The sequence below is a fragment of the Danio rerio genome, chromosome 4 (assembly GCF_049306965.1).
Source record: "Danio rerio strain Tuebingen ecotype United States chromosome 4, GRCz12tu, whole genome shotgun sequence".
In the NCBI taxonomy this organism is placed as follows: Eukaryota; Metazoa; Chordata; class Actinopteri; order Cypriniformes; family Danionidae; genus Danio; species Danio rerio.
Genome location: NC_133179.1, coordinates 74,757,984 through 74,879,193, shown reverse-complemented (window position 1 = coordinate 74,879,193; position 121,210 = coordinate 74,757,984). Strand labels below are relative to the sequence as shown.

Genomic DNA, 121,210 nt, shown 5'->3' with positions numbered 1-121,210 from the left:
ACTGCCTCTGGCTTCAGACTCAGATTTAGGTGTTTTCACACTCATCAAACAGCCCTACATCATACTTGTTTGCCAACTACTTTAAAGGCATCTCTGCCTATTTTATGTTAGCCATCCAATAATTCTCCTCTGTGTTTCGGTCATGTCTAAATTCTGACTTAATGGCTCTAAAACAGGGATCACCAAACTTGTTCCTGGAGGGCTGGTGTCCAGCAGATTTTAGCTCCAATCCTTAAAAAACACACCTGAACAAGCTCATCAAGGTCTTACTAGGTATAGTTGAAACATCCAGGCAGGTGTGTTGAGGCAAGTTGGAGCTAAACCCTGCAGGGTAACACACCTCCAGGAACGAGATTGGTGACCCATACTCTAGAGTCACACTGCACTGTACCCCCACATCTACCTCACTTCAGTCTGTTACTCTAACATATTCTTTCTCAAATAACTTTACGTCTGACTATATCTAGTCTCTGGCCTTGCAGAAAGATAAGCGAGGCACACACTCTCCTGCTCACAGATGAAGTGAAACACACTGAAACAGAACACATACTTCCAGTCCCAAACATTTTGTCAAACTTTTAATTTCCTCTTGTCTCACTTTGAAAAGAGGATTTAAAATTTACCAGAAAGTCAGTAGTGATACCAGTGGTGTCCGTTTTTGCGTCCGGCGGTCAGCCCCTCATCCCTCAATCTAGTAAGGGTAGGGTTGTGATTTTCTTCTAGGTTTTTGAATGTATAGGATTTATAGCAGTGATTCCCAACATTTGGTATATGTTCCACTAGTGGCACACAGGCTTCTTCTAGAGCAGGTGTGGGCAAATTTGATCCTGGAGGAATTTTGCGTCCTACAATCACACCAGTGTGATCACAACGTTCAGTTGCATCACGTGATCAGTTGCTAAACCAAAATCTGCTTTCCTGCATTTACATGTGTTGAGCCAAAGAAAGACACAGACAATGCTATTGATAAAGCAAATCCAATTTATCAGTATGTAAACAAATAACAATTAGGTAGCAAATACATATAGGTAGTAGCAAAACAGACAAAAATACTCCTGAATAAATGTATCAATGAATCTTCACAGGATCAAAGCCCCGTTTTTACCTATCGATTCACATTAATTTGCCTTCAGTGTACGCTGGGGGAGCTTCTGCAGGAGGATGTTGAAAGTATGGTTCTGGGATTTCTTGAGGACATTGAATGTACTGTTGGGGGTTTTCTGCAGGAGGGCGTTGAATTAAAGGGTTGTTGACCACAGGAATCTGCAGGATAAAATGTACATGGTCAGCTTAAGTTATTGATTAGTTTTCAACAATTATTCCCCCATTACCCAGTTCCTCACACATTTACTGTACACATTAAAGGTTTTGTGGATTTTTACTTAACAAATCATTCATTCAATTGTTGTAATGTGGTTTGTGTGTGAACACAGAACAGAGATTGGAGGAATTAAACAAAACAAAAATAAAAACCTGTCATTGGTTTCTGTTTGGTCTGCATGAAATTCAGATTTACAATATTTATTTTGCTAGCGCACATTGTTAGTTTTGAAGTGAACAATTCTGTCATGAAACTCTGTGTGTGCACTGGCTGATAGGCAGGGCTTAATTTGTGCCGCAACACGTCGGATCTGGAACCTCTGAAATCTGATCTGGCACCTCATTTTACCGATCCCCCTCCTCAACCACCCTTCTCCCCCGTCCGCTGTTCACTTACGCTTTCTTCCGCGACTCCCCAACTCTCTTTGCTGTCGTCTGCAACACCCCCGCCCCACTCACCACCCCCCCGGCTCCCCACTTTCGTGCACGACACCTCTTCATCCTAAGGTAACATGACGCAGGAGATCGGTTGCTGTCGCCTCAACAGACAATTGTCTTCGCAATCTTTAATCAAAATGGTGAAATTATTAAATAAGTCATCATATTTAAATAAAAGTCTGCAGCAACTTCTGGTTCACATGGACTTTAAGGGTATGAACATTTAAGAGTAAAGAATTACAGACAGATATTGGGTTTGTTGGTTATTGTGAAACCTCAAGCTTTAAAAGTAGCTTTATCCTTTATGCCTAAATTTATCTGATGGGTTCAGCTGATGTATTTCTCACCTGAGGATAATAGCAGCAGGTAACTTTACAGGCAAACACAGATAGGCAGATGGAGATGAAGAACTCAAGGATGGCGAATACCAGCAACACACCACTGATTCCTGAGCGGAGAGTCTTAGAGAACATTCAACATGAGCATAAAGGACAACAACAACAACAACAAAGAGAAGTCAAGAATCTGTAGCCCTTTAAGCATAATTCTCACTACAGGATTTGAAACATCGGCAGATCGCTGTGCCATTCACAATAGATGACTTGATTTTGTGTATTTTAATCACTGTGGTGTTCACACTACGCAACACAACCTAAATGATCCACAAGAGGGGGTCACACACTACATGATCTGACAACAACTCGTTTCCCAACAGCTCAATCAATCTACCAAACCACAACTTTTGCTTGTTCTAGTATCTTAACTATATATTTATAGGCTGTATTACCAAACAAAGCTAATACTTTAGGGCAGTTCAGTCATAAAATATGTTGACAGACATTCAAAGCTTAACTTTTGATATCTCAGTAGAAGTTTTGAATGTAAATATGACATAACAATATTGATGTTTTATATGAGAACGGTCAGAATGACCAGTATGGTCATTTAATAGTTGGGCTGGCTTGTGTAGCAAGCCAGACTACTGTTATCCTATTTTTCTTTTGAGACTAAAAAATAAAACGCATCTCCTCCTAGAGCTTTTGAGCTATGACCACCAAGCTTACACCAAACCTTCAAACTGGTCTGACTCGGTGTGCTATATCTTTTCCAACTGATCCGACTTTCGGTTTTCCGAAAAACATCCCGGGACCATCGGAAAAATCCCATTGACTTAACATTTGACCAAACTTTGTGACCTCATAACTCTGCATCAGACTGTCACACAGACTTCTAACTGGGCTCATTTAATTCAGACTACCTAACTCCCAATACCTGATGACATTTGAACTTTCTGGCCACGGCCTAGTAACCCCTTTTGGGACCCTAGAAACTGTCCCATAGACTTCCATTCAAAAGACTGTCATTGACTTTACATTGGATCAAACTTTGAGAGCTCATAACTCTGCATCAGACTGTCCTACAGACTAATGGCTGAGCTCATTTAACTCAGACAACCAAACTACCAATAACTGACTAGCTTTTAACTTTCTAGCCACTCCCTAACAACCAGATACTGCACCCTAGCAACTGTCCCATAGACTGCCATTATAGAGGCCCAGATTAATATTGTCATGCTGCAGTGTTATAGCAACATGCTAATAATGATTAGCTAAGTACTTTAACATGCTAGAAATACTTAATGAACATTAAGAAAAATCTATTGAACACCGCTTTATCTATCTATCTATCTATCTATCTATCTATCTATCTATACTTTTTTAAAACTGTTTAAACTAAATAAACTATTACCAACAGGCTTTCACAAGCCAGCCTCAAAGTTTGTCTCGACAAACTTTAATAATCTAGTTACAGAATTATAGTCCCACTGTTAATATAGCCTACTCCTGTGTCCGTATTAATACAGAATGAAACGAGTGCATTGATGCCCATTCTGGCCAATCACAGACGTTTCTTTTGAGCTCCTGAGCACACATAAGCTCATGCTGATATGCCCTCTCATTGGCTCGTCATAACATCTGACCGCACGTGGGGTCGAGTCAGCCGTCTGCTCTGGAATATTCAGCATGCTAGATATTAGATTTCCATCTGGGAGGTGTCGGCATTTTGCACGTACCCAAGACACATACCTTGAAGATATCAGAGAACAATTCAAACAGTGTGTCAGCGCATTCTATGGCACCTTTATTTTCAATATTTGTATCCAGTGTAAATGAACAGTAATATCTTGATAAGTTCTGGACAGCATTGGACAGATGAGTGCAGATTACGTTTGATTTTTACAAGTGCACCTGTCACCGACTTGGTCCCAGTCATTCCCCTCGCTGGCCAGCAGAGGTCACCATCACCGGACTTCTAAGTATTACATCATGCTCAAACACTGATTGCCACACATCACACTGATGAACCACGCTCACACATATAAGCAGCTCACACACTCAGCCCTGTGCGAAGTCTTGTTCTGCCCTGTCTGACATTACTGAGCATTATCTCCCTGCCTGATCTCCCGTGCACTCTATAACATTAGAAAGATCCGACCCTTCTTATCTGAACATGCAGCTCAACTCCTTGTTCAAGCTCTTGTTCTCTCAAAACTGGATTACTGCAACTCTCTACTAGCCTGGCTTCCAGCTAACTCTATCAAGCCTCTTCAACTGCTTCAGAACGCAGCAGCATGAGTGGTCTTCAATGAACCTAAAAGAGCACATGTCACTCCGCTGCTCATCCGTTTGCACTGGCTGCCAGTTGCTGCTCGCATCAAATTCAAAGCTCTGATGTTTGCTTACAAAGCGACTTCTGGCCTTGCACCTTCTTATCTGCTCTTACTTCTGCAGATGTATGTGCCCTCCAGAAACTTGCGTTCTGTGAATGAACGTCGCCTCGTGGTTCCATCCCAAAGAGGGAAGAAATCACTTTCCCGAACGCTCACGCTCAATCTGCCCAGCTGGTGGAATGAACTCCCTAACTGCATCAGAACAGCAGAGTCACTCGCTACTTTCAAGAAACGACTAAAAACTCAACTATTAAGTCTCCACTACACTTCCTAATCTGCAATTGCCTCACTGGATATCACACTAACTGTACCAAAAAAAAAAAAAATCTAATACTACTAATACTTCCCTTCTTAGACTTTACAGACCTGAAACTTGCCTATAGCACTTATTCATTGTTGTTCTTAGTTGTGTAAATTGCTTCCTTGTCCTCATTTGTAAGTCGCTTTGGATAAAAGCGTCTGCTAAATGACTAAATGTAAATATATTACCTGGACTACATATATTGACCTTGCCTTGCTTGAACCTTACTTGTACATTTGACTTTGATTCATGCTGCCTGCCCTGAAGCCAGCCTGATATCTCGCCTCTGACCCACGCCGCCTGCCTGTGACGCATGCCTGCTATCACACTCCTTGACAGCCAGCTGCCCTAAGACCCATTATAACTACGTTTGATGTGAGTTCGCACGCAACTGCGTATTGTGTGATTGTTATTAAACTTTCATAAATATACTGCAAGTGAATCCCTCCGTGTCAGACTCCTCCTTACAGCACCAGTCACACAGAGATATTACTGTAATTATAAAATAAAACATCAATACAAAAATGAAATCAATACAAGAATTGATCACTTACCCAATTATCATAACAATAAGAGTCTCTGCAGTAATAATGGATGGATCCTAAAGCCAATTGTACTGAAAGCATAATAATGGAAATGCCCGCAGCTATAGCACTGAAAATGTTCATCCCGAGGGAAGCTCTCACCTACAGTAGACACACAGAAATAGAAAGGTTTTGTATCATGTTGTGTTAACACACTGTGGTTAAGCAGATGATAGATTATGTGGAAAGTGATTCAAATTATTTGACAAATATAGAAAATATAAGGTCTAAGCACTAAAGACCCATGTGTGTGATAAAGTGACTACATGGAAAGTCTCTCTGTAGAACGTTTTCCGTCTGATCACTAAACATTTGCTAGTAAATGTGTCGAGTTATGATCAACACTGTTTACTTCAGCTCACTCTATTCAACCCGCACAGGAGAATAGGGTGGCAGAATTTACAACACGTCAATTCACCAACTCCTACTGAGTTACAAAAAAAGTTTTAGTGGCTGTTTAACTGGGAGAAAAATAGTTTACCCTGATATCCTAAGCATTGTGTGTCTATTTTAAATAAAACGCTGTGCTAGTGTACCGGGGCAGCTGTAGCCTAATGTGGTTAGAGAGTTGGACTATTGATTTAAAGTTTTCATTTTTGAGTCTTTTATTATTATTCCACTACCATCTAGAGTTGGTCTGATTAAAATGGCATGTTTAGGTTCTTTCTAAAGAGTTTCAAATCTTTAAATATTGCAAAGTCTGCTTTCAATACTCTATTAGCACAGAAAAGAGGATGTTTATGCATAAATCCTTACCCACCAAATTTTACAAGCACCCAGTGTTTAGACCCATGAAAAGAACAAGTGTTGTGTACATACCAGACATAAACCGGCTGGTGAATTAATTTTGGTTTCAGCAGCAATGGAGAGCGAGCCTGCAGTAATGTACTGAGAACAGAGAGAAGAGCAAAACTTACAGCTTATGTTGGAAAATATATATACAGATATACATGGTACTCAACCAGAATGAACAGTTTACTGCCGCATGAACCACTTCCTCAACCGCTAAATGCATTTGCATTTTTCCAAGTTACTCACTAGACCTATCAAACACACTGGCCACAGCATAAAGTGAGCTGGTGGGTGTAATCACTGTGGTTTGTCGGAGGAAATTCTCATGAAAATGCATTCAGCACTAACTATAATTTACAAAGAGCTAAAGCAAATGGAGGGGATATAAACACACTAACTACATTGGACAACTGACAAGAACTTTGCTATAACACATGGGAACCAATCAAAAGCCATAGCTACTAGCAAGTGATCTCAAACCTGTGAGGATTCCGCCACTTCGGTCTTATCAGTTCTTGTTTTGGTGGCAGAGTCCTGTCTTGTCTTGTATGTTGTGCATTTGAGAGTTTGTTTAACGGCAAAACGTTGACCCTCACTAGGCCCTGAATGGGCAGACCCCACTTTAACCTAACAGCTCCTTCATCCTCCATAAAGAATGATAATGCAGAGACATTTAAAGTTTGAAAAAGGAACAAATAACACTGTCAAAACTTTACATTTCAACGGTAATCAGACGAACAGGAACACTTTTGTGTGCCAAAATAATGTAAAAGCAACTCTGTTCACCAATGTCTTCCATATCAGATCAGGGAGTCTGTTTGTGTGTTCAGTGCTGCCTCTAGTGGCAATACGAGATACTTAATAAACATATGCACAAAGCATTTACATGTTCTTTTAGTGTCTGTAAATGTGACAGTAAGATGTATTCTGGCTGATTACCCACTGTAGCTTGTGTTATCTAGGACAACATGTTGAACTGTATGATTGTTTCTTACTATCAGAGATCCCCCGTAAGGAATACCACTGAAGGCAAAGGCTGTTGACACGATTCCCAACAGGAAAGTCCAGAGACCAATAATTATCTGGACAGCCTGTGAGTATAAAGAGAGAAGAGTGTAAGAAATATACTGACATCAAAAATAATTATCTGGGTTTATTTCTCACCCCGAGGGCTTTTGGTTGGCCTTTTAGAAAAGCCTGAATTCCTTGAAGAGGTGAAACTCCTGCTGCATGCTGTATGTGAACAGGCACAGAAGAACTGGTCCCAGTCACAACCGGTGCTGTTTGTGTCGGTTGTTGAAGCTGGATGACAATCGTTGAAGGATTCATGGCTCCGACAGTCGAAATTTCAGTTTCAGAGTATCAAATCAACCTGTACAAAATCATAATAAAGCCAAATTTTTTGATACTTTCTATATTTCTAGATTTTATTAGCTGATGATGGATAATAAAGCGTATTTGGCATTTATGTAAAAAGATGACGTAAAAGTCAAATGAATATCCTGTTCACACTGCAGTCGAATTGCAAAACATCAACCTTGTATCAGATTTAATAGCACGTATGAAAGTGGCACGAATCAGAATTGAAAAGATCAGATGCCATGCGGTGTGGGCTGTTCACACGAACACAGATCTGAGACTCATGTGAGCAAAAACATCAGATTTGGACCACACTGACCTGCAAGTGTGAACGAAGCCTAAAAGTCAACTGTGTAAAACTGTAGAGTTAAATTAACATCAAAAGTCGTCAAAGCAGATGCCCACAATCCCACAATGCAACTCACAACTGGAAATCAACCACAAACTCACAAAATACAGAAACTGTTCATTAACAGATGTGTTTTAGTGTAAAACCAGTGCAAAATCTGCAGTTCAACTGTGTATTGTAGACGCTGTTAACGCGTAGTCTTGTGTTGCTTTCTAGCGTAATTTATGAGGTGTAATGGTCACATGTGTAAACAATGAAAAAAACACAGCTCAAGTTTAAAATGATCAACATCACCTACATTTAAAAAAGCCAAACAAGGTCCACTTGTTACCAAATAAACGAAACACATCCATTATTACTTTAGAAAACTCCAATATAATAAGTACTTTTAAGCATGTAAGGTATTGTCTTACCAGAAGCAAAATCCTGTTTTCAGCTGTGCTTTCACACTTCTGATATAAATCTAAACAAGCACAGTGTTTCTCAGAAAGAAACAGGAAGCAGGAGGAGTTTGTGCAACCATGATGCATGGCAAAGCTGGCCGCCTCCGCCTCAAACACAATCTGATATATGCCAGTATATGAAAATCATGTATATTTGGATTTTACATACAGGCTGTTTCTCAATACCAAGTACGCAAAGTTCGGACTTGCGTCCTTGGAAGTTCAGACTTGCCAATCTCACACTTCAAAGAATGAACTACAGAGGATGCGAGAACACAAGTCGGGTACTTCTTTAAATGGAACAGCAGTGTACTTCATAACGGCACCTAACTCACCATGGATTCATCGATTTCACTGTACATTAAAAATAAAATGATTTAATTATATAAAGCGCAGCCTTATAATTCATATTATAGTAATATTATACATCTATTTTTTGATTTAAGAAGATGTAAACACAAATCACTACAAATGTGAAGTGAAGTAGGTTATTATACACAGTCTCGTGTCTTTGATTATCAGATTTAATAAACTACAATGGACATTAAACAAGGATAACGTACAAGACATAAAAAATAAGAAATAAAGATAACGTTAAGCAATTTTGTAAACAAAGTCAAACCTCGTACAACACGGTAACAATTACAGACAATTACAAAAAGGTAACAAAATAATACAGCGCATAACAAATAATAGATTTAAAAGACCAAAAACTGTTCGTTAGATGTGCACGTAAATATCATGCTTTAACTACAATGGACAAATGAGATCCAGCGGTACATCCGAGATGGACTAGCTGATGTAAAGCTGCTCTCAGCGGGGGAGATGATGACGAAGCTCCCGCTGATAGGCTGGGGGTCAGAGTCCGCTTAAGCTGAGGCACATCGCCAAAGTTGTCCTATATAAACAAACTGCTGATTCGAGTTTAAAACAACTACATTCTCGCCTGAAAACTCCTAAAACTTTATTTCATGACACAGTAAAGGAGTATTTTAAACTGTGTACGTTTTCTCCTCCACCATTAGCTTTCGCTGCAAGGCATTCTGGGATACCTGAGCTTCGCAAGTTCGCACAAGTCACCTCTATGCATCCTTGGCAAAAGGGGCGAAGCGAGTACACATCCGGGAACTTCATCATTACTTGGAAAGCTGTGAACTTTGAATAGGAACAGTACTTCGGCAACGGTTGATGACGTTTTACGAGGACACAAGAACGCAAGTATAGACAAGAACGCATTTTGAGAAACAGCCAGAGTCGAGGGAGAAATCATTAGGCCTCCTGCGCAATATGTATTCTTTTTCAGATATCTCTTGAATTTGCATTCATATAAATGATGTTGAACTGATTCAGGAATTTTTCACTGTTTCCTGTAATATTTTTTCTTCTGGAGAAGGTCACGTTAGTTTTACTTCGGCTAGAGTAAAAGCAGTTTTTAATTTTATAAACAACATTTTAAAGACAAAATTATTATCCCCTTTAAACTATATGTTTACTTACAGTCTACAGAACAAACCATTGTTATACAATAACTTGCCTAATTACCCTAACCTGCCTAATTACCCTAATTAACCTGGTTAAGCCTTTAAATGTCACTTTAAGCTGTATAGAAGTGCCTTGAAGAATATCTAGTCTAATATTATTTACCGTCATCACGACAAAGATAAAATAAATCAGTTATTAAAGATGAGTTATTAAAACTATTATGATTAGAAATGTGCTATAAAAAATATTCTCTGTTAATGAGAAAGTGGGGGAAAAAACCAGGGGCCTAATAATTCAATTATTCCAACTTCAACTGTGTGTGTGTGTGTATATATATATATATATATATAAAGGAATTAACTCTTTATTGTTTTATTACTTGTCATTTTCACAATTTATTGAATATATGCACTGGGCGGACCCAGAGCTCTGTAAATCGAATTATTATTAATTTGTTTATAATAAATTACTAATACTGTTGCCTCAAAGAAAATCCTATATTCTTACCAGTCACTTTATACGGTACACCTGTTCAACTGCTTGTTAGCGCAAATTTCTATTTAGCCAATCACATTGCAGCAACTCAATGCATTTAGGCATAAAAACATAGGGGGGGGATTGGTAAGTAGAGCATGGGGAAGGTGGGATTAACGACAACCCAGGCTCATCCTGAAAACGTGGACATTTCTGGAAACTGCAAATTATGTAGCCGGAGGTACGTATGGCTGCATTTGATTTTTTTTAAGCGAATGCTACGGGGCGGGATGACAGCGTTTCTTTTGGCACTTACCGGCTGACCGCTTACCTCTGTGTGGAGAACTTTCCCGCCACAACCAGTTTGTCCAGTTAGCTTATCGTGTACGTCGGCGGACTTGAGACGCAGAGAGGAGTTGACCATGACGACCAGGTTCGAGTCCGGGGAAGAGCAGATCCAGAAATCAGGAAAGACAAAAACAGAATCAAAAAAGTAAAATGAATGAGGGAACAACAAATCTGAAAACATGGTAAAAATCAGACGAGGACTTTTCTTTTTCTGGATGGCTTTTGTAAAACGTTGATTTAGTTTAGGGAAGTGGGTGGGCGGGTCAAATCGGTAAAATTGGTTGGGTTTAGGGAAGGAGGAGGGTGGGTCAGTTGATTTGCCGGTCGCCCGGTCAATCATTCAGTCAGTCGGACAGACGGTCCGACGACAGCGGCCTTCTGGTGGGTTTACGCGAGAACAGCCCAGGCGCAAACAGCACTCGCAAGAGACATTTGAGATTTGAGAGCGGCCGCTCGCAGATTGGCGAAAACAAAATTCCGGGACAAATTTTGCAGTTTCCAGAAACGTCCATGGGACTACGTTTTTAAAATGAGCCTGGGTTGGTTAACGAGGTGTAGGAGTCAGGAGTTCATGGTAGCAGGCTAGATTGACCATCAGGCCACTGGGAACTGTCCTAGTGCTCCCTGTGGCCAGTCTGCCTTTGGTTGGTGGTTCATTCCACTGTGCCGACCTCTAAAATAGGGAAAGTAATTAATAAATAAATAAAAGGTTTTGTCAGAAATCTGTAAGTGTGTTCTCTTTGTAATATGGCTATAATGACAACTCTGAATACTTTAAAATGTCTTGTGTCTAATGTTTAAAGAGAGCTGTAACTGCTTTTCATGATTTGATTATGATTTAAGAATTGGGAAAGTGGCTGTGTTAACTGATGTCTTTGCATGTGTAGCAGAGTCGTGCGAAGCTAAGGTGCTAGAGGGGTTAGCTCACTTTGAACCACAACCCAACGACTAATCTCAATTTAATTGATATCGACTACGCCATCTGGGATTCAAACCCAGGAAAAATATAAAAGGTCACACAGATTCATCTCTTTATACGGTTTAAGGAGCAGACAGGAGACACGAGTAAATACAAAAATGTATTCACAATTCTTTTTAAAAGACAAACACTAAAATAGGTCCTTTTGACCAGTCAGGTCTAGAGGGCTTACTTACGAAAGGCACTGAAAGTGTTTAACATTCAACCCGCACACAGAAAATACTCAATGTCATACTGTCAAATCAATGTTCTCAAATGGAGGCAGTACTCACAGCACTGGGGCCACCCACAAGAGTGATCACCTGTGAAAGTTATTCACCATACACTTTCACACCACACTCCAGTCATACACAAGCACACACAAGCACACTCTGGCACAGCAGCACCACCACCAAAAAGGTTCTTTCACCCGTGGGCCCTCAGCTCCTGCAAGAAAAAGAAAGAGCCAAAAGCCACCAATGGGAAAGGGGCTTCACTCTCAAACAGGTTAATGTCACTCAAAGCACAGATACAGAAAGGTTTAGGTGGTTAGGGTTATTCAGAACTCAACATTGATAATGATGGCCTCTTGAAATGGACTCAATAATTATACCGTCACAGAAATGAAACATTCACAAAACACACTTTGGTGCAAATGAACATGGACACAATTCCCGCTCGAGGGTTCGTTTGAAAGCGTACCGAGACCACCTCTTCAAGCAGTTCTCGGTACGCTATTTTGGTCAGCTTTTTAGATTAGATTCAACGTTATTGTCATTACACATGTACAAATACAATGCAACAAAATGCAGTTTAGGTCTAACCAGCAGTGCAATAGCAGCAAGTGCAGGATACAGGTATAAGTTATAAAGTGCAGTTATAGAAAAACTATAGTGATATTTACAGATGGATGTACTGTCGACATTATATACAGGTTGTATTAGCTATGAACAGATTTACAATATATGAATATATGTGCAGGTTGCTAATAATAATCAGAAGTGTGCAGATGAATAAACATAATTACAAATGTATGTACAGTGGGTGTGTACAAAATTACAAATGTCCATGTGCAGTGGGTGTGTACAGTTCAAATAAGTAAATCAGTGTAATGTGGTGCAGTGAATATGTGCAAAATATTAAATGTGCAAATGTTAAACGGTGCAGCGACTGTGGGGAGTTTAAAGCCTGGTTTATACTTCTGCGTGAAGTGACCGGCGTAACCCACGGCGCATGCAACGCGTGTATCTGTGCATTTATACTTCTGCTGCTGTCTCTGTTGGTCTGCATTAACACTTCCGAAGCGCTAGTTGGCAGTGTGGTGTAAATGTTCCTCTGTGTTGAGTTTCTTCGCTGCTGTGTTGCTTTTCCTGAACACTTCCTGAATGTACAAGTGGCTTAAACTCACTCATTTTGAGGCAGGAACCGGCGGACGTGCAACAACTTTAACTATGAGGTAAACACAAAACAAAACTTTTCATCAGGAGCTCCTTCACGGTACTCCACACTTGTAAACAATCGCTCCATCAGGCTCCCACCATTCACGCGGCTTTCGGTCCCGCCCAGACTTGTCAGCGCTACCAAGCCGACCAATCACAGAGCTTGCGCTACGCGTCATTGCGACGTGTAGTTACATTTTTTGAGAGGTGCAAGTCAGCGATGCCGACGGCCACGGCGAAGGGCTATGCGTCAGCAACGTAGCATACGCTGGTCTTTGATGCAGAAGTATAAATCAGCCTTAAGTTAGAGAAGAGTGGAGGGTGTATTTGGGGGGGGGGGAGTTCAAGAGGGGCAGAGTTCAAGAGGGAGACAGCTCTGGGGTGGCTTTTCATTTTTATGCTGACGACACTCAGATTTATGTCCCTTTCAAAAGTAGGGATAAAAAGGGGCTTGACTCCCTTATGAGATGTCTAGTCGAGGTTAAGACCTTGCTTTAGTCAAATTTTTACATTTCAATGAAGAAAAAACTGAGCTGGTTTGGCGATCCTAACCCTCTGCATTTATCAGGTTTTGGTGAGCTTTCCACTTATCAAAAAACTGTTGTTAGAAACTTACGATTTCAATTCGACAGTGATCTGAAATTTAACAAACAAGTAAATACAGTTGTTAAATCCAGGTTTTTCCATTTACGACTTGTGGCAAAAGTAAAGTCGTTTCTCTCTTTTAATGACCTTGAGAAGGTGATCCATGCTTTTATTTTTGGCAGACTTGACTATTGCAATTCCCTGTATGTGGGTATTAGTCAAAATGCCCTAAATAAATTGCAATTAGTACAAAATGCGCCTGCGAGACTTCTGACAGGGACTCTCTGGGCTGATTTTAAACTATTAATCTTTGATTTTAAATCCTTAAACAATCTGGCACCATCTTACTTATAAGACCTGCTACATGTATACAATCCTGGTAGGTCACTGAGCTCTTCTGATGAATTTATTCTATCTATACCAAGGTCCCGGTGTAAGCGAAGTGGGGATCGGGATTTTGCTGTTGTCGCCCCAAAACTCTGGAACGGGCTTCCACCCCACATCAGACATGCTCCAACTCTACCTGTTTTTAAAAAACGTTTGAAACGCCATCTTTGTTCTTTAGTATTTGAGCCTTTTTTTTGTTGAGGGGTTTGCCTTATGTTTTAATTGTTATATATATGTGATGTAGATTTTATTTTTAGTATTGATTGTGTTCAGCACTTTGGGCAATGTTGTGTTGTAAAAAATGTGCTATATAAATAAACTAACTAACTAACCGAACTAAATAAGGCAGGTGTGAAAGCACCCTTATACCTTACCAGAGATTCAGTGGCGTCCCTCTCTGTGTCTGGCAGTCTGCTTCTCATCCCTTAATCTAGTAAGGGTAAGGTTGTGATTTTCTTTTTAGGTTTTTAAGATGTATAGGATTTAGAGCAGTGATTCTCAAAGTTTGGTATACGTTCCACTAATGGCACACAGGCTTCATCTAGTGCAGGTTTGGACAAATTTGCTCCTGGAGGGCCAAATTTTGCTCTAACACTAATCAAACACACCTGAATAAACTAGTTAGTGTCTTGAAGATCACAAGAAAGCATGTTTGATTTGGGCTGGAGCAAAACTATGCAGAACACCGGCCCTCCAGGATCATGTTTGCCCATCTAGTGCTATGCAGAGGAATCATAGAACTATTAAATTGTTAAAAACACTTTTGACTCCTTCAATCACACCGGTGTGATCACAATGTTCAGTTGCAGCATGTGGTCAGCTGCTAAACACAAGTCTGCTTTCCTGCGATGACTCGAGTCAGAGAAAGACGCAGGCTTTGCTTGTCATAAATCACAAATCATCGGTATTTACAAACAAATAACTTTTATTTTGAAATACACAGAGGTCATGGCAAAACATAAAGATACGGATGTCGAGCATATCAAATACACAGTGATATCTATGGAGATGATTATAATAATGATTAATTTATTCATTTAGTCGCCAACTTATTTAGCATATGTTTTATGCAGAGCATGCCCTTCCAGCTGCAACCCATCACTGAAAAACATCCATACACACCTTATGCACTACGGCCAATTTTAGCATACTCAATTCACCTATACCACATGTCTTTGGATTTGTGGGGAAAACCCATGCCAACATGGGGAGAACATGCAAACTCCACACAGAAACAGCTGAGGCTGGAACCAGACACCTTCTTGTGAGGGGCAATCGTGCTTCCCACTGCGCCAGCGCGTCACCCCTATAATAGTCCTTTTACACATAACACATAGTCTAATGATATAACATCAGATACACAATGTTCAGGTAACTAGAATCGTCATGCTGCCCCGTTTTTTCATGTTGATTCACATTTATTCGCCTTCAGTGTACGCTGGGGGAGCTTCTGCAGGAGGATGTTGAAAGCATGGTTCTGGGACTTCTTGAGGGCATTGAATGTACTGTTGGGGGATTTCTGCAGGAGGGTGTTGAATTAAAGGGTTGTTGTCCACAGGAATCTGCAGGATAAAATGTACATGGTCAGCTTAAGCTATTAGTTGTTGTTCAACAATTGTTGTCCCATTACAGAGTTGCTCACATTTACAGTACACAATAAAGGTTTTGTGGATTTTTACTTCACATTGCAACAATTTGTGAATTAATGATTTGTGGTTTATGTGTGAATACAGAACAGAGATTGGATGAATTAAACAAAACAAAAAAAAACATGTCATTGGTTTCTGTCTGCTCTGCATGAAATTCAGATGTCAATTCTGTCTTAGGTCACCTAATCGGCTCCTAAGTCATTATATACATGTCGCAGGAGATTGGTTGTTGTTGCTTCAACAGACAATTGTCTTCATGATCTTTAATCAAAATGGTAAAAAGTCTGCAGAAACGTCTGGTTCACATGGACTTTAAGGGTATGAACATTTAAGAGTGAAGAATTACAGACAGATATTGGGTTTGTTGGTTCTTGTGAAACCTCAGAACCTCAAGCTTTAAAAGGCGCTTTATCCTTTACACCTAAATTTATCTGATGGGTTCAGCTGATGTATTTCTCACCTTAGGTTTACAGCAAGAGGTGGCTTTACAGGCAAACGCAGACAGGGAGATGGAGATGAAAACCTCAAGGATGGCGAACACCAGCAACACACCAATGACTCCTAAGAAGAGAGACTGAGAGAACATTCAACATGAGCATAAAAGATAACAACAAAGAGTAGTCAAGAATCTGTAGCCCTTTAGGTATACTGATGAAACTAAGTGATGTTTAAAGGTGCCATAGAATAATGATCTGGACATACCTAGACTTACATTTTCAGTACATGCAAATGGCACACCTTCAACCTCAAACACCCTTGATTCCTCATTGTCATGTAAATCATGCGAGTGTAAAACTAAAACTCTAACTCATTTCCCATTTCCCCAACATTTACTAGAGTGATTACATCAATTATCACCCCCTCTGCCTTTTTCCACACAGCTTGTTATGTTCTATGTGGGGCTCTTATTTTGAAAAAGAGAAAGGCATAATAAAGCTCTCGCTTCCTTTTATCTATTCACTTTATTCTCAGTGTACGAGCGGGCGCGTTCTCTTTGGCTTGAGATTTCCGGCCTTATTTATTTTAAGACATTAAAAACAGCTTGTTTGGCTGCTTGATGTAGCAAACGGACATTTTAGTATTATATTATATTGCTTGTCTGTACAGTCATGCTAACACTTGTTTGTGGAGCAGGTAGTTTGGCAGTTTTCTGCTGTTTATTATTCCTAGTTGTTTCTGCCATAGGCAACTGAATCTGAAGTTCTTAATCACAAAAAACGAGCGCACTTCCACACTGAAGAATAAGGTCAGCTAAAGCAGACTTTTCCATTCAAGGGCCAATTTCTTTGATTGTAAATGGACCTATACAATTATTTATAGGGAAATTTTGCCCGTACCTAAGCCACATACCTTGTAGATATCAGAGAACAATTTAAACAATGTGTCAACACCTTTAATTTCAATATGTGTATCCAGTGTAAATGAACAGTAATACTATAATTATAAAATAAAACATGAATACAAAAATGATATCAATATAAGAGGTGATGACTTACCCAATAATCATTACAATAAGAGCCTGTGCAGTTACTGTGGATGGATCCTAAAGCCAAAAATACTGAAAGCACAAAAATAGCAATGCCCGCAGCTATAGCACTGAAAATGTTCATCACGAGGGAAGCTCTCACCTACAGTAGAGACACAAACAGAAAAATAGCATGTTGTGTTAACACACTGTGGTTAAGCAGATGATAGATTATATGGAAAGTGATCTAAATGAATTGATAAATGAATACAATACAGGATCTAAGCACCAAAGACTCGTGTGTATGAGTAAGTAACTACATGAAAGTCTCTCTGTAGAAAGTCTTATCACTGAACATTTGCTTGTAAATGTGATGAGTTATGATCAACACTGTTTCAGCTCCCGCATCAGGTTATAATACACCACAACTCCACACAGGAGATTAGTGTTGGACAGCACTCTTATCACAATGTTTGCTCATTTAGTCCAGGATATGCTTTATTTTTCGTCTTAGTTAAATGCTGTTATTGAAGCAGTGGTGTGTGTGTTTTAGGTGTGACCACTGCGGGGCGCTGTTGTTATAGATATATACAGTTGTGGTATTTTCACCTGATGTGATGCAGAGGTCAGACAGTTAAATAAAAAGCTTCTTAGTGTTCTGAGAGAAAATAATCCAAGTCTTTATATAAAACTAACAATTTAAAACCAAATTTTACAAGCATCCAGTGTTTAGACCCATGAAAAGAACAAGTGTTGTGTACATACCAAACACAAAGCAGATGGTGAATTAATTTTGTTTTCAGCAGCAATGGAGAGCGAGCCTGCAGTAATGTACTGAGAACAGAGAGAAGAGCAAAACTTACAGCTTATGTTGTAAAATATATATATACAGATATACATGATACTCAACCAGAATGAGCATTTTACTGCCGCATGAACCACTGCCTCAACCAGAGTCCAGACACTAGTCCTGTCTTGTATGTATTGTCATATTGTATATATTGTAATATATTCATATGCCTTAATTAGTGTGAAGGACTGGAAGACTCATAAGGAACATCCATGGAAGAAGAAGCGAAGACAAAGGGGCAAAGATGAGGACAACCATCCGACGTCAATACCGGCCGACGACTGAGAGGAGAAGGTAAGTTTATAAAGAGGTAAGAGTTCATGGGATTAGACGCTTCATCTACACAGTTCATATTTTGATAAGGCTCCTCTCATTTGCTGTCCCAGACTCTGGCATTGCCCCATTACAGTAAGAGGGTCTCCGAATTGCAATCATTTGAAGCTCCAGGAACACTTTTGTGTGCCAAAGTAATGTAAAAGCATCTTTGTTCACCAGTGTCCTCCATATCAGATCAGGGAGTCTGTTTGTGTGTTCAGTGCTGCCTCTAGTGGCAATACGTGATACTTAATAAACATGTGCACAAAGCATTTACATGTTCTTTTAGTGGCTGTGAATGTGACAGTAAGATGTATTCTGGTTGATTACACAATGTAGCTTGTGTTATCTAGGACAACATGTTAATTGTTTCTTACTATCAGAGATCCCCAGATGAAAGTGTTGAGGAAGAAATAATTTCTAAAACCTGAACACACAGATACCAACAACAAGGTCAACACACCGATCATTATCTGGACAGTCTGTGAGGAATAAGAGAGAACAGTGTAAGGATGAGAGTATTTCATGAAGTAAAGCAGAATAACATGCTGTGTGTTAATGTGTGTTATCTGGGTTTAAGGGAGATTTCTCACCCCGAGGGCTTTCGGTTGGCCTCTCAGAAAGAGCTGAATTCCTTGAAGAGGTGAAACTCCTGCTACATGCTGTATGTGAACAGGCACAGAAGAACTGGTCACAGTTGCTGTTTGTGTCAGTGGCTGAAGCTGGATGACAATCGTTGAAGGATTCATGGCTCCGACAGTCGACATTTCAGTTTCAGAGTATCAAATGAACCTGTACAAAATCATAATAAAGCAAAAGAGGATGCCATCATCAGCACGATATAGACACTGGTAAATATTTTGTCTTCAACTTGTGTCTAGCAAACATGAGCTGCAGCATTCAGGAATGTGTTTTTTTTATTTAAAGTGTATCCAGACACAGCTTTAACACCACATTGTTACGGTGCCAGATCTATTTTTGTGGTCAAAGGACTCGATTAAACAAATCATTACATTACAATAAGTTATTTAGCAGATGTTTTTGTCCAAAGTGACTTACAATTAACGAGGCATTCAGCAATTCAGCAACAAGAGGCAATACACACAAGAAGTGCTAATGAAAGTCAAAGCGAAACTGAAACTAAAACATTCAATTAGGCTACTCATTTCATTTTGGTCATGCGGTCAACAATAAGACATTATCAGACAGTGTGAATATTTCCATTTTAACAAAGCAATTGTGTTCTGGCCTTTTGTTTTAGCGGCACAAGCATAGTTGCGGGAATGGTCTCGAATGCAATTTACTGAAATGTTATTCGTCTGCTTGTTTATGTAGTAGATAAATGACCAACAAAATATACATTATTATGGATTCTTAGTTCAGTCGTCTTCTTCAGTCAAAAATCTGGAGATGATTTTTGATGGACGTCCAGAAGTTTGGCCAGAGGAGAAATGGTCGCGCACAACTGAGCCTGGATCAATTGGTGAAATTTATTTGTTGCCACTGGCTTGCATGGTTCGGGACTTGTGGAGCTATGCATCAATGGATTTGCTCTTTAGTATTTGGACTTTCAGCAGTGAAAATTAAACCACAATGAACTAGGCTAAACTTCAACTCTGAAAACTGGACTGACACAGTTTAATAAAGGGACTAGGCTGAAAAGAAAATAAATGAACGAATGAATAATGGACAGGTCTTTCTTCGAAGACTATCATAAAAGACACCACCGGCCCATACATCAGGAAGACCTTTGAAGTATACCACCAATTTTTCCAAGACAAAGACCCAAAGCACACGGCTCCAAGTAAACACATTGCCGTGGAGGGTATAACCTGGGTGAATACTCCAGCACAACCGCCTGATATGAATCCAATTGAGATGAAGAAAGCTAAATCAACTACGAAGACTGACTTAATTGCTGCCATAAGTAAGTTCTGCTTTGAGGAACTGAGGAACAAACAAAACATAAACTCTCCCTAAGCCGGTCAAACCGGTTTTGCACTTTACACCTAGCTGTGAATGAAAATATAGAGAGGGATATAGAGAACGTAGCCTAAAAGTCACTTTGTTAAACTGTAGAGTTGAATTTTCAACATCAAAAGTCATCAGATCAACATCCCATAATGCAATTCACCACCAGAAATCAACCAAAAACACACAAAATACGGAAACTTTTTTAATAAACAGAGGTGTAATGATCACGAGTGTTTAATCAATGGAAAAATCCCAGCTCAAGTTTGAAATGATCAACATCACCTACATTTTAAAAGCCATTCAAGGTCCACTTGTTACCAAATAAAGGAAACACATCCATTATTATTACTTTAGTAAATGCAGACATAATACTTTTAAGTATGTGGCGTACCGTCTTACCAGAAGCAGAATCCCGTCTTCAGCTGTGCTTTGACTTTCTCTTCTGCTGTAACTTTACACCAGCACAGGAGCAGGAAGCAGGAGGAGTTTGCTGCAGAATGGCCCGCAGGTAAAGAGCCTCTTCCTCAAGCTCTCGGTTTGTTTTTTTCTATCTATATATTTGCTCTTTTTTGGGCTCCGAACATTCCTTGCCCGATATAATCCTTGGATAGCATTGTACCCTCACAGGCTTCTTTATTAGGTTGTTGAACCCGTTTTTGCCTTCAGAACTGCCATCTTTCGTAACATATGTAACCCTTTTATTTTATTTTAGCTATGGACTCCAGTAGGGGTGGGCGATAAGGTCTAAAATTAATATCAAGGTATGATAAGCTTTTTTTCTGGTACATTTTGGGAGGAGTAGCCTGTCCTGTCCCTTTAGCATGTGAATAAAGTTGATATTTGTATAATATAATAAGTAAATGGTAGGTAACCTTATCAAAAAGAGACATGGGAGAGTATTTATGCATTCTCTGTAAAGTCAAATCGCGAATTTGGACTTCATACGAATCAATGCATGGAGGAATTAGGCGGAACTAACGAAACTGAAAGTGTTTGGCGGAAGCAATTGGCTGACGGAGCTTGCCGAGGAGATACGGAACTTGCCGAGGAGATACGGGAAGTGCCGAGGAGATACGGGAAGTGCCGAGTGAATGCGGAAAGAAAAAAAAACTCACATGGCAAGTGCATGCATGCAGACGCACTGTGAAAGCTGAAGAACGCGATCGCTGCATTAATAAACTTTCACGATTGCATGCAGAAAGTTTTAAGCTGCAGTGAGTAAGGAAGGGAAGGCACATCAGCACTTGGTCATCTCAGGGACACTGATGGTATGAGAATTGACTTTTTCTAATTACAAGGACTGCCACATGCATTGCCTTATTCGTAATATATGTGCAATATAAAAGACAGCTACTATTTTGTTGCACTGTAGTTCATTATTTTGTGCATTATAATACTTTGTGCACAATATTAAGTTAATCATGCTGTTCATTTATGTAAATAGTTTATGTAAAGTGAAATGCTTGCATTAATATTAAGAAGTATTATTTTAATATGCAAATTAATAATGCTGAGACAAAATTTGTGAAGGAACTGTCTTTATTTATATTACATTGTGTTTGTTTAAGTCAGTATTGCGAATAATGTATATTTTATATATTTTGTTCCTTTTCTAAGGTTATCAACCTATTGCTATCGCTGCTACTGGTATCGCTACTACTGTTCAAGCGCTACAGTATTGTATTATTGGGCAAACTGAAAGTTAAAATACAAAAGCTGAAAAGCCTTGGAGTTGTTCCCTGTGTCCCCTGTTATTGGCTGTAGCTCTTTCGAGTTAGAAGCAGATACTGGTGTGTGTAACCCATAAGAACTCGACATTCTCAACATATCCATTTTGCAAAAATATGTTTTGTACAACAAAACAGAAATTAGCAGTGTATTTACACGAGAACAGTGTAATAATGTGCACTTTTCACAAAAGCTAACTCTCTCTTCATCTGAACTCTGATGAATCTAGACATTCAAGTTCTTTGCCAGGAACACCAGCCTGTTTTCTGGCTTCAGTGATGCCCTGCAGCTTGTTACAATATTGCTCCCTGTGCTGAATGCATGCTCGGAGGGTGAGCCTATGGCTGGGATGCATTGGTATTTTCTTTGACAGACGGCTAATGCGCAGGAAGTGCGAACATTGGAGACGCCACCACTTTAGAGTCACTGACTACGTTTACATGGACATCAGTAAACTAATTACTTGCCTTAATCTAATTAAGACAATAATAAGATTAAGGTTCTAAGGTTAAGGATTTCTTTCATGACCGCTTTTTACATGTTATAGCACATACTTAGATTAACATCATTTCATTACTGCGCTATCCGCATTTCGTCTGGAGTTTCACGTAATTTCAGTTGTATCATTATTACTTTGTCAACTTTAACTGCGGTTTAGCACTTTCACTTTCATTCGGGCATGCCCCCCCCCCCCCCCCCCCCCCCCCCCCCAATGACAAACGAGATATTGGATGCAATTATGAACTGCTGGAAGAGTGTTGTTTTAATGGAAGTTCATACCAAATGCTGAATAGATATCCTGTCGCAAAATATGGCGAAAAGCCCTATATGACGGTAATAATTCGATTAAGGTGTTGACATGTCTGTAATGCACTTTAATAATGCGACTAAAATCGGCATACTCCACATGTCTTAATTCCATTTCTCTTTAGTTTGATTATGACATTAATCTGATTACATGCTGGACTTGGTCGACTGTTTACATCAGGGGTCACCAATCTTGGTCCTAAAGGACTGGTGTCCCTGCAGGGTTTAGCTCCAACTCTCCTCAACACACCTGCCTGGATGTTTCAAGTACACCTAGTAAGACCTTGATTAGCTTGTTCAGGTGTGTTTGATTAGGGTTGGAGCTATAATCTTTAGGACACCGGACCTCCAGGAACAAGTTTGGTGACCTTTACATGGTCGACTCTTAATCAGAGTATTGTCTTAATTGCATTAAAATCAAATTATTGGTGTCCATGTAAATGTAGTCACTGTCAGCTTTTACCATCAACATGTAGCCATCTAGCTCCATGTCAATGCCCTGCTGTAGTTTCCTCTACGGCGGACTCTGTCTCTCCATCTGGTTCTGACACTCCATTCATCTCTTTTCAGATAAGAAAAGTTTCACTTCTGCCACTTTTTAACAGTTTTGGTTTGGGTTTGTGTCACTTTAAATGCTCAGTATGCCGCCCTTAGTCACAACGCGGAGGCTGAGGTTCCTTTTTCAGATGTTTAATGCACTTATCAACACAAGATGCCGACATCAACACCGTAGAACTGAATAAATGAGTATGATAACAACATCAGACACATTCACATACATAAGAATTAAGCATACAACTAAGTCATTAATGAACAAAACTACATTCACAAATCACTTTGCCTGCTTGTAAACTAAGAGAGAAGGGGTACATCCTTCGATTTCTTGATTATATCACGTATAACTCACAAAAGAAGCGTCCTTAAATCTTGCTGTTACTTTTCTCTTTCACTTTCATGCGAGTGCTCAACCTGGAAGTAGTGTTGTTGCTGGGCAAGATGGGAATGATATTAAAATATGTCCAAAACTGTTAGAATGAAAAACTTTTGCTCAAATAAACCATAGATCAGTAAATAAGTCAACAATAAGCATTTTAAAATGATCAAAAATCGAAAATTAAACTAATCACAAGTTATTGAAGTAAACACGTTTAAAGTACACTAGCGCCATCTAGTGGGAACCAAATTTTACTGCTTTATGACAGCAGTTACACTCAGTCTCGGTCAGAGCTGATCTTCATTTTTTTAGTGTTTGTGGAAAGCAGGCGAGTCAGCCGACCCAATATATGAGCAGGCAGAGCAGGATTCTCGTAACAAACACTAGTGCAATACCGAATTTGGTCTGTCAGTTTCAGGTGTCAGATGAGATGAGTGTGCATCAGGGTCAGTCTTTGCTTCTTTTTGTTATTGTTTCCAGCTGGTCTTATATGTCTGGCAAGAGGGCGTGTGACAAAATAAAAATAACTTTTGTTTCATCCGTTCAATTGAACTGCTCTTAATTGACTGTGAGTTTTCTGATCTCAGCTTGGGGGTTCATTGCACTGTGTCAACCCTTGTTAAATTAGGGAATAAGCCGAAGTAAAATGAGTGAGCTATTCCTTCAAGTGAACTCCATTTTCCTTCTGAGAGAGTCAAGACCATCGCACCCACAGAGCTGATAGTATGGCATTTTCTTGTTCCTAATCATACAAATCATATTTAAACACTCAAATTCTTCCACAATTAAACATTTTCTTAAATGAAGATTGCCAGAAAGTCAGTGGTGACCCTGTCTTGGTCCAGCGGTCAGCCACTAGATATGCTAGTGTAACCCCGCCGGTCCTACACCACCCAACCCGCTCCGGGCTGGGATTGAACCGCCGACCTTCCACATGGGAGTCGTTGCTCTACCAAGGAGGCTTAAGACCATGGCCTCTAGCATCTGTCACTAGAGCACCTTTAGAGGTCAGAGGAGTGAGGTTTACCTGCACAGCACACACTACCTGGTCTCCGTTACACTAGCCTGATAGTGTCTTGGGGTTGAAACTAAACATTGCCTTACACTGGCTCTTCAGGACCAAGTTTCGGCACCCCTGTATTAAGGGTGGTAAGGCCTGTGATTTTCTTTCAGGTTTTTAGGATGTACAGGATTTAAAGCAGTGATTCTCAAAGTGTGGTATATGCACCGCAACAAGTACACAGGCTTCTTCTAGTGGTATGCTGAGAAATCATAGAATTAAAAAAAAAAGTTAAAAACACATTTAACCCTTTGCGTCCTACAATCACACCGGTGTGATCACCGGCTAAACACAATCTGCTTTCCTGGAGTTACTCGTGTTGTGCCAGAGAAAGACACAGGCAGTGCTAGTCATAATAATATTTATCCAATTTATCAGTTTACAAACAAATAGCATTTTAAAAAATATACATATGTAATAGCAAAATACTTAAAAATACTCATGTAAATGCAAAATACACAGCGGTATCTATGGTTGCGACTATAATTATCATTTTACACAATCTTATAGTGTGGTTTATTCAGACCAGATACAGAATGGAAGTAGAATCGCCACAGCATCAAAGCAGCAGAACTGTCACGCTGCCCTGTTTTTCATGTTGATTCACATTTATTTGCCTTCAGTGTACGCTGGGGGAAATCCTGCAGGAGGATGTTGAAAGTATGGTTCAGGGACTTCTTGAGGACATTGAATGTACTGTTGGGGGATTTCTGCAGGAGTGTGTTGAATTAAAATGTTGTTCTCCACAGGAATCTGCAGGATAAAGTGTACATAGTCAGCTTAAGTTATTGGTTGTTGTTAAACAGTTATTGCTCCATTACCCAGTTCCTCACACGTTTACAGCACACATTAAAGGTTTGTGGATTTTTACTTCACAAATCAATAATTCACAAATACAGAACAGAGATTCGATGGATTAAACAAAACAAAAGAAAAACATGTAGTTGGTTTGTGTCTGGTCTGCATGAAATCCAGATTTACAATGTTTTGCTAATTGTTAGTCCTGATAAGAACAATTCTGTCATCATCACAGGCTGATTGGTCACCTAATCGGCTCCGACATCATTAACTACATGGTGAAGGAGATCGGTTGCTGTCGCCTCAACAGACAATTGTCTTCGTAATCTTTAATCAAAATGGTGAAATTATTAAATAAGTCATCATATTTAAATAAAAGTCTGCAGCAACATCTGGTTCACATGGACTTTAAGGGTCTGAACATTTAAGAGTAAAGAATTACAGACAGATATTGGGTTTGCTGGTTCTTGTGAAACCTCAAGCCTTAAAATAGCTAAATTTATCTGATGGGTTCAGCTGATGTATTTCTCACCTTAGGTTTACAGCAGCAGGCGACTTTACAGGCAAACACAGACAGGGAGATGGAGATGCAGAACTCAAGGATGGCGAACACCAGCAACACACCACTGATTCCTATAAAAATAGTCTGAGAGAACATTCAACATGAGCAAACAGGATGACAACAATAACAAAGAGAAGTCAAGAATCTGTAGCCCTTTAGGTATACTGATGAAACTAAGTGATGTTTAAAGGTGCCATAGAACAATGATCTGGACATACCTACACATACATTTTCAGTACATGCAAATGGCATACTTTGAACCTCAAACCCCCTTGATTCCTCATTGTCATGTAAATTATGTAAGTGTAAAACTAAAACACTGACTCTTAGAATCCACTTGGATGCACACTCCATTTCCACAACACTTCCTAGAGACATTACAATCATTAAAACATTATAAAGCTCTCTCTTCCTTTTGTCTATATAATCAGTTAAATCAGACTTTTCTATTCAAGGGCCGATTTCTTTGGTTGTAAATTGACCATTAATTTTTTTTGCATGTACCTATGCCCCATATATATATCAGAGAACAAGTGCATTCTATGGCACCTTTGATTTCAATATTTTAATCCGGTGTAAATGAACAGTAATATCTTGTAAAGACGAGTGCTGATTACGCTAGTTTTTTTTACAAGTGCACCGGTCACACAGTGATCTTACTGTAATTATAAAATAAAACAATACAAAAATTATATCAATATAAAAGTTGATGACTTACTACATCATTATAACAATGAGCATCTCTGCAGCGAGTGACGATGCGTGCAAAAGCCATTGCTTGTGAAAGCACAATAATGGAACTGCCCGCAGCTATAGCGCTGAAAATGTTCATCCCGAGGGAAGCTCTCACCTACAGTAGACACACAGAAATAGAAAGGTTTTGTATCATGTTGTGTTAACACACTGTGGTTAAGCAGATGATAGATTATATGAAAAGTGATCAAAATGAATTGATAAATGAATACAATACAGTATGAGTGTATGAGTAAAGGCCGGCTCACACAGTGGGATTGTTTATAATCCTGAACGATTGTAGCATGTCAGACTGCACGAACATGGTGCTCATGTCACACTGTAAGATCTCAGCTGTCATAAAGTCAGACTGAACGACAATGAAGACGCGCCAAACACGAAAGAAAACGCCCCCGGAGTTTGACGTCATCCACCCGTGACACTTTCACTATCCCGCATTCTGTAGCGGCAGTTTTGCACACGGCGAGTCTCAGTAATAAAACCAGGAAGAAAAAAGCTGTTTTGACATTTCCCCGTGGTCATTTGAATTGTCACATGGATTGCATCATCAGATTCTGAGCTTCTATTGGTTCTTGGATTGACGCTCATCACAGCTGTTGTCACACTGCAGGAAAGTGTCTGAAATCTTCTGACACTGCCAGAACTTCATCAGAGGAAAAATCTGATCACAACGGGCACGAATCGGCTGTCTGTGAACATGTCAAACCAACAATCAAAGATCACAGATTTTAGCCTGGGATTTCAGGAATCTTTTAGGATTTCCCAAATTTGTCTCAGATGACAAAACCGTGGCTGAAATCTCACAGTGTGAGCAGGGCTTTAGTGATTACATGGAAAGTCTGTGTTCAATACTCTATTAGAACAGAAGAAATAATATTTATGCACAAATCCTTACACACCAAATTTTACAAGCACCCAGTGTTTAGATCAGTGTTTTAAAGTGTTCATTACATACCAAACATAAAGCATCTGGCGAATTAATTTTGATTTCAGCAGCAATGGAGAGCGAGCCTGCAATAATGTACTGAGAACAGAGAAAAGAGCAAAACTTAAAGCTTATGTTGGAAAATATATATACAGATATACATGATACTCAACCAGAATGAACAGTTTACTGCCACATGAACCAGACACTAGTCCTGTCCTGTCTTGTATGTTGTGCTCGACTTGAGTTTTCTCAGCTCGATCACTCCTTTCCTGTTGTTGTCTGTGTTCGTCTTTTGTTTAAACGGCATCTTGGCCATGCTCAGGATGCACACTCTCGTCCTGGTGTGTGTCTTGTTCGCAGCATGGTGTTTTCGGTCTCAGAGCTCTGTCTAGTTGGTTTCGGTTGATGCTTGGATCGGTAACATGAATGCGAGTGCATGGTAAGTGTTTAAATTATTGTGTACTCTTTTCATGCATTCTGTCTCGTCTTGGTGTTGTGTAGAGCATGTGGCTCCATGTTTACATGTTGGTCACGTGCTTTAGTGTTGTATTTCATGTGAGCACTCGGTTAATGAGTTCCTTCACTGGCTGTGTGTTCTAGTGCTGTTTTACCTGAGCACACGGCTTGTGTTGTTTCTTTGTGTCATGTGATCTCCTGTCTATTGTCTAGTTCCACACTCCTTGTTATACCATTATACAATAGTTCACACTTAGCTGAAGATTGAGTATAAAGCTTGTTTGGCATGCTGTCCTATGAGACTGAGCTCATAAGATCCTCGAACCTGGGGCTCCTTCACATTTGCAAGGCGAGAGGTGAGTTTGAGCTCAGGTAGATCTCGAGAACTCCCCTGATGTAGTAGCTAATGAACAGATAGGGATTGCTCTTAAAAGAGAACTACTGACCAGAAGCATGTCTGCAGTGCTGATTTGGATTAGTCAATTACATTAAGTTGCATGTTTTTAGACGGTGGGAGAAACCCACGTGAGCACGAGGAGAACGTGTAAACTCCACAGAGAAACATCAGCTGGCTTAGTAAGAACTAGAACAGTGATGTCTTGCTGTGAGGCAACAGTGATAACCACCCATCTAGGAAAGGGGGAGGAGTAAGGGTGGAAGGGGGATTCTTCAAAATGAGGATGGCTGTTATATTGAACTTAGGGCATTTATAGTGGCTTAAGAATCGTCTGATTGGTGAATCTTAAATAAAAAACATGCAGGAACAGCTGCAAGCAATCATGTAATCCTCTCAAAATTAGTTTGTAAATAAACTACACTTAGTTTAGTATGTTCACTTGTTTGTTTGCCAATTATTTCTCCTTTATAGTCTCCTCGGGCCCTATTATACACCCGGCGCAATGTGGCGCAAGGCGCGACGCAATACTTGTTTGCTAGTCTCAGCTTGGCGCAAGAGTGGTTTTGAGGCGTTGCGCTACGCTCTTTAAATAGCAAATGCATCATATGTGCGCCCATAGGCGTTCTGGTCTAAAAATGAAGGCGTTCTGAGGATCCTTGTTGGCGCGTTGCTTTTTTGAGAAACTATAATAGATTTTTCAATAGACCAAAACAAACCCGGTCTAAACTCCGGCGCAGAGTTGCGCCTTGCTTACACACTGCTTAATACACACAAGATGTAGAGCAATACGCAAATATCTTTACACATGAAAAAATAAAATATTAAGGATATATATAGGATATAATAAGAATAGATATAGAATATAAATATAAAGGATTAAAATATTACAAAACATATTATTTTCTAGCCCACATAAATATGAAAAATCACTGCTTTTATGTCTTCTTCATCTCGGGAGGCTTTTTCAGTTCATTCATAACAATTTGCTTTTGTATAATGTTATTATTATTAGCAGTATTATTTATTATATCCATATTTATATTTGTTTTATTAAAAACAAGCTTAGATTTGCCCACCTGTCAGGTTTTAGACCAGCATGTGTTTTAGGATATAACTCAGGTTTTTGAGCACACTTCATTATTATTGTTCATTTATTCGTTTGCTGGAAATTAGAGCTGAATTTAGAAATAGTTTTGAAACGAATATTTGCGCTTAACAAACTAAATTAATTATTTATAGACTAATTGATGTCTGTGCGTAAAGGTTTCTCTATCCAAGAGCGAAAGTGAAAGTAGATAATGTATCTCTCATTCTTGTGTAGTAGATGCTCTGTTTAACTGTTTTCTGTTAAAAAACTGTCAACTGTTTGCTAGTGAAATGCTCAGTTTTTCCACTAACACTTACTTTACGTCCTGTGAATAGCAAATGCGCTTATGGCGCGACGCAAGGCTCTTAAAGAGAGATGAGACTCTGATTGGTTTATTCTCAAAACACACCTATAACTCATTAAGAAAATAAGCTAAACTCTTTTAGACCATGCGCCACGGCGCAAAGCGGATTTCCTCATCCCTAAATTAGCAAATATGCATTATGACACACCCTGAATGCGTTTGTACCCTGCGCTTTCCGTTTTGCGCATGGACCGTCAAAATAGAGCCCGTCATGTCTGCTGTCCGGTGGCAGTTTGTTGTCCTGTTTGAGTCCTCTTATGTCCTGTTCCCTTCCAGTCTACTTTGTCTTTTTAGTTATGTTTTTCCCCCTCGGGGTTGTTTTTGTTGCCTTTCTGTTTTGTTTTTTTAATAATTACTAAAAACTCATTATTGACTGCACTTAAGGCCTTGTCCTTTCCCAACCTCACCTGTGACAAAACCAATGCAAAACGTAAGAGAGTAAAAATAAACATTAAAAACAGCAGAACCAAATCCTATGCAAATGTTTATCCATATCCATTCGAGCTGGGTATACACAACGCCTTTTTTACTTTCACATAAGCCCATATGTAGTTCCCCCATCTGTAAAAGTTGTGTGCAAATTGTTGATGCTCATATGGACTTGTCTTGAACTGTGTGAGAGCAATAGACAAGCTGAGAACAGCAGCTCATGAGTTTTCGATTGGTATGGCCCGCAGCTACAGGTTCTGTGTGAGTAGCCAACACTAGCGAACAGCCCATGTTAATTCCATTAAGGTGATGCTTGGGCTTGCCCATTCAGGCCCAGAGCAGGCTGCCAGTGCTAGGCCTCTGAGAGTTTGGTAAATGGCAAAGCGTTGGCCCACACCAGGCCCACGCCTGCCCTAGATGGGCAGACCCCACTTTAACCTAACAGCTCGATCATCCTCCATAAAGAGTGATGATCCAGAGACATTTAAAGTTATAAACAGAAACAAAAAACACTGTCAAAACTTTCCATTTTACTTTAGTGTTAATCATATGAAGCTCCAGGAACACTTTTGTGTGCCAAAAAAAAGTAAAAATAGTTCACCAATGTCTTCCATATCAGATCAGGGAGTCTGTTTGTGTGTTCAGTGCTGCCTCTAGTGGCAATACGGGATACTTAATAAACATGTGCACAAAGCATTTACATGTTCTTTTAGTGTCTGTAAATGTGACAGTAAGATGTATTCTGGTTGATTACCCACTGTAGCTTGTGTTATGTAGGACAACATGTTAAACTGTATAATTGAATCTTACAATCACAGATGCCCCGTAAGAAACACCACCGGCGGCATATGCAAAAGTCACGATTCCAAGCAGGAAAGTCCACGCACCGATCATTATCTGGACAGCCTGTGAGGAATAAGAGAAAACAGTGTTAGAAGAACAAGAGTATTTCATGAAGTAAAACAGAGTAACATGCTGTGTGTTAATTATAGATGGGTCAATTTGAACGAATCCTCAATATGACTCGGGAACTACGAGTCCTCTCAGGGAGTGATTCGTTCATCCGCGCGTGCGCACATTTGTGCAGATGGTATCATTCATTTTAAGTCTTCATCACATTGAGTTATTCTTCGCGGAAAGACAGAAGCCAATCATATGTGTTTAGAGCCGGAAAAAGAATTAAAACGTTCATCTCTCGACTCCTCGGGTTTGAGTCATTTTTTCACGTGAATAACGAACGACTCTAGACTTGAAAGGTGAACTAATTATCATGGCTCCTATCGACTCAGACAGTGTACATTTGTTAAGATTATATGTGACTGCCAGTGTAACCTGAATGAACCCCTGACATTTGAAGACATGAAGAGGTGAGCTGAGCAAAATGCCATCATAGACAAAACAGCAGGTAAACACTGAATTATTATTTTCTCCTTCTTATAGTATTCCATTTATGACTTAATTGTTCTGTGATCAACCTTTTGGGCTAGTTGTAGATGTGTTTGGAAGCAATTCGTAACATTTTAATATCATTTTGGCAAACTGAACCAAATGAACAAAAATAATTGTCTGGGTTTATTTCTCACCCCGAGGACTTTTGGTTGGCCTTGCAGAAAGAGCTGAATTCCTTGATGAGGGGAAACTCCTGCTGCATGCTGCATGTGAACAGGCACAGAAGAACTGGTCATAGTCGGTGCTGTTTGTGTTGGTTGTTGAACCTGGATGACATGGGTTGAAGGATTCATGGCTTTCAGTTTCAGAGTATAAAATCAACCTGTACAGTCATAATCTAATAAAGCAGAAGAGGATACCATTTGAAATAAGGCTTTGAGGCTTTCTATATTTTATATATGTTAAAATCAAGTTTATATATTAAATTCAAGAGTTCACCCTTAGCTGATGAGTGAAAAATGATGTAAAAGTCACATGAATTCCTGCATACCCGTTCACACTGCGGTCGGATTGCTAAACACATTTGTAAAAGATTTAACACCACATATGAAAGTGGCACGAATCAGAATTGAAAAGATCAGATGCCATGCGGTGTGGGCTGTTCACACGAACACAGATCTGAGACTCATGTGGGCAAAAACATCAGATTCGGGCCACATTGACCTGCAAGTGTGAACGAAGCCTTAAAGTCAACTGTGTTAAACTGTGGAGTTAAATTAACATCAAAAGTCGTCAAAGCAGAGATCAACATCCCACAATGCAAATCAACAAAAAACACACAAAATAAACTGTTCGTTTCACAGTGTAAAACCAGTGCAAAACCTGCAGTTCAAGTGTGCATTGTAGACGCTGCTAATGTGTAGTCTTGTGTTGCCTCTAGCGCAATTTTATGAGGTGTAATGGTCACATACACTGTAATCCCGAATAAGTTGACAAAACTCAAAAAAATTGAGGTAATCAGTTACGTCAATTTTTTTAAGTTATGAAATTATCTATTTTAAGTAAACAGAAACATTAAGTTTTGAGTTTGTTGTACTCATGCAAGACACTTCACCTAACTTAAAATACCCAAGTTACTCAGCTTATACGTTTTAATTGCAATTAACTTAATTGTTTTAATTTTTCCAAACTTTAAATACTTAGTCACCCAGCTCATACATTTTAATACCAATTAACTTAATTGCTTTAATTTCTTTCAACTTTAAATACTTAAATCACCTAGCTCATACATTTTAATAGCAATTAACTTATTTTTAATTATTTATCTCACCTTTACATACTTAGTCACCCAGCTCATACATTTTGATAGCATTTTTTAAAATTAACTTCTCCATCGTCAGTTTCACAAAAAAAGCCATTATTTTAATCTTTAAACCCCATAAATCTGTCAAAATAAATCTGTAATTTAAAACACACAGACAATACCATTTTAGACATTTATTTTTAAAGAAAAAATGTCCAACAGTACTTTCAAATTTGTCTTCTATGCAATTACAAATGTCTTAAAACGATAAAAACTATTAGACATAAAGAGATTGAAAATGAACACTATTCTAAAATTAATAAAAATTACCCACAATGTAAATATGATATCAGACATAAGAGCCTCAAGAAAAAACAACTATAAGTTTGATAAAATTTTATAATACATTAATAAGTGTAAAACTTAGTCTTAAGGCATTCGTTAAAAAAAATAATAAGTGCACATTCTGTGAAGTGACTCGTTTAGTGTAAACTACACAGAAACTGTATATATATATATATATATATATATATATATATATATATATATATATATATATATATATATATATATATATATATATCGTTGAAGTCAGAATTATTCGCCCCCATTTATTTTTTCCCCCAAAATCTGTTTAACGGAGAGCAGATTTTTTATATATATATATATATATATATATATATATATATATATATATATATATATATATATATATATATATATATATTCAGTCTTGGTTGAGCTATGATTCTGTCATTTACTTATTCCAAAGCTGTTTGAGTTTCTTTTTTCTGTTGAACACTTAAAAGGTTATTTTTGACCAAAAAAAAAAAAAAAAAAAAAGCTGAGACCTGTAACCACCGATTTCCACAGTATTTGTTTTCCTATTAGAAAGTCAGTGGTTACAGGTTGTCAGCTTTACTTAACTTTTGTGTTCAACAGAAGCAAGAAATTCAAGCAGGTTTGGGACAAGTGAAGAGTTAGTAAATGACAGAATTTTACATTTGGACAAACTATCCCTATATATAATAAAATGCATACTTACCAATTAAAGGTAAATAAATGTTTTGAAGTTACTAGCCCAGAGACAGTCTTTATTAAGAAAAAAAAAAAAAGCTCTACATTAACTCATTCTTTAAGGTTTCCATGCTACGAGACTTTTTATTTTCCATCATCCATGCCAAGCAAAACTTTTTGCACAAGTTCAAAGTCCTTTACTATATATTATGTGAAGAGCATACATTAATCCATACAAGACAAGAAAGGTCTGGAAGTGTGCTGTGGGTGGTGTCCAATTCATTCTTCAGGACAACAGAGACCCTCAGTGAATGCAGGGCCAATAAAGCATCTTCAGTCAGCAGGATTATCAATCTAAAAATATAATTCAAGGATATTAATGTAAGGACAGTATCAAAATGACTGAGCCAATATTATATGATTCATCAACTATTCGTGATTACAAATATGTTATTAAGTAAAAGTTTTCAAAACTTTCATCTTTTCATTAAACATGCCTAATTGTGAAAAGAATGAATGAAGTCTTACCAGGGTGTTCCTAAAGAATCTTAAGTCACGCTCACGCAGCAAGACCAAAAGACCTCTGATAACAGTAGTCCGTCATGAACTGACATCATGCAGTTCCTGGAAATCAAGAATCAATTTTTTTAAAATTAAAATAAAAATAAAAAAATTCAAATTATATTTTAATGTATACTTTAACACGTGACCCCAAACATACCTGCTCATCATAAACCTTTAAAAGATTAGCCAGGGTATCTGCTGTCTTGCCAGTTTTGGATGCTGTTTGCCTTAAAATTGTCATCAAATGAAATAGGTGGTGGTCCAGTTGTGCAAAGAATTTGTGGGGAAAATTCTCATTTGTAACATGTTGGTACTCTGCAAACAGCAAAAAGAAACAAGAGAGAATTTCATAAAACAAACCCACACCACAAAATATACAATTCTAGAAAAAATGTATTAATATTATTATTATGTTTCATTTACTTATCTATTTTTTACCTCAGATGAAAATCAGGTGTTGATCAGATGTTGAAAGCAGGATCTTCATGTTGTAAACTGAACTCAAGCTCTAGCTGAAGTTTCACTTTCCTTGCTGCAAAAGTATCATTGATAAATACACTGTAATATTTATTTTATCTGGATATGCCAGGCATAGTAGTTCAAAATAAATATTTTACCCACCTTTCACATGCCTCCATTTAAGAACCTATCTGTAGTCAGCAACACCTGTCCTTCAATTCTGTATGTACACAAAGTCACAGTGTCATTTAGCTGAGAGTGGAAGTAGTACAATTGCATGATGTCTAACGTTAACCTCCAAAATGGTTAGCAATAGAGCTGATTATCATGTTAGTTGCTTTAATTCGATGAACACAGATTTAAACAGTATTGAAATTTCTAAAACAGAATAGGACGACAAAGAAATTTAAGGCCTGATTTTAAAAGCTAGAAATAACAAAACGTACCTTATTGTCTAATGATGTAAAAATATATACTAAAATATTTATATTTTTAAGATATAAATATATTTTAAGCTACAAAATTTGCACATCAGAAAACTATGTCTTGTTTACCACGTCTTGAATATTTTGTTTTGTTATTATTTTATTTAATAACATAATTTTGTATTAATGTGTTATAGATATGCATACTTTGTTTTTTAGGCTGTTTATATTCTCTCCAGAGTAAACATTTTAAAAAATAGATTGAAAAAAAAAAAACTTTTATCATACCTTTAAAATACATTTGACCTAAATGACATTTAAACTCATTTAACTGATCGCATTAATCAGGTAATCATTGATATGCAGAGATGTCGTCTTAAGCGCGAGGAAATATTAAGTGTTGATCAGTGCTGGTGATTGAGGTAAAGTTAGTTTTATATTTACACATTCAGACTTTCTCCTTAATAATATAATTTCAGAAAGGTAATTTTTGCATATTCTTAATGGTGAAATCATATTAGCAGCCAATGACTTTCAAAGTACAACATAGTTCAGTCAAAAAAAAATAGTGCATTTAGTGTAATATTGTTTTCATGTCATACTTGCATGTGATTTCAGAACGAATAGACAAAGTACCATGGTAAACAATTTATGGAGCGAGTCACAAGTTGTTACTAAATGAATGTATGAATATAAAACCAACTTTACCTCAATGTGGTAGTGTAAATTGAAGCTCTGCTCTGTACCTGCTCAGGTGAGGAGCGCAGCTTAAATGTTCTCCGTCAGGCTATCCTCATACATGGATCAGCAAGCAACAAGCTGCGTGTGACAGAGTTAAGTTTTGAGACTACGCGTCATCAGAAAATACCGTTTAGTGTTTAGGCGGAGATCATTTGAGTTATGATTAACGTTACGTTTCTTGCGCCTTTCGTTTCCGAAGTGCCTACAGATCGCGAAGATAATACCACATTCACATACTGGATGGAGTTCAGCGCAGCGCCATGACATGCGGTTGTGAGAGCGCGCGTCTCCATGACAACTTCAGCACAGGCTGAGAAAAGGCATACTCGCGCCAAGATTTAAATTTTTTTGAAAAATGTAATCTGCCGATTTTAAATATTTTTGTCTTTATCACACTCTGTTAAAATTCAGAGTTAACACATTACAACTAACGCTAACGTTGCACTGATTCTAACTTTTTAAACAGTAATGTTAACGTTAGTTAGCAACAAGTGAGGCTAAACATGTTTTCTGTAATGTACGACATGTAAACGCACCCTGATTAACTCTACATTACATTGAACTGTTACTGTGATTATATTAATTAAAACATACATTTAATATTTCTTGGATTTGTAAATATTTTACTTACTGTAGTGTGAAGCGATGCCGATCCGCCATCTTGAAAAAAACGAATGAAGCATGAGCACGTACGTGAACCTGGATGACGTCAGACGCAAAATCACTAGGCTGACAGATTTTGAGTTAATGAAACTTTAAAGAGACATTTTGTATAGATTAAACCCAGCAGAATTGTTCACTTTACTTGAAAGATTAAATTTTTTCAAACTCAAAAATAAGAAAAAGTTCTAAATACTCATCAAGGTTAATTAAGATAAACGAATTTTAATGATTTAAGTTAATAGAACTCAATTCAATTAATTAGTTACAGCATTAGGGTTTACAGTGTATGTAAACAATAGAAAAAACACAGCTCAAGTTTAAAATGATCAACATCACCTACATTTAAAAAAGCCAAACAAGGTCCACTTGTTACAAGTAAAGGAAACATATTCATTATTACTTTAGAAAACGCCAACATAATAAGTACTTTTAAGCATGTAAGGTATTGTCTTACCAGATGTAGAATCCTGTTTCCAGCTGTGCTTTCAGACTTCTGACGTTACACAAGCACAATGATGCCCAGAAAAAGGAGAAGGCAGGAGGAGCTCGTGTAATTATGCTGCTTGCCACAGCTGGCCGCAGTCTTGTGGGTTAACAAAGCAAACAGCGAAACACAAGAAAAGAGAAATTTGTTATATGCAAATTACATGATTACACTGGATTTAACAAACAGTGGAGGGAGAAATGATTAGCCCTCCTGAGCAATATTTATTCTTAAATTTAGATTAAATCGATACTTAACAGATTCAGGAATTCACAGTATTTTTATTTTCTTCTGGAGAAAGTCTTTTTGTTTAATTTTAGCAGGAATAAAAGCAGTTTTAATTGTTTTTATTTAATTTTAAGGTCAATAGTAATAGCCCCCTTTAAGCAATGTTTTTTCGGTCACACTTTACAATAAGGTTCATTAGTTAATGTTAATTAATGGATTTACTAACATGAACAAACAATGAACAATGCATCTACTACTGTATTTGTTCATGTTAGTTAACGTTAGTTAATGAAAATACAGTTGTTCATTGTTAGTTCATGTTAACTCATGGTGCATTAACTAATGTTAACAAGCATGGACTTGGATGTAAATAATGCATTAGTAAATGTTCAATTAGGATTAATAAATGCTGTACATGTGTTGTTTATGATTAGTTCATGTTAGTAAATGCATTAACTAACGAACCTTATTGTAAAGTGTTACCGCTTTTTCTTTGATTGTCTACAGAACAAACCACTAATATACAGTGACTTGTCTAATTACCCTAACTTTAACAGGACATTAACAGAAGGGCGAACAATTCTGACTTCATGTGTAAAATCTCATATTCGCCACATATAATTCAAAGTATTGCAAAATAAAGCTTTTATAGAAGGGATTTATACGCAGGATTGTGTGGATTGCAGTGACACAGCGCATGCTCGAGTGACATCACTGTCGCTGTTACGCTAGCCTCGCTGCGTGTGATTGGAGTCCCAGATTTGCGGTCTTGAGATGAAACGGGCGTGGCTCTGGGAACAATGAAAATGACCCTTTAAAACCTGGTTGATCAGCCTAGTTTAAGCTGGGCATAACTGGTTTTGACTGGGCTCCCAGCCTGGCTAGCCTGGTCACGCGGGTTTTAGCTGGTCATCTTCCAGCCTGACCAGCTAAGACCAGGCTGGAAATGGCTGGAAACCAGACTGGAAATGGCCAAAACCCCTCTAAAACCAGCCTGGTCAACCAACTAAATCCGGCCAACCGGCCTAGGCTGGTTTAAGCTGTTTTTTTCGCTTGTATTTTGACCACGTTTACTGGATTACCTTATTGCCTGCACAACCTTGTCTTTAATAAAGTGCATTTGGATCTGCAAGTCTGTTCTCAGCGTCCACTTTGTAACAGTATGAGAGTGCTGAAATACGATGAGGGGATGAGGCACGCCAAGAGGGTCCTCCTCTTTAAAAAAAAATAGAAAAGAGTGTTTTGTTCAAGTCAGATCACTTCCAGTCAGAAAATAAGGGGCCTGTCATGGCAGGAAGAAAAACAGGAATGTTTCTAATTATGAAGACCCATTCTTGAAATTTGAGCCATGCATCCAAGTCAACACACGCCTGGAGCGGTTGGGAGTTTGGTGCTTTTACTCAAAAGGAAAGAAAGTGCCTGGAACTTCTCTGCCAGTGCTGGGACTCCAACTCTCTAACCATCAGGCCACGGCTGCCAACAGATAGATATTAATAGATTAATACCTGCTACATGCACTGCAAAATAATGCTTTTCTAACTTTGTGCCTTGTTTCTAGTCCAAATACCTCAAAATTCTTAAATCAAGAAGTATTTTGTAGACAAGTAAAAATATTGTTAAAAATACTAACAAGCAAAACAAAGAAAGGTAATGACTAGAGAATCTGGATATAGGACTTACAGCAAGAACGAGACCTCTAAAACCAATTGAAGACAAGAGGGTAGTGTAAGGATGGCTATTTCTCTCCATAATATTAAACCCTGAAAACGGTAATGGAACTTCACACGAGACAAGACCACGAGAATGGTCAGCCTGGTTTAAGCTGGGCATAACTGGTTTTGACTGGGCTCCCAGCCTGGATAGGCTGGACAAGCTGGTTTTAGCTGGTCGTCTTCCAGCCTGACCAGCTAAGAACAGGCAGCAAATGGCTGGAAACCAGCCTGGAAATGGCCAAAACCCCTCTAAAACCAGCCTGGTCAACCAACTAAAACCGGTCAGGCGCTAAAACAATACATTTTCTAATCTGAGATGAAGATCAGCTAGAAAACCAGTTGTTCAGGTTGTCTCGATCATGCATCCTGAGCCCCCCTCTTATTGCCCTGGACTTAACCCTCTCCACCAGAGCAGCTCCACACTGAATGTCTAAGTTTTCAATATGGTGTATCTTGTGGCTTTCTATAATTATGTTTGGTGTCATTTTAAATGTCTCTGTGTAATTGGTAAAGTGATCCTAATTTCAATGTAATACTTTACAATCTCCCTTATATCAGTTAATTTGGGTTTTGACTTCGATAAGATCTTTGCACAGATGCTCCACTCCAGGGAAAATGGTCTTCGCATCAACTCATGACCAGGCTTTTATTGTCCTGAATTTATGATGATTTGAGCATTTAGGCAAAGGGTGGAGAAGTGTCTGTGGGATAAAAATCAAACTTTCTTTAAGTAAGAGCAAGAATGGGGCGGCCTATTATTACTTAAAGGAAATTAGCTTATCTGCTAAGAATGAGAACTGGCGAGGATGTGTCCGTGAGCAGATGAACTGGCCAGCATACTGACTTTAAGAGACTTTGAGTAAACAATGAACCATTAACTAATAATAGGGATTTAAATTAGACCTAATTACAACCAATACGGTAATCAGCTTGAATTAGATGAATCTAAATTTAAATTATTATAAATTGGAGTCAGATTAAAATTCAAAGTTGGAAACAAATTTAAAAAAAAATTTAACAAAAATATTTTTCACATGTGCTGAAAAGGCGTACACACATTTAACCTTCACCCATGCTGTTAGTTCCGTCATAGGACTACTAGATGGACCCTAAAGCTGCACACTTGAGTTGTCTCTCCATAGACTTCCATTCATACGCAAGCGAATGTGTCAGACGGGAAACGCAGGGTCATGCGTTAAGTTTTGCAGGTCACTGCGGTGCAAAGTTCAAGCTTGGTGAACTCTGACCTGCGCAATTGCATCACTTGAGACCAATCGAGGATCAAAACATGACCTCTCTGGACAGAAATTTAAACCATGGAGCAATCGCTCGCTTTTTTAATGTCTAAATTCTGTCGCTGTACGACAGAATTTCGCACACACAAACTCTAGTGTGATCGCAGCTTTACAGTAGAATAAATAGGCAAGTCCAACAAGACACAGCGGAACAAGATTCACACAAATAAACCCCAAACAGAAACACTGGGGAAAATAGCGACATCATGTGGGGGAAAAGAGAAACAAACAATAGCTCAGAACATGACTAGCTCCAGATCTGGCTTCAGTACCGACTAATCTAATGTGTATTTATATCTACACGAGGGATCTCACGTAAATACTCATCTACACAAGGGAAGCACTTTAGTGTGGGTGCTGAACACAATGGCATGTGAGGAATTAATGGTCTACTCCATTGAGCAGTCTGAGACAGATCAATCATTCTTGGCTAGAAACAGCAACAGCTGTGGGAAAAGGGGAAAGTCTTCGTTAAAAGGTTTGGAAAACCTGAGGGATGAGTTTGTTAAAGCTAAAAGAGGCTTTTTTGCTTTTATTCTTGCCATAATAAAAATATATTAGTAGAGCAACCAAACGTATCCCTCAGGTTTTTACAAACTTTTTAACAAAAACGTTCCTCTTTCCACAGCTGTTGCAATTTCTAGCTGAGAATTATGTATCATCTGGTTATCTCTATGATCACAGATATACAGTCATAGCTGTTTGAGACAAAATCTCTTCAAAATGATTCATATTTAACTCAAATGAAACGCAGCGCCACGCTCACTGTTCACTTGACTTTAAAAAAAAATGCGCTCCGCCAGCCGAAATCATGTCGCGCGCACCCAAAGTGAACCTCCACAAACACAGCAATGACGTCACATTCGCCACGCGCACTCAAGTGAACTAGCAGATGCATCCAATATAAACCAGGCTTAACTGACCAGCAAAATAATACACTCTCTCTGAACATGTTGTGTCATAGAAATACAAAAATCAAATATTGCTGGATTCACTATTTATTCACAGATAGAAATAAGCAAAAAACGTATTATAATCCAAGAATATTTAGGGGTCCCTACAGATGGATCTAGAAAGCCTAGTAAGAACTGGTTTGCTAACGTAGTTGTGTCTGACTGTGGTTCGAACTAAACTTTGCATGACACCAGCCAATTTCAGGCATCCGTGCAGTAAGGATCGGGTTGTGATTTTCTAAGGATTTCTTAGGAAAGTGTGGTATGTGTACCGCTAGTGGCACACAGGCTTCTTTTAGTAGTACATAAATGAATCACAGAATTGAATCACACTGGTGTGATCACCGGCTAAACACTATCTGCTTTCCTGCAGTAACTTGCGTTGAGTCAGAGAAAGACACAGGCAGTGCTAGTCATAAAACAAATACAATTTATCAGTATTCAAACAAATAACATTTGAGAAATGCACATAGGTAATAGCAAAATACTTAAAAAATACACATGTAGATGTAAAATGCACAGTGATATCTATGTTGATGACTATAATAATCATTTTACACATAATCTGATGATGTGCTTTATTCAGATCAGATACACAATGGAAACTAGAACAGTTATAGCATTAAAGCAGCAGATCCACCGCTCTGCCCAGTTTTTTCATGTTGATTCACATTTATTTGCCTTCAGTGTACGCTGGGGGAGCTTCTGCAGGAGGATGTTGAAAGCATGGTTCTGGGACTTCTTGAGGACATTGAATGTACTGTTGGGGCATTTCTGCAGGAGGGTGTTGAATTAAAGGGTTGCTGCTCACAGGAATCTGCAAGATAAAGTGTACATGGTCAGCTTAAGTTATTGGTCAGTGTTCAACAATTATTGGCCCATTACCCAGTTCCTCACACGTTTACAGCACACATTAAAGGTTTTGTGGATTTTTACTTAACAAATCATTCATTCACAAACTGTTGTAATGTGGTTTGTGTGTGAATACAGAACAGAGATAGGATGAATTAAACAAAACAAAAGAAGAACATGTCATTGGTTTCTGTCTGGTCTGCATCAAATCCAGATTTCAATTCTGTCATAGGTCACCTAATCGGCTCCTACATCATTAACTATACGGTTGCTGTCGCCTCAGTAGCCAATTGTCTTCATAATCTTTAATCAAAATGGTGAAATTATTAAATAAGTCATCATATTTAAATAAAAGTCTGCAGAAACGTCTGGTTCACATGGACTTTAAGGGTTTGAACATGTAAGAGTGAAGAATTACAGACAGATATTGGGTTTGTTGGTTCTTGTGAAAACTCAGAACCTCATGCCTTAAAAGTAGCTTTATCCTTTATGCCTAAATTTATCTGATGTATTTCTCACCTGAGGATAATAGCAGCAGGTGACTTTACAGGCAAACGCAGACAGGCAGATGGAGATGGAGAACTCAAGGAAGGCGAACAACAGCAACACACAACTGATTCCTGAGAAGAGAGACTGAGAGAACATTCAACATGAGCATACAGGACAACAACAAAGAGAAGTCAAGAATGTCAAGAAGGTATACTGATGAAACTAAGTGATGTTTAAAGGTGCCATAGAATAATGATCTGGACATACCTAGACTTACATTTTCAGTACATGCAAATGGCACACCTTCAACCTCAAACCCCCTTGATTCCTCATTGTCATGTAAATCATGCGAGTGTAAAACTAAAACACTGACTCTAGAATCCACTTGGATGCACACTCCATTTCCACAACACTTCCTAGAGAGATTACAATAATTACAACCCCTCTGCCTTTTTTTACACAGCTTATTATGTTCTATAATGTGGGACTCTTATTTTGAAAAAGAGAAAGGCATTATAAAGCTCTCGCATTCTTTTTGGCTCGAAACCTCCGGTCTTATTTACTTCCCTTCAATTTTAGACATTAAAAACAGCTCGTTCGGCTGCTTAATGTAGCAAACTAACATTTTCTTATTATATTAATCTGCTTTGTCTGTATCGTCACGCTAACACTTGTTTGTGGAGCAGGTAGTTTGGCAGTTTTCTGCTGTTTATTATTCCTAGTTATATCTGCCATAGGCAACTGAATCAGAAGTTCTTAATCGCAAAAAAACGAGCGCACTTCCACACTGAAGAATAAGGTCAGCTAAAGCAGACTTTTCCATTCAAGGGCCAATTACTTTGATTGTAAATGGACCTATACAATTATTTATGGAGAAGTTGTGCATTTTTTTGTAAATCAGTGCATTCTAGGGCACCTTTAATTTTAATATGTGTATCCAGTGTAAATGAACAGTAAAATATTGTCTAGTTCTGGACAGCATTGGACAGATGAGTGCAGATTACGCTTGATTTTCACAAGTGCACCGGACACACAGTGATCTTACTGTAATTATAAAATAAAACATGAATACAAAAATGATATCAATATAAGAGGTGATGACTTACCCTATAATTATAACAATAAGAGTCTCTGCAAGAATGGTAGATGGATCCAAAAGCCAAATTTACTGAAAGCACAATAATAGCAATGCCCGCAGCTATAGCACTGAAAATGTTCATCCCGAGGGAAGCTCTCACCTACAGTAGACACACAGAAATAGAAAGGTTTTGTATCATGTTGTGTTAACACACTGTGGTTAAGCAGATGATAGATTATATGGAAAGTGATTTAAATAAATTGACAAATGAATACAATACAGGATCCAAGCACCAAAGACTCGTGTGTATGAGTAAGTAACTACATGGAAAGTCTCTCTGTAGAAAGTCTTATCACTGAACATTTGCTTGTAAATGTGATGAGTTATGATCAACACTGTTTCAGCTCCCGCATCAGGTTATAATACACCACAACTCCACACAGGAGATTAGTGTTGGACAGCACTCTTATCACAATGTTTTCTCATTTAGTCCAGGATATGCTTTATTTTCCGTCTTAGTTAAATGCTGTTATTGAAGCAGTGGTGTGTGTGTTTAGGTGTGACCACTGCGGGGCGCTGTTGTTGTAGATATATACAGTTGCGGTATTTTCACCTGATGTGATGCAGAGGTCAGAAAGTGAAAGTAAAAAGCTTCTTTGCGTTCAGAGAGAAAAGAGTCAGAGTCTTCATATAAAACCAACAATTTGAAACCAAATTTTACAAGCACCCAGTGTTTAGACCCATGAAAAGAACAAGTGTTATGTACATACCAAACACAAAGCAGATGGTGAATTAATTTTGTTTTCAGCAGCAATGGAGAGCGAGCCTGCAGTAATGTACTGAGAACAGAGAGAAGAGCAAAACTTAAAGCTTATGTTGGAAAAATAAATTATATATATATATACACACACATGCTACTCAACTAAAATGAGCATTTTACTGCCACATTGTCACACTGGTAGACAGGGATGTTTCTCTTTCCACAGTTTTATCAAAGTCACTAATTAAAGTGGGGAATCAAAGGGATGACATTAAAGCTGTAGCGATCTTCTTTAACAGCACAGTCAATGTAAACATCTGATGTTATCGATCTCACTGATAGTTCGCTTAAAGGAACATCAGCTGCTTGTGACAATAGGAACTACTAATATCTGTGTTGTGGGAGAGGGAACCTGTTTGAGTGTTGCACTGTCAATGTTGTGCGTGACAGAGAAGTTTTTTGGATTAAACTGAGTTAGACAGTTATCCTGGTCTCAGTGAGTCTCTTTACTGGCGAAGAAAGTAATCTTTAAACATGGTGGCAGCGGTGAGATGATCTAGACCAGTGGTTCTCAAAGTGGGGGTCGGGACCCCCCCGAGGGGTCATGGGGCAATGAAGGGGGGGTCGCCTGGTGATTTCCAAAAATCTATTTATTTTTATTAAACCATAAGAATTATCATATTTTATCCATAACTATACTGAAAATAAAAACAGTCGTTTATAGTTACTATATACTATATAGTTGCTATAGTAGCTTATAGTTACTAGTTCTATTGGATTGCGACCCCTGGGGTAATTACATTATATTAAAGGCAGCAATAGCGTCAGATGCATTTTGATTTTATAACATCAGGTTATACTTTCTGGCACATTTAAAGCACTGACACAAATTTAATTGGTGTGTGTGCGCTGTTGCATGCAAGGTTTCTGTATTTATAACCACCTTAGAGGATATTGGGGGTCGCGAGTCACTGGCATTGTTATTTTGGGGGTCGCTGGCTGAAAAGTTTGATCTAGACATCTGGAGATTAAGAGTCTAGATAAATAACGTTATAGAGATTTTTTTTTTTCTAATAGCGAGTATGGACGGACTAAAACCTCCACCGCCATTCTGCATGGATGCCGACAATCTTGCAAAATCCTGGAAATCTTGGAAAGACCAGTTTCAACTCTACATGGAACTCACTATGTCGGACGTAGAGGAAAAAAACAAAGTCAAGCTGCTGCACTATTTAATCGGCGTGAGTGGCCGGGAACTGCTGGAAACTTGAATGATTGACGTTGCAACGGATGCAAGAACGGTGACAAACATCATTGCAAGGTTAGACGAACACTACAATCCTAGTCTAAATGAGACAGTAGAACGCTCACATAACATACATAACATAACTGTGGTAGTGGAGTGAGGCTGGTGCCATGGGTCTTTAACAAGTGTGACGTCCAGTGGAGGAGTTCGAGATGGACACTTCTGTGTTCACTTTTTTGTGCATGTACCTCTGGTGTAAACTCAAAGCACCCATAAAGAAACTCAACACAGAGGAACCCCGCTGCCTGCTAGTGTTTCGGAAGTTTTGTCATTACACAAACACAAACAGAATGCAGAAGTATAAATGCTCAGCTATGGGGATCACCTCAGAAGTATTAACCAGGCTTTAAGCATTAGAAGCACAGGCAAGACGTCAGGCTAGAGGCTATCATCCAGTGACAATTATTTCAAACTTCCGCTCCTGATTCCTTGCTTTTCTAGAGACAGGAGTGCCTTAAAACAAGTGCCTATCTGCTAACATGCTCATGCAGGGCCTATGCTGGGATTTTTGCGAGCACAGGGGGCTAAAGCCAGTCCACACCAAACCTAAACAGGCTCAGTGTGAGCTGGCCTAGGTATGACTCACAGCTGTGGGCTCACTATGGGCTCGGTGTGAGTAGCCCACATTAGCGAACAGCCCACATTAATGCTATGAAGGCCACGCTTGGGCTTGTCCATTCAGGCCCAGAGCAGGCTGCCAGCTCAAGGCCTTTGAGAGTTTGTTCAACAGCAAACTGTTGGCCCTCACTGGCCCTGGATAGGGATGCCCCACTATAACCTGAGAACTCCCTCATCCTCCATAGACCGTGACGATCCAGAGATTTTTAAAGTACACAAAAGGAACAAAAACATCATCAAATGTCACTTCAGGAGTTCAACTGTAATCAGATGAAGCTCCAGGAACACTTTTGTGTGCCAAAATAAAATAAAAGCATCTTTGTTCACCAATGTCTTCCATATCAGATCAGGGATTTGTGTGTTCAGTGCTGCCTCTAGTGGCAATACGTGATACTTAATAAACATGTGCACAAAGCATTTACATGTTCTTTTAGTGTCTGTAAATGTGACAGTAAGATGTATTCTGGTTGATTACCCACTGTAGCTTGTGTTATCTAGGACAACATGTTAAACTGCATGATTGTTTCTTACTATCAGAGATCCCCAGTAAGAAGCACCAGTGAAGAGGAAGACATAATATCCATAACTTGTACACACGATTCCCAACAGGAAAGTCAACACACCGATCATTATCTGGACAGTCTGTGAGGAATAAGAGAGAACAGTGTAAGAATGATGAGAGTATTTCATGAAGTAAAGCAGAATAACATGCTGTGTGTTAATGTGTGTTATCTTGGTTTAAGGGAGATTTCTCACCCCGAGGGCTTTTGGTTGGCCTTTAAGAAAGGCCTGAATTCCTTGAAGAGGTGAAACTCCTGCTACATGCTGTATGCGCACAGGCACAGAAGAACTGGTCCCAGTTGCTGTTTGTGTCAGTGGCTGAAGCTGGATGACAATCGTTGAAGGATTCATGGTTCTGACAGTCGCCATTTCAGTTTCAGAGTATCAAATGAACCTGTACAAAATCATAATAAAGCAAAAGACTATACCATTATCAGTAAAATATAGATAAATATTATAACTACATTTGTATAAATATTATCTGAACTATGATATACATCACATTGACAATCAGACAAGGTATCACACTGACATTTATGGTACAAATTAAACTGAAAAATTTGACGCTTCAAATGAAGGTTGTAGCAATTACATTGTTAAGCCAATAGGTGGCGACAACAAACATAAAACTTGTCACTTGTTATGGAGAGTAGTTTGGAAAGCCTGTCTTTACTCATTGTGGTCAAACGACTCGATTAAACAAATCATTACATTACATGTCGTCATTTAGCAGACGTTTTTGTCCAAAGTGACCTACAATTAAGGAGGCATTCAGCAATTCAGCAGGAAGAGGCAATACTCACAAGAAGTGCTAATGAAAGTGAAACTGAAACTAAAACAGTTTCAGCTAGGCTACTCGTTCAGTTTTGGCCATATGGTCAGTGATAAGACATTATCCAACAGTGTAAATATAGTGGTGGGATTTGTCTCGAATGCAATTCACTTCACCTGAAATGTTATCGGTCTGCTTGTTTATTTAGTAGATAACTGACCAATAAAATATACATTACCAATAAGATACAAATGACAAGAAGTTAGAGGATATTAGCAAGAACAATATAGAAAGTGGTCAAAAATGATGTCTGAGCCACTCGCTTTACTCCGGTGTACCGCCGTCTCCTCTACCTCACCTTCATATGTCTACAATCGACCAAAACAAAAACAACATATAATTCAACTAAATTAAAATACAATTTTAAATACATTTTCATTGGCCATTTAAGTTCCTATGGAACGTGACAGTTCCTAGAGAAACAGAATATTAACTGAGAAAAAGTGGGCGTGGCTTGTGTTTTTTTTTTACAGTGAGCTGATTGGATGCAGTAAAGTAGGCATTTCATTCAAAAAGACATCATGCAACCCCACAGATAGGTACAACAAATCCAATGCATTTAGAAGCACTTACTAACGCACTTGCTTATTGAATTCAAAAACCTCACATGCAAAATCTAGAACACTGTCTAACCCTTGATAGATCCTTAGTTCAGTCCTCTTCTTTAGTCAAAAATTTGGGGGTGATTTTTTTGATAGCAACCTGTCGTTTGAAGGCCAGATTTTAAGCATCTGTAAAACTGCATTTTTTCATCTTAAAAATGTTGCCAAACTTCAACACATGCTATCAGATTCTGATGCGGAAAAGCTTATTTATGTTTTCATGACCTCTAGATTAGACTACTGTAATGCATTACTAGGCAGTTGCCCTGTTGGCCTAATTAACAAACTTATCAAGTTCAAAATGCAGCTGCTAGAGTGCTCTCTAGAACACACAAATATGATCATATTACTCCAGTTCTTTCATCATTGCATTGGCTCCCAATTAAATATTGTATAATTTTTTTTTATTATTGACTACCTATAAAGCCCTGAACTGCTTAGCTCCCCAGTATTTGAGGGAGCTCCTGGTGTATAATAGCCCCTCACGTCCTTTAAGTTCTATTAATTCTGGACAATTGATTATTCCCAGAATATCAGCATAAACTGTAGGCGGTAGATCTTTCTCATATCTGGCACCTAAACTCTGGAACAGCCTTCCTAGCACAGTTCGGGAAGCAGACACACTCTGTCAGTGTAAATCTAGATTAAAAACACATCTCTCTGCATTAGCGTGCACATAAAACACACATGCTGTTGAAATCCAAAACCTCTAAAGGATTGTTAGTGTGCATTATTTAGGGCAACCCGGAGCCAGGAACACTTCCTAAAAGACATTATAGTTTGATCGGCATCTGCACTTATGTTAGTCTGTTTTTCTCATTCCCAAGGTTTCCATAATCCTAGACCAGGCTGTATCCTGAGCAGATGCCGTGGTGGTCATGGAGGAGTGGAGAAGATTGACCAGATGAGCAATGGTCGTGCACAACTGAGCCTGTATTCTCTCGAGTTTCTTTCCCTTCACTTTCGTCAATTGGTGAAGTTTGCTTGGTTCGGGACTTGTGGAGCTACGCATCAATGGATTTGCTTATTAGTATCTGGATCCAGCCGGAAATCAAAACAGTGACCTTGCTGTGAGGTGACAGTACTAACCACTGAGCCACCCCAAAGCACAAACCAGTACAGAATAATGACGTGTGTCGATCACAGATGATGTAAAAGTCAAATGAATTCCTGCATACCCGTTCACACTGCGGTCCGATTGCAGAACACCAGATTTAACACCACGTATGAAAGTGGCACAAATCAGCATTGAAAAGGTCAGATGCCATGCGGCCAAATGACCAAAACAGATCTGACTCACATGTGGACAAAATCATCAGATTCAGACCACATTGACCTGCAGTGTGAACGCAGCCTAAAAGTCACGTTGTTAAACTGTAGAGTTGAATTTTCAACATCAAAAGTGGTCAGAGCAGAGATCAACATCCCATAATGCAATTCACCACCAGAAATCAACAAAAACACACAAAATACAGAAACTTTTTTAATGAACAGAGGTGTAATGATCACGAGTGTTTAATCAATGGAAAAATCACAGCTCAAGTTTAAAATGATCAACATCACCTACATTTTAAAAGCCATTCAAGGTCCACTTGTTACCAAGTAAAGGAAACACATCCATTATTATTACTTTAGAAAACACAGATATAATAAGTATATTTTAGTATGTAACGTACTGTCTTACCTGAAGCAGAATCCCGTCTTCAACTGTGCTTTGACTTTCTCTTCTGCTGTAACTTTACACCAGCGCAGTGTTTCCCAGAAAGAAACAGGAAGCAGGAGGAGTTTTCTGCAGAATGGCCGCAGGTAAAGAGCCTCTCCCTCAAGCTCTCGGTTCGTTTTTTTCCATCTATATATTTGCTCTTTATTGGGCTTCTAACGTTACGTGCTCGATATGAGCCTTGGATAGCATTGTATAATTGATAGGACTTATCTGTGAGGACCCAGAGCTCTGTATATTGAATTATGCCTTTGGATATAATAAATTACTAATACTTTCACATCGGAGAAAATCTTCTCTCAACTTTTTATTAAATAAACATGAAATTCCAACTGTATATATATATATATTTATTAGTTATACCTTACTAGTACCATGTTAAACCCCCATTTGCTTTCAGACCTGTCATAATCCTTTGTGGCATATGTAACCTCTTTTGCCTTTTAGCTGTGGACTCCAGATAAAAAGAACCTGAAAATAGGGCTGAGTTCAAAACACTACTCTTTATACAGTATACACACACTACTACATCTTCACCAGTCTGTTAGAAGACCTAGGTTGCGTCTGAAACCGGCTACTACTCAGTAGGTACTGCATTTGAATTTAAACGTACTACTCTGCCGTTATAAAAGTATGTTCTATACAGTATGAATGTGAAAAGTCTGAATGGAACGCACTACATCTGGCATTTTGTCAGGGTCACGTGACCTACCTGCGTCACTTGCGTTGCTTCAGTCCAATTCATGAATTCACTCGCGGGGCAGCATGGGATAGTGCAGCATGAATGGGATGCGCACTTCAGATTCTCGCAGGAAGTAGTAGGTCATCCGGTTACTTCTCGCAAACTGATTTTCAAATTCTATGAATTCAGACAAACTACTCAGCTCGCTGGTCTTAGCGTACTGTATAATATGGAAGAATGCGGTTTCGGACGTAGCTCTACTGTACACCTGTTCATCATCTACAGGCATGGTAATGGTACATCATTGTATATTTTCCAAAATACACTTGCCTTGCGTTGCCCTTTGCAGCTATACACTACAGATGGCTGACAGTTAATGTTAGTTGATCAAGAGTATTCATCATTATTACAGACTACAGTGAGTTTAATACTAGCAGACATTACATTATCAAATGGGAAATGTGGATGGTAATATAAGAGTTATACAGTCTCAGTTAACTGATTAACATAAAGACCTGTTGCTCACTCTTGTCACTGAAGGGAGTCCATGCCCAGTCCAATCACGTGAAAACATAATGGACGTGGCCAACCTATGACCTCAATCAAGATTGACCAACAGAATAAGGTGTGGTATATGTACTGCTGGTGGTACACAGGCTTCTTCTAGTGGTATGCAGAGGAATCATAGAAATAAAAGAATGTTAAAAACACATTTAACCCTTTGGCTCCTACAATCACACCAGTGTGATCACGTTTAGTTGCATCACGAACAGCAGCTTAACCCAAATCTGCTTGCCTGCAGTTACTCGTGTTGAGCCAGAGAAAGACACAGGCAAAGCTAGTCATAAATCAAATTTATCAGTATTTACAAATAAATAACATATTTATATATTTTTTCTAAATACACATAGGTAATAGCAAAACTTTATGCACACCAGATACGCAATATAACTAGAATCTTTAAAGCAGCAGAACTGCCACTCAGCCCAGTTTTTTCATGTTGATTCAAATTTATTTGCCTTCACTGTACACAAGGTTACAACAAGTTACTGGTTGCTTATTCAACAAGCATTGTCATATTACCAGGGCTTGATTTGTGGTGGAACACTCCAGATCCGACATCTGTTTACTTTCACTTTCTTCTGCGACTCCCCAACTCTCTTCACTTACATTCGTGACAACCAATCCCCGCCCTGGCTCTTAACCTACATCCGTGACACCCCTATCTGCTATCCAGCACCCTGCTACCACAACCGACTTAAGTGCTTGACACCTATACATCCTCAGGTAGCATGCCAGATGCGTTACTCCGATCTGTTCCGGGACTGCTCGATTCACAAATTAAGCACTGCATATTACCCAGTTCTTCCCACATTTACAGTGCACATTAAAGGTTTTATGGAATTTTACTTGGTTCATTCACAAATTGTTTTTGATTATAGATGTGCTAAAACTGTTGTAATGTGTTTATTTACATGATTGTTATCATACTAAATCTCTCTGAGAGTTATCACGACAGAAAATAGGTAAAGTTGCTGTTTCCTTTATGCCTATTTGATGGGTTGAGCTGATTTATTTCTCAACAGAGAATAATATGAGCAGGTGACTTTACAGGCAAATGCAGATAGGGAGAGGGAGATGAAGAACTCAAAGATGGCGAACACCAGCAACACACCACTGATTCCTGAGAAAAACGTCTGAGGGAACATTCAACATGAGCATAATTTTATCAATGTTTTAGTCAGATAAAACGAAGATAAATATTACTATTAGTGATGGGAAGTTCGGATCATTTTACTGACTCGGATCTTTGAGTCTCGTTCATCGAGATGAACAAATCTTTTTTCGAGTCATTTTGTTCATTTGGTCCAATTTGCCAAAATATTATTAAAATGTTACGAATTGCTTCCAAACACACTTAGCTAGCCTACAACTAGCCCAAAAGGTTGATCACGGGACAAATAAGTCATAAATGGAATACTATAAGAAGGAGAACATAATAATTCAGTGTTTACCTGCTGTTTTGTCTATGATGGCATTTTGCTCAGCTCACCTCTTCATGTCTTCAAATGCCAGGGGTTCGTTCACGTTACACTGACAGTCACATATAATCTTAACAAATGTACACAGTCTGAGCCGATAGGAGCCATGATAATTAGTTCACCTTTGAAGTCTTCTGGTTCTTGAATTGTTCGTTCATTACTTGACAGAATGACTTAAACCCGAGGAGTCGAGAGACGAACGAATTAATTATTGCATATGATTGGCCCGTGAGGAACGAGTGACTCAGACTGATAAAGGACTCGAGTGATAAACGGATCAATTCTTTTTCCGGTTCTAAACGCGTATGAATGGCTTCTGCATTTCCGCGATGAACGACTTGAAATGTGATGAAGACTTGAAATGAACGATACCACCTGCACAAATGTGCGCACGCACGGATGAACGAATCACTCTTTAAGAGGACTTGTAGTTCCAGAGTCATACTAAAGATTCGTTCAAAATGAACGAATCGTTCATGAACGACCCATTACTAATTACTATTCTAAACCACCTCATACTAAAATCGGAGTCAGATATGAATTAAGTTTAAAGTATATCGACATTGTGCGTTAAAAAAAGCCGAACATGCAGTGAACCTTCATCCACCACTAGACACTGTCATTGGACTAACTGGCTGGACCTTACAATCCAAACTCAGTTCTGGAAGGCCAGTGTTCTGCATATTTTAGCTCCAACTTGCCTCAACACACCTGCACGTTTGTTTCTAGAATGCCTATTGAAACTATGATTAGCAAACAAATCATAGTTTGCTCACCTCTGTATTAAGGGTTGGGATTTTCTTTCAGGTTTTTAGGATGTACAGGATTTATTTCTCAAAGTGTGGTATATGTACTGCTAGTGGTACACAGGCTTCTTCTAGTGGTATGCAGAGGACTCATAGAAAAAAAATGTTAAAAACACATTTAACCCTTTGACTCCTACAATCACACCGGTGTGATCACCGGCTAAACACAATCTGCTTTCCTGCAGTTACTCGTGTTGAGTCAGAGAAAGACACAGGCAGTGCTAGTCATAAAACAAATCCAATTTATCAGTATACAAACAAATAACATTTGAGAAATACACATAGGTAAATGTAAAATGCACAGCGGTATCTATGTTGATGACTATAATAACCATTTGACACAATCTGATGATGTGCTTTATTCAGATCAGATACACAAGGAAACTAGAACAGTCACAGCATCAAAGCAGCAGATCCACCGCTCTGCCCCGTTTTTCATGTTGATTCACATTTATTTGCCTTCAGTGTACGCTGGGGGAGTTTCTGCAGGAGGATGTTGAAAGCATGGTTCAGGGACTTCTTGAGGACATTGACTGTACTGTTGGGGCGTTTCTGCAGGAGGGCGTTGAATTAAAGGGTTGCTGCTCACATGAATCTGCAGGATAAAATGAACATGGTCAGCTTAAGTTATTGGTCAGTGTTTAACAATTATTGCTCCATTACCTAGTTCCTCACACGTTTACAGCACACATTAAAGGTTTTGTGGATTTTTACATCACAAATTGTTGTAATGTGGTTTGTAGAACAGAGATTGGATGAATTAAACAAAACAAAAAAAAACATGTAATTGGTTTCTGTCTGGTCTGCATCAAATCCAGATTTCAATTCTGTCATCATCACAGGCTGATTGATCATTAACTACTCCGACATCATTAACTACATGGTGAAAGAGATCGGTTGCTGTCGCCTCAACAGACAATTGTCTTCGCATTATTTAATGACAAGGGTGAATTTAATAAATAAGTCATCATATTTAAATAAAAGTCTGCAGCAACTTCTGGTTCACATGGACTTTAAGGGTATGAACATTTAAGAGTGAAGAATTACAGACAGATATTGGGTTTGTTGGTTCTTGTGAAACCTCAGAAGCTCAAGCCTTAAAAGTAGCTTTATCCTTTATGCCTACATTTCTCTGATGGGTTCAGCTGATGTATTTCTCACCTTAGGCTTACAGCAGCAGGTGACTTTACAGGCAAACACAGATAGGCAGATGGAGATGAAGAACTCAAGGATGGCGAACGCCAGCAACACACCATTGATTCCTGAGAGGAGAGTCTGAGAGAACAGTCAACATGAGCATAAAGGACAACAACGACAACAAGAGAAGTCAAGAATCTGTAGTCCTTTAGTTATACTGATGAAACTAAGTGATGTTTAATTTTAAACTAATTTCGAGAGGAGCATGGGCTCATGTTTGACCCAGCTGGTTCACATTAGCTAATCATGATCCTCCAATCAAAGGATCCCAAGTCACTATATATATATATATATATATATATATATATATATATATATATATATATATATATATATATATATATATATCTCCTCATTTGCTTTCCACAACTATCTTTAGGTGCGTTCGACATGAAGCTCAGCTGCAGCCGGTGATAAACGAGATTAGCTGAGTGAGGCGGGGGCGGAGTTGAAAACGGAGCCGTCAAGACGGACAGCAGGACACTTCGGGACTCAAAGTTGCTGCAGTCATGATGACCGATCACATGGCGTCATCATATATATATATATATATATATATATATATATATATATATATATATATATATATATATATATTTGTTATTTTTATTTATAACAACAAAACATTTACAAATAAAACAGAATACAGTCTCTTCAAACTGTAGTTCCTTTTTAAACAATATGGGAGAATTATGAATAAAATATATAACAAATGCATGACAGAAATAAGAGGAAAAGAGAGGTTAATTTAAACATAAAAACGAACAGGTCTATTAAATACAAAGCAATAAGCACAAATTCTAGGAGTTAAACATCAATCTTTAGGGTAATACTTCTTGTTTGAATATGCTAAAAAGGGTTTACATATATGTACATTTAAAGATATAAAAATTTCCAATGTAAAAAGCAAAACAAGGTGTTTTGATGAGGTCTTAATAAATGAGATTATTTTGGATAATTAATGAATTCTCATAAAAGCATTTTAGTCCAAAAGGATTGTGTTGAAAATAACAAAAGGTAAAATAAGTGTAACATGAAATTAGCTCATTTTATGAATATTAATAATCAACAATAACGGTTTATTCTTAATTATTAATACTCCGGCTTAAGCTTCAGTCAGTTTGGTCAAACAAACATATGATTGTAGCTATATGATCATGCTCGCACGACCGAGCGGATTCCCAGATTATGAATATTAATTATCAACAATAACGAATTATTGTTAATCATTAATATTCCGGATCAATTTATTGTTAATTTGACCAAACGAACACAAGCAAAGCCGCCGCTCTTCCGAGCGGACACGGTAATCTATTCATTTAGAAAAAGGGAATTTAATTGCTACTTCTTGTGAAATAGATTAATCATTCAAAAGTTTTAAACAAAATAGCTAGGCAGGGGAATCTGTATTTCAGTGACATTTTCTCGTGAGGCAAACAATACAATTAATTTGATTATAAATGGAATTTATTGACTAGTCAGACGTAATGAACAAACGAACGCACAAACATTAAACACAAAACAAAGGTAAACCACGTGGAGATATCGGGTCTATAGAACGTGTAACAGCAAAGAGACATAGTAAAGCTAGGAAATATAGATTTCAGATAAAAGAGTGACAAAACTTTCAGTTCCACACGCACCGTTACGGACCACCAAGGTTATAAAAAAACACCTTTTTGATAAAAGGGGCACAGCTTAATCGCATGACTAAAATCACCTGGTCTTTCATGTGTGGAGGTCTCTCTTATGCGTCTCTCTTCCGTCGTGATGAAAACTACACTTGATGTCCTTCGGGATACGTGGAGTTTGTAATGCAGTTCGGACGAACACGATCGCAAACTTTAAACTGAGTTACTTTTGCCGGAAAATAAAGAAAACGTGGCGGGAAAGTCCATGCGGCTGTGAAGAGCCGTGTGGCCCTTAAAGGGACCACCGTCAATGATGTTCCTTTTTGGGACATTCTCTTTCTGCCCAGATGTTTGGATAGAAGGTCTGCTTATACCTTCGGGTCACCTTCGGGAACCCATGCATCATTCTGACCAATGATTTCAGGGGAAAGTTTGCGCGCGAACCTTCCTTTGTCTCGGGGCTTCTCGTATGCAAATTTGAGTGTCCGCCTAAAGCATGCGGACAGGCATTTAATACAGGGGATTAAAGAAAAAACCAATGCGAGTTATGGTCTTGCTCTATGCATCATGTGTTGTCAAATGTCAGCAGAAACCCATCGGTACCAAACATGGGGGGGTTTAAAGTACATCAACCTAATTTTTCATATCCTTACAATATTTATGCTTTACAAAGGCCTAAATGGAACATGCATACAGGTTATAAGAGAGGTTACACAGGTAAGAAAAGTCAGAAATGAGATACAAAGTTTACAAAACATAACACATTGGTTTTGTGCTGGTTCAGGATTTGATGAGTTCATTTTCTTTCTGTCAGAACAGCCTCGTGGGTGTGTGTGTGTGTGTGTATTTGGGCAGGAATGTCTTTGAAGTTTTCCTGCTTATCTCTCCAGTCCCCCTGAACAACTTAAGCTGTCACAAAAATCCAGACTTGTTGGAGCCAAGAGTCGTAAAACTGTTCTGTCGACCAAAGCCAGACCGTGATAAAATCAATAAGAAATTTTATCTGTGGACTGTACGCTACATAAGTGAGGTATGTAGAAGTTCCCCTTCGGGGGGAACTCCAGCACTATAAGTGGATTTGATGTTAAAATCCACGTATGGGAGGTTCGGTTCAGAAGCTACTCGTCTGAAAGAGTATTGAACGGGCCAATTAAGAATGAATTGGCAGCGCCAGCCTGCGCAGGTGTGCGGCATATGCAATCAACTGAGTATATAAGCGCGCCTGGTGCCAGAAGACGCTATCCTTTTCGCTTCAGAGCCTTTTCTGATCGAGCTTATGAGGGTTCCTCCTGCTGATCTACAGCCATTTCGAGAGAACGATTGCATCCCGGTCCAGAGCGAGTCCACACAGTGGCAGACGGTCGAGCTGGGTATCTCCCTTGCCCGGCGTCCCTTTGGGTCCGGTCCTCCAAGAGCGGTGCGTATTGTTGCACACTTCCTAAAAGAGCAACACAGTCGTGCAGCACGTCCTTTTCAGGATGGCTCTCCGACTGTGCGTTTCTGGTTGAGGGGGTTTCCTCGCTCCGGATGATGGACACGATCACTGCATTACATGTTTGGGGGTCCAGCATGATAATGTGGTGCTCGGGGGCGGTTCATGTCGTCACTGCGATGCCATGACCGTTGCGCAGTTGAGATCGCGGTTAGTTTTCGTAAGAGAGCGAGCCACCCCAGTTGCCTCCTGCTCTGCAGCGGGCGTATGGGCAGATCTGAGGGCTTCAGCGAGAGACAATCCGCCGCCCACGGGCTCACGGACCTCTCGCTCCTCCAAGCGCTCCATCCAAGCTTCGGGTACTGGGAGTGATCCGTCTAATCAGATGGTAGCTCTCACGCTTGCTGACACCGGAGATCAGATGTCCTCCGCGGCATCGGAGGGTGGGCTTTCATTGTCCGACGATGATCCGGACCCGCTCGCCCCCTCTGGGCAAGCGAGCGCCGTCAAAACGGATCCTGAAGCGGGCATGTTGGCCGTGCTTTCTCGGGCTGCTTCGGCCGTCGGGTTGGAGATGGTTTATCCCCCAGCCCCGCGGCCAGACCGACTAGATGGGTGTTACGTAGAGGATCAGAAGGCGAAGCCTTCGAAGTCTCTCGTCCCCTTCTTCCCGGAAGTGCACAGTAGGCTCATGCAGTCCTGGAGGGCACCTTTCTCTGCCCGCGCTGCGTCCGCCTCCGCCCTCACCACCCTGGATGGTGGAGCTGCCAGGGGGTATGAGGCGCGAGCTGCGTACGGCGACCGACTATGCTCTCCGGACCACTAAGTCCGCCGCCTGCGCACTGGGGAGGACGATGTCCACACTTGTGGTCCAGGAACGCCACCTCTGGCTAAACCTGGCAGATATGCGCGATGTCGACAAAGTTCGCTTTCTTGACGCGCCCATATCCCAGGCTGGCCTGTTCGGCGACATCCATGGGTGAATTCACCCAGGAGTTTAAGGCCGTGAAGGAGCAGTCGGATGCGATGGGCAAAGTCATCTATCGGCGGGGCCGTAAGCCCGCTCCATCCCCGGCCGAGCCATCCACCTCCGCTGCTCCTCGCCGAGGGCGCCCGCCAACGGCCGATGCCCCGCCTCCGCCTCCGTCGAGCACGCCGAAAGCCGGTAGCCCCTCCTGCCCAGGGCGCCACTAAGTCCGGTAAACGGACCGTGAAGCGTCCCTGAGACAGGCCATCCGGAGAAGAGGAGTCTTGCTCTTTCCCCGCTGGAGGACGGGGCCCAAATTCCAACGGTACTTTTCAGTGCCACCAAAGTTTCGATCAAAGAGCATTTTCTCCCTTCCCCGGATGTGACAGCTCAAGCCCCGCCAGTCTGGGACGCGCTGCCTCTCAGCTCGCAGGGCTTGCATGCTCCGCCAGCGGCTCTCGGGCACTGGAGGGACGGTCTCCCTTCTCCCAGCCCCCAAGCCCCCTCTCAGGAGTCAGGGTGCGGAGCCAGAGCGAAACGCTCTCCTCCAGCTCTTCTGTGGGACCTTCGCGCTCCCCGGATAAAAATTTAAAGGTCAATTTACAACCAAAGAAATCGGCACTTGAATGAAAAAGTCTGATTTAACTGAGTATATAGACAAAAGGAAGAGAGAGCTTTATAATGCTTTAATGATTGTAATGTCTCTAGGAAGTGTTGTGGAAATGGAGTGTGCATCCAAGTGGATTCTAGAGTCAGTGTTTTAGTTTTACACTCACATGATTTACATGACAATGAGGAATCAAGGGTGTTTGAGGTTCAAGTTATGCCATTTGCATGTACTGAAAATGTATGTCTAGGTATTTCCAGATTATTATTCTATGGCACCTTTAAACATCACTTCAAGAGTTTGGCATGCTGTCCCAGGAGAGAGCTCTGAGCTCAAGGGATCCTCAAGCCCAGGGCTCCCGCCTTTCCCAGGGCGAGAGGAAATTGAGCTCAGGTCGATCTCAAAGGCCAAGGCGAACTCTCTGAGAGTAAGACATTAGAAAAAAGATTTAGGCTTTTTTGTTTATAATATAGAGCACATTAGGATGGTGGGAGGAAACCTTGGAACCCAGGGGAAACACATGCGGACACGGGGAGAACTTGCAAACTCCGCACAGAAATACCAGATGGCCCAGCGAGGACCCAACGCCATTGGTATTCTCGCTGTGAGGCAACAGTGCTAGTCACTGGGCCACCATGCCGCCTATTCTGTATAAAGGTGGAAAAAGGGTAGGAGGAGGGTTTCTTCTAGACAAAAGGTGCGTTCGACTTCATGCAGCGCTGCGCAGATCGATCGAAATCTGTCTTAAAGCGGTGCATGCTGGTTAGAAATATTGTTCGGATTAATGCTGCGCTGACGCCATGTGACTGTCACATGTGGCATTAAAGTACCGCTCCGAGATCAGACGGCAAACTCAGACCATGCAGCTTCTGAAGAGCGACTGCAGGAGCTTTGATGACGACACCGATATTACACGATTGGCCGAGTTCACCACATGACAACAAACACGTGTATTTCGACACAAATTCCGATTCAAAAGTTTCAAAACAAACAATTCACTTTTCACACCCTCTCTATCCTGTACACATCTTGCTTATTAAAAGACTACAAATATTTGACTGCAGTAATCATCTTTTGTTAAATAGTCTGGTTATAAAGGTTAGCTTGTTTGCACAGGTTTTTTATACAGACTATTTACTGCATTCATCTCCATGAACGATTTAAATTATATATTTTAGTGAATAACCTAAATATTAACTCGAATAAGTCTTACCGAGTTGAAATAAAATAATCATCATCATTGATCCTGCCACCCTAAAGCTCTCTTAACAAATTAAGTTAAAGAACGATTTTATTAAATAATTATAAAATAGTTTTATTATTATAATATAAATATATATTTTATTTCCTGTCTAGCAGTTTAAAGGCTACCTGCTCTTTCTGGGAAACGTTCGAGGTTACTAAAGTAACCCTTCGTTCCCCGAGGAGGGGAACTCCAGCACTATAAGTGGATTTGATGTTAAAATCCACGTATGGGAGGTTCGGTTCAGAAGCTACTCGTATGAAAGAGTATTGAACGGGCCAATTAAGAATGAATTGGCAGCGCAAGCCTGCGCAGGTGTGCGGCATATGCAATCAACTTAGTATATAAGCACGCCTGGTTCCTTCGGGGGGAACTCCAGCACTATAAGTTGATTTGATGTTAAAATCCACGTATGGGAGGTCATTGAAAGCGCCATAATGACTGCACCTTACCAACACCCACCATGAGAGAGCGGTCAGGCAAGCGTGACGCACCCAGATCATGAGAGGCGCGGTCCTCCAACGTGCCCTTGGCCCTAACTTATCCCACTTCAAAAGAAGTTTTACGGAATAGGTATTTTTTTTGGGAGTCGTTGTACAGTCCAGTACGTTGGGAAGCGTGCCATCCCAGTAGGGAGGACGCTGCGGAGACCATCCGCACCCAATAAGGGTAAACAAATGGAACACATATGGACTAACCCTGAAAAGGGGGAGTGCGCATAAAGGTGGTTAACAGATAGGGAAAGCACAGGTCCGCCCAGGGGGAAAAGCATATGGGGATCACCAGCGGGGATCGGCCATAGCAGGCACCTATACCCAAAACGCGGGCTGACCAGCGGGCAGACCTACTACGTAATGGGCCAGCAAGTGACTCCTCCGCTGAGTCAGTGCTGGGGGCCTCGGAGGAATCTGCAGGGCTCACCGAATGGGGAACTTACTGACAGACAGGAGGGTGCACATCTCTCCGTGTTAGGGAAAAAAGGCACCGCAAGCATGTACAACACCTACCGAGTTGTTTCCTCAATCACCAAAGGTACCTAACACCCTTGAGGAAACCGGCTCCACTCGCAGATTATAAAATCTTGCAAATGTGTTGGGTGTCGCCCAGCCCGCAGCTCTACAAATGTCTGTTAAAGAAGCGCCACGCGCGCACGCCCAAGAGGATGCAACGCTCCGAGTGGAGTGCGCATGCACTCCCGGGGGGCGCGGCTGACCTCTGCTCAAATAAGCACATGAAATGGCCTCCACAATCCAGTGGGATAAATGTTGTTTAGACACGGCACTTCCCTGCTGCCGTCCGCCATAACAGACAAAGAGCTGCTCAGAAGATTTAAAGTTCTGAGTATGGTCCACATAAATGCGCAGAGCGCGAACTGGACAAAGTAAGGACAGGGCTGGGTCTGCCTCCTCTGGGGGCAGCGCTTGCAGAGTTACTACCTGATCTCTAAAGGGAGTGGTAGGAACTTTGGGCACATAACCCGGGCGGGGTCTCAGGATAACGTGAGAAAATCCCGGCCCGAATTACCTGAGAACCTAACCTACCTAACGTTACCTGAGAACAATTAATAGATTCAAAAGAGAAAAGTCGGGGAATATGTGGTTAGATAGAGACAACAAGATGAATGAAATATCACGTTTAATAAATATAGTGAGATTAAATCCAACGGGAGATCCTTAATGAACAGTCTGACGTGCAGAGCTCTGATATGGGTATGAGCTCAAAGCACACTGCAGCGCATGCCAGAGTGTGTGTTTGTCTGTGTGTGTGGTCATGTGTGTGTCTCCTCCGGGGGCAGCGCTTGCAGGCTCACTACCTGGTTTCTAAATGGTGTGGTAGGAACCTTGGGCACGTAACCCGGCGGGATTTTAGGATAACTTGAGAGTAATCCGGCCCGATTTCCAGGCACGAGTCACTGACCGAAAATGCCTCCAGGTCCCCGACCCTCTTAATGGAGGCCAACGCGACCAGCAGAGCTGTCTTCAGGGACAGAAATCTTAAAGATACTGTATCGAGTGGCTCGAAGGGATCAAATCGCAGGCTCGTGAGAACGAGGGCGAGATCCCAAGAGGGCGTGAGAGGGGGGCGAGTTGGATTAATTCGCCTAGCGCCTCTGAGGAACCGGATGATGAGGTTATGCTTTCCCACGGTGCCGCCAGCCACCGCGTCATGGTGAACGGAGATGGCGGCAACATAAACCTTGAGAGTGGAGGGCGATAGCCTACTGTCCAGCTTCTCTTGAAGGAAAGAGAGCACAACACTGATCTGGCAAGATCGGGGGTCTTCTCTGCGAGAGACACACCACTCAGTGAATAGACTCCACTTCAGGGCGTAGGCGCGCCTCGTAGAGCGGGCTCTAGCCTGAGTGATGGTATCAACCACCGCGGGCGGCAGGTTACCTAAGTCTTCCTCGCGTCTATGGACCACACGTGGAGGTTCCAGAGATCGGGACGAGGGTGCCAGACGGTGCCTTGTCCCTGAGAAAGTAGGTCCTCTCTCAAAGGGATCTGCCAAGGGAGGGCCGTCGCGAGGAGGGAGAGCTCTGATATCCAGGTCCGGTTGGGCCAGAGTGGCGCAACTAACAGAACCTGCTCCTCGTCCTCCCTGACCTTGCACATTAACTGCGCGATCAGGCTCACTGGGGGAAACGCATACTTGCGTATGTCCCGAGGCCAGCTGTGGGCCAGTGCATCCGTGCCAAGAGAGCCCTCGGTCAGGGAATAAAACAACTGGCAATGAGCGTTCTCGGGGGAAGCAACAGATCGATCTGGGCCTCCCCGAATCACGCCCATATCAGCTGGACAGACTCGGGGTGGAGTCTCCATTCTCCAGAGTGATTCTGCTGCCGTGAGAGCACATCAGCTGCACGGTTGAGCATACCTGGGATGTGAATGGCCAGTCGTCGAGATAATTGAGTACGCGGATGCCCGCAAGCCGCAGAGGCGCTAGGCCACCCTCCGCGAGTTTGGTGAAGACCGGCGGAGACAGAGAGAGCCCGAAGGGGAGGACCTTGTACTGCCATGCTCGACCTTCGAACGCAAACCGCAGAAACTGACGGTGGCGTGGAAGAATGGAGACATGAAAATACGCGTCCTGCAGGTCTATGGCTGCAAACCAATCCTGAGGACGAACGCATAAGAGGTTGCGCCTCTGCGTAAGCATTCTGAACGACAGCTTGTGAAGGCAGCGATTTAAAACGCGCAGATCTAGGATTGGCCGTGACCCACCGCTCTTTTTGGGTACGATGAAGTACGGGCTGTAAAACCTGCTCTCCATCTCGGCTGGAGGTAGCGGCTCGATTGCACCCTTCGCCAGGAGGGCAGCAATCTCCTCTCGCAAGACAGGGAGGGACAGGGGATTGACCCTGGTGAAATACACGCCCGTGAACCTGGGAGGCCGTTTGGAGAACTGTAGTTCATAGCCGAGTCTGATCGTGCGTATGAGCCACCGCGAGGGGCTGGCCCGCGCTAACCAGGCAGGCAGAGCCCTCGCTAATGACGTCATCGCAGCAATCGTTAACGTACCCGCGGAGGGGCAGCGAGGAGAGGGTGTGCTGATCCGGGGAGCGCGAAGGTCCCACAGAAGAGCTGGAGGAGAGCGTTTCGCTCTGGCTCCGCACCCTGACTCCTGAGAGGGGGCTTGGGGGCTGGGAGAAGGGAGACCGTCCCTCCAGTGCCCGAGAGCCGCTGGCGGAGCATGCAAGCCCTGCAAGCTGAGAGGCAGCGCGTCCCAGACTGGCGGGGCTTGAGCTGTCACATCCGGGGAAGGGAGAAAATGCTCTTTGATCGAAACTTTGGTAGCACTGAAAAGTACCGTTGGAATTTGGGCCCCGTCCTCCAGCGGGGAAAGAGCAAGACTCCTCTTCTCCGGATGGCCTGTCTCAGGGACGCTTCACGGTCCGTTTACCGGACTTAGTGGCGCCCTGGGCAGGAGGGGCTACCGGCTTTCGGCGTGCTCGACGGAGGCGGAGGCGGGGCATCGGCCGTTGGCGGGCGCCCTCGGCGAGGAGCAGCGGAGGTGGATGGCTCGGCCGGGGATGGAGCGGGCTTACGGCCCCGCCGATAGATGACTTTGCCCATCGCATCCGACTGCTCCTTCACGGCCTTAAAAATTTTACATTTTTGCACGTACCTAAGCCCCATATATATGTAGATATTAATGAACAATTTAAACAATGTATCAGTGCAATCTGTGGCACCTTTAATTACAATATTTGTGTCCAGTGTAAATGAACAGAAATATTGTGTCAAGTTCTGGACAGCATTGGACAGATGAGTGCAGATTACACTTGATTTTCACAAGTGCACCGGTCACACAGTGATCTTACTGTAATTATAAAATAACACAATACAAAAATGATATAAATTTAAGAGTTGATGACTTACCGTATAATTATAACAATAAAAGTCTCTGCAGTAACGGTTGGTGGGTCCAACAGCCAAACCCAGTGAAAGCATAATAATGGAAAAGACCGCAGCTATAGCACTGAAAATGTTCATCCCGAGGGAAGCTCTCACCTACAGTAGACACACAGAAATAGAAAGGTTTTGTATCATGTTGTGTTAACACACTGTGGTTAAGCAGATGATAGATTATATGGAAAGTGATCTAAATGAATTGATAAATGAATACAATACAGGATCTAAGCACCAAAGACTCGTGTATGAGTAAAGGCCGGCTCACACAGTGGGATTGTTTATAATCCTGAACGATTGTAGCATGTCAGACTGCACGAACATGGTGCTCATGTCACACTGTAAGATCTCAGCTGTCATAAAGTCAGACTGAACGACAATGAAGACGCGACAAACACGAAAGAAAACGCCCCCGGAGTTTGACATCATCCACCCGTGACACTTTCACTATCCCGCGTTCTGAAATGATTCCTCACAGCAAACATAAACAATCTGTAGTGGCTTTTCTTACTTCATCAGAGGAAAAATCTGATCGCAACGAGCACGAATCGGCTGTGTGTGAACACGTCAAACCAACAATCAAAGATCACAGATTTTAGCCTGGGATTTCAGGAATCTTTTAGGATTTCCCAAACTTGTCTCAGATGACAAAATCGTGGCTGAAATCTCACAGTGTGAGCAGGGCTTTAGTGATTACATGGAAAGTCTGTGTTCAATACTCTATTAGCACAGAAAAAAGGATATTTACGCACAAATCCTTACACACCAAAAGCACCCAGTGTGTAGACCCATGAAAAGAACAAGTGTTGTGTACATACCAGACATAAAGCAGATGGTGAATTGATTTTGTTTTCAGCAGCAATGGAGAGCAAGCCTGTAGTAATGTACTGAGAACAGAGAGAAGAGCAAAACTTACAGCTTATGTTGGGAAAAAAAATATATAGATAGATATAGATATAAATATATAGATATATAGATATTCATAGGTAGAGATATACATGATACTCAACCAGAATGAGCATTTTACTGCTGCATGAACCAGACACTAGTCCTGTCTTGTCTTGTATTTTGTGCTCGGCTCAAGTTTTTTCAGGTTGAACACCCTTTCCTGTTGTCTGTGTTTGTCTTTTGTATGAGCGTCATCTTGGTGTGTGTTTTGTTTGTGTTCAGAGCTCAGTCTAGCACTAGTTAACCCATTGTCAGTTTAATATGTTCACCTGTTTGTTTGCCAATTATTTGTCATTTATAGTCTCTTCATGTCTGCTGTCCTTTGCCAGTTCGTTGGCCTACTTATGTCATTCTTCCTGAGAGTCATGTCATGTCCTGTTCCCTTTCCGTTTAGTTTGTTCCTCCACAGGGTTGTTCTTGTTGCCCTTTTTTATAAATGATAAATACCCATTATTGACTACACTTGAGTCTTTGTCCTTTCCCAACCTCAACCTTGACAAAACCAAGGCAAAACATAAAAATATGTACAGATATTCATAAAAAACACCAGCAGAAACAAACTCAATTCAAATGTTCATCCTTCTCCATTCGAGCAGGGTATACACAATGCCATTTTACTGTCATATAAGCTCATATGTAGTTTCCCCCATCTGTAAAAGTGTGGAAATCGTTGATGCTCATATGGACTTGTCTTGACTTGTGTGAGAGTAATTCACAAGCTGAGACCAGCAGCTCATGAGTTCTCGATCGGCCCAAAGCAACAGTCTCTGTGTGAGTAGCTTACACTAGCGATCAGCCCACGTTAAACCCATAAAGGCCACATTTGGGCTCGGGCCCAGAGCAGGCTGCCAGTGCTAGGCCTTTAAGAGTTTGAACGGCAAAACGTTGGCTCACACTAGGCCCACACCTGCCCTGGATGGGCAGACCCCACTTTAACCTAACAGCTCGATCATCCTCCAGAAAGAGTGATGTTTGATTAAAGTTTGGAAAAGGAACAAATAACACTGTCAAAACTTCCCATTTCACTTCAATAGTAATCATATGAAGCTCCAGGAACACTTTTGTGTGCCAAAATAAAGTTAAAGCATCTTTGTTCACCAATGTCCTCCATATCAGATCAGGGAGTCTGTTTGTGTGTTCAGTGCTGCCTCTAGTGGCAATACGAGATACTTAATAAACATGTGCACAAAGCATTTACATGTTCTTTTAGTGTCTGTAAATGTGACAGTAAGATGTATTCTGGTTGATTACACACTGTAGCTTGTGTTATCTAGGACAACATGTTAAACTGTATGATTGTTTCTTACTATCAGAGATGCCACGTAAGAAACACCAGTGAAGAAGAAGATATAATTTCCATAAATTGTACACAAGATTCCCAACAGGAAGGTCAACACACCGATCATTATCTGGACAGTCTGTGAGGAATAAGAGAGAACAGTGTAAGGATGAGAGTATTTCATGAAGTAAAGCAGACTAACATGCTGTGTGTTAATGTGTGTTATCTGGGTTTAAGGGAGATTTCTCACCCCGAGGGCTTTCGGTTGGCCTTTAAGAAAGGCCTGAATTCCTTGACGAGGTGAAACTCCTGCTACATGCTGTATGCGCACAGGCACAGAAGAACTGGTCCCAGTTGCTGTTTGTGTCAGTGGCTGAAGCTGGATGACAATCGTTGAAGGATTCATGGCTCTGACAGTCGCCATTTCAGTTTCAGAGTATCAAATGAACCTGTACAAAATCAAAATAAAGCAAAAGAGGATACCATTATCAGTAAAATATAGATAAATATTATAACTACATTTGTATAAATATTATCTGAACTATAATATACATCACATTGACAATCAGACAAGGTATCACAAGTGACAATAAAAAGACAATAATGAATGACAGTCGTCTGATTTGTATTCGTTTATTAATGCTTCGATCTCACTATTCTCTGGGAGCTTCGTTCTTTAGTCTTTGAGGTACAATCAAATAGTCACAGAAGTACTGGAATAACATTTTATGGCTCAGATATAAACACTGACATTTATGGTACAAATTAAACTGAAAAATTTGACGCTTCAAATGAAGGTTGTAGCAATTACATTGTTAAGCCAATAGGTGGCGACAAAAAAACATAAAACTTGTCACTTGTTATGAAGAGTAGTTTGGAAAGCCTGTCTTTACTCATTGTGGTCAAACGACTCGATTAAACAAATCATTACATTACATGTCGTCATTTAGCAGACGTTTTTGTCCAAAGCGACCTACAATTAAGGAGGCATTCAGCAATTCAGCAGGAAGAGGCAATACACACAAGAAGTGCTAATGAAAGTGAAACTGAAACTAAAACAGTTTCAGCTAGGCTACTCATTCAGTTTTGGCCATATGGTCAGTGATAAGACATTATCCAACAGTGTAAATATAGTGGTGGGATTTGTCTAGAATGCAATTCACTTCACCTGAAATGTTATCGGTCTGCTTGTTTATTTAGTAGATAACTGACCAACAAAATATACATTACCAATAAGATACAAATGACAAGAAGTTAGAGGATATTAGCAAGAACAATATAGAAAGTGGTCAAAAATGATGTCTGAGCCACTCGCTTTACTCCGGTGTACCGCCGTCTCCTCTACCTTACCTTCATATGTCTACAATTGACCAAAACAAAAACAACATATATTTCAACTAAATTAAAATACAATTTTAAATACATTTTTTATTGGCCATTTAAGTTCCTATGGAACGTGACAGTTCCTAGAGAAACAGAATATTAACTGAGAAAAAGTGGGCGTGGCTTGTGTTTTTTTTTTTACATCGAGCTGATTGGATGCAGTAAAGTAGGCATTTCATTCAAAAAGACATCATGCAACCCCACAGATAGGTACAACAAATCCAATGAATTTAGAAGCACTTAATAAAGCACTTGCTTATTGAACCCAAAAACCTCACACGCAAAATCTAGAACACTGTCTAACCCTTGATAGATCCTTAGTTCAGTCCTCTTCATCAGTCAAAAATTTGGGGGTGATTTTTTATAGCAACCTGTCGTTTGAAGGCCAGATTTTAAGCATCTGTAAAACTGCATTTTTTCATCTTAAAAATGTTGCCAAACTTCAACACATGCTATCAGATTCTGATGTGGAAAAGCTTGTTCATGTTTTCATGACCTCTAGATTAGACTACTGTAATGCATCCCTAAGCAGTTGCCCTGTTGGCCTAATTAACAAACTTATCAAGTTCAAAATGCAGCTGCTAGAGTGCTCTCTAGAACACACAAATATGATCATATTACTCCAGTTCTTTCATCATTGCATTGGCTCCCAATTAAATATTGTATACATTTAAAAAATTCTAAATTGATAAAAATTATGTTGACTGCCTACAAAGCCCTGAACTGCTTAGCTCCTCAGTATTTGAGGGAGCTCCTGGTGTATAATAGCCCCTCACGTCCTTTAAGTTCTATTAATTCTGGACAATTGATTATTCCCAGAATATCAGCAGAAACTGTAGGTGGTAGATCTTTCTCATATCTGGCACCTAAACTCTGGAACAGCCTTCCTAGCACAGTTCGGGAAGCAGACACGCTCTGTCAGTGTAAAACTAGATTAAAGACACATCTCTCTGCATTAGCGTACACATAAAACACACATGCTGGTGAAATCCAAATCCTCCAAAAGATTGTTAGTGTGCATTATTATGGGCAACCCGGAGCCAGGAACACTTCCTAAAAGACATTATAGTTTGATCGGCATCTGCACTTATGTTAGTCTGTTTTTCTCATTCCCAAGGTTTCCATAATCCTAGACCAGGCTGCATCCTGAGCAGATGCCGTGGTGGTCATGGAGGAGTGGAGAAGATTGACCAGATGAGCAATGGTCGTGCACAACTGAGCCTGGATTCTCTCGAGTTTCTTTCCCTTCACTTTCGTCAATTGGTGAAGTTTGCATGGTTCAAGACTTGTGGAGCTACGCATCAATGGATTTGCTTATCAGTATCTGGACTTTCAGCAGTGAAAATTAAAGCACACTGAACTGAACCAAACTTCAACTCTGAAAACTGGACTGACACGGTCTAATAAAGGGACTAAGCTGAAAAGAAAATGAATGAAGGGACAATGGACGCCGTTGAGGTATTACATTGATGAAGACTTCAGCACAACCACCTGGTATGAATTCAATTGAGATGGTGTGGCTATTAAAGACTTCAATACAAAAAACCTAAACCAACTACGAAGGCTGATTTAATTAATGAGTTCTGCTTTGAGGAACTAGCAGATGAGGAACTACATGAGTAGGCTGTTTAAAGTCTGTTAGTCATGGTTGAGAATCAGAGTGGATACACTGGAATATTGGAGTGCTAACATGTCACGACCAGACTGTAGTTTCATGTATGGTGTACTTTCGAAAAATGAAACCTGTTTGATTGCAGGGCCGTATTGTCATTGTTTGTGGTTACTTTTGGCTGAGGAGGTCTTCTCTTAATAACTTTGTACTGGGGAAATATTCTAAACAGACTGTTGAACTTTACAAACCAAATAAAAAATGATGTACAGCTGCCCAAAATTCAATGTCTTGCTCTGAAAAAAAAGTTCTTGCTCACAAACAAAACATAAACCCTCCCCAAGCCTTAATGTTAGTGCAGATCATCAGAAAACTGGGTTTGCACCTTACACTTGCTGTGAATGTAAAGGTAGAGAGAGTGTAAGAGGCTAAATGATCATATGCATTTGTTTATATGACAAAACATGTCTTTTTGACTCAAGAAGGTCCATATTGACTCCAAAGTCAGATACTGATGAGATCAAGGCCTGTTGTGTGGACTTTGGGGGTTTTATGAGTCTATCTTCTCTGACTCTGGTGCAATCAGGCTAACTTCTGGGCCTGCTCTCTTTGTCTCTCTCTCCCTCCCCGTGTCTCTCCTTCTACTTCTGGTAACTTTAATTTTACATTTAAGCTGGGTACAGTTATTATCATATGTTTTATCATTTCATACAGTTATTTTGTTATTAGTTCAGTTGTAACCATTGAGAATTATTGTAGTTAAATCATCTCATTTTCAAGTATTTGTGAATTACTTTTGATTTAACATCAATATTTAATTGTTCCGTATTGCAATACAATACGATCACGTAATATCAGCTCTCTCCCACATTTATAGCTATTAACACTGCCCTTATTTCCGTTTTTGGTATGTGATTGCGGAACAATTGTTTGACTAGAAATGTACAGTTTTTTACCATCATACTGATAACTTTAGTCATTCGGCAGAACTGCAGTTCAAACCGCTGTGGTTAAAACCCATTTTTACAAGGGATTCAATACCCGTTCACACTACGGTCCGATTGGAAAACACCAGAATTGTATCAGGTTTGACACCACGTATGAAAGTGGCACAAATCAGAATTGAAAAGATCAGATGCCATGCGGTCTGCCATGACCAAAACAGATCTGAGTCACATGTGGGCAAAAACATCAGATTCACCTGCAGTGTGAACGCAGTCTAAAGTCACTGTGTTAAACTGTAGAGTTGAATTTTCAACATCAAAAGTGGTCAGAGCAGAGATCAACATCCCATAATGCAATTCACCACCAGAAATCAACAAAAACACACAAAATACAGAAACTTTTTTAATGAACAGAGGTGTAATGATCACGAGTGTTTAATCAATGGAAAAATCACAGCTCAAGTTTAAAATGATCAACATCACCTACATTTTAAAAGCCATTCAAGGTCCACTTGTTACCAAATAAAGGAAACACATCCATTATTATTACTTTAGTAAACACAGATATAATAAGTATATTTTAGTATGTAACGTACTGTCTTACCTGAAGCAGAATCCCGTCTTCAACTGTGCTTTGACTTTCTCTTCTGCTGTAACTTTACACCAGCGCAGTGATTCCCAGAAAGAGACAGGAAGCAGGAGGAGTTTTCTGCAGAATGGCCGCAGGTAAAGAGCCTCTCCCTCAAGCTCTCAGTTCGTTTTTTCCATCTATATATTTGCTCTTTATTGGGCTCCTAACGTTACGTGCTCGATATGAGCCTTGGATAGCATTGTATAATTGATAGGACTTATCTGTGAGGACCCAGAGCTCTGTATATTGAATTATGCCTTTGTGTAATCCATAGTATTACAAATAGGAATAAAAGGGTGTAATCCATAGTATTACAAATTGAAATAAAAGAAAAATATATGCCATATAAACTGATATACATTTAGCTTAATTAATAAATTAAAAACCGGATTAATAGATTAATTTAAAAGTACTTCATAAATAGAATTCAAGTTTAAATCTTAAAATTGCCTAAAGGTATTTTTTGTTTTCCTGTTTGTTTATTGTTGATGATTTAGTTTTATTTTCTGAATTTTGTGAATTGTGAAGATGTATATTGTTACTTTGCCCTTAAGAGGTTAAATTTGAGCTCACCACTGACCTATCAGGTGAAAGGAAATGCGTGCAGCGGAACGACGTAAACAACGTCAGTGACGTCAGAGGGAAAAACGGAAGGGAAGCGAGCGCATAGAAGCTGAGATCGAAAAGCTAATCCAGCGAGAAACGAGTGAAATCCTGTCTTTTAAACTCGACAGAACGTCTAGAAAGATATTGATATTGATTCATCTGACCTGATTGTTTGTTGATCTTGCGATATTAAGTTGATATTGACGCGGATGCAGCGAGGACACGGATCGCGGTTGTCATCGCGTGCAATGAGATGGCGGGCCACCCAACGGATCTCGATTGAACACATTCACGGTGAAATTGCAGCAATTGCACCTGTTGTTTAATGTTTCATCTTCAAGACAGAACTGTGCTGGATGACAGAGTAAGCTGGCATCACACTTTCTTCCTTTCCACCTGTACTGTGGTATGTTCTGGGCAGCAGGACGGTAGGACTCAATTTATGGATTGAAATCGAAACAATACTTTTCCTCGTGATTTCAGGGACTGGTATATAAAATATACCACAAAGACTGTTGGAATTAGCCTTCATTGAACTGTTTCTGAGAGTTATATTGTTTTTCATTTGCACTTTATTAGTGTGAAGACAAATTGTTATTTTATTTCATAATTGTGATTTATTCATTGTCATTTGGGGTATTTATCTTTTGTTTTCCAAGCTGAGTTGAAAATTTGAGTATTTTGCTTAAACTAACACAAAATTAGCTGATACTACATGTAGTTAACTTCTAATAGAATAAAGTAATATAATTAGGACACGTCAATTAGCTATAAATAAAAATAGGTCAAACGTTGTACTTAAAATAAGTTAAAATATATATATAAATCCATAAAATTGAAATAAATAAATAAACCAGTTTGTCAGAGAGAAAGAAAAGATTAAATAAGAGGTTTTCAAGGAAGGAAAAAAAGAGACAATTCATTCTTTTGTTTATTTGGTTTTCATTTTTTTATCATCATTAAGAGGGTTTATTGATAACCAAGTTTTTTCTTTAAAAGAAGTTGTTCTACTTTATTGTTGTTTTTTTTCCTCTGGAAAGAGAAATTAAGACAATTATTATTTTTATTTCTTTCTTTATTATATAAAGTTCATTATAGTTGAAACTAATCCCTGTTGTCTGTTCTCTTTAGTCGGTCTCTCATTTCTGCTCCTACGAACCTACAGTACTGGTCCACGTTTTCCCTCAGGTTCACGCAGTCTAAGCAGTTGTAGTGACGTGGGTGACCTGAGGGTGGCGCTACATTTGTATATAATAAATTACTAATACTTTCACATTGGAGAAAATCTTCTCTCAACTTTTTATTAAATAAACATGGAATTCCAACTGTATATATATATATATATATTTATTTATTAGTTACACCTTACTAGTACCGTGTTGAACCCCCATTTGCTTTCAGACCTGTCATAAGCCTTCGTGGCATATGTAACCTCTTTTGCATTTTAGCTGTGGACTCCAGATAAAAAGAACCTGAAAATAGGGCTGAGTTCAAAACATTACTCTTTATACAGTATACACACACTACTACATCTTCACCAGTCTGTTAGAAGACCTAGGCTGCATCTGAAACCGGCTACTACTCAGTAGGTACTGCATTTGAATTTAAACGTACTACTCTGCCGTTATAAAAGTGCGTTCTATATAGTATGAATGTGAAAAGTCTGAATGGAACGCACTACATCTGGCATTTTGTCAGGGTCACGTGACCTACCTGCGTCAGTTGCGTTGCTTCAGTCCAATTCATGAATTCACTCGCAGGGCATCATGGGATAGTGCAGCGTGAATGGGATGCGCACTTCAGAATCTCGCAGGAAGTAGTAGGTCATCTGGGTACTTCTCGCAAACTGATTTTCGAATTCTATGAATTCGGACATACTATTTGGCTCGCTGGTTTTAGCGTACTGTATAGTATGGAAGAATGCGGTTTCGGACGTAGCTCTACTGTACACATGTTCATCATCTACAGACATGGTAATGGTACATCAATGTATATTTTCCAAAATACACTTGCCTTGCTTTGCCCTTTGCAGCTATACACTACTGATGGCGGACAGTTAATGTTAGTTAATCGAGAGTATTCATCATTATTACAGACTACAGTGAGTTTAATACTAGCAGTCGTTACATTATCAGATGGGGAATGTGGATGGTAATATACAAGTTATACAGTTTCAGTTAACTGATAAAGATAAAGACCTGTTGCTCACTCTTGTCACTGAAGAGAGTCCAAACCCAGTCCAATCACGTGAAAACATAATGGACGTGGCCAACCTATGACCTCAATCAAGATTGACCAACAGAATAAGGTCTTTCATCCCGGAGGGAAGATACCGCCCACTGAGCTGCAGAGTTTTCAACTCGCAAAGATTTTAGATCCGCAAAAAATGATAGAACAGAAAGCAAAATGAACTAGCGCACGATGAAAAATCTGCTGTTAACTGCATGAAATGGCAATAGTTAATGTTTTACAGTGATATATTTTTTATCAATAACATTTACTTTAAATTAATATTGTTTTTATTTGAAAACTTTTATTTCTTTTAATTACAATGTACTTACTTTTGGTCAAAAACTTTGTTTGTTTGAATGATAAAAACATTTCTTAACAGCCAATTACAAGGCATTTAGGCATGTAGACATGGTCAAGATGATCTGCTGCAGTTCAAAGCGAGCATCAGAATGAAGAAGAAAGGGGATTTAAGTGACTTTGAGCGTGGCATGATTGTTGGTGCCAAACAAGCTGGTCAGAGTATTTCAGAAAATTCTGATCTACTGGGATTTTCACGCACAACCATCTTTAGGGTTTACAGAGAATGGTCTGACAAAAAGTAAAATATCCAGTGAGCGGCAGTTCAAAGTGCCAGAGGTCAAAGGAGAATGGCCAGACTGGTTCCAGCTGATAGAAAGGCAGCAAGGGTAGGGTTTTGGTTTTATTAGGATTTCAAGATTTAAAGCAGTGATTCTCAAAGTGTGGTATATGTACTGCTGGTGGTACACAGGCTTCTTCTAGTGGTATGCAGAGGAATCATAGAATTAAAAAACGATGTTAAAAACACATTTAACCCTTTGTGTCCTACAATCACACCAGTGTGATCACAACGTTCAGTTGCATCACGTGATCAGTTGCTAAACCCAAATCTGCTGTCCTGCAATTATTTGTGTTGAGCCAAAGAAAGACACAGGCAATGCTATCGATGAAACAAATCCAATTTATCAGTATAAAAAGAAATGACAATTAGGTAACTAATACATATAGGTAGTAGCAAAACAGACAAAAATACTCATGTAAAATACACAGTTGATGACTATAATAATCATTTGACACATAATCTGATGATGCGCATTATTCAGATCAGATACACAAGGCATCAATGAATGTTCACAGCATCAAAGCAGCAGAACCAATTTGCTGCCTCGTTTGTTCATGTTGATTCACATTTATTCGCCTTCAGTGTACGCTGGGGGAGATTCTGCAGGAGGATGCTGAAAGCATGGTTCGGGGACTTCTTGAGGACATTGAATGTACTGTGGAGGCATTTCTGCAGGAGGGTGTTGAATTAAAGGGTTGCTGCTCACAGGAATCTGCAGGAGAAAATGTACATGGTCAGCTTAAGCTATTGGTTAGTTTTCAACAGTTATTGCTCCATTACCCAGTTCCTCACACGTTTTTAGTACATTAGAAACTTTTATGGTTTTTTATTTTCACTAATTCACAAATTGTTGTAATGTGGTTTGTGTGTGAATACAGAACAGAGATTGGATGAATTAAACAAAACAAAAAGAAAAACCTGTCATTGGTTTCTGTCTGGTCTGCATCAAATTCAGATTTACAATGTTTATTTTGTTAGCGCACATTGTTAGTTTTGAAGTGAACAGTTCTGTCATGAAACTCTATGTGTGCACTGGCTGAAAGGCAGGGCTTAATTTGTGCCGGAACACGTCGGATCCGGAATCTCTGAAATCTGATCTGACACCTCATTTTACCAATCCCCCTCACTCAACCACACTTCTCCCCCGTAAACTGTTCACTTTCGCTTTCTTCCTCGACTCCCCAACTCTCTTTGCTGTCGTCTGCACCACCCCTCCTCCATTCACCGCACCAACACCCCCCGGCTCCCCACTTGTGCGCAACACCTCTTCATCCTAAGGTAACATGGTGCAGGAGATAGGTTGCTGTCGCCTCAACAGACAATTGTCTTCGTAATCTTTGATCAAAGTGGTGAAATTATTAAATTAGTCATCATATTTAAATAAAAGTCTGCAGCAACTTCTGGTTCACATGGACTTTAAGGGTATGAACATTTAAGAGTAAAGAATTACAGACAGATATTGGGTTTGTTGGTTCTTGTGAAATCAGAACCTCAAGCCTTAAAAGTAGCTTTATCCTTTACACCTAAATTTATCTGATGGGTTCAGCTGATGTATTTCTCACCTTAGGTTTACAGCAGCAGGTGACTTTACAGGCAAACGCAAATAGGCAGATGGAGATGCAGAACTCAAGGATGGCGAACACCAGCAACACACAACTGATTCCTGAGAGGAGACTCTGAGAGAACATTCAACATGAGCATACAGGACAACAACAACAACAACAAAGAGAAGTCAAGAATCTGAAGCCCTTTAAATATACTGATGAAACTAAGTGAAGTTTAATGTTAAACTAATTTTGAAAGAAGAACATTTGCTCATGTTTGACCCAGCTGGTTCACATTAGCTAATCATGATCCTCCAATCAAAGGATCCCAAGTCACTATATATATACGGTTCCACGGTTTCCTCCCACCAACCAAATGTGCTCTATATTGTAGACAAATAAGCCTAAATCTTTTCCTAATGTCTTTCTCTCAGAAAGTTCACCTTGACCTGAGCAGGGGGGAGTTTGAGATTGACCTGAGCTCAATCTCCCCTTGCCCTGCGAAAGTGGGGAGCCCTGGGCTCAAGGATTCCTTGACCTCAGAGCTCTCTCCTGGGACAGCAAGCCTAACAAGCGATGTATAAATCGAACTCTTGGAGTGATGTTTAAAGGTGCCATAGAATAATAATCTGGAAATACCTAGGCATACATTTTCTGTACATCCAAATGGCATACCTTCAACCTCAAACACCCTTGATTCCTCATTGTCATGTAAATCATGTGAGTGTAAAACTAAAACACTGACTCTTAGAATCCACTTGGATGCACACAACATTTCCTAGAGACATTACAATCATTAAAGCATTATAAAGCTCTCTCTTCCTTTTGTCTATATAATCAGTTAAATCAGACTTTTCCATTCAAGAGCCAATTACTTTGGTTGTAAATTGACCTTTAAATTTTTATGGAGCATTTTTGCACGTACCTAAACCCCATATATATGTAGATATTAGTGAACAATTTAAACAGTGTATCAGTGCATTCTGTGGCACCTTTAATTTCAATATTAGTATCCAGTGTAAATGAACAGAAATATCGTGTCAGGTTCTGGACAGCACTGGACAGATAAGTGCAGTTTACGCTTGATTTTCACAAGTGCACCGGTCACACAGTGATCTTACTGTAATTATAAAATAAAACAATACAAAAATTATATCAATTTAAGAGTTGATGACTTACCGTATAACTATAGGAATAAAATGGTCCAAAAGCCAAACCAATTGGAAGCACAATAATGGAAATGCCCGCAGCTATAGCACTGAAAATGTTCATCCCGAGGGAAGCTCTCACCTACAGTAGACACACAGAAATAGAAAGGTTTTGTATCATGTTGTGTTAACACACTGTGGTTAAGCAGATGATAGATTATATGGAAAGTGATCTAAATGAATTGATAAATGAATACAATACAGGATCTAAGCAGCAAAGACTCGTGTATGAGTAAAGGCCGGCTCACACAGTGGGATTGTTTATAATCCTGAACGATTGTAGCATGTCAGACTGCACGAACATGGCGCTCATGTCACACTGTAAGATCTCAGCTGTCATAAAGTCAGACTGAACGACAATGAAGACGCGCCAAACACGAAAGAAAACACCCCCGGAGTTTGACGTCATCCACCCGTGACACTTTCACTATCCCGCATTCTGAAATGATTCCTTACAGCAAACATAAACAATCTGTAGTGGCTTTTCTTACTTCATCAGAGGAAAAATCTGATCACAACGAGCACGAATCGGCTGTGTGTGAACACGTCAAACCAACGATCAAAGATCACAGATTTTAGCCTGGGATTTCAGGAATCTTTTAGGATTGATAGATGACAAAATCGTGGCTGAAATCTCACAGTGTGAGCAGGGCTTTAGTGATTACATGGAAAGTCTGTGTTCAATACTCTATTAGCACAGAAAAAAGAATATTTATGCATAAATCCTTACAGACCAAATTTTACAAGCATCCAGTGTGTAGACCCATGAAAAGATCAAGTGTTGTGTACATACCAAACATAAACCGGTTGGTGAATTAATTTTGTTTTCAGCAGCAATGGAGAGCGAGCCTGCAATAATGTACTGAGAACAGAGAGAAGAGCAAAACTTACAGCTTATGTTGGAAAATATATATACAGATATACATGATACTCAACCAGAATGAGCATTTTACTGCCGCATGAACCAGACACTAGTCCTGTCTTGTCTTGTATGTTGTGCTCGGCTCAAGTTTTTTCAGGTCGAGCTCTCTTTTCCTGTTGTTGTCTGTGTTTGTCTTTTATATGAGCGCCATCTTGGTGTGTATTTTGTTTGTGTTCAGAGCTCAGTCTAGCACTAGTTAACCCATTGTCAGTTTAGTACTTGCACCTGTTTGTTTGCTAATTATTTCTTCTTTATAGTCTCCTCATGTCTGCTGTCCTGTGCCAGTTCGTTGTCCTACTTTTGTCATTCTTCCTGAGAGTCATGTCATGTCCTGTTCCCTTTCAGTCTAGTTTGTTCCTCAGGGTTGTTCTTGTTGCCGTTTTTAATAATTAATAAATACCCATAATTGACTGCACTCGAGTCCTTGTCCTTTCCCAACCTTAACCATGACAAAACCAAGGCAAAACATAATAATATGTACAGATATTCATAAAAACTCCCCAGCAGAAACAAACTCAATTCAAATGTTCATCCTTCTCCATTCGAGCAGGATATACACAATGCCATTTTACTGTCATATAAGCTCATATGTAATTTCCCCCATCTTTATAAGTTGGTAATAGTAGATGCTCGTATGGACTTGTCTTGAACTGTGTGAGAGTAATTTACAAGCTGAGACCAGCAGCGCGTGAGTTCTCGATCGGTATAGCCCGCAACTACAGGCTCTGTGAACTCTAGCGAACAGCCCACGTTAATCCCATTAAGGCCATATTTGGGCTTGGGCCCAGAGAAGGCTGCCAGTGCTAGGCCCTTGAGAGTTTGTTAAATTATAAGGTTCTATCTGACATTTTTGTCAAAACTGAGTTATTGACATATTCTAATAAAAAAAACATCCCTTATAAAAAAAAACATCCCATAATGCCAATAAGTTCATTCATTCATTCATCTTCTTGCCGGCTTAGTCCCTTTATTAATCCAGGGTCGCCACAGCGGAATGAACCGCCAACTTATCCAGCAAGTTTTTACACAGCGGATGCCCTTCCAGCCACAACCCATCTCTGGGAAACATCCACACACACATTCACACACACTACGGTCAATTTAGCCTACCCAATTCACCTGTACCACATGTCTTTGGATAGTGGGGGAAACCGGAGCACTCGGAGTAAACCCACGCAAAGGCAGGGAGAACATGCAAACTCCACACAGAAACGCCTACTGAGCCAAGGTTCGAACTAGCGACCTTCTTGCTGTAAGGCGAACGTGCTACCCACTGCGCCACTGCCTCGCCTGCAAAAACAATGTTACACACATACTGAAACACAAAAACATTTTCATGTTCTTTTAGTGACTGTAAATGTGACAGTAAGATGTATTCTGGTTGATTACACACTGTAGCTTGTGTTATCTAGGACAACATGGTAATTGTTTCTTACAATCAGAGATCCCCAGTAAGAAGCACCAGTGAAGAGGAAGAGATAATATCCATAACTTGTACACACGATTTCCAACAGGAGAGTCACCACACCGATCATTATCTGGACAGTCTGTGAGAAATAAGAGGGAACAGTGTGAGAATGATGAGAGTATTTTATAAAGTAAAGCAGAATAACATGCTGTGTGTTAATGTGTGTTATCTGGGTTTAAGGGAGATTTCTCACCCCGAGGGCTTTCGGTTGGCCTTTAAGAAAGGCCTGATTTCCTTGACGAGGTGAAACTCCTGCTACACGCTGTATGCGCACAGGCACAGAAGAACTGGTCACAGTTGCTGTTTGTGTCGGTGGCTGAAGCTGGATGACAATCGTTGAAGGATTCATGGTTCTGACAGTCGACATTTCAGTTTCAGAGTATCAAATGGACCTGTACAAAATCAAAATAAAGCAAACGAGGATACCATTATCAGTAAAATATAGATAAATATTATAACTACATTTGTATAAATATTATCTGAACTATGATATACATCACATTGCCAATCAGACAAGGTATCACAAGTGACAATAAAAAGACAATAATGAATGACAGTCGTCTGATTTGTATTCGTTTATTAATGCTTCGATCTCACTATTCTCTGAGAGCTTCGTTCTTTAGTGTTTGAGGAACAAACAATCAAATAGTCACAGAAGTACTGGAATAACATTTTATGTTTCCGCTATATGTTTTTGAAGTGTTTCAGTCAGGTTTCAGAGCTCATCACAGTACAGAAACTGCATTAGTGAAAATAACCAATGATTTACTCTTAGCTGCTTACCAAGTGTGCATCTCGCTATTAGTTTTACTTGATCTTAGTGCGGCATTTGACACCATTGACCACAATATCCTCATAAAGTCTACAGGTGTCCAGGGACAGGCTCTACAATGGTTTAAGTCATACTTAACTGACCGTTACCAGTTTGTGGATATTAATGGACGCCTTCACAAGTCAGCCCAGTAAAGTATGGGGTGCCTCAAGGATCAGTTTTAGGCCCTTTACTGTTTACAGTTTACATGCTGCCACTGGGAGACATTATTAGAAGACATGGGATCAGCTTTCACTGCTATGCAGATGATACTCAATTATATATTTCAACTAAACCTGACGAGACGTCTGAACTGTCTAAGCTACCTGAGTGTATTAGAGATGTTAAAGACTGGATGACCAACAATTTCCTTCTCTTAAACTCAGACAAAACAGAATTATTACTTATTGGGCCTAAATCTTGTACACAGCAGATCTCGCTACTCAATCTACAATTAGAGGGATACAAAGTTAGCGTTAGCGCTACTATAAAAGATTTGGGTGTCATATTAGACAGCAATCTAACTTTTAAAAACCATATATCCCATGTCACAAAAACTGCCTTCTTTCATCTGAGAAATATCGTTAAGTTATGAAATATGCTATCCATCTCTGATGCAGAAAAGCTAGTCCATGCTTTTATGAGCTCTAGGCTGGATTACTGTAATGCTCTATTTGCTGGCTGCCCAGCATCCTCTATTAACAAACTTCAGCTAGTACAAAATGCAGCAGCCAGAGTTCTGACCAGGTCTAGAAAATATGATCATATCAGCCCAATGTTATCCTCCTTACACTGGCTGCCTGTTAAGTTTCGTATTGAATTTAAAATATTACTTCTCACCTATAAAGCTCTAAATAATCCAGCTCCTGTTTATCTAACCAACCTTCTGTCTCGCTACAATCCAGCTCGCTCTTTAAGATCTCAAACTCAGGGCTTCTGGTAGTACCTAAAGTAGCAAAGTCAAGTAAAGGAGGTCGAGCCTTCTTATTTATGGCTCCTACACTCTGGAATAGCCTTCCTGATATTGTCTGAGGCTCAGACACACTCTCTCAGTTCAAAACTATATTAAATACCTATCTGTTTAGTAAAGCATACACTCAATGCATCACTTAGCTATATGATACATGAATGTGCTCCATACAGGTTTCTGCATCTTGCTTATATACACTATGAACAGCAGCTACGCTAATTATTTTCTGTTTTCTCTATTACCACCTGGGGATACTCATCCCGAGGCCCTCAGATTATGCGGAGTCACTGATTCGATCCAAGACCAGCGACGAGATGATCCCAAGGTTTCCATATCCTGGACCAGGCCGTATCCTGAGCTGCTGCTGCGCTGGTGGTCATGCAGCTCTGCACAAGACTTTTGGCCAGCTGAGAAATTGAAATGGTCATGCCCATTTAGTCATGGTTGAGAATCAGAGTGGATACACTGGAATATTGGAGTGCTAACATGTCTCGACATGACTGTAGTGTCATGTATGGTGTACTTTTGAAAAATTAAACCTGTCTGATTGCAGGATCGTTTTGTCATTGTTTGTGGTTACTTTTGGCTGAGGAGGTCTTCTCTTAATAACTTTGTACTGGGGAAATATTCTAAACAGACTGTTGAAATTTCCAAATCAAATAAAAAATGATGTACAGCTGCCAAAAATTGAATGTCTTGCTCTGAAAAAGATTTTCTTGCTCACAAACAAAACATAAACCCTCCCCAAGCCTTAATGTTAGTGCAGATCATCAGAAAGCCGATCCAACTGGTTTTGCACCTTACATCTTGCTGTGAATGTAAAGGTAGAGAGGGATTCGTTAGCAAGTGTTTGGACAGTGGGGGAAACTGAAGCACCTGGAGGAAACCCACGCCAACATGGAGAGTACATGTAAACTCCACACAGAAACATCAACTGACCCAGACAGGACTCAAACCAGTGACCTTGCTGTTAGGTGACAGTACTAACTACTAAGCCAACGAGCCACTCAAAAGCACAAACTAGTACCCGTTCACACGAAACATCAAATTTGTATCAGATTTAACACCTTGCAAGGTGTTTGTGCCTCTTTCATACATATATGAAAGTGGCACAAATCAGAATTGAAAAGATCAGATGCCATGTGGTTTGGGCTGTTCAAACTGCCTTGACCAAAACAGATCTGAGTCACATGTGGGCAAAAACATCAGATTCAGACCACATTGACCTGCAGTGTGAACGCAACCTAAAGTCACTGTGTTAAACTGTAGAGTTGAATTTTCAACATCAAAAGTGGTCAGAGCAGAGATCAACATCCCATAATGCAACTCACCACCAGAAATCAACAAAAACACACAAAATACAGAAACTTTTTTAATGAACAGAGGTGTAATGATCACGTGTGTTTAATCAATGGAAAAATCACAGCTCAAGTTTAAAATGATCAACATCACCTACATTTTAAAAGCCATTCAAGGTCCACTTGTTACCAAATAAAGGAAACACATCCATTATTATTACTTTAGAAAACACAGATATAATAAGTATTTTAGTATGTAACGTACTGTCTTACCTGAAGCAGAATCCCGTCTTCAACTGTGCTTTGTCTTTCTCTTCTGCTGTAACTTTACACCAGCGCAGTGATTCCCAGAAAGAAACAGGAAGCAGGAGGAGTTTTCTGCAGAATGGCCGCAGGTAAAGAGCCTCTCCCTCAAGCTCTCGGTTTGTTTTTTCCATCTAGATATTTGCTCTTTATTGGGCTCCTAATGTTCCGTGCCAAAAATAAGCCTTGGATAGCATTGCACCCTCACAGGCCTCTTTATTAGTTACACCTTACTAGTACCGTGTTGAACCCGCATTTGCCTTCAGAACTGTCATAATCCTTTGTGGCATATGTAATGTTTTTCCTTTTAGCTGTGGACACCAGATATAAAAAACCTGATAAAAGGGCCTGAGTTCAAAATATTTTAACTGAAGATCAATGGGCTGCCGATAATAATGTATACCAGTCTGTTAGCAGACCTAGGCTGCGTCTGAAACGTACTACTCGGCCGCTATAAAAGTACGTTCTATACACCCTACTGAAAAAAACAGCTTAAACCAGCCTAGGCTGGTTGGCTGGTTTTAGCTGGTCGACCAGGCTGGTTTTAGAGGGGTTTTGGCCATTTTCATGCTGGTTTCCAGCCATTTCCAACCTGGTCTTAGCTGGTCAGGCTGGGAGATGACCAGCTAAAACCAGCTTGACCAGCCTAGCCAGGCTGGGAGCCCAGCCAAAACCAGCTATGTCCAGCTTAAACCAGGCTGGTTTTAGCTGGTCATTCACCAGCCTGACCAGCTCAGACCAGGCTGGAAATGACTGGAAACCAGCATGAAAATGGCCAAAACCCCTCTAAAACCAGCGTGGTCGACCAGCTAAAACCAGCCAACCAGCCTAGCCTGGTTTAAGCTGGATTTTTCAGCAGGGCAGTATGAATGTGAAAAGTATGAATGGAATTCAAACGCACTACATTCACCATTTTGTCAGGGTCACGTGACCTACCTGAATCAGTTGCATCGCTTTACTCACATTCATGAATTCACTCGCGGGGCATCATGGGATAGTGCAGCGTGTATGGGATGCGCACTTCAGAGTCTCACCGGAAGTAGTAGGTCATCCATTTACTTCTCGCATACTGATTTTCGAATTGTATGAATTCGGACAATCTACTCGGCTCGCTGGTTTTGGCGTACTGTATAGTATGGAAGCTTGTGGAATCATAGAGTTTAAAAAATGTTAAAAACACATTTAACCCTTTGCGTCCTACAATCACACCGGTGTGATCACTACGTTCAGTTGACTCACATGATCAGTTGCTAAACCCAAATCTGCTGTCCTGCAATTACTTGTGTTGACTTAAAGAAAGACACGGGCAATGCTATTGATGAAACAAATCTAATTAATCAGTATACAAACAAATAACCAGAGGTGGAAAGTAACGCGTTACATTTACTCATGTTACTGTACTTAAGTAGTTTTTTTGAGAATTTGTACTTTTTAGAGGGCGAAGCAGTGGCGTAGTAGGTAATACTGTCGCCTCACAGCAAGAAGGTTGCTGTGTCGCGGGTTCGAGCCTCGGCTAAGTTGGCGTTTCTGTGTGGAGTTTGCATGTTCTCCCTGCGTTCGTTTGGGTTTCCTCCGGGTGCTCGGTTTTGAATGTGTGTGATGTTTCCCAGAGATGGGTTGCAAATGGAAGGGCATCTGCTGTGTAAAAACTTGCTGGATAAGTTGGTGGTTCATTCCACTGTGGCGACCCCGAATTAATAAAGGGACTAAGCCAACAAGAAAATGAATGAATGTACTTTTTAAGAGTAGTCTTTAAAATCTGTCATTTTACTTTTACTTACGTATGATTTGCCAAAAGTATTGTACCTTGCTACATTTGATATCATATGCGTTACTGAGTAAAAAATAAATATAAACAAAAATGCAACGGAAAAAGGAAATCACGCCCGGAAACCACGTCACTGCAGCAGCAGCGTCAGAAAAATCAGCTGTAAACTTGTCTATTTACTGTTGCTGGTTTTGGACGTATCGCCGGAGTTCAGGAAGTTTAACAGCAAAATGGCTGTCAACCCCAGCAATGACAAGGTAAGCTACTGTATATGGCTCATTATTAATTTTAGTCTTGCCTGTGCCCTTATAGGCATAAACTAGAACTTTATGATGCAGAACATAAATTAATAACATGTGGAAAGTTTAGAAGGCTTAGTATAAAAGCATCTCCAATCCGTTGTTTAATATATTCATGTAATATTTGCACTTGTTAGACTATAAATCTCGTCATCAACTCTGAAGTCTGACAATCTCTTAGTGGTGCTTATCCCACATGGTGTGCATTGTATATGGTTGCCAAGACAGCTTAAAGCCCTAAACTGACACTTCTGTCACTGGATGGGTTGCAATTAATAGCTAAATGTATTTAAAATCATAGACACACTGTAAAAAAATGTTTAATTTAATTCATAAGAGTCATACTACTGTGGTTATTTTGATTAAAGTGTAGGGGATCAACCTACGTTAGAAGATCGATCAGCGTTTATTAGCTCATTTCAATGAACCGAATCTTGAAGATTTGAATCATTGATTCGACTCAATTGAGTCAAATTGAATCAGACTAAAAGATTCACACTTTATTTACGATTTGTCCAGCAAATAGAAGACATCGTATCTTACCAATCTTGTTAATATTACGTACGTTGCCAAAGATAATAACATAACACAGTATTGGGTTAACTTTTAGCAAGGTAACAAGATCTACAGCTCGAGGCAATGACTTAGAAGCACATAAACAAGAACACAGTTCTTACAAAATGAGAAGATTTGAGCTACACTAGAACAACAAACATATGCACACACATTCACACAGAGGCAGTTCAGATGATGCAAAATGAGTTGACGACCGTCCCAAATTAATACTAATACTTCTTACAAGATCTTAGAATCACACCTGAGAAACCACAAAAGCAGAGATTTGGTTTATCTTTAACTGCTTACGATCAATCTGCACCAGATCAGCAAGAGACATTAGTTTGTGTTACTTGCGCCTTTCTTGCTGGAAGTCCTGAATTTCCCTCGCCAGCTGGCCTAGGGGAAACACGGAGCTCCTGATTGGCTGGTGGCTTCAGCGACATCCTTGAGAATCGCTCGTGGGTGGCTGTCGATTACTGAGGTGAAGGGCTGCTGAGAGTCAGTTTGCAGAAGTTTGTGCGGTTTTGGCGGTCCTGAATCATAAGAGGTTTACGTAGAGAGTTTGTGGTGACCTAATCACGTAGCGGCGCGGTGTCCAAGCAGGCGGACAGGGGCAGAAAGCAATAGCAAGCGCAAGCCAGCTAATGCAAAATGCTAAGTTTCTTTGTTGCAGGGTGTTTTTAGGTGACCTGGTTTGGTCCATCCCTATGGCACTGTCTTCCAATGAGCAGTGGTCATAAAGGGTGGGGCCGCGCCACGTACCATTGTGGTAGGGGTCAATTATTAACAGATTTCACGTGGTAAGTTTGTAACTATATAATCAAATGTTACAAGACGAATACTGTTTGTGCTACTTGTTTATCATTTACACCAATGCATTGCACATGTCACTAGCTTTCGTTCAATACCAGACACCATACATATCAGACACATACAGATCATTTTAATCTGCTATTAGTGTTAAAACAACACATTGATTAACCTGGTTGGTTGGAATAAACACCGCATATGAGGAAAACTATGGCATTTCATTCAAAGACACATCTTAGTTCTAACATTTAAAGAGATTGTCTTTAATTCGTATGCATTGATTTCTCTTTGTCTCTACGAAATTGTACATCTGGCAGGATGTGGCCAAGGCGAGGACATGACCTGGAGTCATTTTTAAAGTTACTTATTCAGATTAAAACAACTAATTGGAGATTTATATATTTTTTTACCCTTTTGAGAAATAGTTCCTCTTTACTCATGAGTGCATTTTTAATGAGTTATTGTTTTACTTTTACTTGAGTAGATTTATAGACATGTAACTTCACTCTTACTTAAGTAAAACATCCATCCAGCTGGTGTCCACATTCCACCTCTGCAACATTTAAACAATACTTGTAACAGCAAAACACACAAATACAGATGTAAAATACACAGTGAAATCTATGTTGATGACTATAATAATCATTTTACACATAATCTGATGATGTGCATTATTCAGATCAGATACACAAGAAAACCAGAATCACCACAGCATTAAAGCAGTAGATCCACCGCTCTGCCCTGTTTGTTCATGTTGATTCACATGTATTTGCCTTCAGTGTACGCTGGGGGAGCTTCTGCAGGAGGATGTTGAAAGTACTCTTGAGGGATTCCTTGAGGACATTGAAGATACTGTTGGGGGATTTCTGCAGGAGGGTGTTGAATTAAAGGTTGCCTGTACTCTGGAATCTGCAGGATAAAGTGTACATGGTCAGCTTAAGTTATTGATCAGTGTTTAACAATTATTGCTCCATTACCCAGTTCCTCACACGTTTACAGCACACATTAAAGGTTTTGTGAATTTTTACTTCACAAATCATTAATTCACACATTGCTGTAATGTGGTTTGTGTGTGAATACTGAACAGAGATTGGAAGAATTAAACAAAACAAAAGAGAAACATGTCATTGGTTTCTGTCTGTTCTGCATGAAATCCAGATTTACAATGTTTTGCTAGCACACATTGTTAGTCTTGAAGGAAACAATTCTGTCATCATCACAGGCTGATTGGTCACCTAATCAGCTCCTACATCATTAACTATACGGTTGCTGTCGCCTCAACAGACAATTGTCTTCGTAATCTTTAATCAAAATGGTGAAATTATTAAATAAGTCATCATATTTAAATAAAAGTCTGCAGCAACTTCTGGTTCACATGGACTTTAAGGGTATGAACATTTAAGAGTGAAGAATTACAGACAGATATTGGGTTTGTTGGTTCTTGTGAAACCTCAGAACCTCAAGCCTTAAAAGTAGCTTTATCCTTTATGCCTTCATTTATCTGATGGGTTCAGCTGATGTATTTCTCACCTGAGGTTTACAGCAAGAGGTGACTTTACAGGCAAACGCTGATAAGTAGATGGAAATGCAGAACTCGAGGATGGAGAACAGCAGAAACACAGCTTTGATTCCTAAAACAATAGTCTGAGAGAACATTCAACATGAGCATACAGGATGACAACAACAACAAAGAGAAGTCAAGAATCTGTAGCCCTTTAGGTATACTGATGAAACTAAGTGATGTTCAAAGGTTCCATAGAATAATAATCTGGACATACCCAAGTAAACATTTTCAGTATGTTAATGGCATACCTTGAACCTCAAACACCCTTGTTTCCTCATTATCATGTAAGTCATGCGAGTGTAAACCAAAAACACTGACTCTTAAGGCTCCTACACACCGGGACGTTTTTCATTTGTGTTTACCATCAGCGTTTTACGAGACGTTTTTCAGTGTTCAAACCCAAGCGCTTTTCACTGGCATCAAGCAGACGAGTATGCTAAATCACTCTTTTGACGTTAGATGGCGCTGCACAACTATACGCTTCTGACACCTGGTTATGACACAGAAGAAGTGGAGGAGCGGAAGTTCACAGTCACATGTTTGTTGTTAAATTTACTGGTGACTCGAACAAGCATGGATGGTTCAAGCAGCAGCTCCAGCTCTAGCGATGAAGAAACTATTATTGTTCACCAGTGCAATAACCAGCTCCACGTTCATATCGCCTCTGAGCATTTTCTTCAATGTGCCCTCGCATTGATAGTTTTGAGCGCCTCCAAGTGCTGTTTACTGTAACTTCAGCAGCTCCGTGCACGTGAACAAAAGTGCCGATCTGATTGGTGGAGAAGGTTTTGATGCCACGCATCAAAACAAAAAAAAACGAGCATAAGGCGTTTTTTTTAAATGACGCTTTTGCGTCGGGCATTTTGCGCGTTGGTGTGCACAATCCCATTGACGCCCTTTATTTAGTTACGAGGCGTTAAACGTGAAAACATGAGCAAAACACGTCTCGATGTGCACGGGCCTTTAGGTCTCGTTTACACTAATGCGTTTTAGTTTGAAAGTGCATACATTTCACTACGGTTACGCCATCCATCCACACTACGCCGGAGTTTTCGTGCCCCGAAAGCAAAGTGTTTTGGAAACGCAGGAGAGGCCATTTTCATTCTAAATTGCTGCTGCTCTGTCTCAGTGTGGATAGAGGAAAATGGATACATCTGAAAACGGAGGCGGGGCTGCCGACATTCACCTCTCTGATTGGGGCTTTTCCTAAATATTAAGTACCCTAACACACACAGTTCAGTCCTGCATCCTCTCTGTGTAAGTTGAGACTTTGCAAGTTTGATATGGAAAACAAACTCCCGAGTGTCATTTATAAAGTCATTCACATCACCCTGGCTATACTGTTTCACTGTCTTAACAATAAACTGAAAACATGATGCGAGGAACTGCTATTTTCACTTTGATATTAGCCACTTAACAGACAGCAGAAATGTTGAGGCGTCGTGTAGCTGCTTAACATGAGAGTCATCTTCATGCATATTTATAATAAAACGGTGCCTTTAACATCACTGCCTCCTTTCCTTTTCATTGACAATACGAAACATAGCCTCTCTTTCACTGAATATCAGATTTAATAATCAATAATGGCCATTATAAAAGTATAACGTACAATAAGTTTATTCAATAGAGAAAAAAGGCAAGCCATCAGTCGATTGTGTAGAATCGGTGTCTGCGGTTACGTTAATTAAGATATTAACCTAACTTATACTTGCGCTCAGCCAAAACACGTTACCTGAGAACAAGTAATAGATTCAAAAGAGCAAAGTCGGGGAATATGTGGTTAGATATAGACAACAAGATGAATTAAATATCACGTTTAATAAATATAGTGAGATTAGATCCAACGAGAGATTCTTGATGAACAGTCTGACATGCACAGCTCTCATTTGGGTGTGTGCTCAAAGCACACTGCAGCGCATGCCAGAGTGTGTGTGTGTGTGTGTGGTCACGTTATGTGCGTTTACTTCGTTTTAATGTAGACAGAGAGTTGTTCAGAAACGCTAGGTAAAACACTAATGTGGACGTGGATCGTTTTTCATTCTAAAACGCTGTTTTAAAACTAAAACGCACTAGTGTAAACTGGACCATAGAATCTACTTGGATGCACGCCCCATTTCCACAACACTTCCTATAGAGATTACAACAATTATATATATATATATTGTATATATGCAATATTATACTATTTAATCAGTTAAATCAAACTTTTCCATTCATGGGCCAATTTCTTTTATGGAAAAGTTTTGCAGGTACCTATGCCTCATATATATATATATATATATATATATATATATATATATATATATATATATATATATATATATATATATATATATATATTAGGGGGGTAATAGTTCGGAAAACGGTTCGGTTCGATACAATACAGTGGTGTCACGGTTCGGTACGTTTTCGATGCAGCAATAAAAGAAAATTGCCAGAGGATTTCTCTGGTTTTAATTTTTTAATGTATTAAACTAACATCATAAAAGTATGATCTTGTTGTTTTTTACTTTAAACAGTGATAGAGCTATACTTCCGGGGTTTCTGCTTAGCAGCAAATAAAACTAATGCTTCTTTATACTCAAAACCAAAAAGCTTCCTATAAAAAATAAATATAATATTGCAGCAGTTAAACAAATAAAAAGGAAATAACAATTTAGTTTTTATAAGGAACTCAGTTTCAATCTATTTTTAAGTTTTTTTTTTTTTTCAGAAAGATGAGCGTCCACCTTTTCTTCAGTCAGCACAGATCTGCTTGATTTGACTGTGTCACCTGCCATTTCAGTGGATCTGAAAGCAGGAATGATCTGACTGAAATGGGCTCATGATGGAATACTGTAACTGGGCTCTATTACATTTAACATTTTCTTGAAACCTGAAAATTCCACTACCGATTAAGGTCTCTCATATCCACAGTTTTAAATGTACTGATCCCCTCGGCCTTGTTTTGAACGAAAGTCATTAGAATTAACAACAAATCAGCCAGCAGAGTATCAATAACGCCAAGAAAAAGGTCTGTAGGAGGATTACATTAACTAGCCATTTTGCGAACTGTCTCGGGGTCCTGGGTTGCTGGGGCAACAGGGGCGGAGCCAGCACGAGCAGGCTGACAGTGACACAGAAGGCAGCAAGATTGTAATTGAGTGCATTTAATAAAGTGATATTCCGAGTTCAAAAGCGATGTTCTACTGTTTAACATGACAGCGGGAAGGCAGCATGTTGTCTGCCACGTCATTTAGGATGCCATGTTGAGCGTTGTTGCACTGAAAACATATTTTGTACTTAATCTCTTTTATCTTTTTAGATGTTAGTCTGAATCGAATCATTCCGTTTGCAATGCATACCGAACCGAAAGTCTCGTACCGAAAGGTTCAATACGAATACGCGTATCGTTACACTCTTAATATATATGTGTGTATATATATATATATATGTGTATATATATATATATATATATATATATATATATATATATATATATATATATATATATATATACATATACATATATATATATATATATATATATATATATATATATATATATATATATATATATATATATATTAGGGATGCACGATATATCTGAGGCCACATCGTTATCGGCCGATAAATGCTATTTTTAAATTATCGTTATCCATCCGATGTCTAAATTAAGCCGAAATCTTTAAGCCGATAAATTACGTAATTGTTGCCGCGCACACGTGGTGAATGAACGAGGACCCGAAAAAAAGCGCTCCTTTTTTTTGTCTCTTCCTCTTCGCTTCACACACACACACACACACACCCACACCAAACTGACCTGCACACGTGACGCGCTAAATAAAAACTTTACAGAAGGTTTTTAATCTAATATAATTGTTTGTTATCATCAACGCGTTGCTTCCCATGTGTTGTTGATGTAAGATTGTATTCGGTTTGATCGGAATATTCATATTGATTCTAACGAGCGTGCGAGAGCTTTCACCGCACGTGCGCACACACACATAGATCTGACAGCCTTCACACACACATAGTCTTGACAGATCACCTTCACAGATCAACAGGGGAGAGCCTAGGTGCACCGGTCACTGAATCCAGCATACGGGCCACACGTGCTGTCTTTATATTCTGCTCTGTGTTTGTCATAAAGTCATCTGAAGTCAATGATCAGGTTTGTATCAAAATCCAAGGGCAAATCTGCGCCCTCACAGCGGTTTATCATAAACTTTTCATCGGTCATTTTCCCCGCGACTGACAGCAAGAACGAACACAGAAGCGTTGATGCTACATGTGTTCAAAAGAATCTAAAACGCCAAGTAGGATGAATTTATGTCGTATTTTTTTAAAAATAATACATTCTGTATCTAGCTTATCACTTGTACTGTGGCTCTGAACTGTCAAAACACCTCAAAAAAAAGGCTTTTTCGGACATGACATATTTGTACACATGTACATTACTGTAACCTGTTTAATTCAAGAACATTTGAGCTGGTTTCAGTCCTTAGCTCTTTCATTTTCATCTTATTTAAAATATATTTAACTTGCTTGTTAATTATATACCATTTTGTTATTTGACCTTCTTAATTTTATGCATCAGTCAATTTGCATGTTAATTCGCTATGGAGAAAATGAAATAATGTATTTTTTGCATTTGTGTGAAATCGGTCTATAATCACAATCACCTTGTAATTTTGAAATCATAGCTTTTTTGCTTTGAGTATAGACGATTCAGTTCAAAAGAGTGGAGTTTCAGCTTTTATGAAGTTTGCTGTATAAAAATATAACATTTTGAAATATTAATAATTATCGGCCTATACATATCGGCTATTGGCCTCCAAGTTTGAAGAATTATCGGTATCGGCCAAAAAATCCATATCGGTGCATCCCTAATATATATATATATATATATTTGTGGACAATTTAAACAATGTATCAGTGCATTCTATGGCACTTTAATTTCAATATTTTATATTTTAATCCTGTGTAAATGAACAGTAATACCTTGTGAAGATGAGTGCTGAGTCAAATGCACCAGTCACACAGTGATCTTACTGAAATTATAAAATAAATCAATACAAAAATGATATCAATATAAAAGTTGATGACTTACTACATCATTATAACAACGAAAGTCTATGCAGTGACTGTTGATGCGATCAAAAGCCAAACCCTGTGAAAGCACAATAATGGAAATGCCCGCAGCTATAGCACTGAAAATGTTCATCCCGAGGGAAGCTCTCACCTACAGTAGACACACAGAAATAGAAAGGTTTTGTATCATGTTGTGTTAACACACTGTGGTTAAGCAGATGATAGATTATATGGAAAGTGATCTAAATGAATTGATAAATGAATACAATACAGGATCTAAGCACCAGAGACTCGTGTATGAGTAAAGGCCGGCTCACACAGTGGGATTGTTTATAATCCTGAACGATTGTAGCATGTCAGACTGCACGAACATGGCGCTCATGTCACACTGTAAGATCTCAGCTGTCATAAAGTCAGACTGAACGACAATGAAGACGCGCCAAACACGAAAGAAAACACCCCCGGAGTTTGACATCATCCACCCGTGACACTTTCACTATCCCGCGTTCTGAAATGATTCCTCACAGATCTGATCACAATATGCACTAAGCGGCTGTGTGTGAACATGTTAAACCAACGATCAAAGATCACATATTTTAGCCTGGGATTTCAGGAATCTTTTAGGATTTTCCAAATTTGTCTCAGATGACAAAACCGTGGCTGAAATCTCACAGTGTGAGCAGGGCTTTAGTGATTACATGGAAAGTCTGTGTTCAATACTCTATTAGCACAGAAAAAATAAGATTTATGCACAAATCCTTACACACCAAATTTTACAAGCACCCAGTGTTTAGACGCTTGAAAAGATCAAGTGTTGTGTACATACCAAACATAAACCGGCTGGTGAATTAATTTGGTTTTCAGCAGCAATGAAGAGTGAGCCTGCAGTAATGTACTGAGAACAGAGAGAAGAGCAACACTTAAAGCTTATGTTGGAGACTATATATATATATATATATATATATATATATATATATATATATATATATATATATATATATATATATATATATATATATATATATATATACAGATATACATGGTACTCAACCAGAATGAGCATTTTACTGCCGCATGAATCACTGCCTCAACTATGGATGTCCCAACACAACATTTTAACTTCCGATACTATACCGATATTGCAGCCTTCCGTACGAACCGATACCGATATAAATCCGATATCAGCACAAATCTTGAATACTTTTACCTATTTTGTTGAGTGGAGTGTATGAACAGCAAGATCAAACTGAGAACAAAAGTCAGCAAAAGTAAGTATGGAAAACAACAACCAGTTTATTAACTATTGGTTGCATAAATGTAAAACTTTCACATAAGAATATATATAAAGGAATTAAAGAATTAATATGAAGATCCTGAAAAATATCTTAATTGAATAAACAAAAATGCATTTATTAAAGTGCAGACTACTACTTAAAGGTCACTTCAGTTATTTATTTTACCATCAGCAAATGGTAGAAACAGCTGAGAGCAGAAACATAAGAGAAAAAATACTGTAACTGACCAACTGCTGAAGGTTCAGTGTCCAAAGTCTCAATTTCACACACAGCTTCTTGATGAATTTTTGATCCAGTTTCGAGCTGAAACATATCTTTCACACTGGGCAGCAGATATAAGTTTTTGTTAAATTAATAAAAATGTGTTGTATGGTTACTACAAACATTTACGTGATCCGATCTATTTCATCTGTGGTTGTATCATAAGTAGATTATGGCTGTATCAATGCTTCCAAACATTATTAATTTAGTAATAATATATATTGCACATATTATCTAGTCGCAGGAGTTCAAATATTTTAATGGATGCGCAGCTCAATTCGGATCCAAACATACGGAGATGATCGGAACTCAACGCAGCTCTCGGACTCTCTCCATTGGGACTTCAGGTTTGTTGCTTGTCGTGTGCAGTGGAAAGGAGGCTTAACGGAGTTTAGAGGGTATAGGACTGCCTATATCGGAGATTTTTAACGCAGTCTGATATAGTTTTTTGGACTGATATCGGATGAATTTCCCATATCAATATCGGATCGGGACATCCCTAGCCTCAACCAGAGTCCAGACACTAGTCCTGTCTTGTCTTGTATGTTGTGCTCGGCTTGAGTTTTCTCAGCTCGATCACTCCTTTCCTGTCGTTGTCTGTGTTCGTCTTTTGTTTAAACGGCATCTTGGCTGGCTCAGGATGCACACTCTCGTCCTGGTGTGTGTCTTGTTCGCAGCATTGTGTTTTCAATCTCAGAGCTCTGTCTAGTTGGTTTCGGTTGATGCTGGGATCGGTAACATGCATGCGAGTGCATGATAAGTGTTTTAATTATTGTGTACTCTTTTCATGTATTCTGTCTTCGTCTTGGTGTTGTGTAGAGCATGTGGCTCCATGTTTACATGTTGGTCACGTGCTTTAGTGTTGTATTTCATGTGTGCACTTGGTTAATGAGTTCCTTCACTGGCTGTGTGTTCTAGTCCTGTTTTACATGAGCACATGGCTTGTGTTGTTTCTTTGTGTCATGTGATCTCCTGTCTATTGTCTAGTCCCACCCTCCTTGTATAACCCAACCTTGACCCCTCGGTCCTCTCTAATTATCGTCCAATTTCTAATCTACCTTTCATATCTAAATTACTGGAAAGTACTGTTGCTGCCAGTCCATTCTTTTCTAGTTGATAATAATCTCTCGGACCCTTTTTAATCTGGTTTTTGCCTACTCCATAATACTGAAACTGCACATGTAAAGGTAGTGAATGATCTACTGCTTTCCGGTGATTCTGGCTCCTCGATCTCAGCTCTGCTTTTGATACAGTCTCTTATAATTTACTTATCTCACGTCTCTCTGATCTGGGTATTTCTGGTACTGCTCTCTCTTGGTTCTCTTCATATCTCTCAGACAATCCTTCATCTCTGTTATGGATTTTCAGTTACCCACTGTCCCCCTGAAGCGAGGTGTTCCCCAGGGATCTGTTCCAGGCCCACTATTGTTCACAATATACCTAATCCCACTTTTTATTGGCACCTTACCAGCGATATTTCCACCAGTTTCTCCTGTGAGATCGCTGGCTCGCACATTAAAACATCTACTTCTGTAAAAAACGTAGGTGTAATCTTCGACTCCACGCTCTCCTTTCAGTCTCACATTAAATCTGCTATCGAATCTGCGTTGTTTCACTTACGTCGCATTTCCCAACTGCGTCCCTTCATCAGTAGCAAGGATCCTGAGACTGTCATCCATGCATTTGTCTCCTCACGCATCGCCTACTGTAATGCCCTGTTCACTGGTCAGCCTGCCGGCCTCATCTCCAGATTACAGTATATTCAAAACTCTGCGGCTAGAATACTCACTCATGCCAAACGTTCTGCTCATATAAACACAATCTTGTAAGACCTCCAATCCCTCCTTACATTTAAAATTCTCCTTCTTGCATTTAGATCCCTAAATAGCCTAGCTCCCTCCTATCTCTGCAACATGCTTGTCCCCTACACCCTAACTAGCTCTTTACGGTCTGCTGACTCTGGCCTTCTCGCTGTCCCTCGGTACCGCCTCTCTTTAATGGGGGGCAGATCATTTAGTGTTATTGCACCCAAACTCTGGAACTCTCCACCACGCTCACTCCGCTCTGCTAACAATATCTCTGAACTCAAATCCTGACTTAAGACTCACTTATTTTCTGAATGCCTCACTTCTGATCTGCCAAACTGACCACTTTATCTGATCCACATGCACTGTCTGATTGGTGAATCATAAATTAAATAATGCATGAGTAGTCCACACTAGCGAACAGTCCACGTTAATCCCATAAAGGTCATGCTTGGGCTTGCCAGTGCTAGGCCTTTGAGAGTTTGTAAAACGGCAAAACATTGGCCCAAACTAGGCCCACACCTGCCCTGGATGGGCAGGCCCGCTTTAACCTAACAGCTCGATCATCCTCCATAAAGAGTGATGATCAGTGACATTTACAGTTCACAAAAGGAACAAAAACATCATCAAATGTCACTTCAGGAGATCATCTGTAATCAGATGAAAGTCCAGGAACACTTTTGTGTGCCAAAATAATGTAAAAGCATCTTTGTTCACCAATGTCCTCCATATCAGATCAGGGAGTCTGTTTGTGTGTTCAGTGCTGCCTCTAGTGGCAATACGAGATACTTAATAAACATGTGCACAAAGCATTAACATGTTCTTTTAGTGTCTGTAAATGTGACAGTAAGATGTATTCTGGCTGATTACACACTGTATCTTGTGTTATCTAGGACAACATGTTAAACTGTATGATTGTTTCTTACTATCGGAGATGCCACGTAAGAAACACCACCGACGGCAAATACTATAGACACGATTCCAAACAGGAAAGTCCACGCACCGATCATTATCTGCACAGTCTGTGAGGAATAAGAGGGAACAGTGTTAGAAGTACAAGAGTATTTCATGAAGTAAAGCAGAGTAACATGCTGTGTGTTAATGTGTGCTATACTGACATCAAAAATAATTGTCTGGGTTTATTTCTCACCCCGAGGGCTTTTGGTTGGCCTTTCAGAAAGGCCTGAATTCCTTGATGAGGTGAAACTCCTGCTGCATGCTGTATGAAAACAGGCACAGAAGAACTGGTCGCAGTCACAACCGGTGCTGTTGGTGTTGGTGGTTGAGCCTGGATGACATAGGTTGAAGGATTCATGGCTCCGACAGTCGACATTTCAGTTTCAGAGTATAAAATCAACCTGTACAAAATCATAATAAAGCAAAAGAGGATACCATTAGAAATAAGATAGACTTTACACTTTTTTTTGAGGCTTTCTATATTTTATATATGTAAAAATCAAGGTTACATATAAAACTCAAGAGTTCATCCTGAACAATGACGTAAAAGTCACATGAATTCCTGCATACCCGTTCACACTGCGGTCGGATTGCAGAACATCAGATTTGTTTCAGATTTAATACAGGGTTCTTACACCTTTTCCAACTTCAACTTCCAGCACTTTTCAAGCACTTTCAATGAGCATATTTATGCTTTTCCAGCACCTAACAACCGTGGCAAATTACGTTTATATTTGCTGTATGTACTTTCCCACATTTAAATCAATAATTTGTGCTATTTTACAAAACACAACATGACATTTCAACTTAAACTGTTTATAAGAGCCATAAGTTCATTGTTTTATTTATGTTAAATTGATAATAATTTAAAAAGCAACTTGAAAATATTTTACTAAAAGTAATTTAATTTTTAATATAGAGTATATGCTGATGTCACTTCCGGTAAGGAAGATTTTGTGTCATAAAGATGGAAGCGAGACAGTTTTTTGACCGTGTATTATAGTTCAGTTAAGTTGTTATTAAACATGTTCGAAATGACATTACTGGACTGTCTTCTGTTACCCGCGTTCAAATCCTGCTAATTCAAAGAGAGAAACAAAACAAGAAGAGACAGATTGATGGCACATACACTGATGAATACTTGACATTTCAACATAATTTGTTAAATACTTGAGCATAGATTTATTGGGATAGTTCACGCAAAAATAGTAAAAATAATAAAAAGTTCAGTTATTGGATGAAGTATCTCTTTAAGTTTGGTCTCTTCCTACCTAAGGTTGATATCTTAAAAATGAGCTTACAGTCAGATTTTGTTTGAGTGTAGCACCAAACTTTCAAGACCAGACGTTCATGATATTTCATGTGCATTTCTATTTAAAATTCATGTAACAAATTGAATCCTTAAGAGTCTGAGAATATCCTGCTGCAAATTAAAGAACTGTTCCTATGTCAACCGTTTTGAAAATCAGTCAGCAAATATGGAAAGCATAGTTTGTAAGCTTTCATCAATTCATTTATTCATTTTCCTTTCAGCTTTGTTAATCAGGGGACGCCACAGCGGAATGAACCACCAACTTATCCAGCATATGTTTTACGCAGCGGATGCCCTTTTAGCTGGGAAACACCCAATACACTCTTGCATTCACACCGATACTCTACGTCTAATTTAGCTTATTCAATTCACCTATAGCGCATGTCTTTGGACTGTGAGTTGGAAACCGGAGCACCCGGAGAACATGCAAACCACACAGAAATGCCAACTGATTTCTTCTGCTTATCTTGAGCAGCCCTCACATGGCATGGCGTGAATAACATGATCAATAACTTAAATTGGCAAGGAAGTGTCCTTTAGCCACTTAAACTCTGCGGACCCGGTACCGTGACGTCATCGGCTTTCAGATTTAAAGGGCCAGACCCCCGTAAGTGGTGTCGTTTGTAAGTGGGCTTGTACAGCACCTCTCATCAGTTGGAGTACAATAACTTTTGCATAGATTATGGTAGAGACCTTTTTCTTTTTTCCTATGATTACAAACATGTGCAGGAACCACCAACATTATTTACAGCATCTAAATTAATTACAGAACCTAAAAGGTTCACTTTCAAATTTGAGTTTATAGAAAAAAAATAATAATACAAAAAGCGCCTTTTTTAGGTGTTTATTATAACACAGATGACATATACAGTTATTTTAAACACTTTCAATAGTGTTTTATGAAAATTCAAAGGGTTTTTGTTAAAATGATACCACATTTTTGCATTTACACCTCTGCATGTGCATTTGGGAAGCTTCTAAATTTGGGTAGGCAAAATCCAGGCGGAAATCCCCTAATACCAGCAGAGTTTAAGTGGTTAGATTGTTGAGTGTGGGAAAAAATCTGCAATGGAAAATAATGCAAAGATGAAACTGCACTGAACAAAATATGGTGCAAAAATAATAACCAGCTCATCCAGGAGTAGGCCAAACAGGGTAGGTAGGTAGACATATAAGTTAATATTTGCATACGTCCTCTTAATAATAGTAACGGTCTTTTCATGAACTGCAATATTAATTTAATCTTGGTGAAGACAAGCTCTTTTGCGACGATGTACACGCTGCAGTTGCATGACTGACAACATCACGATGATTAAATAAAGGATTAAACAGAACGTCTCGTGCTTAAAATGTGTGGCAAACATGGTTACCTGCAAACTCCTTAACTTACCTCAGGCTTTACAGCGAGTGGCTTTAGTCATTTTCACAGCAAACTTTAACCCACCGGAAGTCTTTTATCCACTCTTGGAAAAGTGTAAATGGTGAATTAACATTTGCCACATGATCACTGATCAGATGTGCTGCTATTTGTAACATTAGGGGTCTCTAAAACTAAATCTGTCAGTGTTATTTTCATTCTCTCTGATCCAGACCTTTTCGCTGCAGTATCTCTCTGTCATCTGAACTAGTTGACTGTTTATATTAACCAATCCATCTGTGGTGTTGCCTACTTTTGATGACACGAGTCGTCTTGCGCAGTTTGCAGTGCACGTTGCTGTTTTGTGTCGGATGGCAAAAAACTAAGCAGCTCAAGACTGAGGTCTAGTGATGTCTCTTGTCAACAATGTATGTGACTCTGACCTTTTTTACCTTATTTTCTTAATCCTTTAAGTACAACTATGGCTGTAAACTTGTACGGCGTGCGGCATCTGAAAGGGCAGGCTGCAAAATGCTTACGCAATGTTACGCATAGTGCGTAAATATTATCGAGCAATTATCGAACTGTCATTATCGTTTTATCGAAAAAAAAAAAATTATCGTGATAATTATCAATATCGAATTATCGCCCAGCTCTACGCCAACATATTTTAAGTACTTTTAAGCATGTAAGATATTGGGCTCTATTTTGACGGTCCATGCGCAAGCACAAAACGCAGGGCGCAAACGCTTTCAGGGCGTGTCAGAATGCATTTTTGCTAATTTAAGGACGGGAAAATCTGCCTTGCGCCGTGGCACATGGTCTAAAAGGGTTGAGTTTATTTTCTTAATGAGTTATAGGTGTGTTTTGAGAATAAACCAATTAGAGTCTCATCTCCCATTCCCTTTAAGAGTCAGCTGCGTCGCGCCAAGAGCGCATTCGCTATTTACAGGACGCAAAGTAAGTCTAAGTGGAAAAACTGAGCATTTCTGGAGCAAACAGTTAACAGAAAACTGTTAAACAGAGCATCTACTGCGTGAGAATGAGAGATAATGGATCTCTTTCACATTCGCTCTTGGATAGAGAAACCTTTACGCACAGACATCAATTAGCCTATAAATAATTAATTTAGTTTGTTAAGCACAAATATTCGTTTAAAAACTATTTCTAAATTCAGCTCTAATTTCCAGCAAACGATTAAATGAACAATAATAATGAAGTGTGCTCAAAAACCTGAGTTATATCCTAAAACACATGCTGCGCCCCATATGGTCTAAAACCTGACAGGTGGACAAATCTAAGCTTGTTTTTAATAAAACAAATATAAATATGGATATAATAAATAATACTGCTAATAATAATAACATTATACAAAAGCAAATTGTTATGAATGAACTGCCTCCCGAGATGAAGAAGACATAAAAGCAGTGGTTTTTCATATTTATGTAGGCTAGAAAATAATGTGTTTTGTAATATTTTAATCCTTTATATTTATATTCTATACTTATTCTTATTATATCCTATATATATCCTTAATATTTAAATTTTTTCATATGTAAAGATATTTGCGTATTGCTCTCTTGTGTGTATTAAGCAGTGTGTAAGCGAGGTGCAACTCTGCGCCGGAGTTTAGACCGGGTTAGTTTTGGTCTAATGAAAAATCTATTATAGTTTCTCAAAATAGCAACGCGCCAGCGGTCCGCCTCAGAACGCCTTCCTTCTTAGACCAGAACGCCTATGGGCGCACATATGAGCGCTAATGCATTTGCTATTTAAACAGCGTAGCGCAACGCCTCAAAACCACTCTTGCACAAAGCTGAAACTAGCAAAAGACTACTGCACCACGTCTTGCGCCACACTGCGCCGGGTGTATGATAGGGCCCCAAGTGTGTATTGAAGATGCTGCTAATGTGTAGTCTTGTGTTGCGCAATTTATGAGGTGTAATGGTCACATGTTATAGAAAAAAATCACAGCTGAAGTTTAAAATGATCTACATCACCTACATTTAAAAAGTCATTCAATTTCCACTTGTTACCAAAAAATTAAAAATAAACACATCCATTATTACGGCGATATAATAAGTACTTTTAAGCATGTAAGGTATTGTCTTAGCAGAAGCAGAATCCTGTTTCCAGCTGTGCTTTCACACTTCTGAAATAATGTTACACAAGCACAGTGTTTTCCAGAAAAAAAAAAAGAGGAAGCAGGAGGAGTTGTGCAATCCTGATGCATGGCAAAGCTGGCCGCCTCCAGGGGTTAATACAGCAAAACACAAGCTGATACATGCCAATATATGCAAATAGTGTAAATTTAGATTTTACATATAGTCATGAGAGAAATCATCAGGGCTCATTTGATTTCAGATATCTCTTGAATTTGCATTAATATAAATGATGTTGAACAGTTCAGGAATTTTTCACAGTATTTCCTGTAATATTTTTTTCTTCTGGAGAAAGTCTTATTTGTTTTATTTCGGCTTGTTGGACTTTTGTCTTCCCCTTAAGTCCTCCCCAGTTCAATGATCAGTCAGGAGTCAATAAATCTAAAATCATGTTTGTGTAAAGTAAGTGAATAAGGTGTAGATCAGGATCCTGGGCTTTGAAGAACTATCAGCTGAGCAGTATAGGACAAGAAAGAAATCAGCTATTAAAAATGAGTTATTCAAGCTATTATGATTAGAAATGTGTTGAAGAAATCTCTCCGTTACACAGAAATTCGGGAAAAAATTTAAATAATTGAAAGTTAACAGGAAGGCTAATAAGTCTGACTTTAACTGTATATAAACACAACTGTATATAAAAAAGTGTCACTTCATACTGAATATGAGACATATCACAGGTCAATCTTGTTTATTGATAAAGAATTATCATACAAAAAAAGAGCCAACTTACAAATTCCACAAAATACAGCCACATGTTCTCCCTCTGTACCTGTACCTAAAGTGATCGCCTGTGCCTCTCCTTTCCTCCTCTTCTGACCGCATAGTCATGACGTTGTCATTGTAGAGGTCCATCTATCAGCCCAATGAGGAAACTAACAGCGTGGCTGAAGGTTTAATGCATGTAAGCCTTTTCTAGCGCTTCTGAAAGGAATTTTTTTTATTTATTAGAATTTATTTATATTCGTTTTTTAGCTTCGAATTTAATCCGACTCCAATTACAAGTGATAATAAACTTTAACCTGTATTTCTATTTGTAAGAACGGATCACATTCATCATTTATGACTTGATTTAGAGTTTTGATTTATATCTGATTCCTTACTCTTCAGTTATACGTTCATTAGGGAACAAACGCCGCTCAGACTTTCACACCCTGGGATTTGCGTGTCTTCTCACAGACAGTATATCGACATCCTAAAGTTAGTCAGAGGATGTAGGGTTAGCTAATACTTAAATAGTCTGGTTGCAAACTGCTCACTCATCCCTAAAAGAATAGCAAATTTACCTAAGCCCAATGCATCTTGCTACTTTCAGCAACTAGTTCTCCATGCTGCCATGCCAAAACGGCTCTGTACAGTCAAATGTGCCTTAAAATGAAAAGTCTAATCAACTGGCACCATTAAGGTAGCACAGACTACACTTAATCTACAGGATATAAATGATTTCAGGAGAATTCAGAATGAATTAACATTTTATTTGTCAGGTAAAATTGTATTCTGCCAATTACATAATAAAACCATCAGAAAGCCAATTCAGAGATGAGACTGTAACAATACAACATCCATTACTCAAAGATAAATCAGAGTTAGAGATGCAGACCTGACCAGAGAAGTATGCTGCAGTACAAGTCTCAGAGATTCTGCAACAGGGGTCTTGGCCACAAGATCCCCCTGATATATGTGCATATTTACCTTAAATACTCAACTCAGAACAGCCATAAATTCAAGACAATAAAAGCGTCGCGAGACCCTCGCCTGGTGAATTTGAGGAGTTAACCATCTCTAAGGAGGGAGAGCATCTGGCAGAGATCTTATCAAAGTCAAAAACCAAATCAACATATATCAGGGAAATATTACAATGACATTAAGACCACTTTACCAATCACACAGATATTTAAAATGATACCAAACATGCCACCTCCCTGCGCGCGCATCCTGAATGTTTACAAACATGGTAATTGGTCTATAGAGCGCTTGGACCCGGAAGCCGATTCGCGTGACGTCACACTTAACAAGCGGATCAGAAAACTTCAGCATTTAAAGTGTCTCTCTAGTTTACCTGTGATCCGATCGAGCAAAAGCTGTCTTATTACCGTGTAAACAGGACAGCATCAGTCATGTTAAGTTCTTAAAATCCTAGCCTTTCACATAGTAATCTTCATAAAGCCTTGAAAAAGCCGCACAGTGCAGCACGCAGGCGCGCAATGAGGAAAACAGACTGACTGCATCTAAAAGGTGCTCATATTACTGCGCCATGATAAGAGATAATATAGATCGCGCCACAAAACACGTGAAAACAAAAGAAACGAGAGTCGTTTAAAAAAGGTAAGGAGTAGAAAGTACAGATATTTGTGTAAAAACGCAAGAAGTAAAAGTAAAAAATAAGTAGTGAAGTATTGATACCAGAAAATCTACTTAAGTACAGTAAGCAAGTATTTGTACTTCGTTACTTCCCATCTCTGTAACAAACAGCACAAGTATATCTCACCTACATTTAAAAAGCCCTTCGAGCTCTTATTATTGTCTTACCAGAAGCAGAGTCCCGTCTTCAGCAGTGCTTTGCGTCTTCGCTCTGTAGCTACTCTGATATACCGTTACACCAGCGCAGTGTTTCCATTGGAACTGTTTCCCAGAAAGCAGGAGGAAGCAGGAGCTTGTGAAATAATGCTGCTTAATTTCCACAACTGGCCACAGTCTCGTGGGTTAACAGCGAAACATGAGAAAGACATGGAAATCTGATATATGCAAATTACATAATTACACTGGATTTAGCATACAGTGCATACACTGTGCAATATTTATTCTTAATTTTATATTAAATTGATATTTAACAGATTCAGGAATTTCTCACAGTATTTTTCAGTATTTCCTATAATATTTTTTCTTCTGGAGAAAGTCTTTTTGTTTTATTTCAGCAAGAATAAAAGCATTTTTATTTTTTTTATTGTTTTTAAGGTCAATATATATATATATATATATATATGTGTGTGTGTATGTATATATATATATATGTGTATATATATATATATATATATATATATATATATATATATGTGTGTGTGTATGTATATATATATATATATATATATATATATATATATATATATATATATATATATATATATATATATATATATATATATATACACATATACATATAAATATAATACATATACATATAATATATACATATACATATAATACACGTAATAACGTTTGATTGGCTGATAGAGTTGTTGTCCCTGCGTTATCATAAATCATGTCGGTCTCAAGACAACTAGCACTTGGCAAAATCAGGGCGAGCGTGGGGGTAGGCGTTAATAAAATACAATAAACTCTAAATTAAATAGATAATATAAATAATTCTCGTTAACTTCATCATCTACACTGATTACGAGGACTGTTTATACACGTCAGTCTCATTCACTCATTTGTTGAGTCTTGTTTCATTACTAAGCATTTGTCTTGGTCTGTTTTCATGTGTTTCTGAGTCTTGCCTTGTTCCTCATTTTGATCCTTTGCTGCCTGTTTTGACCACGTTTACTGGATTACCCTCGTGTTACTGTTTTACTCCTGTATTTAACCATTGCCTGCACAACCTTGTCTTTAATAAACTGCGTTCGCATCTGCAAATCTGTTCTCAGCGTCCACTTCGTAACAGTAAGAGAGTGCTGAAATACGATGAGGGGACGAGGTGTAACCTCGCCGGTCCTACGCCACCCATCCCGCTCCGAGCAGGCATCGAACCGGCGACCTTCCGCATGGGACAATTAGGTTAAAGACCATGGCCTGTAGCGTCTGTCGCTAGAGCACATATAGAGGTCAGAGGAGTGAGGTTTACCTGCACAGCACACACTAGCTGGCCTCCGTTACAGAGGCATGCTGAGAGGGTCCTCCGGTTAAAAAAAAAAAATGGACAAGAGTGTTTTGTTTAAGTCAGATCACTTCCAGTCTGAAACAAGGGGGCCCTCACGGCAGGAAGAAAAAAAAAGGAATGTTTTTAATTATGACGACCCATACTTGGTATTTGGGCTATGCATCCAAGTGCACACACACACACGCCTGGACAGTTGGGAGTTTGGTGATGTTACTCAAGGGGAAAGAGAGTCCCTGGAACTTCTCACACCTAAAATCCCTGCCGGTGCTGGGACATCAACTTTCTAACCATCAGTCCACGGCTGCCAGTAGATAGATATTAATAGATTAATACCTGCTACATGCACTGCAAAATAATGCTTGTTTCTAGTCCAAATATTTCAAAATTCTTAAAGAGCCCATATTATACATGAAATAGGGTCATATCTTGGTTGTAAGGGTCTCCAACAACAGTCTAATATGCACGCAAGGTCAAAAAACACTGTCATGGTCTTATAATCTGCATTTGTTTTTACCTGATTATCCCAGCGACTCCTGTATGAATCGTCCAGTGATTCATTTGTTCCCAAACCCCTCCTTAGCGCGAAGCTAATCTGCGCTGATTGGACCGATGACAGTCTGTTGCGATTGGTCGACTGCCTTCAGTCAGAGACAGAGTGAAATGCCCAACAGCTAATCAGCAATATAAAAGTAATCACAGTTCATACACGCTCGATAGTGTAGGCGTGGAGTTTAGCTGCCAGTGGGTCAATGTAAATACAGACGATGGACTTGAAAATACAGACGACTGACTATTTTATTGAGCAAAAACTGTCGAGGAGATCTCCTAGCTTGTCTCACTCTGCTCTTTTCACAGACACACACACATATTGCCCTCGTCTTTGCACGCGCACACACACACACACACACACAAACACACACACATAACTCCGGACGACAGCGCGCGCACACACGCACGCACACCCTACCCTCGTCCACGGAGCTCCGTAAACAAAGCAGCACGCGTTTTTAACGTGACTTTGCACGCGATAAGAGAATATAGCCAGTTAACCTGATACAGTACACGCGGTTACAAGTAACAAATCACAACTAAATACATTTGCAAGCCAGAGTCAACAACTTTAATCGCACGTACATCATTAATCCATCCTGACGTCCATCAGTAAGTTACTCTTTACTGATCCTTCCTTTAACAAACGCAGATGAAGTATTCTTTGTAGCATGTAGTTTGCAGAAGTTTCCAACTGCTTGGTTATAATGCTGAGGTTTCATCTTTGGGTAGAGACTCGATAATATCCTTCAATCGACCGGCATGTGTTGGTTTCTATGTCAGAGGGCGGGGCCACAGGTTTGAAATCTCCCGGGTTTGCGCGTGCACGTGAATAACTTGGTTTCGTTAGTACGTCATGACGAAACACCTAATGACTCGGTATCAAGGCGACTGGTTTGAAGCACTATGAGTCGACTCTTTTATAGATGAATCAACCGTTTTAAACACTAATCTTACAGATTTAAGCCTTAGCTGGATACTTCACTTCACTTAGAGCTGTGTTACACACTACATGGAGGGGAATTTTCAAAAACCCATAATATAGGCTCTTTAAATCAAGAAGCATTTTCTTGAGAAACAGCCAGGGACTTGGAGCAAATTTGATCATGCACATTGGGTTCTAAGCACAGCTAGAGGCCAACGATAAACTTCCGGTGAAAGCTTAAATGTGAGCATTTTCAATTTCACAAGGTTGTTTTAACAGCATTGATGTTATAATGTGATTACAATACAGTCAGTTAAATAGACGTAAGCGTTCATTTAGTTGATCAAGCGTAAAATTAGAAAGATGGTGTAACCACAAACGCCGTCAGTGTAGCAAAAGGCAAAAAATTCCCTTGAAAATACTGGGGAAAGTCTAGACCGGATACGCGGCCTGCTGGATGTGCGCTATCCACATCAATATGGCAGCATTTGTATGACACTGTATAACAATAGGTGACACAGTGGCGCATTAGGTAGTGCTGTCACCTCACAGCAAGAAGGTCGCAGGTTCGAGCCTCGGCTGGGTCAGTTGGCGTTTCTGTGTGGAGTTGTTTAGTTAAAGTTGGTGATCGACTCCAGGAAGAGTTGGTGATCGACTTCAGGAAGAAACGCCCCACTTATTCCCCTGTATATATTAATAACACTGCTGTGGAGACTGTACAGCAGATAAAATTCCTGGGGGTCCATGTTACTAATAACCTGACTTGGTCTCTCCATACCACTTGTCTTGCGAAGAAAGCGCACCAGTGACTGCACTTTCTGAGAAGGTTGAAAAGAGCACATCTCAGCCAATCAATCCTCACAACTTTTTACAGAGGAGCTGTTGGGAGTGTTTTTACAAATGGCATCTCCCTTTGGTATGAGAATAGCAGTGTGTCTGATAAGAACACCATTAAGAGGATCATAAAGTCAGCTGAAAGGTCTGTTGGAGTCAAAATGACATGTATCGAGGAACTTTACCAACACCGTTGTCTGTCTAGGGCAAATAACATTTTAGGGGATCCAACCCACCCTGTTCATAGCCTGCTCTCACTCATGCCATCAGGCAGGCGTTACAGAAGTCTGAGGAGCAAATCAGTGCGGTTTCGAGACAGTTTTTATCCTGTCATTATAAGACTTTTAAATAATACCATTTCTTAAGCATTGTTGAAAGCTAGTGTTAAATAATAAATAAATTTGTTAAACTAGCATAAATTGTTAATATTACAACAAATGGTGAAATAGGTATTTAAGTATTAAGTTATTCTCTTCAGAGATTTTTAAAAAATGGGTTATATCTTATATAATTATATTTTTCATATTTTATGGAATTATAAAAGCTTATTTATTATGTTAGGATTTTATAGTGTTTTATAGTGATGTTTTTTCTGTTCTTGTTGGGTCTGTTGCAACGTAATTTCATTCTGCATTACAATTCTATTGTGATGATTTGAATGACATAAATAAAGGAAACTGAAACTGAAACTGAAACTAAATGTGAAGTTGAATAAATATTATAAATTATTCTTGTTAACTTCCGACTGCAACTGTATCCGATCTAGCAACAACCAAAATACCGGGTAAAACAAACTTGTATTTTAAAGACATGGCAAGGGAAACACACTTTAATGCAGTGCTTCTTGTCTGATCTGAGACCCACTTCATATCGTATAGCTAACAGGCTGTGAGGATCACTGAATTTTAAAGAAATCAGATCTTAAACGTGACAATTTTGAAATGGAAAGTTAAACAGAAGCCCTTGGGCTGCCTGGCTGAAAAGTCTGTGTGCATATCACCCATTAAGCTAACACAGCAGATGTTGCATTACAATTTGTATAAATTATTATATAGGATAACCTGTCAAATAATTTAAATATTATGTAATTTTTTGTTATTGGTCTTTAGTTTTTAAAGTTAGTTATACAAATCAAAACAACTAATTGGAGATTTACATTCTCTTGTCCCTTTGGAGAAATAGTTCCTCTTTACTCATGAGTGCATTTTTAATGAGGTATTGTTTTACTTTTACTTGAGTCGATTTATAGACATGAAACTTCACTCTTACTTAAGTAAAAGAACTGTTCCTTACAAAATGTTTTTCTTGAGTACAAGGTTTTATTATTCTTTCCACCTCTGCAAATAACATTTGAAAAATACATACAAGTAGTAGAAAAACTCACAAAAATACACATGTAAAATACACAGTGATATCTATGTTGATGACTATAATAATCACTTTACACATCATCTGATGATGTGCATTATTCAGATCAGATACACAAGAAAACCAGAATCACCACAGCTTCAAAGCAGCAGAACCACCGCTCTGCCCAGTTTTTACATATCGATTCACATTAATTTGCCTGAAGCGTACGCTGGGGGAGCTTCTGCAGGAGGACATTGAAAGTACTCCTGGGGGATTCCTTGAGGGTATTGAATGTACTGTTGGGGGATTTCTGCAGGAGGGTGTTGAATTAAAGGGTCTCTGTCCTCTGGAATCTGCAGGATAAAGTGTACATGGTCAGCTTAAGTTATTGATCAGTGTTTAACAATTATTGCTCCATTACCCAGTTCCTCACACGTTTACAGCACACATTAAACTTTATTTTTTACTTCACAAATCATTAATTCACACATTGCTGTAATGTGATTTGTGTGTGAATACAGAACATTTGATTTAAACAAAACAAAAAGAAAAACATGTAGTTGGTTTCTGTCTGGTCTGCATGAAATCCAGATTTACTATGTTTTGCTAGCGCACATTGTTAGTCCTGATAAGAACAATTCTGTCATCATCACAGGCTGATTGGTCACCTAATCGGCTCCTACATCATTAACTACATGGCACAGGAGATCGGTTGCTGTCGCCTCAACAGACAATTGTCTTCGTAATCTTTAATCAAAATGGTGAAATTATTAAATAAGTCATCATATTTAAATAAAAGTCTGCAGCAACTTCTGGTTCACATGGACTTTAAGGGTATGAACATTTAAGAGTGAAGAATTACAGACAGATATTGGGTTTGTTGGTTCTTGTGAAATCAGAACCTCAAGCCTTAAAAGTAGCTTTATCCTTTACTCCTACATTTATCTGATGGGTTCAGCTGATGTATTTCTCACCTTAGGTTTACAGCAGCAGGCGACTTTACAGGCAAACGCAGACAGGGAGATGGAGATGCAGAACTCAAGGATGGAGAACAGCAGAAAGATACCATTGATTCCTAAAACAATAGTCTGAGAGAACATTCAACATGAGCATAAAGGATAACAACAACGAGAAGAAAAAAAATCTGTAGTCCTTTAGGTATACTGATGAAACTAAACAGAGTTTAAAAGTGATGTTTAAAGGTTCCATAGGATAAAAATCTGGACATACCCAAGTAAACATTTTCAGTCTGAAAATGGCACACCTTGAACCTCAAACACCCTTGTTTCCTCATTGTCATGTAAATCATGTGAGTGTAAACCTAAAACACTGACTCTTAGGCCCCGGTTACACTAGTGCGCTTTAATTTGAAAGCGCATACATTTCGCTATGGTTGCGCCATCCATCCACACTACGCCGGAGTTTTTGAGTCGCGAAAGCAAAGTGTTTAGGAAACGCTGGAGGCTGTTTTCATTCTAAAGCGTTGCTGCTCCGTCTCAGTGTGGATGGGGGAAAATGAAGACATCTGAAAACAAAGGCAGAGCTGCAGACATTCGCCTCTCTGATTGGGGCTTTTCCTCAATATTAAGTAGCCTACACACACTTCAGTTCTGCATCCTCTACATGTAGGTTCAGACTTCACAAGTTTGATATGGAAAACAAACTCCTGAGTGTCATTTATAAAGTCATTCACATCACCCTGGCTATACTGTTTCACTGTCTTAACAATAAACTGAAAAGATGATGCGAGGAACTGCTATTTTCACTTTGATATTAGCCACTTAACAGACAGCAGAAATGTTGAGGCGTCGTGTAGCTGCTTAACATGAGAGTCATCTTCATGCATATTTATAACAAAACGGTGCCTTTAACATCACTGCCTCCTTTCCTTTTCATTGACAATACGAAACATAGTCTCTCTTTCACTGAATATCTGTTTTATTAATCAATAATGGCCATTATAAAAGTATAACGTACAATAAGTTTATTCAATAGAGAAAAAAGGCAAGCAATCAGTTGATTGTGCAGAATTGGTGTCTGCGGTTACGTTACTTAAGATATTAACCTAACTTATACTTGCGCTCAGCCAAAACACGTTACCTGAGAACAAGTAATAGATTCAAAAGAGCAAAGTCGGGGAATATGTTTTTAGATAAAGACAACAAGATGAATTAAATATCACGTTTAATAAATATAGTGAGATTAGATCCAACGAGAGATCCTTAATGAACAGTCTGAACAGTCTAGAGCTCTCAAATGGGTATGAGCTCAAAGCACACTGCAGCGCATGCTAGAGTGTGTGTGTGTGTGTGTGTGTGTGTGTGTCTATGGTCATGTGTGTGTCTCCTCCGGGGGCAGCGCTTGCAGGCTCACTACCTGGTTTCTAAATGGTGTGGTAGGAACCTTGGGCACGTAACCCGGGCGGGGTCTCAGGATAACGTGAGAGTAATCCAGCCCGAATTCCAGGCACGAGTCACTGACCGAAAATCTTGTTTCCTCACTGCCTCCAGGTCCCCGACCCTCTTAATAGAAGCCAACGCGACCAGCAGAACTGTCTTCAAGGACAGAAATCTTAAAGATATTGAGTCAAGTGGCTCAAAGGGATCTGAACGCAGGCTCGTGAGAATGAGGGCGAGATCCTAAGAGGGCATGAGGGGGGGGCGGGGTGGATTAATTCGCCTAGCACCTCTGAGGAACCGGACGATGAGGTTATGCTTTCCCACGGTGCCGCCAGCCACCGCGTTATGAGAGCGGAGATGGCAGCCACGTAAACCTTGAGTGTGGAGGGCGACAGCCTGCTATCCAGCTTCTCCTGAAGGAAAGAAAGCACAACGCTGATCCGGCAATTTTGGGGGTCTTCTCTGCGAGAGACGCACCATTCAATGAATAGACTCCACTTCAGGGCGTAGGCGCGCCTCGTGGAGGGGCCTCTAGCCTGAGTGATGGTATTAACCACTGCAATCGGTAGGTTACCCAAGTCTTCCTTGCGTCTAAAGACCACATATGGAGGTTCCAAAGATCGTGGCGAGGGTGCCAGATGGTGCCCTGTCTATGAGAGACAGGCTGGACGGTTGAGCTTGCCAGGAATGTGAATGGTGCGCAGCGATTTCAGCCGCGGATGACTCCAGAGGAGCAGACGGCGGGCGAGCTGAGACGTGGCGGGAGCGAATACCCCCATGCGGTTGATATACGCCACTGCCGCCGTGCTGTCCGTCCTGACCAGCACGTGTTGCTGCTCCAGCACCGGAAAAAAACGGTGGAGAGCGATGAACACTGCCAACAGCTCCAGGCGATTGATGTGCAAATGCAACTGGGTTCCTTTCCACAGGTCCGCAGCTGCATGCCCGCAGCACACAGCCCCCCAGCCCGTGTTGGAAGCATCTGTTGAGACAACAACATGACTGGACGCCTGTCCTAGAGGCACTACGGCCTGTAGAAACGAGGGATCGTTCCAAGGGCTGAGGGTGCGGCAACACAGCGCAGTAACAGAAACCTGGTGTGTGCCCGCATGCCATGCGCGTCTGGGGACTCGATGGTGAAGCCAGTGCTGGAATGGTCTCATATGGAGTAATCCGAGCAGCGTGACGGCGGCTGCAGATGCCATATGCCCCAGGAGCCTCTGAAAATAATTTCAGTGGAACCACAATTTTGCCGTCGAGCTCTCTCATACAGTTCAGCATCAGCCAGTCGTCGAGATAATTGAGTATGCGGATGCCCGCGAGCCAAAGGGGCGCTAAGGCTTCCTCCGTTAGTTTGGTGAAGACCCGCGGAGACGGGGAGAGCCCGAAGGGAAGGACTTTGTATTGCCATGCCCGACCTTCCAACGAAAACCGCAGAAACTGACGGTGGCAGGGAAGAATGGAGACATGCAAATACGTGTCCTTCAGGTCTATAGCTGCAAACCAATCCCGAGGACGAACGCACCAGAGGATGCGCCTCTGCGTGAGCATTCTGAACGGCAGCTAGTGCAGACAGCGGTTCAAAACGCGCAGATCTAGTATTGGCCGTGAACCTGTGTGGGCTGTAAAATCCGCTCTCTATCTCGGCTGGAGGGACCGACTCGATTGCATCCTTCGCCAGGAGGACAGTAATCTCCTCTTGCAAGACAGGGGCGGACAGGGGGCTGACCCTGGTGAAATACACACCCATGAACTTGGGGGGCCGTTTCGCGAACTGGATCACATAGCCGAGTCTGATTGTGTGTATGAACCACCGCGAAGGGCTGGCCTGTGCTACCCAGGCAGGCAGAGCTCTCGCTAATGGACTCATCGCTACAATCGCTGACGTACCAGCAGTGGGGCAGCACGAAGTGGGTGTGCTGATCCGGGAGTGCGAGGGTCCCGCGGAAGAGCTGGAAGCGAGAAACTGGCTCTCACTCCGCACCCTAACTCCGGAGGGGAGGCATGAGGGGTGGGAGAAAGGAGACCGTCCCCCCCAGCGCTTGTGAGCCACTGGTGAAGCGCACAGAGCCTGCAAGCTGGGAAGCAGAGCGTTTATCCCCCAGCTCTGCGGCCGGACTTACTAGATGGGTGTTACGTAGAGGACCAGAGGGCGAAGCCTTTAAAGCCTCTCCTCCCCTTCTTCCCGGAGGTGCACAGTAGGCTCACGCAGTCTTGGAGGGCACCTTTCTCTGCCCGTGCTGCAAGTAAATTCACTGATAGCATTGAAGTTCCCCATCCGAAGGGGAACTAGGAGAAAGTTTTCCTCTTGTGCTTGAACTAGATCTGACAGTTTATAATGGCTTTAACACACACTTTTCAAAGTTGTGTGTCACAAAAACACTCCGTAATCCACTTAAACGCTATTGAATCCCATTTTCAGAGCGCAAATTATCACCTCCGTAAACGCTGTAAACGGAAGTTCTAAACAATCTACCTGTAGACGCTGGTCGCTTTGGCGTCCTCTATGCAGCAGCCAAGTAAAAGGTCTGTAGGAGGATCACATTAACTAGCCATTTTGCGAACTAGTGCAAAGTGTGCCTGACAAGAGTTGTGTTTGGAGGTGGGCGGGTGTGTGCGTGATATGTGAACAGGTAGGTTATTGAGATTGGCTGTTCTGTCTCAGGGTCCTGGGTGGTTGGGGCAATGGGGGCGGAGCCAGCACGAGCAGGCTGACAGTGACACAGAAGGCAGCAGGATTGTAATTGAGTGCATGCTTAATAAAGTGATATTCTGACTTCAAAAGCGATGGTCTACTGTTTAACATGACAGCGGGAAGGCAGCATGTTATCTGCCACGTCATTTAGGATGCCATGTTGAGCGTTGTTACACTGAAAACATATTTTGTACTTAATCTCTTTTATCTTTTTAGATGTTAGCCTGAATCGAATTGTTCGGTTTGCAATACGTACCGAACCGAAAGTCTCGTACCAAACGGTTCAATACGAATACGCGTATCGTTACACTCTTAATATATATATATATATATATATATATATATATATTCATGAACAAGTTAAACAGTGTATCAATGCATTCTATGGCACCTTTAATTTCAATATTTTATATTTTATTACAGTGTAAATAAACAGTAATATCTTGTGAAGTTGTGAAGATGAGTGCAGATTACACTTGTTTTTTTTTTTTTTTTTACAAGTGCACCAGTCACACAGTGATCTTACTGTAATTATAAAATAAAACAATACAAAAATGATATCAATATATAAGTTGATGACACATACCGTATCTTCATAACAATGGAAGTCTGTGCACTGACTGATAATGCGACCAAAAGCCAAACCCAATGAAAGCATAATAATGGAACTGCCCGCAGCTATAGCACTGAAAATGTTCATCCCGAGGGAAGCTCTCACCTACAGTAGACACACAGAAATAGAAAGGTTTTGTATCATGTTGTGTTAACACACTGTGGTTAAGCAGATGATAGATTATATGGAAAGTGATCAAAATGAATTGATAAATGAATACAATACAGGATCTAAGCACCAAAGACTCGTGTATGAGTAAAGGCCGGCTCACACAGTGGGATTGTTTATAATCCTGAACGATTGTAGCATGTCAGACTGCACGAACATGGCGCTCATGTCACACTGTAAGATCTCAGCTGTCATAAAGTCAGACTGAACGACAATGAAGACGCGCCAAACACGAAAGAAAACACCCCCGGAGTTTGACGTCATCCACCCGTGACACTTTCACTATCCCGCGTTCTAAAATGATCCCTCACAGCAAACATAAACATCACATGGATTGCATCATCAGATTCTGAGCTTCTATTGGTTCTTGGATTGACGCTCATCACAGCTGTTGTCACACTGCAGGAAAGTGTCTGAAATCTTCTGACACTGCCAGAACTTCATCAGAGGAAAAATCTGATCACAACGGGCACGAATCGGCTTCTGTGAACAAGTCAAACCAACGATCAAAGATCACAGATTTTAGCCTGGGATTTCAGGAATCTTTTAGGATTGATAAATGTCAAAATCGTGGCTGAAATCTCACAGTGTGAGCAGGGCTTTAGTGATTACATGGAAAGTCTGTGTTCAATACTCTATTAGCACAGAAAAAAGAATATTTATGCATAAATCCTTACACACCAAATTTTACAAGTGCCCATTGCTTAAATAAAAAGAACAAGTGTTGTGTACATACCAAACATAAAGCAGATGGTGAATTAATTTTGTTTTCAGCAGCAATGGAGAGCGAACCTGCAGTAATGTACTGAGAACAGAGAGAAGAGCAACACTTAAAAGCTTATGTTGTATATACATGGTACTCAACCAGAATGTGCATTTTACTGCGTAATGAACCAGACACTAGTCCTGTCTTGTCTTGTATGTTGTGCTCGGCTCGAGTTTTCTCAGCTCGATCACTCCTCTCCGCACGTTGTCTGTGTTTGTCTTTTGTTTAAATGCCATCTTGGCTGTGCTCAGAATGGTGGCTCTCATCCTGGTGGCTCTGTCTAGTTGGTTTCGGTTGATGCTGGGATCGGTAACATGTATGCGAGTGCATGATAAGTGTTTTAATAATTGTGTACTCTTTTCATGCATTCTGTCTCGTCTTGGTGTTGTGTAGAGCATGTGGCTCCATGTTTACATGTTGGTCACGTGCTTTAGTGTTGTATTTCATGTGAGCACTCGGTTAATGAGTTTTTGCATTGGCTGCTTGTCCTAGTCCTGTTTAACCTGAGCACATGACTTGTGTTGTTTATTTGTGTCATGTGATCTCCTGTCTATTGTCTAGTTCCAACCTCCTTGAATAACCCAACCTTTACCCCTCGGTCCTCTCTAATTATCGTCCACTTTCTAATCTACCTTTCATATCTAAATTACTGGAAAGTACTGTTGCTGCCAGTCCAGTCTTTTCTAGTTAATAATAATCTCTCGGACCCTTTTCAAGCTGGTTTTCGCCTCCTCCAGATTACCGATACTGCACTTGTAAAGGTAGTGAATGATCTACTGCTTTCTGGTGATTCTGGCTCCTCGATCTCAGCTCTGCCTTTGATACAGTCTCTTATAATTTACTTCTCTCACGTCTCTCTGTTCTGGGTGTTTCTGGTACTGCTCTCTCTTGGTTCTCTTCATATCTCTCAGACAGACAATTCCTCATCTCTGTTAAGGATTTTAAGTCACCCACTGTCCCCCTGAAGCGAGGTGTTCCCCAGGGATCTGTTCTAGGCCCACTATTGTTCACAATATACCTAATCCCATTTGGACTGATTTTACAACGTCACGGTATAAACTATCATTTTTATGCAGATGATATTCAACTTTACTCTGTTTGTACACGTACCTCATCCGCCCAAATTGATAATATCTCTGCTTGTGTGAAGGATATTAATGATTGGCTAACCTCAAATTCCCAGAAACTCAACATGGACAAAACTGAGATGATTTTTATTGCACTTACCAGCGATATTTCCACCAGTTTCTCCTGTGAGATCGCTGGCTCGCACATTAAAACATCTACTTCTGTAAAAAATTTAGGTGTAATCTTCGACTCCACACTCTTTTCAGTCTCACAGTAAATCTGCTATCAAACCCGCATTCTTTCATTTACGTCGCATTTCACAACTGCATCCCTTCATAAGACTTCCATTAGAAGTCTTCCAGTCTTCCAGCATCCAGTAGCAAGGATGCTGAGACAGTCATGCATGCATTTGTCTCCTCACGCATCGCCTACTGTAATGCCCTGTTCACTGGTCAGCCTGCCGGCCTCATCTCCAGATTACAGTATATTCAAAACTCTGCGGCTAGAATACTCACTCATGCCAAACGTTCTGCTCATATAACCACAATCTTGTATGATCTCCAATCCCTCCTTACATTTAAAATTCTCCTTCTTGCATTTAGATCCCTAAATAGCCTAGCTCCCTCCTATCTCTGCTAGATGCTTGTCCCCTACACCCCAACTCGTTCCTTACGTTCCGCTGACTCTGGCCTTCTCGCTGTCCCTCGGTACCGCCTCTCTTCAATTGGGCGCAGATCATTTAGTGTTATTGCACCCAAACTCTGGAACTCTCTCCCACGCTCACTCCGCTCTGCTAATAATATCTCTGAATTCAAATCCTGACTTAAGACTCAACTATTTTTTCTGAATGCTTCGCTTCTGATCTGCCAAACTGACCACTTTATCTCTTTATCACATGAGCACGGGGAGAACGTGAAAACTCTGCACAGGAACGTTTGCTGGCTTGGTAAGAACTAGAACAGTGACGTTCTTGCTGCGAGGCAACAGTGCTAACCACTGGGCCACCGTGCCACCCATCTAGGAAAGGAGGAGATGTAAGGGTGGAAGGGGGGATTCTTCAAAACGAAGATGGCTGTTATGTGGAACTTAGGTCATTTATAGTGGCTTTGGAATTATCTGATTGGTGAATCATCAATTAAATAGTCCACTCTAGCGAACAGTCCACGGTAATCCCATAAAAGCCGTGCTTGGGCTTGCCGATTCGGACCCAGAGTTAGGACTTTGAGTTTGTTAAACGGCAAAACATTGGCCCTCACCTGCCCTGGATGGGGATGCCCCACTTTAACCTAACAGCTTGATCATCCTCCATGAAAAGTGATGATCAGAGACGTTTAAAATTCACAAAAGGAACAAAAACATCATCAAATGTCACTTCAAAGTCCAGGAACACTTTTGTGTGCCAAAATAATGTAAAAGCATCTTTGTTCACCAATGTCCTCCATATCAGATCAGGGAGTCTGTTTGTGTGTTCAGTGCTGCCTCTAGTGGCAATACGTGATACTTAATAAACATGTGCACAAAGCATTTACATGTTCTTTTAGTGTCTGTAAATGTGACAGTAAGATGTATTCTGGCTGATTACACACTGTAGCTTGTGTTATCTAGGACAACATGTTGAACTGTATGATTGTTTCTCACTATCAGAGATGCCACGTAAGAAACACCACCGGCAGCAAATAATGTAGACACGATTCCAAACAGGAAAGTCACCACACCGATCATTATCTGCACAGTCTGTTAGGAATAAGAGAGAACAGTGTAAGGAGAACAAGAGTATTTCATGAAGTAAAACAGAGTAACATGCTGTGTTAATGTGTGCTATACTGACATCAAAAATAATTGTCTGTTTTTTTATTTCCTCACCCCGAGGGCTTTTGGTTGGCCTTTTAGAAAGGCCTGAATTCCAAGAAGAGGTGAAACTCCTGCTGCATGCTGTATGCGCACAGGCACAGAAGAACTGGTTGCAGTCACAACCGGTGCCATTTGTGTCGGTTGTTGAAGCTGGATGACATACGATGAAGGATTCATGGCTCCGACAGTCGACATTTTAGTTTCAGAGTATAAAACCAACCTGTACAAAATCATAATAAAGCAAAAGAGGATACCATTAGAAATAAGATAGACTTTACATTTTTGAAGCTTTCTATATTTCATATATGTAATAAAGCTAGTTTATATATTAAATGTAAGAGTTCACCCTTAGCAGATGAGTGAAAAATGTTGTAAAAGTCGCATGAATTCCTGCATACCCGTTCACACTGCGTTCAGACTTGTATCAGACTGAATACAGGGTTCTTACCAAGGCCCGCCCGCGGCATGGGCAGTATAGGCAAATG

The 121,210-nt window shown here is 39.9% G+C and overlaps 8 protein-coding genes and 2 long non-coding RNA genes across 29 annotated transcripts in view; 1 reads left to right on the top strand and 9 right to left on the bottom strand.

The window, feature by feature from the left end:
• Window positions 1–963: 963 nt before the first annotated feature.
• On the bottom strand, window positions 964–8,328 carry ms4a17a.6 (membrane-spanning 4-domains, subfamily A, member 17A.6). Of its 2 annotated transcripts, NM_001083012.1 has the most exon segments (7): window positions 964–1,263; window positions 2,106–2,219; window positions 5,345–5,476; window positions 6,194–6,262; window positions 7,162–7,257; window positions 7,331–7,538; window positions 8,288–8,328. In NM_001083012.1, coding segments are annotated over 6 exon segments (726 nt in total). In that variant the 5' UTR covers window positions 7,496–7,538; window positions 8,288–8,328; the 3' UTR covers window positions 964–1,113.
• Window positions 8,329–14,894: 6,566 nt separating this feature from the next.
• Window positions 14,895–21,222, bottom strand: ms4a17a.3 (membrane-spanning 4-domains, subfamily A, member 17A.3). 6 transcript variants are annotated; one of them, XM_068219746.2, is made up of 7 exons: window positions 20,635–21,222; window positions 18,863–19,061; window positions 18,647–18,751; window positions 17,870–17,938; window positions 17,136–17,267; window positions 16,100–16,213; window positions 14,895–15,552 (listed from the first exon to the last, which is right to left on the bottom strand). In XM_068219746.2, the coding sequence occupies exons 2-7, from the start codon at window positions 19,034–19,036 to the stop codon at window positions 15,409–15,411; spliced, it is 738 nt and encodes a 245-aa protein (XP_068075847.1). In that variant the 5' UTR covers window positions 19,037–19,061; window positions 20,635–21,222; the 3' UTR covers window positions 14,895–15,408. The 6 variants fall into 6 exon arrangements, with proteins under 6 accessions (XP_068075847.1, XP_009299321.1, XP_073802823.1 ...); XM_009301046.4 differs by having other exon boundaries at window positions 14,895–15,495; window positions 20,643–20,724; XM_073946722.1 differs by having other exon boundaries at window positions 18,647–18,696; window positions 20,635–20,708.
• Window positions 21,223–21,348: 126 nt separating this feature from the next.
• LOC108184071 (uncharacterized) lies at window positions 21,349–21,969 on the top strand. Its single transcript, XR_001799153.4, has 2 exons — window positions 21,349–21,511; window positions 21,861–21,969. It is a non-coding gene; the product is annotated as an uncharacterized lncRNA (long non-coding RNA).
• A 3,150-nt stretch (window positions 21,970–25,119) lies between these two features.
• Window positions 25,120–37,610, bottom strand: ms4a17a.7 (membrane-spanning 4-domains, subfamily A, member 17A.7). The gene is made up of 7 exons (NM_001017714.2): window positions 37,562–37,610; window positions 32,130–32,261; window positions 31,357–31,452; window positions 27,841–27,909; window positions 26,851–26,982; window positions 26,103–26,216; window positions 25,120–25,525 (listed from the first exon to the last, which is right to left on the bottom strand). Exons 2-7 carry the CDS (start codon window positions 32,229–32,231, stop codon window positions 25,382–25,384), a joined length of 657 nt encoding a protein of 218 aa, NP_001017714.2. The 5' UTR covers window positions 32,232–32,261; window positions 37,562–37,610; the 3' UTR covers window positions 25,120–25,381.
• LOC141381850 (uncharacterized) lies at window positions 34,417–37,120 on the bottom strand. The gene is made up of 7 exons (XR_012402654.1): window positions 37,076–37,120; window positions 36,450–36,522; window positions 35,441–35,498; window positions 35,258–35,351; window positions 34,977–35,134; window positions 34,784–34,879; window positions 34,417–34,609 (listed from the first exon to the last, which is right to left on the bottom strand). It is a non-coding gene; the product is annotated as an uncharacterized lncRNA (long non-coding RNA).
• A 4,579-nt stretch (window positions 37,611–42,189) lies between the features above and the next one.
• ms4a17a.1 (membrane-spanning 4-domains, subfamily A, member 17A.1) lies at window positions 42,190–50,606 on the bottom strand. 2 transcript variants are annotated; one of them, NM_001017783.2, is made up of 7 exons: window positions 50,554–50,606; window positions 47,639–47,837; window positions 47,414–47,524; window positions 44,969–45,037; window positions 44,227–44,358; window positions 43,151–43,264; window positions 42,190–42,596 (listed from the first exon to the last, which is right to left on the bottom strand). In NM_001017783.2, the coding sequence occupies exons 2-7, from the start codon at window positions 47,810–47,812 to the stop codon at window positions 42,453–42,455; spliced, it is 744 nt and encodes a 247-aa protein (NP_001017783.2). In that variant the 5' UTR covers window positions 47,813–47,837; window positions 50,554–50,606; the 3' UTR covers window positions 42,190–42,452. The 2 variants fall into 2 exon arrangements, with proteins under 2 accessions (NP_001017783.2, XP_005165003.1); XM_005164946.6 differs by having other exon boundaries at window positions 50,562–50,606.
• A 3,740-nt stretch (window positions 50,607–54,346) lies between these two features.
• On the bottom strand, window positions 54,347–83,182 carry ms4a17a.2 (membrane-spanning 4-domains, subfamily A, member 17a.2). Of its 4 annotated transcripts, none has more exons than NM_001100061.2 (7): window positions 72,384–72,464; window positions 68,094–68,292; window positions 67,872–67,982; window positions 66,435–66,503; window positions 65,587–65,718; window positions 55,289–55,402; window positions 54,347–54,722 (listed from the first exon to the last, which is right to left on the bottom strand). In NM_001100061.2, the coding sequence occupies exons 2-7, from the start codon at window positions 68,265–68,267 to the stop codon at window positions 54,579–54,581; spliced, it is 744 nt and encodes a 247-aa protein (NP_001093531.1). In that variant the 5' UTR covers window positions 68,268–68,292; window positions 72,384–72,464; the 3' UTR covers window positions 54,347–54,578. The 4 variants fall into 4 exon arrangements, with proteins under 4 accessions (NP_001093531.1, XP_068075846.1, XP_073802820.1 ...); XM_068219745.2 differs by lacking the exon at window positions 72,384–72,464 and adding an exon at window positions 83,057–83,182 and having other exon boundaries at window positions 54,352–54,722; XM_073946719.1 differs by having other exon boundaries at window positions 54,352–54,722; window positions 72,376–72,428.
• Window positions 76,210–87,692, bottom strand: ms4a17a.5 (membrane-spanning 4-domains, subfamily A, member 17A.5). 4 transcript variants are annotated; one of them, XM_073945945.1, is made up of 10 exons: window positions 87,388–87,692; window positions 87,279–87,296; window positions 84,383–84,487; window positions 83,057–83,218; window positions 81,224–81,422; window positions 80,999–81,109; window positions 79,434–79,502; window positions 78,612–78,722; window positions 77,451–77,564; window positions 76,210–76,600 (listed from the first exon to the last, which is right to left on the bottom strand). In XM_073945945.1, exons 5-10 carry the CDS (start codon window positions 81,395–81,397, stop codon window positions 76,457–76,459), a joined length of 723 nt encoding a protein of 240 aa, XP_073802046.1. In that variant the 5' UTR covers window positions 81,398–81,422; window positions 83,057–83,218; window positions 84,383–84,487; window positions 87,279–87,296; window positions 87,388–87,692; the 3' UTR covers window positions 76,210–76,456. The 4 variants fall into 4 exon arrangements, with proteins under 4 accessions (XP_073802046.1, XP_073802045.1, XP_005165000.1 ...); XM_073945944.1 differs by lacking the exon at window positions 83,057–83,218 and having other exon boundaries at window positions 87,279–87,692; XM_005164943.5 differs by lacking the exons at window positions 83,057–83,218; window positions 87,279–87,296; window positions 87,388–87,692 and having other exon boundaries at window positions 84,375–84,431.
• Window positions 86,967–106,210, bottom strand: ms4a17a.8 (membrane-spanning 4-domains, subfamily A, member 17A.8). Of its 4 annotated transcripts, none has more exons than XM_073945353.1 (7): window positions 105,690–105,836; window positions 98,996–99,203; window positions 98,772–98,867; window positions 95,311–95,379; window positions 94,504–94,635; window positions 89,378–89,491; window positions 86,967–88,756 (listed from the first exon to the last, which is right to left on the bottom strand). In XM_073945353.1, exons 1-7 carry the CDS (start codon window positions 105,740–105,742, stop codon window positions 88,607–88,609), a joined length of 822 nt encoding a protein of 273 aa, XP_073801454.1. In that variant the 5' UTR covers window positions 105,743–105,836; the 3' UTR covers window positions 86,967–88,606. The 4 variants fall into 4 exon arrangements, with proteins under 4 accessions (XP_073801454.1, XP_073801452.1, XP_073801453.1 ...); XM_073945351.1 differs by lacking the exon at window positions 105,690–105,836 and adding an exon at window positions 104,364–104,537; XM_073945352.1 differs by lacking the exon at window positions 105,690–105,836 and adding an exon at window positions 104,409–104,536.
• A 4,904-nt stretch (window positions 106,211–111,114) lies between these two features.
• ms4a17a.9 (membrane-spanning 4-domains, subfamily A, member 17A.9) overlaps window positions 111,115–121,210 on the bottom strand; it is a 23,849-nt gene continuing 13,753 nt past the window's right edge. For 3 of the 4 annotated variants that reach the window (NM_001013510.3, XM_073945998.1, NM_001431094.1), the window contains exons 2-7: window positions 120,738–120,945; window positions 120,513–120,608; window positions 117,777–117,845; window positions 116,846–116,977; window positions 112,140–112,253; window positions 111,115–111,518 (exon numbers count right to left, since the gene is read on the bottom strand). In NM_001013510.3, the coding sequence (NP_001013528.2) occupies window positions 111,369–111,518; window positions 112,140–112,253; window positions 116,846–116,977; window positions 117,777–117,845; window positions 120,513–120,608; window positions 120,738–120,920 (744 nt within the window). In that variant the 5' untranslated portion in view covers window positions 120,921–120,945 and the 3' untranslated portion in view covers window positions 111,115–111,368. Of the gene's footprint in view, window positions 111,519–112,139; window positions 112,254–116,845; window positions 116,978–117,776; window positions 117,846–120,512; window positions 120,609–120,737 lie in introns of all 4 variants that reach the window. The other variant, XM_073945997.1, reaches the window with a different exon arrangement.

Bases quoted from the DNA above. Each gene is read 5' to 3' on its own strand.
- ms4a17a.6 (XM_017354922.3), bottom strand. From the start codon at position 7,495: ATGAATCCTTCAACGATTGTCATCCAGCTTCAACAACCGACACAAACA. The intron at 7,258-7,330 runs GTGAGAAATAAA...TTATACTCACAG, and splicing joins GCCAACCAAAAGCCCTCGGG to GCTGTCCAGATAATTATTGG. The intron at 5,477-6,193 runs GTATGTACACAA...TGTCTACTGTAG, and splicing joins CACCAGCCGGTTTATGTCTG to GTGAGAGCTTCCCTCGGGAT.
- ms4a17a.3 (XM_068219746.2), bottom strand. From the start codon at position 19,036: ATGTCGACTGTCGGAGCCATGAATCCTTCAACGATTGTCATCCAGCTT. The intron at 18,752-18,862 runs GTGAGAAATCTC...TATTCCTCACAG, and splicing joins GCCAACCGAAAGCCCTCGGG to ACTGTCCAGATAATGATCGG. The intron at 17,939-18,646 runs GTAAGAAACAAT...CTCTGTTCTCAG, and splicing joins TCATCTGGGGATCTCTGATA to TACATTACTGCAGGCTCGCT.
- ms4a17a.7 (NM_001017714.2), bottom strand. From the start codon at position 32,231: ATGACCAGTTCTTCTGTGCCTGTTCACATGCAGCATGCAGCAGGAGTT. The intron at 27,910-31,356 runs GTAAGATTCAAT...CTCTGTTCTCAG, and splicing joins CTTACGGGGCATCTGTGATT to TACATTATTGCAGGCTCGCT. The intron at 26,983-27,840 runs GTATGTAATGAA...TGTCTACTGTAG, and splicing joins CGCCAGATGCTTTATGTTTG to GTGAGAGCTTCCCTCGGGAT.
- ms4a17a.1 (NM_001017783.2), bottom strand. From the start codon at position 47,812: ATGGCGACTGTCAGAACCATGAATCCTTCAACGATTGTCATCCAGCTT. The intron at 44,359-44,968 runs GTATGTACATAA...TGTCTACTGTAG, and splicing joins CACCATCTGCTTTGTGTTTG to GTGAGAGCTTCCCTCGGGAT. The intron at 43,265-44,226 runs GTAAGTCATCAC...ATGTTCTCTCAG, and splicing joins CTTATTGTTATAATTATAGG to TCTCTCTTCTCAGGAATCAG.
- ms4a17a.2 (XM_068219745.2), bottom strand. From the start codon at position 68,267: ATGGCGACTGTCAGAGCCATGAATCCTTCAACGATTGTCATCCAGCTT. The intron at 67,983-68,093 runs GTGAGAAATCTC...TATTCCTCACAG, and splicing joins GCCAACCGAAAGCCCTCGGG to ACTGTCCAGATAATGATCGG. The intron at 66,504-67,871 runs GTAAGAAACAAT...CTCTGTTCTCAG, and splicing joins CTTACGTGGCATCTCTGATA to TACATTACTACAGGCTTGCT.
- ms4a17a.5 (XM_073945944.1), bottom strand. From the start codon at position 81,397: ATGTCGACTGTCAGAACCATGAATCCTTCAACGATTGTCATCCAGCTT. The intron at 78,723-79,433 runs GTATGTACACAA...TGTCTACTGTAG, and splicing joins CACCAACCGGTTTATGTTTG to GTGAGAGCTTCCCTCGGGAT. The intron at 77,565-78,611 runs GTAAGTCATCAA...ATGTTCTCTCAG, and splicing joins TTTATTCCTATAGTTATACG to AGTCTCCTCTCAGGAATCAG.
- ms4a17a.8 (XM_073945351.1), bottom strand. From the start codon at position 104,485: ATGGACCTCTACAATGACAACGTCATGACTATGCGGTCAGAAGAGGAG. The intron at 95,380-98,771 runs GTAAGAAACAAT...CTCTGTTCTCAG, and splicing joins CTTACGTGGCATCTCCGATA to TACATTACTGCAGGCTCACT. The intron at 94,636-95,310 runs GTATGTACACAA...TGTCTACTGTAG, and splicing joins CACCAGCCGGTTTATGTTTG to GTGAGAGCTTCCCTCGGGAT.